The 144,179-nt window shown below is 42.7% G+C and overlaps 1 protein-coding gene across 1 annotated transcript; it reads left to right on the top strand.

Moving 5' to 3' along the window:
• Positions 1 to 27,131: 27,131 nt before the first annotated feature.
• Positions 27,132 to 137,574, top strand: PDE5A (phosphodiesterase 5A). Its single transcript, XM_049786980.1, has 21 exons — positions 27,132 to 27,176; positions 48,745 to 49,333; positions 57,569 to 57,658; positions 84,077 to 84,148; positions 85,646 to 85,735; positions 88,571 to 88,708; positions 92,416 to 92,483; positions 101,271 to 101,379; positions 103,269 to 103,356; positions 111,521 to 111,696; positions 113,245 to 113,304; positions 122,211 to 122,357; positions 124,027 to 124,152; positions 125,751 to 125,845; positions 128,522 to 128,609; positions 129,598 to 129,698; positions 130,164 to 130,241; positions 132,247 to 132,310; positions 133,593 to 133,667; positions 134,691 to 134,774; positions 136,585 to 137,574. The coding sequence occupies exons 2-21, from the start codon at positions 48,749 to 48,751 to the stop codon at positions 136,720 to 136,722; spliced, it is 2,472 nt and encodes an 823-aa protein (XP_049642937.1). The 5' UTR covers positions 27,132 to 27,176; positions 48,745 to 48,748; the 3' UTR covers positions 136,723 to 137,574.
• The last annotated feature ends 6,605 nt before the right edge of the window (positions 137,575 to 144,179 follow it).

Here is a 144,179-nt window from a genome sequence, read left to right as displayed (position 1 = left end):
AACTTAAGGCCAGATGTGAGGAGAGGCGGATGGAACAAGACCTCTTTCCTGCATATGTAGGTTATATAGTCCACAAATAGAAACGAAAAGAAGCTTCATTGAGGGAGACACCCAGTAAGCCCATGGCGCAGCTGCAGAATATCTTCCTAGACTTTTTGTTTTCTTTTTGGTCAAAACTATGCAAAACATCTTTTAAAAAAATGTTATTTATTTATTGATTGATCTTTGGACCACACCCAGCAGCGCTCAGGGGTTACTTTTGGTTCTGTACTCAGAAATCGCCCCCTGGCAGGCAATCGGACCATATGGGATGCTGGGAATCGAACTGGTCCCTCCCAGGTCAGCTGCATGCAAGGCAAATGCCCTACCACTGTGCTATCTCTCCAGCCCCTATGTAAAACATCTTTAACCACTTTAATTTTTATCACTTTAGTTTGTGATAGAAGATCCCAGAAATTAAGTGGTGATTTACCAAGGCAATTTGCCCCACACTGGGGAGAGGGAGAGAAAGAGAGAGGGTGGGGGAGAGAGAGAGAGAGAGAGAGAGAGAGAGAGAGAGAGAGAGAGAGAGAGAGAGAGAGAGAGAGAGAGAGAGAGAATTAGATGATCAAGAAAGAAGTTAGGGAGTTAGGGGCCGGAGAGATAACATGGAGGTAGAGCATTTGCCTTGCATGAAGAAGGATGGTGGTTCGAATCCTGGCACCCCATATGGTCCCTCGAGCATGCTGGGAGCGATTTCTGAGCATGGAGAAAGGAGTAGCCCCTGAGCGCTGCTGGGTGTGACCCGAAAACCAAAAAGAAAAATAAAAAAAGAAAGAAGTTAAAGGATGGAGATTGTGGAAACTGTTACCAATGAATAATTTAAACAAATGATCTCCCCAGGAGTCATTAATTCAGCCATTTTGAGGCACAGTCTGAATATCAGCCTTACCAATTCTTTCAATTAATAGAGTTTCTGAAATTTTCCAGATGCACAAAAGGCTGTAAAAAAAATGACAGATTATTTGATATTTCATTGTATCCACACTGCTGCATGCAATTATGTTAGGTGTCAAATTCTTAAGGGTTGTGGGTGAGGGAAGATCTTTTTCTCAATAAAGGCTTAAATGCATCAGATCTGTTTTGACACAATAAAAAGGTAAAGAAATTAATTCATATTATAGATACTCAAAGGATGGCTTTGTTTAGTTTGCACTAACGCCAAGTAATGTCATGGGGAGTGAGGCTTATCAAAATGTCCCTTAGAATTCTCTACATGTATTTCCGGACCAGATTCTTTTAGAGAATAAACTGCAATTTGTGCCTAGAAATTCACGCTTTCCCCTAATTTTATCTTGACTGCCCTATAGTAATTAGTTCTTTCTTCTTTGTCCTTTTGTTCATTCTTTTTGTCTTTTGTTCTTTCTTTATCTTTGACTTTGCAATTATGTGAAGCAGTTCTGCAATTAGGAGCTATAAAACAACTCTTCAAGAATTTTGAGCTAACCCCATATAAATTTGAGTAAGTCAAAGAAACAGCATTCTATAGACTCTTCCAAGGCCTTTTATACAAGTACTTGCATGCAGCTAACCCAGTTATGAGCCATACACCTCTAATTAAATTGTAGGCCTCATTGGCCAAGAGTTGCTGGGCAGGGACTCTGTCCCTGAGCATAGTTTATAAGCCTCAACATATAAACAAACTAAAAAGATATTGTAAATATTTTTATATATATTATTTTTTATTTAAAGAATGACTCACATGAAGGAAAGTATAGGAAGTCAGCCTCCTTGTGCACCAGTGTATGTCTCAGTGAGTTTTCATCAAATGAGCATAACTCAAGGTGATACACACAAATCAAAAATAATCATTTTCCAGGACTTGGGAAATCCCATGTTTCTGTCTGAGTCTCCCTATAATGCTCACTCACACCTGCCTCTGATGCGCCTGAGTTGACTTGCACTGAGAATCCAACCCTGTTTCTTCCATGTGACTAACCTCTCTGACCAAACATCAAGTTTATGAGTTTATTGTTGTACGATGTCACATTTCACTCACTTTCACCAGTGATCAGCATGTTGTTGAAATACACAGAGAAGATGCTCTCTGCATTGGATGCAAAGAGACTTGCAAGGTTGCCAACTCTGATACCTGTGAGTGCTGTAGTCACAATGTGAACATTCATGTACCTGACAGTCCAGAGTCTGTGTCTACTACAGGACCTGGGTGTGGACTTGTGGAGTGTCTGGTTGCTCATTGGTTTAGTTCAAATATTTACTTCCAAAAGACTTTTCAGATTTGCTGAGTCGATTTACGTCCCATTCTCAGTGGAAGAGAGTTTCACAGGTTCCTCCATCACCTCTCTTTATGAAGATCAAGTCTGAAGAATGCAGGGCTCTAGCTATTACAGTAGTGACTTGGAGTTCCCCATTGACAAATGAGGTTAAAAATATTTCATATGTGGGGCCGGAGAGATAGCATGGAAGTAAGGCATTTGCCTTGCATGCAGAAGGTTGATGGTTCGAATCCCAGTATCCCATATGGTCCCCTGAGCCTGCCAGGAGCGATTTCTGAGCATAGAGCCAGGAGGAACCCCTGAGTGTTGCCAGGTGTGGCCCAAAAACAAACAAAAAAATTTTATATGTAATTAGCCTGAGGCATTTGTGTGAAGGGTCTTTTATCATTTTCCTTTAATGCTTTGACACTGAGTGTTAATTAATATATTGAGAACATTCTTTTCCTATTTTTTTGGTTTGTTTTGGGATCACACCAATGATGTTGCGAAGTGTTTCCTAGTTCTGAATTCAAGAATTACTTGTGGTGGGGCTCTGGGAACTCTATGGGATGCTGGGAATCAACCCCAGGTAGGCCACATGCAAGGCAAACACCCTACGTACCAGCTGTACTGTCACTCAGGACTCCTTTTACCTAGTTTTGTGGCTTTCCTAATTTGTTAATATTTTACTTTTATCAGTGAACTTGGGTATGACTTCCTAATACTTTCCTTTAAAGTTAATCTTTTCTTTATCCTGCTTGCCAAATATTTCCCTTACTTCAGATTAATAGGAGTATTCTCAGGATTTTTATTTATAAACTTTATGGATATATCATTCATGATTTTGAACTCAACATTAAATTGCTTTACTATGTTTAGTGGGAATTTTCTTTATTGTTTTGAAAAAAATACCAATTCTAGTCAATTATTCAGGACCAGAGATAAGATCATTAATCACACTAAAAAGGGAAAAGCAACTTAACTGTAGAGCAGAGTTTTAAAAAAAATTACATATATTGGGATTCCTTCAACTTGGAAATGAGATCCTTAGTTAATGTGTGTGTGTGTGTGTGTGTGTGTGTGTGTGTGTGTGTGTGTGTGTGTGTAGAGAAAGAGAGAGGAGAAAGGAGAGAGAGAAAGAGAGAGAGAGAGAGAGAGAGAGAGAGAGAGAGAGAGAGAGTCAAGGGGGTTAAAACACATGCCTTGCTTGTGTTAGTCCCTTGAGCACTTCACATCTTCAGTGATGCTCAGCACCGCCAGGTGATTAATCCATCCCCTATCTCACCCACCTCTTCCCCTCAGCAAGAAAATAAAGAGAACGATAGTGACTCTGGCAGTGCCTGTGATCAAACCTCATCAAGTAAGGCATGTGTCTACTACTGTGCCACATTCCCCACCTAAAAGCTGAGTGACTTGTTTTGAATCCTAGAACACAAAGAGACTCGATTCTCCATTGTGAGGAAAGGGTCCTCCATTTCCTACTTGGCCTCAATAGCTCTCCTCAGGGGAAAGCAGAGCCAGGGAAGGTGACACATGCTAACTGCCTCTTTCTGTGCTCATTGTTGGGCAGTGTGTATGGGTAGCAGCTAATACAAATACAGTATTATGTCACCTAATAGTATGCACCTAATACAAATACAGTATTATGTCACATGTCATAATCCTCAAGAAAATGGAGCAAAAATAGAATGAATTTAAGAACCAGAGTTTGTGAGAGGAAAGGAAGTGGATTTATACCACAATTTTGCCTGTCCAATGCAGTGGCTGTCACTGCAGTTACTCAAATTGCTGTGTGTGTTCATCTAAAAAAATAATATCTAGCTCATGGGCATACAGTTAAATGACAGGTAGGTTCTGCCAGGAGCGTGCTTCTTACACTTGCAATAGTACTTTTTTTTTTGTTTGTTTTTTGTTTTTTTGGGCCACACTTGATGACACTCAGGGGTTACTCCTGGCTATGTGCTCAGAAATCACTCCTGGTTTGGGGACCATATGGGACACTGGTGGATTGAACTGCAGTCTATTCTAGGCTAGCAGCAGCAAGCTCTGTGCCACCACTCCAGCCCTGTAATAGTACATAGTACACAGCTAGAGCTTCATTGTGCTCTTCCATTTGCCAGACACTGTCATTAGTAGATATTTTAATTTGATGTTCTGTTTGGCAGTGCAGGGATTAAATCTAGTATTTCATACATGCAAAGTACTCTATCACTAAGCTACGCTACTGACTAATGTCCTTATTTTATTTTTTTAAAAGGACCATTTGGTTTAAGTCATATACTTACAGTTGAACATCATTTATGATTCTGACACATACAACTGCTACAGCTCACCACCAGTGTCCCAGGCCCACCACAAGTGTCCTCACGTTACCTCATTTTACTCCAGTTTGCCTCAGCATGCATCATCATCACTCTACAGCCATTCTCTTCACTGTCAATTCTGTGACCCAAGGCCAGGGCTTTGTGATCACTTGATACTACCTTTGAAAACTAAGGTTTTTTTCCATTGCTTTGTAACTTTTCAAAAGAAAAGAACCCTCTATTTTAGTCACTGTTGCCTACAATACTGTCAGTGAGGGAATCTCTTTGTAATTGAACTAAAATCAGAATCACTTTGTAGGCTCTCATCTCAGTCCTGCAGAGTATTACTACTGAGATTAGGTTTCTAAAATAAATGAAGTCATTGAGATGAAGGAAACTTTAAATCTTATACTTCTAAGGCTTTAAAAGTAGTATGGTAGTATGGGCCATCAAATTGGTCTATCAAACTCCTCCATTTATTACTGGGAGTCCCAGGACCTCTGCTTCTTTAGAGAAAGTAAAAAAAAAATCAGAAAAATTTATTGCTCTAAAAACACAATATTTAGTCAATCGTTTAGTACACAGTATATCTGAGAGGTTCGAGAAACACAGTAAATTTGAAAGGTTTGAGAACATCTAAAATAACCAAATCATGTCATCCAACCCAAACATTCTGCCCTACTTTGGTTTATGGGCTGTAAGTGGGTGATTGATTACATATCCAAATTGGAACAGATGAGGCTGCTATCTGCAGGAGCTCTGCATCCCATTCCATCTTCAGGGCCAGACATACCAGCCAGTCCCAGACTTTGCAGGTATATTTTCTAATCATAGCAATGACAAGTTTCTTCCTGATCTAAATTGCATGATAAATGCCCTAAGTGCTGGTCTTCAGCTGGTGGAACTAATTCTAGCTTCTAGAACATATAGTTTTCTCCATTTCTCATTGTCTTATATTGAAGGGGAAATCATCGTCATTTATTCTTTGGTTAAGCATTATATTGTTGGTGGAGAGTGCAGGTGAAAAGAGAGCAATAAAACAATGTTTATAGCTCATTATGTGAGTTCTCAGTGGTCACCATGTTAGAGATATAAACAACAAAATACAGAGTTTACTGGTGAGGAATATAAATATGAACTGAGAATGTTACTTGTTCAATGTCAGTCTTAGTTTGAGATTTTACCTAGGATGTTGACCTTTTTCTTAGAAGTCAATGTAATAAAGAAGTTGCAAGATAAAATATTAATTTTTATAATTAGATGTGTTAGTGGTTCAGGACCCAGAGTGATAGTACAGAAGTAGGGTACTTGCCTTGCACATGGCCAACCCATCTTCAATCCCTAGCATCCCATATAGTCCTCCAAGCCCACTAAAAGTGATCCCTGAGTGTAGAACTAGAAATAAACCCAAGCACAGCTGGCTGTGACTCCAAAACAAAAAAATATGTTCGTGGGCAAAAATACTGTTCATTTTCATTGATAAGATGTTAAGTTGATGTAACTCCAAGCATTTATCAGGTCTCATGAGTTACTTTGCAAACATAACTTTTTTTTGGGGGGGGGGTTGGGCCACACCTGTTTGACGCTCAGGGGTTACTCCTGGTTATGCGCTCAGAAATCGCCCCTGGCTTGGGGGGACCATATGGGACGCCGGGGATCGAACCGTGGTCCGTCCTATGCTAGCACTTGCAAGCGCTACCTTACCTCTAGTGCCACCTTCCCGGCCCCTTGCAAACATAACTTGCTTTTCTCCCTCCCTCATGTATAATGAGCAGAAGCATAATTGCTTATAAATTTTGACTTGCATAACAAAATTAAATTGTTGATAAAATGAATTATAGAATTATTAATATTTAATTGTGCACATTTACAAGACTGACATGTCATTATTTAAGCTGAATGTTATGTCCTTCCCATGCTTAAAGGCATAATATTTCAGGCAGGATATCTATGAGAAGGTTGTGAAGAGTGAGTGGACTGGCTTATACACACCTACATAAGCACAAAATGTTGAAAGAAGAGGTCTGATAATGTTTGAATAATAATGATGATGAAAACACCACACTAGGGTTCCAGGTATAGTGGAGTAATGTGAATGAACAAATGATCAAGTGAAGAAATACCCAGTTTAGTCAATGACTAAGCAAAAAACCTCCAAAGTTATTAAAAATTTAAAATGACATTTGATGAGTATTTATGTAAAAATAAAAGGCAGCAATGCTCCATTTGAATATTAACAGACATTGCTCAAAACTAACTATCAAGTAAAAAAAAAAAAAAAACAAAAAAAACAAAAACCAGCAGCAACTGACCATGCCTTATCAATTCACAGAATTCATCTGGACACATCATTGTCCCATATTTCATATAAATGAGAAAATTCCTGTCTTCAACTAGTGACAGGTGAGCTGGCCATGATGACAGCTACATCATTGGTAAGACTCAGCTGAGAGAAAATGAACATACAGGGACTAATGGCCACTATTCCCAGTGAACAATGGCTGTTCTTTCCTTCTGTGTTGTCAAATTAATAAAATAATTTTTTGCTATTCAAATATAATATCACATTAGAAAGAAAACAACAAAATAAGTTTGTTTTATGTTTATTAAAGCTTTCAAATAATACTGATGTGGGTGCATGGAGTGTAGACAAAAATATGACCTCGGGGCCAGCGAGGTGGAGCTAGAGGTAAGGTGTCTGCCTTGCAAGCACTAGCCAAGGATGGACCGCGGTTCGATCCTCCTGCGTCCCATATGGTCCCCCCAAGCCAGGAGCAATTTCTGAGCGCTTAGCTAGGAGTAACCCCTGAGCATCAAACGGGTGTGGCCCAAAATAAAACCAAAACAACAACAACAACATGACCTTAGCTAGAAACCAAGAAAGAATGGTAAAGTGAAGACAGAGCCAAAAGAGCACTAAAGGACAATAGTGACCTATGCGAGTCTTAGCCCTGGCCCTGTGCTAGCATTTATTATTTATACATAAGGTAAACTGAAAGGTGGGGGTTCTGAATTATTTTTCCCTTATAATTAGCCTGATCAAATTTTAACAAAGGGATAAAGAGATAGTACCGTGAGTAGGGCACTTCCCTTGCATATTGCCAACCTGTGATCCTGTGTAATGCACATGGTTATCAAAGCATTGCCAGAAGTGATCCCTGAGCATAGTCAGGAATAAGTTCTGAATGCCATCAAATGCGGCCAAAAAACCCCCCAAAATCTGAATTTTTAACTGAGGGTTTTGTCTTTGGGAAGTTTATGGTCAAAGAAAAAATAAAAAGAAAATCTTGGAAGGATTTTAGGAATAAGAATAATTTTAGGAATAAGAAGAAAGAATTTAGAATATTCTCAGTCCTACAAAGCATTAACTATGTATAGATAGGAAAAAATGAATAGAGGCCAGAGCAGGTAGTCTCCTTGCCTTGCACACAGGTAATCTGGGTTCAATTGCTGGCACTCCATCTGGTTGGTCTTCTGATCCATGCAGAAGTAAGCCTTGAGCTCAGACCCAGGATTAAGCCCTGAAGTCTGAGTATTACTCCAAAATAAACAAAACAAAAGGAAAAATTCTTCTAAGAGGCTAACCTTTCATATTTTTTGTAGAGTAATAAATATAAATGAAATATCTGCTCACAGACTTTTCAGATAGAATGAAATTCTCAATGACCCTACACCCACCACCAAAGTGCCAGTGTGGAGAGGGCTAATATTTTAAGTAAAACGGCAGGTAATTTAGCCTGAATTTCTACTGATGGCACTTCTATGGTGCATCTAAAAGGCCATGGACCTGGACCAGAGAGATAGCACAGCGGTAGGGCGTTTGCCTCACAAGTGGCCTACCTAGGACCAACGGTGGTTCAAATCCCGACAACCCATATGGTCCACCGTGCCTGCCAGGAGCGATTTCTGAGCAGAGAGCCAGGAGTAACCGCTGAGTGCCATCGAGTGTGGCCCAAAAACCAAAGGTAAATAAATAAATAAATAAATAAATAAATAAATAAATAAATAAATAAATAAAACAAAATAAAAGGCCAGGGACCTTTTTATGGCACTTGTGAGGTACAGGGGAGGGAAGGGGTTATGGAAGGTGCTATTCAGGTGAAGGTCAGAGCCAGGCTTTTGAAGAAAAAACAGAGAATTTAAGTCCAGGTGTGGGGTTTGGTGAAATCTAATTTAATTTAATAATTTTAATAAAGTTTATACATTTTCAATTTAATTTAATTTTGCAGATTAAAATTAAGCACTTTTCCCCTTTGTTTTGGGGGGCACAACCCATAGTGCTCAGGGTTTACACCTGCCTCTGAGCTCAGGGATCACTCCTGATGGCACTTGTGGGGGATCATATGTGATGCTGGGGATTGGACTTGGCTCAACTGCATACAAGACAAGCTCCCTGCCTACTGTACTATTACTCTTGCTCCCTTTGTCGATCAGTATTAAAAGAGGAATAACTTCTCACTAATCAGGAAGCCCAGGAAGTTTATTTTAACTTCTATCTAAATATGAATGTGACATATGGTAAATGTTCTAAAAAGTACATGTATGATCATCACTTTAAAAAAGCTATTGTTTTTGTAATCTGTATCTTAGTTGGCATCCAAATAAAATGCTGTAAAAGTTTGATTATAGGAGGCTGTTGGGTTTTATTATTTAAATAATATGAAAGCAGTTATGGTGGAATTCGTATGATGGAAACATGGACAAACTGGAAGATTTCTAGGGTCACTTGACTAGCCTGACATTAAACAGGAAGCCATCCATAGCAATATTTACTTTTGGAATCTAAATCCAAATCAAACAAGCTCACAGGGGTACACTTCCTTGTAAAATAAACAATATAAATGGCCTAATAGCTGTCTTCCCAGAAATCGTGTATTTTCACAAAACACTTTAAAATAATTACAATTTATTTTCCATAAAAGGCATTCAAAAATCCTTTGTCAACAAATACATAAATGGATAAATAAATGTTGAGGAAACATCAGGCAGCTCTGTGCATTTTATGAGTAGTTTAATTATTCTTCCATACATGACTTAACCTCCACTTCTGGAACACTGCCTATTTGGATGCTAACAGGGAAACAATTACATACTTACATGAATATCTATACACATATGCATATATACATGCCTAAGTGTATATAAGTTCTAAATCAGACAGCTTATGCAGAGAAAAACAATAAAGGGACAAATTGATCTAAGTACTTCTATTTGTGTTTAAATATAAAAACAAACACTTGAGCAGATAAAAAGAGCTTTCAAAAGAAATTAGGAAATATTTTCTGAATCTAACATTCAGTGAATATTGAATGTTATTAGCATTAGCACTGTTCTTTTTTGTTTGATTTATTTGTAGCTAGCTCCTTTTTTTAACAGTCATGTCTAGGTTTATTCTACACTAGGTAAGGCATTTAGGATTTGTGTCCACTTTGTGAGTTAATGATTTGTCTCAAAGCACAGGATTTTAGGTCCAACAGGAAAATAACATTGCACATTAAAATATTCAATAATTATTTTTACTTTGACTTAAAGGTTATAGTTTTTTCACAGGAAGACATATGGAATTACTGAAATAGACTCAATCTAAGACAAATTTGAACAGTTACTATAAAAGTTCATTGGTGACAGTACTGTGATTATACATGATTATAGCATATATATGAAATAAAGGATAAGTTAGTAAAATAATTTAAATTTTGTAGTAAATTTTATATTTGAGAACATATTTAGTCTAGTCACGAGCATACTTTGGGAACTTGAATGTAAGTAAAATGATAAAGTGTGAGTTACTAATTCTTTTTCCCTGATAGGTCTTTGAATAAAATAGTCACATTATTTGAAGTTAATTGCATGAGCTAGTCCTAATGTGAAACCCCACATTGCTAATTCTGTAATCATTTAAGTTCAAAATGCTTTTTTTAAACAAAATTATGTGGCATATATCATTTTCTCGGGTCAAATGTTTTAATGTGAAAAAGCATGCTATAACTGGAAACTAATTTTAATGGTTCAGAGTCAAGTGATTCTCTTTAACTGTGCCTCAGAAAGAATTCATGGCTTTTCTTAAATTGATGAATTTCTTAAGAGTCTTAAAAATTGTAGCCCTTTTCATGTAGTGTTAAAATATGCATCAGTTCTTCTGTCATTCATACAAAAATTATATACCCACCTTCACTTTCCTTTCAGGTAAATTAATACTTGAGTTCCTTACTATCAAAAGAAACCTATAATTTCACAAATCACATAATGTACAATGTTAGGAAACTGAAACTTGACTTCAGATGAATGTGGTGTAATTTGAATGAGCAAGTTATGCGTTCTTTTTTTTTTTTATGAAAAAAATGTGTGTTCTACCAGGCAGGCCACGAGATACACCCTTAAGTTTGTAGGAATTTCACCCGTTCCATACCATGAGCAAGAATTGTCTCTCACTTGAATAACTTTCCAATGAGAGTTATATTTATAGAACCACCGATTAGAATAAAACATCAATTGGGTAATAGATTACTTTCTGTAACAAAAGATCTAGTCCAAACCAGCTCCAACATTCAGATCCTTAGTGAGGATCTAACTAAAAGGGAGAAGACAGAACAAGAGAATTCCATTCCTGCTCTGTAAATAGAATCATTCTCTTTAGGATAGCAGCAAATAAAAAGTCAGGATAGCATCAGGCCTTAGGGGTGTCACTCTGAGAATCTGCTGCATTTTGATGACCACATTTAGTTAGGTGTTCCTGGAAAACCTTCCCACATTTTAATGGGGGTCTCCTGCTTCAACACCCATTGCAACCACATCTCCCAGGAATGAGATCAATCTAAGAAGTCCCAGGACTGCCCCTGGAGCACGACAGAAGGCAGCTTTCTGGGAACCAGGCAAGGTGTGACAAAAGATAAGACACTTGAATGACATCTAGGTGTTTTGGGGGAGAAGGAGATGCCAGTTTCAAATGGTGATTGGAACTTCCATCCAATACAGAAATAAAAAGCAAATGAAAAACTGAAATATTACTCTCCCATAGATAAAGGAATTTCTTTTCTGTAGCTTTGCAGTTATTCAGTTGGAAGACATTGTACAAGCTTCTCTTTCAAATTCATGGAATGTTTTCAATGCTTTTAATAAAGAGGAATTATACACCAGGTTTCTTATCTGTACTATTATTTTTAAATGGGGCTGAAATTTTGAAAATGCTATCAACCATATTCAGCACCTCACCTGTGTGTTACTATGCATTTTAGCATGTTTTGCCACCCTTGAATTCAAGCAAACTTCTGGAGCACTTATTCAAAACTTTCCAGGGATTAGGACTGTACATAGACCCAAGCATTTTTAGCATATGCTTAATTCAGCTCACCGGAAGTAGCATTTAAGAGGTATAAATATGTTTTTGAATAAGAGAATAGTTAAGTGGGTAGGGCAATTTCTTTGCATGTAGCCAACCTGGATTTGATCCCCAGCACTCCATATGATCCCTCAAACCCAGCAGGAGTGATCTCCCCAAAAGGGTTATGTTGACCTGACTGCTAATGGGATTAATTTGGAGTGAGCTTAGTTGGAGCAAAATAAAAAATATGCAGATTATTGTCCTACTTCAGTTTTATTTATACTAGTGGTTGATTTTGTTACTAAGTTGGCCACATTCAAGTATCATCCTAATGTTCATGCTTTACTTGCCATTTGACTTAAGTATGAGCTCATTGTATATTTTTCATACCCTTAAAATAGTTGACGTGCCAAGTAACCACCCTATTTTCCTCATTTATAATAGAGGGAAAATAGAAGAAAAAACTGTCATTGATGTGACATGTAGAAAATTGTAGAGTTGCGAGTCAGAGGTTGTATATTCTTCTGTTGCCTGGGTTAGCCAGACAGCAGCTTGTGGAGGAGAGTCTGTACTTGGTTACCATTTGGCACCAAGTATTGAACTCATAGCCTCACACTTATAAGGAAGGTTCTTCTAGCCTCTGAACCAGCCCCAAGACCTGCTCAAATAATTCTTTAGACATAACTCTGCTTGCAAGTATATATAGTGGAAGATGGCAAGATTTTTTAAAGCATGTCTTACCTGACTTTCCCTTTCAGGCCACATTTCCCTTCAGACCACACCTCCTTCAGATGGGTGACAGTAGCTAAAACACACCCAAACCCCAGCACTTTCTCACCCAACAGAACACCAAATCATAGAGCTTACAGGGGAATATGGTCCCTATTGTCATTTGAATATGAGCTTCACAGCTTTCTCCTACCTCTTTGCAGATCCTCATCCATTTTCTGCTGGCCTGCTGAGACCCAGACACAGGCCTTGCCTTTTAATTCCCAGCTTAATTCCACACTGTCCACCTGGGAAGTACCTTAGGGAGGTAAAATTACTTCAGTGTTTACACTGCCAGTAGCATAGTAAGCATCCTGCCTACCCCAAAGTATTGATTTTGTATTTTCTCTTTTGTTTGTTTGTTTGCTTTGTTCCTGTCCAGAAGTCATATAGGCTTGCTTCTGGCTCTGCATTCAGGGATCACTCCTAGCAGGCTCAGGTGTGCCCAGAATAGAACCTGGGTAGCTTTGTACAAGACAAATGTCCTACCCACTATATGATCTCTGATCCTGGTTTTTATATTCTCATCTTAACTCATGACCAAGTAACAATGGCCAAAACTTTTAGATACTAAAGTAGCCAAATTAGAATACTCATTTCACTTTAGTCTTTTAGGTCATCCTCATTCAGAAAATATTCAACGGTCGGAGGGGGGTGTGGAAGGAAAACAGAGATGGGCATTTGTGGGGGGTTTGGGGAGGGGTCACACCTAGCACCACTCAGGGGTTACTCCTGGCTCTGTGCTCAGAAGTCACTCATGGCAGGCTTGCGGAATCATATGATATGCCAGGAATTGAACCCGAGTCCATTCAAGGTTAGCCATGCAAGGCAAACGCCCTATTGCTGTTCTATCACTCTGGCCCCAAGATGGACAATTTCTATCATCCATCACAAGCTGTTTATATTAACAACTGTTGTTAGAAAGTCTCCAGAATATTCCTTTGACCCATACAATATTACCTGAACTTGTTCATTTTTAAACAGAGAAGATGGAGATTTCATGATATATTGTGAAGTCTGCTATATGGTACTATTACAAACCTGAGAGCTTTCTAGAACTTCTGAACTCCCAGGGACAGTTGATGAAGCCCTCTGCTCACCCTCTCCTACACAGTCTCTGTGCTGTTTGTCTTCTGTCTGTCTATCCAACATAGGATTCTCCCATTGTCAAAATCAGTGGCTCGATGGTCCTTGGAGGTTGGGCTGACCAGAAAGCTGGGTCTGAGGCATTGAGTTGGGTTTGACCAGCAACTCTGGAGCAGAAAAATGTGCTGAGCTGAGTCAGCCTCCTCCTTCTCCACTTGTTTTCCTGCACTCTACACTTAGTGCCCTGGTTCTTGGGCCTTTGTCAAACACTTCCAGATCATTCCACTCAGTTTCCTTTTGCTCTTTCCTTCAGGCCTACAAAAGGAGATGGCTCTGTACTGTGATGAATTCCTTCTGTTTTGTTCCTTTCAGTGTTCCCCACACTTCAATAACCAGCCCTCCATCTGTGCCCCCCTTTTTTTCCTTCAGAAATCTTGAATGTACACTTGAATAATTGCCACCAGCCAGGGTTTCCAAAATAGCAGCTCCCACACATGGAGCCACAGTTTCACTTTGTGGGTGGCATTTCCTCTCAGCACTCTGAAACCAGAGAAAGGAGTGGCTATGTGGGTGCTGGGGGCCAAGCCCAGCTAGAATCACAAAGGAGGGCACAAGTTGCAGCGACAAACCCAGCTTCCACCAGTTCCACCTGACATGCCTCCTCCATCTGACATTTCTGACTCACAAAACCAAGAGGCAAGAGGCTGGACTATCTTCAGCTCTTACACTTGAAGATAACTCGGCCAGTCACAAAGACCTTGTCTTCCTTTGTGCCCATTATCTGAGGAATGTCTTCCCACTGTCTCCATCTCCAAGATCCAAGACCTCCTGTAGCATAGCCCAAACAGCCCGTTTCTCCAGTTTTCTAGTTCCTTTCCTGTCACACCTTTACAATGGGATGTGGCAAAGACCTGTTCACCCTCAGTAGCACAAATATGTACCTCCCAGGACCAGTAAGCTTCTCCCTGGTTCACTGGAATCTGTGGGGCCAGTGGGGTGACCTGGCCACACCTCTCTTTCTTCATCTGTCCACTGAAGCATAGAGGAGAGAGGTAAGAGGAGAAACAGAAGTTATTGTCAAGTTCTTAGAAGTCGACCTGGCATCTAGAATGGCTGACATAACTGTGTGAAATAAAATAACCCAGGGGCCCAGAAAATGGCCCTTTTCTACCCATACAATGCTTAATTCATTGAATGGGCAAAGTTCACTAGATCCAGAATATCTTAAGGCTGGGATCCAAAGAAGTGGATTCTGTTCTTGAGTATTCTAAAGCATTTTATTTAGGGAAGCCACTGGTGCAGATGCTTATTGTGTGGCCTCTGAAAAATCTTGTGTGATTTTTCTGGAGAAAGTGGTGGCCTCCCAACATAGAGTCCTTGTCAACTTCTTTAATAAATCCTGAAATATGTATATTCTTCTTGATATATGAGACAAGATTCCCAAAAAGAAATGGATAACACTCTCAAAAGGATGAGTTTGAACACTAGACTCTTGAGAAGGTGGCCAAGATGTGCAAGAGCCAACAGCAACCGATGGCACAGTAGAGAAATCAGCCAGTAGTTACCAGGCTTAATTGGGGAGTGATGTGAAACCAATCACCCCATACTTACTTACCAGTGTCAAAACGTATCCCTCAGTTAATGCCTTCAAATTTTCTGGGTATGGAATTCTAGCTTTTTCTCAGTGGAGAGGTGTGTCACTTTTGCTTTCCAGTGCCAGGACACCTAGCCATTGGGTCTGCCCATTAGAGATGCCATGAAGCAATGAACATGAGGGTACATGGCACAAAGCTTCTATTAATTGATTCCTGTTGTTTCTCCATGGGGAAGTTGTGGGTTTGCTCCATTTTCCAAGATGGTGGCATGCTCATGGGTCTGACTAACATAGAGGAATAGATGAGAGCCAGCCTTCTCTCTCTCTCTCTCTCTCTCTCTCTCTCTCTCTCTCTCTCTCTCTCTCTGTTTCTCTTTGTCTCTGACTCTCTTCTCTATTCCCTTTCACTTATTATGAGAAACCTTAGGAGATGAGGGGGGCTGCAAGACAAGTCAGGTGACCCAGTCACTGAGCCCAGAATTTCCTTTGTGTTGTGATCAGTTGGTGAAATAAATCACTTCAGCTAGTGCAGAAAAAGGTCAGCAGAAAAAGAAAGTACATTCATGTGGTGCTCAGCCAACCAAACCTGCAGTTCAATCTGAGGCCTGAGGTGAGGTGCTGCTCAGACCCTACAATGCTGAGGGACACTAGGCCCAACCCATATATACAGGGAACCATATATTTCTGGAGGTAAAACCTAAGTCAGGCACAGGCAAGGTACTAGCCCCAGCTGCATAGTATCTTCATAGGCCCTATTTTCTACTACTTCTATTCATCTATCAGGCTAGTATCAGGCTAGTAGAGATTCTGAGGGTCAGGGAAGTTAGTATACATGTATTCACCCATTCCCAGTGTGATTTTTAGAGTGGCCACTAGCATTATAGGCCCAAGCAGCACCACATTCTTGACCAAAGTGCTCAATTTTCCAGTCTTGTTGGCTGAGAATCACCAGGAATGTCCCCTGTATCTCTTGCTGATGTTCCCTGTAAATGAGAGGATAAAGAAGGCCCTAGTACTTATGGCTCAGCCTTCTGGGAACATTCTAAAGGATTCATCAAAAATGTGGAACATGAGGCTGGAGAGATAACATGGAGGTAAAGCATTTGCCTTGCATGCAGAAGGATGGTGGTTCAAATCCCAGCATCCCATATAGTCCCCTGAGCCCGCCAGGAGCGATTTATGAGCGTAGAGCCAGGAGTAACCCCCGAGCACTGCAGGGTGTGACCACCCCCCAAAAAAAAAGAGAATGCGGAACATGTTTAGCAACCCTTATAACTCCCAAATAACTTTCTCCATTCTAAGCAAGGTGCCAATTGTATTGGGGTGTGCTTTTGAGGACATAGGCATAGCCACAGGGAGAAAGGGGTACTCCCTCCTTCCCATCCTGTCTTTCCCACCAGCACTCATGTCTGAATCAGTCTTTGCATTGAGATCTCATTCATATAAGAATCTTATTCCCCATCTACCTCCCCTCTATTTTTAGTATCTCAAGTTGACCTGTAATGCAACTGAAGATGGGTCATGGAATTCACCCCCAGGTCCTTCATGGGGGACATTCTTGTAGGGCATTGCTAACTAGGCAGCTAGTAGTGCCTTAGTTTGGTGTTTGAGTGAGTGAGTCTCAGATACCCATAGTCAACTCTTCACTTTGTACTCCTTTGTCTTGAGATTCAGTTTTTTTTTTTTTTTTAAGGCATCTTTCAGTGAGAATCAGGGAGAGTTGAAGTCTTCAGGGACAGCACTGTACAGGCATAATCTTCCTTTTCTTTTTGATCTCTCTTGGCAGTCAAAGAGTATCTTCTTCAACAAAAACAAGTGAAGTCTTGTGCAGCTGCATTTTGTTCTATTTGGGCAATTTGAAAACATCCTGATGAAAGGTCAGTCTCTATGTAATGAATAATCGCAATGGGAATTATAGCAGAGAGGGAGCACTGGCTTCCAAAGATAGGCTATGAGCCCATTTGGAGTGATGGGCAGTGAGTAGACAGAAGAGTTTGCCAGGGAGAAGTTAAAGTCCCTTGATAGAAGCATTTCTTCTTAAGAAATGCTGAGCATTTGTTGTATGTTAGGGTACATCAATGTGATCATTAAATAGTCATAATGGAGGCCAGGGAGATGGTTCTAAGGACTGGAACACAGAAGCACAGGCTTTGCATGCAAGTTCCATCCCCAGCACTATAAGTTCCTCTCAATAGAAACTGCCCTTGAGCACTGTCTGATGCTGTCAAAGTCAAAACTGTTACTCCTATCACAAAGATACTGAGGCACAGGGCAGTTGAATAAATTGCTTCTGCTCACACTGCTGACAAATAAGAAGGATAATAAGATTTCTAATCTAGGGAACAAAAATCATTACTTTATAAATATTTCCCATTTTTCTTTATACATATTGGGGTTACTGGGGCTACACCAGATGGTACCGGGGCTTATTTGCCTTGGGGATACCTCTGGCGGTACTCAGGGAGTCATATAAAGTACTGGGAGCAAACCAGGATCGACAAGTACCTAAAATATATGTACCTAAAATATATGTACATTTATATCTTTAAAATTCACTCTGTGTAAAATAAGAAAACAAATATTGTTAAATACTAAAGAGATACAGAATAGACCAAGGCAAAGTCTGAATGCATTCATAAGAGGAAGTTCCCAAAATGGCAAGAGCAGCCTAGCTTGTACAAAACAGAACCTATCAAACTAGCTATCCCGCAGAGAATGTCACTGACTACATTCTAGGGTCTTGAATCCTGTAGAGTTGGTGTGGGCCTTCATTCTCTCCCCTGCTGGAATATGCAGCATACTAGTGCCATACTTGTTTCTCAATCAGGTACCACCTTGGTGATTTCATGGAACAGAGTAAAGACAGATGAACTAGAGGGAATTTAAACTTTCTGTTGATGGAACTCCTTCTTCTTATTGATTTATTGATTGCTCTTCTTAGAAGTGTAGCTAGCCTGTAAAGACATTTTCTGTCAGCATGGTTGGAAATTTCAGCCTGAAACTTCTGGATTGGAATGGGTGTGAGTCCTTTGCTTCCAATAATTTGTTAATTTTCCTCTAAGAAAGGACTGGGGAAATTAAGTCACTATAAAGGAACATCTATCTTAATTTAATCCTTATAACAGCCCTTGTTTATTTTTGTGGCATGAATCCAATTCATGTGAAATGTGACACAATTTAAAGAAAATCAAATTTTGTTAGGTGGAGATGGTATCTTTACCAAAGTTTCGGTTTTATTGCACTGTAATACATTGATAGGAACAAGAATTGATTTAAAGGCTATTCCTAAATAAAGAAGTGACTTCCTGAGGGAGACCCTTTTCCCTGTCTGTGGCATGATAATTAAATCTTCTATTTCTTCCATTTGGGGGACAAGGCAGACCATAATAGTATCAAGAAACATCTGTGATTTTTTTAAAGAGAGCCTCCAGGAAACAACTGGAAATATTTTGTCTATGACTTACAAGGGTGAAGTGAATGATTCTCCAGTTGGAATACCAACAACAGTACATTTACATTTTTTTTACAAAAGTAATATAAATTTTAAAGAATCTTTATTGTAGTTGGTGGGGGGACTCAACTACATTTTCTTTTTTTGTTTTGTTTTGGAGTGGGTCACACCCGGTGATGCTCAGGGGTTACTCCTGGCTATGTCTCAAAAATTGCTTCTGGCTTGGGGGACCATATGGGTTGCCGGTAGATTGAACCTCGGTCAGTCCTAGGCTAGCATGGGCAAGGCAGACACCTTACAACTTGCTCCACTGCTCTGGCCCCTACATCTTTTTTTTTTTTTTTTTGAACTCTAGTGTTTGTTCCTTCTACTTTGGGAGAGTTTATTTTTAAAATAAAACCTACTTTGAGATGGGTACTTGATTAAGTGTGTCACACCTGGATGCCGCTGACAGGAAAAGCATTTTTCACTTTTTCTCTCTCAACTAATTAATGTATTTTTAGTTCTGCTGATGAGCCTGGGGCCTTTGGAGAATGGAGTCTCTTCCTTAGGAATAGATGAGACAGGAAGAGTTTAGACTTGCCCCCGGGTTTCCTGGGACTGGATGCATCTGTGAATAGAGAACCCAGTTGATATTCTTTATCTAGGAGAAGAACATGAGTCCATGTTTAGCTTGTCCTCCTGTGTGAGTGACAAGCTGGGTGCCACCCAATTCTCCTAAGATCTCTACTTCTCAGCCAGCACTTCAAAGCCTCCCTTCCAGATAGTTGTCCATCACATTTGCAAGAGTCTCTAGGGGAAAATTCCAGAAGACTTTTCCCTTCTGGAAAATGAATGTGAGTGGCTTTAGCCATTAAAGACTGTGTTAATGCTGAGACAGAACAACGAATGATTAATACACAGCACTTCTATCATCTTTGCTTTTTTTTTTTTTTTTTTAATTGTGAACTGTTTAAAGCTTGCAGGATAGTTTTTTCATAGTGTCTTCCAATCTGGGTCCATTGGTGTGAAAATTCTCTTAGTCTAAGACACATCCTAAATTTGTCTTTGGGAGCAGATTATGTTGGATCATTTTCAATCCATCCTTCTTATTTAAAGGTGTATGCAGATGGTTTGTTTTAATATAAATCAGAAATCCTAACTCGGGGCCGGGTAGGTGGCGCTGGAGGTAAGGTGTCTGCCTTGCAAGCGCTAGCCAAGGAAGGACCGCGGTTCGATCCCCCGGCGTCCCATATGGTCCCCCCAAGCCAGGGGCGATTTCTGAGCACATAGCCAGGAGTAACCCCTGAGCGTCAAACGGGTGTGGCCCAAAAACCAAAAAAAAAAAAAAACAAAAAAAAAAAAAAAAAAAAAAAAAAAAAAAACAGAAATCCTAACTCAGCATCACAGCTTATAAGGTCTTTCTATTGCAGAAATATTACATTTTCCTGCAACCTAATTAGTAAATTGTGAGACAGATTAAGATTATGTAATTTCAGTCTAATATCCTTCTGCTATAGATATAATATCTACGTAGTAGTGTTCTCTCCTCTATTCCCTCTATTATAGATAACCCCCCCTTTTTTTGCTTACTACAAACCCTTTTCGAACCCTTCATGTTATTTCTCCACATTTAACCATTTTTTTTTACTCTCAGTCCTTAACTCCTCACAAAGCAGAACATTCTCCCCAGTCAGCCAGATGCCAACCAGCACCCAAAGTGAAAAGATAGATTCTCAGCATGAGAAGAAACCAACAGTCTGTTGCTATTGATTTGCTCTTAGTGGCCCCTCTTCATCTCCCTTTTTGCTTGCTACCAGATTTGGTTCCTGAACACCCTCCCCCCCCCCCACACACACACTTGACACTTCCTAATATGGGAATGTTAGGAACCATTTTTTCTAGATTTCACAAAACCAAATCACAGATTGAAGCACCCCAGATCTTACTCCTTCCCCATCTATTTCAAAGATCTAAAGAGGACATATAAATTTCCTTTGAATATTTATTTTAGATACACCTCTTTACTAGGCATAACCGTTATCAAATGTCTTCTTATGTAGTGGCAACTTCCCCTATCCTTGAGATCCTTTCACTGTGGAATACTAGTAGACAAGTCTCTATTCAGAGTTCATGTAAACAAAAGATTCTGGGGACTGTTGGTCTTGACATGTTGGGTCCCCACATGCACTAGTAATACCTTGTGGCATTGTCTCTTTTTGCATAGGCACATTAAAATAGTAAAAGTTAACAGATGCAAACAAATTCTTATCTAATAGAAATAGGAACACAGGGCCCGGAGAGATAGCACAGCGGCGTTTGCCTTGTAAGCAGCCGATCCAGGACCAAAGGTGGTTGGTTTGAATCCCGGTGTCCCATATGGTCCCCCGTGCCTGCCAGGAGCTATTTCTGAGCAGACAGCCAGGAGTAACCCCTGAGCACCGCCGGGTGTGGCCCAAAAACCAAAAAAAAAAAAGAAATAGGAACACAAAATTTTTTACACTGCAGTCGGACCTTTGACCCTAAACACTTAGGGCTTAGACTCCAGTTGATTGGACATTGACCATTCACCCCTGAACCATGGATACCACCTATAGAAACAAACATGGTTTCCTATATCAGCACCAGCAACATAAATTCTACCAAGGAAGGCCCCACTACTGCCATGGCATGACTTATTCCAAAGACAGTTCTTTATTTTTTTTTTTTTTTTGGGCCACACCTGTTTGATGCTCAGGGGTTACTCCTGGCTAAATGCTCAGAAATTGCCCCTGGCTTGGGCGGACCTTATGGGATGACGGGGGATCGAACCGCAGTTCTTCCTTGGCTAGCACTTGCAAGGCAGACACCTTACCTCTAGCGCCACCTCACCATTCCCCCAAAGACAGTTCTAATGTCACCCTGACAACCTGGCAATAGCAATAGTCTGCTTTTAGGGCAGGATCCTCTGCACTGCTGACTGATGGTGAGATGGAACCAGAAGACACTACACACCACCCAGACTTTGACATAGGACCTATACAGAAACCAGGATCTATAACTACAGTTACCTGACAGCAACAACTCTGATGATGAAGAGCTGACCACTGAGAATGACTATGGGGTTGGACAACCTCTTATGCCGAGAGTCTTGCATTGGTCTTATGCCAAAATACTTCGGGGTTAAGTTCTCCCTGTTTTTTAAGCCAATTCCTTCCATATTTTGCTGTGCCTATGCAAACGACATCTGCCACACCAACACACACCTTTTTTTAACTGTATCTTCCATTTCTAAAAGAAAAGAAAGGGAGTGTACTAAACCTTCAGCTATAGTATTAACAACTTTATTGGTGATACAATAATTCTCACAAATATAACTGCTAATGAACCCTCTCCCCTTCTTTTTCTATCTTTTTTAATTCTTTTTTCTTTCTATTTTTTAATAACTTCACTTTCTGTCATCCTAAAACAAATGTATTATGATCAGTTATGTCAACTATGTGACACATTTTCCTTTAATACATTTTTAAAAAGATTACGTAATTTCCCCACTCATCGTCAAATTTACTGATTTGTTTTATCAATCACCAAGGATTTCTAACTATATGAGTCTTGAATATTTTTTACTCAGCATTTCAGTATCATCTATTTATCTTATCTCTTTATTCAAAATGCTTCACAGTTTCTTATGGGTTAGTCTGGTTTAAGGTTTGATGTTCGAATTGCTTTGGCTTTGTCCATTGGGACCATCTTAAACAGATGCTTCATTTCATTTTCAGGTCTTTCTTGTTCTCTGCATAAACAAGATTTCTCTTAATACTTCTGTATGTTTTCCCTGCCCCACCTGGAAAATTTTCTCTAAAGACTTCCAGTTTTAATATGGAGAATATACTCAGAAGGCACAATCTGGTTCCTAGTGAGCCCATTGCTGCTGGAATATCATTGCTTCTAGAATCTGAGTGACACACTTACATAAAATATGTATAAAACTACGTGGCCCTGCTAGGAGAAATTTAAGAAATGGATAACAATGCTATGTTTATGGATTGCTGACTCCCTGGTATAGAGTAGTCAATGGTAAAGGTGGTTTTTATGGAATAGCTCTCAAGGTTTTTTGTCAAGCTGCTGACTGGTTTCCAGTCTCACCTGAGGCTTTCTGAGGAACTCAACTCCTGTAAGCTTACTCTGACTGCTGGTAGAATTCAGTTTCTTGCAGTTAGAAGAGCTGTCCATTTCTTGAGGTCTATTTCAATTTCCCCCAGAAATGTTTTAGGTTTGTATGTATTTAGAACTTCTTGCCCATATCCTGTATCATTTATCCCTAACTAGTTCATGTTTTAAGACTATTGCCATCATGTTGTCATTGGATTAGTTTGTGTAGCTGTGGAAATAATGAGGTACCATCAGTTGGGTGGCTTAAGCAACAGTTTTCTTTTTCTCTTTCTCATGGTTTTCAAGAGTAGAAGTTCCTGGCCAAAGAAGGACCCTCATCATTGCTTCTTCACATGGAGGTAACCTCAGTACTATTTTTGTGTGCAAGTTTCTTCTTACATGAACATCAGGCAGATTGAGTGAGAGCCAACCATCCAAATTCATGAACCATCTTTCTATTTTTCATCTCCAAATAGAGTCAGAATCCAAGAAATTGCTGCTAAGACTTGAACACTCTTAGAATAGGTCACAAGCCTAGGCTTGTGGAGGGTACTTGAGATATAGTTCCTACCCACACCTACAATATTTTCTTTTTATTAATAAGACTAAAAAAGTTTTCTTAAAGAAGGTATTTGTTTGTTGGTTTGTTTTGGGGCCACATTCACCAGTGCTCAGGGACTTCTGATTCTGCATTCAGGAATCACTCCTAGTGGTGCTTGGGAGACTATATTGGTTGGCTGGGATTGAACCCAGGTTGGCCAAATGCAAGGAAAGCACCCTACCTGCTGTACTATGTCTCTGGCCCCTCCAGGATTTTTAAAAGTATCAAATTGATTGAACTCATTAACATTAAGTTGTTTAGTTTACCTTTTTAATGTTTTCTTTTCTAAACAAGGATGTCTGCAAAGGAAAGAAGAAAGTGAATGTTGTTTGAAAAAAAAAACATAACATCCAAAGAGGAAAATAAGGTAAGAAAGATATTTTAATAATTTCTATTATTTGGGGGGGGGTGATGTTTATTTTCTTCCTAATTGTATGACAAACAACTTTGATAGTAAATTTAGGTAAAAGCCAAATTCGGTAGGACCCTGTTAGTTCTATTCAAGTTTTGATTTTATTCTAGCATAGTGGGAAATACTGGGATTTTCTGTGAGGTCCATGAACACTTGCTTATTGTAAATAGCGATAAAGGCATTTTAGAGGAGTTATTTCCTAGTATTGCTTATTATTGACTCAATTTCAACTCACCCCAAAATAGATTTGAGGTGATTAGAGCAGTCCATTTCCAAAAGTTAAAAAATAATTTTGCTAAATTGGGATAAATTAACATTGGAGCTGGACAAGGCAATGCCAGGGTGAAGAATTCAAAATAGTCTTTTAGAAGCTAACAGTAACAACAGTAACAAGAGGGATGGTTGATTCCCTGAGCATTCTGGAGACTACCACAGCTTGAAATCTAACCCACCTTCAGAATCCTTGCAATCACCCCCTTTAGGTTAAAGACTTCTCAGAAACTTCATCCACCCACACAGAACTGAGACTCTTACTGGGAAAATCTCTGGAAGAATTTTTTTAATCCTATTATTTTTCAGAAACTACATGTGTTACCCCTCCCCAATACCATATGCTAATCTCACCAGGATGATGAGACCCACCCACAGTCCGGGAGGGGTCTGTGGTTAATTTAAGAGTTGCCTGGGGGGCAGTAGGAGATAGATCAAACAGAGGATGGATGCAAAGCAGTAGGAAACAGGCTGCTTAGCTTAGACTTAGAGGTTATTTGACAAAAGCACATGGCAATTAGGGCCTTGTAATAAAGCTGGATTTCTCCTGAAACTTCAACTGACTGCTTGTGGATCATTTCTTTGCCATTATCCTGCTACCTACAGACCCTTGGGCAGAACAGGCTGCAGGCCCCAGGGCCCAGCCGAGAAAGGCCTCACCATCATTCACACCACTAGGACTCTTTATAATTAATATTTAAAACAACATACATGGTTTCTGCTAATGTAATTTTTGTTTTTTGGTTAACAAAGAAAAACAGATATTTGGAGAGTGCTTTTTCTTAAAAAAAAAAAAAAATTAAGTTCCCATCCGGCACACAAAATTCAAGCCACAAACTCACTCTGTCTTTGTAAGTGGAGTTTTAATGAATTCACACACATGCCCCCCTTTAGAAGAAATGCCCAGGTTTCCACAAGAGAAAACTTGTTTCTGTGCTGGCATCACTAGCACAGAAACAAATGAGATGACAGGCACTTCAAAATTGATCATACATGACCTTATAATGCTGCTTTGCTTGATTTGTGGTTACTTTGCATGCCACAAAGCTTCAGAAACCCCACTTACAAAAGAACACCTTTTGTTTGCATGGGGCTAGAATTGCAGTATGAGATTATATAAATTTCAGGTAGGTATCACTGGAAATCAACACGTGGATAGAATAGCATTTCTCCCAGTGGATTGCAACCTGGAATTAGTCCAACAGATAGACCAATTCTCAACCCTTAGTTCTCCTCCCAGATAATTTTAAAGTAATTGTCATGATTGCTTGGCACTCAACCATGTTGTTAAAAATATTAGAAAGGCATAAAGACATTAGGACTTGTAAGAGCTTTCAGGTGATTCAAATAAGGAACATTTAAGAATATCCTGGATATGAGGCCGGAGAGATAGCATGGAGGTAAGGCGTTTGCCTCACATGCAGAAGGTCAGTGGTTCGAATCCCGGCATCCCATATGGTCCCCCGTGCCTGCCAGGAGCGATTTCTGAGGGTAGAGCCAGGAGTAACCCCTGAGCGCTGCCGGGTGTGACCCAAAACAAAAACAAAAAGAAAACAACAACAAAAGAATATCCTGGTTAAATGATCTTAAGTTCACTACTAAATGTGTGCGTGTGTGGAGGGGTGCATTTTATAAAATTCTCATTATCAATTTAATAATACGTTTCTTAGAAGTGGATAATATTTTACGTTCTTGCTAAGGATATTTTGTAAGGAGTCTGTTAAAAGTATGTCAGCTGCACCACTTTCTGAAAGTCACCGCCGATGGTGCCCTTCACACTTTGAGAAATGTACAGCTCCAGCTTTAAGTCTGGAAAATGAAATTAGGTCGTTGCAAAATGTTATTAAAAGTGCCAGTGTGGGACAGGGAGATGGGGACAACTCCAGGAAAATACTAATCCTTTAGGAAAAAAAAAAAGCAGGGTAGAGATGGAACAAATAGATACTTGTTTATAGTTGGCTGTTAGTTCCATTAAATTACCTGACAGTTACAAACTTGGGCTTGTATTTGGGCAGAGAGAATGTCTCCGGGTCAAGTTGAGTGTATTGTATGGCGGGGAGAGAGGGTGTGCGCAAATGGGGGTGGGGGATATTTGATGCAAGTCACTAACTTGTAACTAGATTGTTGTTGTTAGCTTTTGTTGTTGCACGGAGTAGTTTTTTTTGTTGGAAGTTACCCACTTAAACAGGAAAATCGCCCTGGGTGGCCCGCACTCCCAGCTCCCTTATTGGGGCGCGGTCTAGGCTTGGGGACTTGATACCCACCAGTCAGAGGGGGCAACAGGAAAAGCCGGCCCCAGCTCCTCCCAGACCCGAGCGCGCTCTGGAAGAAAGTGAGGCTGGTCCCCCTTTGTTCTCCCCGCTCCGGGTCACTTGTGCCAACCGGGGCATCCACACGAATATTGCGTCTTGTAACCCGCCACGCACGCTTACTTTGGGGCTTGGGTCCCTCCCGGGGTGAGTCGACCTGTTTTCTCCTAGAGTGGGCCACCGCGGGCACAACACTCCCCTGTCACCTTTGCGCTCCGCTGCAGCCGGCCCGGCGCACAGCGCGCCCCAGCGGCCACGGGGCTTGCTTGGAGCCGGGGCCACTTGGCTTCCGGAGAGCTCGGTTCCAGCAGCCGGGGCCTCCTGGGACTCGGGACCCCAGACACTCGGAGAAACGGGCTCGGCAAGACCCCGAGGAGCGCGCGGGGCTGCCGCTACGCCCCGCCCGCCACACCTGGGCGCTGCGAGGGCCTGGAGAGGCTGGCCGCAGCCTGAGCCTTGCAAGCAGCCGCGGGAAGCTGGAGCAAAAGGGGTCGGGGAGGGTCTCCAGGCCGACCGGACTCCGCCGAGGGAGGGACCCCAGCTCGGCCGGGCCGAGACCGCCGCGTGTCGAGCCGCGCCCGGCATGGAGAGAGCCGGTCCCGGCCGCGCGCCGCCGCGGGACCCGGACGCGGTGGAAGCGTGGCTGGACGATCACTGGGACTTCACCTTCGCCTACTTCGTCCGGAAAGCCACCAGGTAAGGTAAGGGGGGGACCGCGGGCCGGCTCGGCGCGCCCGCAGGCTGCTCTCCTCCCCGCTCCCGAGTTTGTTTCTTCCACCCTTTCCCCGGCCCACTGCTTTGGAACTGGTTTCTGGTGCGGCTACGACGCGGGAGAGACCGCGACTTGCAGGCGACTGCGGTCGGAGGGCAAAAGAAATATAAGTAAATGGGGCCGGAGAGATAGCATGGAGGTAAGGCGCTTGCCTTGCACGCACAACTTCGGTGGTTCGAATCCCGGCATCCCATAGGGTCCCCCGAGCTGCCTGGAGTGATTTCTGAGCAGAGAGCCAGGAGTAACCCCTGAGCGCTGCCGGGTGTGACCCCAAACAAACAAACAAGAAAAAAAATATAAACAAATAATAACCTATGCGCGCGATTCCCTCCAATTTGCACAAAGTTCAAGTAGCTGTCGACCCTCCTCTCCTGCAACATCTGAGAAGTCGTCCCGCCCGCGCGCGCTGGCCTCTAGGCAGCCTCGCTCCGGCCCCCCGAGCCCCCCGAAATCTTGAGCGAAAAAGCAGAAGCCGGTTTTGTGCCTTTTTACGGCCGCTCCGGAAGCACCGCGTCCCGCTCGGTCCCGGCGGCTCCGCTCCTCCCCCAAACCCCTCGCCCGGGCCCCGGCGAGGCGGGGAAGCCGGGGGTGGGGTTGGGGAGGGACGGAGGGGAGATCACGGGCGAGTCCTAAAGCGGCAACATGCCGGAGCCGTCCCCGAGTGAGTGCCGCGGTCTGGGGGTCTCCTTTTGTCTGTCTCCCGCCACTCTCGCCTTTACGCGCTGCTGCGCCGCGCGGCCGAGCGCGTTCCGAAGGGGCTTTCTGGGCGCGCGGGATGGCGAAACGGAGAGACCTCCCGGGGTTCGGGGGTGGCGGGTCCCTAGGGCCCGAGCCCAGCGCCTCTTGGTCGGGAGCCAAGTGCCGGGAGGGAGGAAGGAGAGAGGGAGGGCTGGGAAAGAAGGGGAGGTCCGAGCCCGACCTTCGGGAACAGGCGGCCGTGCAGCGGGCGGGCGTTTGGGACGCGCGTGGGAAACGCTGCTCGGGCGCCGGGCAGGGGAGCCGGGGTTCCACTTGGAGGGGGAGAAGAGAGTGCGTGGCAGCCCCTGCTCCCCACGGCCCCAGGCCGGCTCCGGAGTTGAGGCGCGTCTTGTGCGCGCTGCTCGGGCCGACTTCGCGGGCGCACCCCTTCCAGAGGGAATCCGAGCGGCGCGGCGGGTGGGGTGCGCCCGGCACTGAGGCACTCGGAAAGAGGGTGATGGTGGAGCCACCGGCGGGTTTGGGCGCGGGTCTCCGCTGCTCTGCCGGCGGCTCTGCTGGGCGCTCTCCGCCAGGGGGCCGCAGAGGATCCGGCTCCGAATAAGCCGCCGCCTCACCTGGGCGCTGCGTCCCCCGCGCCTCCTGGAACCGAGGGTCCGCCTTGGCCGCACGGTTGGCGCCTCCACGTCGCGCACTTGCGATGTTGCCCTTTGGAGACAAAACCAGGTACTTTTTTCAAAACGGCTCCCTCCCCTCCCCACTTTTCCCGGGGCGCCCCCGGGTACCCCCCGCAGTGGGCGGCCTCCTACAGAATCCACCGGTTGCTGGACTTTTCTGCACCCCGGTACTCGCGTCGACGTCTTGCACTGGAGCGGGGGGTGCGTAAATGTCTTTTCTGGAAGCCCCTTTTGCAACTCCGCTTTTTCTCCGCCGCAGGAACATTTGAGAGGTGACTGTCATAGACTTGCAGAGTGGGATTCGGGGACCGGGGGACCGGGCTTATCTCCTCTGCACTATTACTCCACTCTTCTTTAAAAATCCTCTCCCCGGCCTTGGCCTGCTTCAGAATCCTGAATTTTGACCCTCCAGGAGATAAATGAAAGTGTTTCCCTTTTCTTTGTAGGGGGACTTTTTTTTTTTTGCAAGTTTGGGGCAAGGTTTTAAATCCTGGAGTTGGGAGATGAAGGGTTCCCATGGACACAGTTTTAGGAAGGGCCCTCGTCCTACTCCCTTCCACCCCTTAGAATGGGGAGCCCACAGGATCCAGTGAAGTATCGGGGTTCCTTCTGTGTAAAGAAGGTTTTGGACGGGTGTTCTTTGGAGCTGTTAAGGCTGATTTTTAGCACTTAAAGGGGGCCAAAGTGAGTTTGCTTTAGAACGTATATATGCTATTTGCTTTGGTCTAACCCTCTCTTTTCCTTCAACGTCATCAGCTTAGACTTAGCTCTCATAGCCCCCAAACCTTGGGCAAAGTGCTACAATTTTATTGGCGAATAAATGGAAAGCGTTAACTTATTTCTTTCTCCCAAAGGGCCTAATTCTTGGAATGGCACTGCTCACTGTACATTTTTAGATCATGTTAGAATAAAGGCATTTTTCTAGTTAGGGTGTTTTATAATTACTGTTGATAGTAGGTTGAGCAACTGGTGTGTGTGTTTTGTGTGTGTGTGTGTGTGTGTGTGTGTGTGTGCGCGCGTACGTGCGTGCCCGCGTGCGCGCTCCCGTGCATTTTCTTAAGGAAAGGATTGGGGCTGAGTTTAACTTGGAAAACGAAAGTATAAGGAATTTTAGAGTAATGCAAAGCCTCAGTTTTATGAGTTGTAAAATGCTGAAAGTTCTCAGTGTAAATAGTACAAACTAAGAACCCTATCACATAGGGCTTCATTAACAAGACAGTATTAGTTTAGACTGGATGACATTATGTGGTGACTTAGGAAGAGTGAGATTTTGGAGATCAAAGATCATAAAAATGCCAAACTTAAGTCCCCTCAGACGGGCTTGATTGTGCTCAAAACTTACCACAAATCCTTTACCTTAATCCATTCATTTACAGTGTAAATTTTACACCCATACTCACGTTGCTTTTTGTTATACCTTCTAAATGTAAAATACTCCATAGATTCGGGTCACCCTTGAAATAAACTCTGCAGAAGCATTGGCATGAATCAGTTTGGATTCACTGAGATTGGCCATCTGTGCTGGACACACAGGCATGCTAATGGAACTTTCTTCAGTGTTTGATTTGTTATTGTTTGACATTCCTGCCTGCTTCTCTGTCTTCTCACTCCAGGGTTGACCTGTCCTCAGTGGCAGGCAGTTGAGAAATGAAAGTTTTGGCCTTTCTAAATTCTTCCTTAAATTGAGTTTGAGAGTTGCGTTGACCTTGAAAGCAACTGCATTGCTCTATTCCACTGTTTCTTAAGGACCTCCTTCAGTACTGCAGTACAGAGCCTAGAAATAAATAGATCTTTCTAACATTTTTTTAGCCATCACAACCAATTTCTATAATTTTGAGAGTGTATGTCAAATACCATTGTGTGTAGGTATGCAACTCTCACTTTTGCCCTCTCGGGCAGTCCTGTGGAAATGCAAGGTTTTAATGCTTTCCTGGAACTAATAACACTTTCCCAGCTGCTCTTATTCCTTACAATACATTAGAATAACGTTCCCTTTCATCAGTTTCATCAGGCCTGTGGAGGTGGTTCATGTTCTTGGTCACTCAGTTTCAGGGGTAACACAATTGACTTTTTATTGCTTTGTTTTATACCAGGCAGGAGCTTGAGAATATTTGACGTGTACTGGAAAAAAAAAATAGGAGATACTATGTGAGGACAAGTTTTTATGACAGCTTGGACCAAGGTCCAGAAACAGAAGTTTTATACTCTCCTGTGACAAACTCATTCACATTGAATGAGGTGCCAGGCTTAGGGGTGCTATGCTCCGAGAATCTCTCTTCTCTCTTTTTTCATATTTTTTCTCCCTCTTTATATTTTTATTATCTCTAAAAGCTGTTGTATTTTGATTTATATGATATTTGCATAAAAACTGATGAATATAATAAAATAATATCTGTGTGCACAGATTATTGTATCTGTAATTACGTAGGATTATTAGCATCAGAATCTTCAAACTAATGACTTGTTATGCACATTTTAAACTGGCTTTAAGTTGAAGACAAACTCCTATGGGCATTGCCTTAGTCTGACTAGTTTTTTTTTGTTTTGTTTTTTTTTTTTTTTGCATTTGGGTCCACCTGGCAGCACTCAGGAGTTACTCCTGGATCTATGTTCAGAAATCGCTCCTGGCAGGTTCGGGGGACCATATGGGATGCCGGGATTCGAACCACCGTCCTTCTGCATGCAAGGCAAACACCTTACCTCCATGCTATCTCTCCGGCCCCTTAGTCTGACTAGTTTTATTTACAATGCTTTTATGATGGTAATTTTGGACCAGTAAAATTACCTTTCTTTCTTAGGTTGCTAATAATATAGAGCCATTTCTTAACCTGCCTTTTTAGTGCCCTAAAAAAATCTTATATGAGCTACAGTTCTTCCCTGGTAGAAGATTCTAAATCTTGAAATGAGGTGTCTCATTCCCTCATCCTTGGTGTTGTCAAAGGTTTAATTTAGATTCATTTTAAAGTCTGCAAGACAAGATTTGGCTTCCTAAAAATGTAGAAATAAGGCCATGGTAGTTAGTCACAGATGGATATCTGGAAATAAGTCTAAAAATATAGTTTATTACAAACTTTAAAAGACTGGAAGTTTTTGTTCCCTCAGTCTAAAAATCTATAGAACTCATCAATAAGAACTTGTTTTTAGCATTCCAAAGTGAGTCATTTAATTATTTTTATGACAAAATATCTTTTTTCTCATCCTTCTTGGTTTTTGTACCTCAACAGGCAGTGTTCAGGTTCAACTCCTGGCTCTGAACCCATGGTCATGCTTACCCGGACCAAAGATTAAACCTGTGTTGACCACAAGCAAAGGAAGTACTTAGCTCTTATACTGTCTTTCCAGCCCAACAATTTAAGATTTTCTTTTTAAATCTACCTAGATAATTGGATTCTATACTCTGAATATTATTTCTTTGAAAACAATTTGAAATTTTGAAATTTGAAACTCGTTTCAACTGGCATCAAGTTTGTCCTTTCTCTCTTAACCCATTGCAGGGTCTGTCTTACTAAGATGCTCCCCTTCTTAATTTAAAAGCACAAATGAATTTAGAACTTTGCTTAAACTTCCTTTGTATTTTTAGTAACTGCTTGGGAAAGATTTCTTTTACAATCAAAATAAAGACAAAAATAATTTCTCTAACCTGCAACTGTTGGGTTGCAGTAAATTTGTTTTACTTTCTCAAAGTTGATGTTAGGATTCAGAATCTCTGCACATGAAAACCTTTAATAGGTACTGAGGGCAATTAAATAAATAAATAAATAAATCACTGAGGATAGTGGTAAGTTACAAAAAAACTAATTTTTGAACTTCGGATGCAGGACTTCCTTCCAATGAAGTTAATTTAGTGGAATAGATATGGTATTCTCATTTTATTTTGAATCATATTTTTTCATATGATGTAATTGCTTTATTCATTTTTGCTAACATTTAGGAATTATAGTTATTGCCAACCAAAGGTTTAAGGCAGATAAAGCCAACAGTGTTAAGTTTATAGGAGATACTATAAGTGTTCTTAAAAGCTTTTAAAAGCCCTTAATAATATAAATATATTTTCTGGCTCTGAATGTGATGTAAGCATTCTTTGACAAATCTTTGGTGTCATCGTAGCCTCTGTATTCTTCAAGACTTTTGATTGTGATTTATAAAGGATGAACTGCAAATTAGCTTCTCTGAGTAATTTTATTATATCAAACATGGGAGGAAAAAAAATCCCCAGATATGACTATAAAAAAGAAGAAGAATTTCTACTGTTACATACCCTGTGCTGAGAAAAAAGTAAAGAGCCTCATTGTTTGAGCTGATGAGCTAATTAAATGCATGCACGTACACTCACTCATGTGTGTACGTACAACCACTGCACTCTATCATGGGTGAGAGGGGACTGGATAGACTAGAATATCCAGACACTTGTATAGTGAGCCCCTGTTTCCTGTTAAAAGTTCTTACTGCTCTCCAGTGTGTGAATTGCAAAGCATTTGATCACAAGTGACAGGAACCTGACCTGAATTCATACCGAATTGACTGATATAATTGAAATACCTGAGGATTGCTTTGGCCAGGAAATTCAGTAGGTCAAATAATATTGTCTAGATTCTACTTGTCTGTATATTCTTCTAATCTTATCTTTCAGTTAGTCTCACTGTTCGTCCATGCCCATTCATCCATCTCAGTCCATTCATCTATTCCTCCATCTCTTGTTTTGGCCCTCTGTAGTGATGGTTTTATTCGATATGTTTTTGTCGAATGCTGGACAGTTTCTCTTTCTTTTTTTCCATAAGTGTCACTTCTAGTTACCACTTCCTTCTCCCTCTCTTCTCTATTGAAGTTCCTTCTTGGGAATTTGTGTCTGTTAAATTTTTGATGTTGGAAACGTGCCATGATGGAAATGTGCCATCCACATTTGTCTTTTAAAAATTACCCTGATCTTGGCTGGTCATGTACGTGCTCTGGGTCACTGGGTGAGAACAGTGACTCTGTTGGGACTGTAGTTTAGTGATCCATTAGGTCAATGGAGATACCTGAGTCCCCAGAAAAGGTGGAAACACACTTAGAAGTTCCAATGGAGCTGGAGTGACAGCAGAGTGCGTAGGATGTTTGCCTTGCACATTACCAACCCGGGTTCCTTCCCCAACATCCTATATGGTCCCCCCAGCCCTGCCAGGAGTGACTTCTGAGCACAGAGCCAGGAATAACTACTAAGTGCCACCCGATGTGGCTAAAACAAACAAACAAACAAACAAAAAAATGTTACAGATTTCTGCCCTAAGTGTTGATTTTCCATTATTTTAAGGGGACTTCAATGTGTAATTCTCAAGAATTCTTATAATCACCAATAACAGCATTTGTGCAATTGTAAATACCAAAATAAATGTATAAGTTAATTATGAATAAAAAGAGAAAACTCAGTGAAATGCAAGACAGTGTGGGTAAACTGAGCGGGGCTCAGCTGTTCTAGTGTCTGGTGGAGGTCGTCGGCCCCAATGACTCACTTCTCCCACTGGGCCTCCTAGAGCCATCATGAGACTTCACTGCTGTGGCCCAGTACCCTAATATTTGGATGTTAGGCATTTGAAGACAAACTTGCACGTGGGCTCTGTCTCTTTAATTTTCTCTTTATGCTAGAGCCATTGGGCTGTGGATGACTGTTACCCCAAGTAGAAAGAAACCCAAGTATTAAAATTGCAAGCTCATGCTAATGACAATATGGTCCCCCAGGAATTGGAAGCAGATATTTCTCACATACATCTGTGTTGTGTCACTATGAAAATACAAAAACAGTCATTTTTTGAGGTGGCGTGGGGAGGAGGGATATTTGGGTCATTGGTGGTGGGAATGTTGCACTAGTGATGGGGGGGTGTCCTTTTATATGACCGAAACCCAAACACAATCATGTTTGTAACCAAGGTGTTTATCTAAAAATATTATTAAAAATAAAAATAAAATAAAATAATAAAATAAAAGAGATAAAAACCTAACTGTTTGGAACTCTAGTTCTCCTGTAACCAAGTGGAAAAACAAATAAACAAACAAATCAACCTAGTCTATTCTCTCCCTTATCTATGTGATAGAAAGACTCAGTTTAAGTTTTTATAGCATGGATTCCAGTGTTTAGATGTTACTTGCGTATCAGTAATATCTGATAAAATTCCTTTCAGGAACATATTTCAGACCATATGTACGTGAATGCAGGGAAGATGATTGAACAAGCTCCCCTTTTTTTTTTTTTTTTTTTTTTTTGGTTTTGGGTCACACCCGGCAGCGCTCAGGGGTTACTCCTGGCTCTACGCTCAGAAATTGCTCCTGGCAAGCTCCGGAGACCATATGGGATGCTGGGATTTGAACAACTGTCCTTCTGTGTGCAAGGCAAACACCCTACCTTCATGCTAGCTCTCTGGCCCCAGAACAAGCTCCTTTAACTCTCAACTAGATTGCACTTTGTAAAATCCTGTAAACTGGTGCTGTATTTTATTTCTTTTCTTTTTTTGGTTTTTGGGTCACACCCGGCAGCGCTCAAGTGTTACTCCAGGCACGATGGGGGTGGGGGTGGGGGTGGTCATATGGGATGCCGGGATTTGAACCACCGTCCTTCTGCGTCTAAGGCAAACGCCTTACCGCTCCAGTCCCTGCATTTTGTTTTTATTGGTCCCTGTAAACTTCTCAGATGTTTGTTTTCCTACTGGGATAAAACTTGGGCATAATAACTATCTTTAGACCCAGCTTGAACTTCTTTGCCACTCTGGTTCCAACAGTCAAGACTGACTGATGAGCACACACGGGACCAGCTCTCCCACCTCCTTTTGCATATGAAGCTTATCTTTCTAAAATGCTATTGGCTTTGGAGCCAGCTTTTAGGATTGTAAGACAGTTCAGCCAGTTCAGCCAGTGGCAGGGGGTTGAATATCTCTGGGCCAGGACAGTGCCAGGAGCACTCTGGCAGCATGATACATATTTCCTAAAGCAGTGCCTGTGAGGAATGGCACCACTCGAAGTGGGTGTAACCCCATCCCCCATTCTTCCTGTGTAGCCTTACCTACAAGAAAGACCTGCCCATTTCTGGGCGGGGTCTTTGGTAGGTAACAAAAAGGTTTGGCCAGAGGGGCAAAAGGGATTTGCATGGATGGAGGCTGGAGAAGGAAGCAGTTTGGAGAGAAGGCTGAAAGAAGCTAAAACGCAGGGCAAGCTTAATCAGTTTAAGTTGATAGGCCACACATGTTGGCCAGGGCTGAATAAAGATGATATCTCCAGAAGCCTGACTATCTGTGAGATTTCTACCCACCGCTATCCTGACCTTGTGGACTTGCCGGCTGAAGGGGGTTGGACACACGTGGCCTGGGCTGGAGGAGAAAGGCCTCCATCCCTCCATCACCATCCAAGCCCAGGCTAGACTCTTTACCTTTGTCTCCTTATTTCCAGTGCCTGGGGTGCTAGGTAGGACATATAAATTCCAATCCTAGAGCTTGCTTCTTTTAAAAGAACTGTCCAATCTTTAGATGCTCTATGAACCAGAAATCAAAGCATTTACCTCACAGGATCCTTAAGACCTATAAAGGAAAACATGCGTGGGGGCCAACAAGATAGTACAATAAGTAGGGCATTTGCCTGACATGTGGCCAATTCCAGTATCCCATACCATTCCCCTGAGCCCTCCAAGAATGATCACTGAGTGCTAGGTTTTGAACCAAACAAAAAAGTAAGTCATGCATATTTTTTATCTGATGAGTCAACAGACCTTAAATATAATCATAGACATTGGCAATTATGGTAGGCAGAAAGTAAAGCAATGGAATAGTGCTTTGTGGTCTTAAAATGTCCTTTTTTAGGTGAAATATTTTATGAATAATTTAATTGAATTACTGTGAGATAATTACAAAGTTGTTCACGATTGAATTTCAGTCATACAATGTCCAACACGCATCCCTTCACCGGTGCATATTTTCTACCATCATTGCCCTCAGTCACCCCTCCATCCCCACCTTCACCCTTGCCTGCTTCTGTGGCAGACATTTTTCTTCTCTCCCATTTTCTTTTTTAGACTGTGGTTTTCGATATTGTTCCTGAAGGGAAACCAGGCGTATCACTTTATCTCCTTTCAGCACCCTTACTTGTCCAGAGTGATCATTTCCAACTCTCATGGTCATAGTGGTCCCTTTTCTGCCCTAGGTGCACTCCCCACTGTTTGTGGCAAATTTGGACCTGCTTTCTGGCTTTACTCTCTATTGTCTTTGGATATTAACACCATACTATTAAAAAGATGAATTTTTACTAATGGTGTGTGTGTGTGTGTGTGTGTGTGTGTGTGTGTGTGTGTGTGTGTTAAGGGAATTTGGAGTGGTCATCTCACTCCCATCTCACCCCTCATCTCCCTTCTTCCTTCTTGTCTCTAGTTTCCTGCCCTATGACCTGACCAAGTTACCCTGGACTTCAAATAGGGAAGTAGGAAGGGACTGGGGAATGAAGGTTGAGAAAGTAATTCATAAAGGAGCTTAGATACGTTTTTCAGCTCAGAGGCTTTTTGATTCTCTCCAGGAGAGCAGAACAACAGCCTCTTAGTTTGAGTCATTTCCTCTTGTATTTTCCAAATAGTGGAATAGTGAATAGTGGAGTCAGTTCAAATAGTCCAAACAATGCAACTAACTGTAAGACTAGACTCCAAGGAGGAGAGAGAGAGAGAGAGAGACCTAATATTTTGTGAGTTATTTTTATGTTTTTCCTACAGATAATTTAAGCAGATTTCCACATAAGGTATTAGCTCTCTCTTGCCAGACAGGAAACGATGTCCTCTTTGTACTTCTGGCACATGCAATTAATTCACATAACCAAAGGGAAAAAGCAGTGGAGGGAAAGCAAAAGGGATATTGTTTTCACATGTTAAAAACACGAAACTGCATTTTATTTTGTGGGCGACTTGGGAGGGGGGGTGTCTGCAACTTTTGACTCTGTTCCTGCTACTCTTCTCATTTCTGTAAATGTTTGCTCTCGGAGAACTTACATAGTGGTCTCCTAGAGCCCCGAGACTTTACTATTTGATTTCCCCAAATATATTCCTTTGAGTTCATGAATGAAAGCAGGCCATTTCTAAGCTCCAAATCTCCTACAAAGCTTTTAAAGTGTTGCTTTACCCAGCATTGAGATTCTTCTCCAGCTTACAAGTTTGGGCTAATGAAATAGTATTTTTGTTTTCATCATATATATGTAGTTCTAGATCTTCTCAGATTTGTTGGCTAACCATTTTCTTTTATCTTGATCTTTAATATATATATATATATTTTAAGTGTAAACACCATGTTAAAAGGTTGTTCATAATAGTTTTTTTTTCCATAAACTTATTCATGATTGAGGTACAGTGATACAATTAATAACAAACTTCACCAACACATATTTCCCACCACAGATGTCCCCAGTTTCCCTCTCACCCTCCCTGATGCCCTATTCACTCCCACTCACCCTCTCCTGCCTGCCTCTGGGGCAGGCATTTTACTTTTCTCCCTTTCCCTCCCCCTTCCCTCTCCCTCCCCTCCCTATTTCCTTCCCCCATCTTCTGCCCTCCCTATCTTGCTCTCCCTCACTCTCTTCACCCTCTCCTTTCCCTTCTCATTCTTCCACCCACTCTTGCTCTCCATCTCCCTCCTCCTCCTCCTCTCCCTCAACCTCACCCTTCCCCCTCCCACTCTTTCCTCACCCTCTCCCTTTTCTTTTGTGACATTGTACTTTGTACTACTGCAAATGAAAGGTGCCATGAATGTCCTTTTTATATTAGACCTCCATCCCTACTCTTAACTACACTCTTAGTTCTTTGTAGCAAGCTACTTATCATAGAAAGGTCCTCCTGATTTTCATCTCTATTGTCTCGGGATATAATTCCCACACTGTCTTTTATTCCGTATATCCCAGTGATGAGTGAGATTATTTTATGTTTATCTCTTTCCCTCTGACTCATTTCACTCAATACAACACTCCCCATTTACATCCATCTATAAGCAAATTTTATTACTTCAGTTTTCCTAATAGCTGCATAGTATTCCATTGTGTAAATGTACTACTTTAGCCACTCATCTGTTGCCGGCACCTAGGTTGCTTCCAGATTTTGGCTATTGTAAATAGTGCTACTCTGAACATAGGAGTGCAGAGGTTACTTTTGTATTGTGTTTTTTTGTGTTCCTAAGATATATATCCTAAGGTATATCCCTAGGTGTGGTATTGCTGAATCATAAGGAAGCTCAATTTCCAGTTTTTAAAGGAATATCCATATTGTTTTCAGGAAGGCTGAACTAGATGGCATCCCCACCAGCAGTGAATGAGACCAGCACTGGTCTCTTTTTTGTGATGTGTACCATTCTCTGTGGTGTGAGATGATACCTCATTGTTGTTTTGATTTGCATCTTCCTGATGATTAGTGATGTGGAACATTTTTTCCACTTGATCTTAGCCAAAAGGCCGAGAAGCGATTGATTTTGAGCATTTTTTCATGTGCCTTTTAGCCATCTGTATTTCTTTGAGGAAATGTCTGTTTATTTTTTCTCTTCATTTTTTGATGTGGTTTGAATTTTTTTCATGTTCAGTTCTATTAGTAACTTATACATCTTAGATATCAGCCCCTTAACAGCTGGGTATTGGGTGAATAGTTTGTCCCATTTCATAGGTAGCCTTGGTATCCTAGTTATTACTTTTTCCTTTGAAGTGCAAAAGCTTCTGAGTTAATGTAGTCCCATTTCTTTATCTTTGCTTCCACTTGCTTGGACAGTGATGTTTCCTCCTTGTAGATGCCTTTAGTGTCAATGTCATGAATGTTTTGCTTATGTTTTTTTCTCTATATACCTTCTGGTTTCAGGTTTGATATCAAATCAAACCATTTTGATTAGATCTTTGTGCATGGTATTTAAGAGAGGTCGGAGGTCACCTTTTTGCATTTAATGAACAGTTTTCCCAACATCACTTGTTGAAGAGACTTTCCTTGCTTCACATTGTGTTTGTTGCCCCTTTATCAAAGATTAATTGATTGTATGTCTGGGGGTCAGTCTTAAAATACTTAAGTCTGTTCCATTGATCTGAGGGTCTGTCTTTATTCCAATACCATGATGTTTTAATTAATATTCTTTTATAGTACACCTTAAAGTTGGGGAAAAGTTCTTTCTTCCAGGGATTGCTTTAGTTATTGGTGGGTGTTTATTGTTTCAAATGACTATCAGGAGTGTTTGATCTACTTCTTTGAAAAATGTCATGGGATTAGTGTGTTTGCATTAAATCTTTACAGTGCTTTGGAAAGTATTGCCATTTTAATGACCTTATACTCACAATTCATGAGCAGAGTATGTGTTTCCATTTCTTGTGTCCTCATTTATTTCTTGAAACAGTGTTTTATAGTTTTCTTTGTATAGGTTTTTCACTTCTTTAGTTAAGTGGACTTTAGTTAAGTACTTGGTTTTCTGAGGCACAATTGTGAATGGGGTTGTGTTTGTAATGTCTTTTTCTTCTCTTTTACTATTTGTATATAAAAATACCATGGATTTTTTTATAGTTAATAATGTAGCCTGTCACTTTTCTCTACAAATCTATTAATTCTAGAAGCTTTTTGATAGTCTTTAGGATTTCCTAAATATAGTACATTGTCATCTGCAAATATTGAGAAGCTGACTTCTTCCTTTTCTATCTGGATGTCCTTGATATCTTATCCTTGCCTAATTGCTATGGCAAGTACTTTCAGTACTATGTTGTCTAGAAGTGGTGAAAGGGAGCTGCTTTGTCCTATACCAGATCTTAGAGAAAAGGCTTTTAGTTTTTCCCCATCGAGTATAATATTTACCATTGGCTTGTGGAAAATGGCCTTGACTATATTGAGTAAAGTTTCTTCAATTCTGATCTTGCTGCGAGTTTTTGTCATGGATTGGTGTTGGACATTGACAAATACTTTCTCTACATCTATTAATATGATACGGTTTTTATTTTGCCTTTTATTGATATGTATTACATTGATTGAGTTATGTATGTTAAACCGTCTTTGCATCTCTGGAATGAACCCTACTTGGTCATAGTGTATGACCTTGATAAGCTGTTGGATCCTATTTGCTAGGATTTTGTTGAGAATCTTTACACATGTGTTCATCAAGGATATTGGTTTGTAGTTCTCCTTTTTGTCACATCTCTGTCTGCTTTTGGTATCAGGGTGATGTTAGCTTTGTAAAACATTATTTGGAGTGTTTCTGTTTCTTCAATTTTCTGGAAGAGCCTGAAAAGGATTGGCAGTAAGTCCTCTTGAAAGGTTTGAAAGTTTTTGCAAGTGAATCCACCTGGCCCAGACTTTTGTTTTTGGGAAAGCTTTTGATTACCATTTTGATTTTTTCAATAGTGATAGGTCTTTTCGGATATGCCAGCTCATACTGGTTCAACCTTGGGGGAGGATATAGGAGTCCCAAGAATTTATCCATTTCTTCTATGTTCTCATTTTTCTGGCATAGTTTCTCAAAGTAATCTCTGATTACCCTGTGAATTTTTGTAGTGTCTGTGGTAATCTCCTCCTTTTCACTTCTATTTCAATTTATTAATTTTCTCATTCTTTGTGAATCTTGCTAGTGGTTTATTGATTTTGTTTATTTTTTTTTTCAAAGAACCAACTCTTGCTTTCATTGACCTTTTGTATTGCTTTTTGGGTTTCCAGTTCATTAATAGATGCTCTGAGCTTTGTTATTTGCTTCCATCTGCCTGTTTTTTTTTGGTTCATTTTGTTGATCACTTTCTAATTTTTTAAGTTATTCCACTTGCAAAGGCAATACATTTTCCTCTTAATACCACTTTTGTTGTGTCCCACAAATTCTAATAATATGTGTCTTTGTTCTCATTTGTTTCCAGGAATCTTGATTTCCTCTTGCTGTTCAGTAGTGATCTATTTAATTTGCAGGCATTAAAGTTCTTTTTCTGTGTCTGTCTGTAATCACTTCTAATTTTAGTGCTTGATGATCTGAGAAGGTAGTTGATATAATTTGTATCCTCTTGATTTTATGGAGGTATGTTTTATGGCCCAGCATGTTGTCTATCTTGGAGAATGTGCCATGTACATTAGAGAAGAATTTGTATTTAACTTTTTGAGGATGAAGAGCCCTAAAGCCTACCTACCTACTTATAAACCTACCAAACCACTCTCCTCAATTTCTTTTTTAGCCAATATAGCCTTGTTGAGTTTTAGTCTGGTTGACCTGTCAAGGGATGACAGGGAGGTGTTGAAGTCTCCCATTATTGTGTTGTTATTGATATCTTCAAATATATCAGCAATTATTTTATTTTATTTTATTTTTTGTTTTGGGGCCACACCCAGTGGTGCTCAGGGGTTACTCCTGGCTCTGTGCACAGTAATTTCTCCTGGCAGGCTCAAGGGACTATATGGGATATTGGGGATTGAACCCAGGTTGGTCCCAGGTACGCCATGTGCAAGGCAAATTGCCCTACTCACTTTGCTATCACTTTGGCCCCCCAATCAGCAATCATTTTAAATATTTTTCTGGTCCCTCATTGGGTACATATATATTTAGGAGTGTGAATTTTTTCCTGTTGTTCATATCCCTTTATTATTAAGAAATAATAAAATCCCTTTTCTTTCTCCCTCCCTCCCTCCCTCCCTCCCTCCCTCCCTCCCTCCCTCCCTCCCTCCCTCCCTCCCTCCCTCCCTCCCTCCCTCCCTCCCTTCCTTCCTTCCTTCCTTCTCTTTCTTTCTTTACACCCAGCAGCGCTCAGGGGTTACTCCTGGCTCTATGCTCAGAAATCTCTCCTGGCAGGCTCAGGGAGCCATATGGAATACTGGAATTTGAACCACCGACCATCTGCATGCAAGGCAAATGTCTTACCTCCATGCTATCTCTCTGGCCACGTATCTTTCAAATTTGAATGAAAGTCTGTCTAGGTGAAGTGTCCTCTGAGTAAGCATTCATTTCATTTAGTTTTGTCACTATATCCCACCACTGTCTTCAGACCTTGAAAGTTGCTTGTAATAAATCTGCTGTAAATTTTAAGGATGCCTCTTTGTATATAATTTTCCTTTTTAATTGTACTATCTATCCCTATGTGACTATTGTGTGCCTTGGGGGCGCTTTTCTTTGGATCTCTTTTATCTACTGCTCTTCAGGCATCCAGAATACAGTTGCTTGCTCTCTTTAGTTCTGGAATTTCTCATAATGATGTTCTTGACTGTTGACTCTTCATCAGGGTTTTCTTCCAGAGTCTCTGGGACTCCAATTATTCTTACATTGTTTCTATTGAGTTTATTCCATAATTCTACTGTCTATTTGCACACAAATTTCCACATCAGTTTAGAGTCTGAGAACACTATACTATGTACTAAGTCATAACAGTGATACTTCTAGGATTAGAACCCATATACCCAAAGAACAGTATATTTTCAGTCTTAGCCTTTTGAGATGGGAATTTAGGCAAGAGTACAATAAATCATATGTATGTGGGGAATCAGGGGTCACATCTAGCTGAACTCAGGACTTGCTTCTGGTTCTGCTCAGGCATCCTGGTGGGGGTTGAGGGACAGTTGTCATGCCAGGACCTGACAAGCCTCATGTCTGTAAGGCATGTTTGTGTAAGGCAGGTTAAGGCCACCATAACTCCTCAACTCTGGAACCAAAACTCTTGTAAATGTTTAACTTTACATTTTTATGCAAAGAAATTGTCTTACAAAATCTGCATGGTGCATTTAAATTAGTTACCATTTATAAGACACCTGAAATAGTGAATATGTATTTTAAGACATTATGTGATTAGCAAATAATTTAGCTTTTGGGGGGGGCAGGGAGAGCTCCTGGTACTCAGAGGTGACAGTAAGTCAAAAAATAGTGTGTGTGTGTGTGTGTGTGTGTGTGTGTGTGTGTGTATTTGAATATATAGATGTTCACGAGAATCTTATAGTGAGGTGAGAACATGGGGCCCCTTTAGGTCCCCCCCCACACACACACTCCTGATATTCATTATGTCAGTTTCTCAATCCTGGCTGTTGTTGATTGTGATGTTCATAACACGAGTGGGAAGATAACTTTTTGAGTTAGTGTTTTCTTTTCTTTGGATAAATACCCAGAAATAGAATGGTTAGATCAGGTGGTGGTTCTAATTTTAGAGTTTTGAGAAGCATACATACTATTTTCCATAGTGATTGCACCAGTTTTTATTCCTACCCAGAATACATGGGATTCTCCTTTCTCTACATACCTCTGACATTGACTGTTTCTTTTCTTCTTGAGAATAGTGATTCCAGCAAGAATAAGGTATCATCTTATGGGGTTTTGCAGGACAGGGGCTCATGTTGGGGACACACTGAGCTATGCATAGGGATCAATCCTGGAGATATTTGGGAAATCGTGCTTTTAATTTGCATGATCTTATTAATGAGTGATATTGAACACCTTTTTATGGACTTGTTACTTATTTGTGTGTGTGCGTTTTTTAAACTGTCTCTTTAGACCCTTGCCTATCTTTTGATCAGGCATCCTTTCTTTTTTCTTTTCTTTTTGTGTTCTAGATATTCATCAACCCCTTACCCAGTAAATAAAAAAAAACAACCAAACAGACCTGCACTTAACCTTCCTCTTCAGTGAGTTGTCTTTTCATTTTGTTGATGTTTCCTTTGTTGTGCAGACACTCTCTAGTTCTCTTCATCCCATTGCTAATTTTTGTTTTTGTATTTGCATGCAGTATTAAGTTAAAAAAAATCATTGTCAAGACACATGTCTAAATTTTAGTAGTTTTATGCTTTTTAGTTCTCTCGAATCAGATCTCTCCTTCATTTTGATTTGTTTTTTGTATGTGGTATGGATAAGAGTGATCTAACTGCATTTTTTATGATACTGTTCTGTTATCCCAAAAACATTACTTGAAGTAATTAAATTCGTTGTGTAGTCATAGCTTCTTCGTCATAAATCAGTTAATTGTATCTGTGCAGGCTTCTAATTGGATTAGCTTTTATTTTCCATTGACCTTTGTGAATTTTTAAATTTTGTATCATGGATCACACATGGTATCATGTCCAGTGGTCACTCCCAGCAGTACCTGGTGACACGATGGCCTGGGGAGCAAACTTAAACAGCCTGCCAGCCCTTAAGCCATCTCCCCGATCCTTTGGAACTACAGATTTTTTTTTTGTTGGATTTGAAATAAATATAATGCTTTTCTACTAGCTTACATTTTACAAACAATTACAAAACAATATATAAAAGCTTCATATGCCAGGGAGATAGTACAGTGGACAGAGGCGCTTGCCTTGCACACAACTTACCTGGTTTGAGCTCCAGCACCCCATGTAGTTGCCAGGAGTCAGCCTGCTCAAAAAGACAAAAACTTCAAATGAAATTGTGACATCTGTTTCTTTGGTTCTGTTTGGGCCTACATTAGTGTTTCAGGATAAGCACCTCCATTTCTGAGTTTTTGACAAGGTATTGTTATTGTCATTGGTGCATATTGCAATCACAAGTCATTTTAACCCTAGCTCCAGCATGAATTCTAGGCAAGTTTAGAACAGTTATAGTTGTAAAAATTCTGTAGTTATATACCATGATATGTACAATATAACTAGCCACTCCATTACTTTTTGAAGTCTTTAAAGGATTTTTATAACATTACCTCACACTTGAATTTATGAGTTTATTCTGATAATGCCTGTTATTATTTCTAATGCCCATTTTATTCTTGACTAGAGCCGTTTGAGACAATTATCTGTGATTTAGTAAAACAATTAAGGGAACATCTCAGGAATGAAGGGTTTAATAGAGCCTGAGAAACCTCTTCCTATATCCTTGAGTCCTTTATTTGCTTAATCAATACATTGATGACTCAGGGTTCCCAAGCAGTGGTAGGGAGGCTCAGGACTTTTCCTAGTAATACTCAACCAACTGGGTTGGACAGTTCAGTGCTGGATGACAGGCCCAGGTCATGCTGGGAATCACACCTGTGCACTGTACATACAGGGCTGGTGCCCCCCAAACACACCTGAGCTAGCATCCCTGCTCTCATGCGACCATTTTTAAAGGGCTACTTAATGATTCCTCATATAAATGAGTTGTAGAACCAATTCCACCAATCTTTTTTTTGTTTTGTTTTGTTTTGATTTGTTTTGTTTTGTTTTGGGTCACACCTGGCAATGCTCAGGGGTTACTCCTGGCTCTACGCTCAGAAATCGCTCCTGGCAGGCTCGGGGGACCATATGGGATGCCGGGTTTCGAACCACTGTCCTTCTGCATGCAAGGCAAACACCCTATCTCCATGCTATCTCTCCGGCCTCATTTCCATCAATCTTTTATTGGCAGTTTTAGGTTCTTATTTTTACTGTGATTAACAGTACTAAGGGGCCAGTGGTATAGTGAGGAAGGGCACTCGCCTTGTACACAGTCACCACGTTAGATCCATGGCATCCCATGTGGTCTTCCAAATCTCACTGATTCCTTGGTGCAGAGCCAAGTGTGTTCCTAAGCATCGCCCTAAAATCAAAATAAAGAAAATAAACAGCGCTACATTAAATATTCTTCTTTAACCCTTCCCACATTTCCCTCCCCATTGCTGTTGTGGTGATTTGGAGTTGCACACACTCTGTTGCAGTGTTTGCACACTTGTTGATTCTCACAACCACGAATTTGCTGTGGTTGCATGGATCACGTTTGGTGCATGTGGAGTGGTGCTGGGGATCGAACTCACAGCCTCATGCCTGCTGGCAAGGACTCTGAGCCCTACAGTAAATATTCTTGTATTTTCTTTGTCACATGTGAAAAAAATCCTTAAAAAAATACGTAAGTATTGTTTAGATTTTGTTTGTTAATCATTGCCTTCCTAAGTGGTGATATCTACTTTTTGCTCCAACTCAGAAGATTGACAAGAATAGAAATCTGTACTTACACTCCCTTCAACGAAGTAGAGAAGTGGACGGACATCCCTACCCTGACCATTTGGTGGAAATGATCATTGTCATTATAGAGAGCACATTATTTTTATTAAGGCCAAATTCTCTTACATTTTGCCAGTGCTAAAAAGTGTTTTACCTTTTGGAGTAGGTTTGAGCTTTGAGAGAAGGACTTATGCAAGGTATGAGTTAGCTGTTTCTATAGATTTTTTAAAATTTTGTTTAGAGAGAAAAACTGTGACAATCTAACTTGGACTGATCTAACTTGGACTGGAGGGATAATTGGGTAAGGAGCTTGCCTTGGATGAGGTTTAATCTCTGATATTTTGTATGGTCCCCCAAGCCCTAACAGGAGTCCTGAGCACAGCTGGGTGTAGTCCAAAACTTAAAAAATATTCTAAACCAATATTTTTATTTGACTTAGGAATTTCTTTAGAAGTTCATTTCAGTAGATGAGAATCAAAAATGTCTCTCAAGTATTGGCACCTTTATTTGGTAGAAGAATATAGCATTCCAAGAGCAGTTACTTGGACTAAACAATCATCATTTGACTGTGTATGATCTGATGCATATATTTTTAATCACATACTGTAAAGATTTTAGCTTAAGTAATTTTCTTAAGAAGATGCATTAAATAGTATAGGGCTTAAGGTACTTACTCTGCAGACAACTGACCCTGATTTGATCCTGGCACCATATATGGTCCCCTTAGCACCACTGAGTGTGGCCCGAACCTACCACCAAGTATGACCCTAATCCTCGTCCCCTCCAAAAAGAAAGGATGAATTAAAATCATATAATTTAAATTTTTTTGAATAAAAAAAATTTTTTTTTGGTTTTTGATTACACCCACTTAGGGGCTACTCCTGGCTCTATGCTCAGAAATCGCCCCCAGCAGGCTCAGAGGACCATATGGATGCTGGGATTCGAACCACCGGCCTTTTGCATGCAAGGCAAATGCCTTACTTCCATGCCATCTCTCCAGCCCCTGAACCAAACATTTTAATTAGATATTGCCCACTTTAATTTTTTCCCTTTGGATCAGGAATAGGTCATCTAAAGGAGAGAATTTTTTGTTGTTGTTTTATTTTAGTTTTTTGGCCACACCCAGTGGTGCTCAGGGGTTACTCCTGGCTATGTGCTCAGAAATTGCTCCTGGCTTTGGAGACCATATGGGGAACTGGGGATCAAACCGAGGTCTGTCCTGGGTCAGCCATGTGCAAGGCAAAGGCCCTATCACTGCGCTATCTCTCTGACCCCAAGGAGAGATTATTTTTACCAATTGCAGAAGTATAATTAGAGTAGTATTTATAGACATTCCCGGTCAAATAGTTTCTGCTTTCCATTTCCTCTTCAAAATTGAAGTTATATAGAGTGATAATGGTGGAATTATTTAAAATTAAACTTACGAGCTAACCAAAGTTAGAAACACATTTCTTTTAATTTCCAAATACATAAATTTAAAACTAGTTGTGAGATTTGAACAACTTAATTTCCATATTTACATTTTTCAAGGGCTGTGATCTGATTCTGCCTTCCTCTTTAATACAAAATGATATTGAGAAACGTGTTTGATATTTGTAAATCAATATTCAAAAGTATTTGTCTTGGAGCTGGAGTGATAGTACAGCAATTATGACACTTGCCTTGCACATGGCCAATCCAGATGTGATCCCTAGCATCCCACCCTTTGAGCATTGCCAGGAGTGATCCCTGAGCATAACCTAGTTGTCCCAAACACCAAAAGTCAAATCCCAAACATGAAAATTCAAAACCCAAAACAAAAGTATATGTCTGGAGGAATAGGAGTTTACTAAATTGTCTATTGATGTAATTTTCTCCAGTTTTTTCCAGATTAATAAACAAACAACTCTTTTGTTTTTTTCTCTTTGGGCCATACCTGGTGATGCTCAGGGGTTACTCCTGGTTATGAGCTTAGAAATCGCTCCTGACTTGGGGGACCAAATGGGACGCCAGGGGATCGAACAGCGGTCCGTCCTAGGTTAGTGCTTGCAAGGCAATGCCCTACTACTTGTGCCACCTCTCTGGGCCCTAAACAACTCTTTTTAAAAAATAAATAAATAAATAAATAAATAAATAAAACACCTTTTTTTTCTTTACTACGATGAACTGAAAAGTGGGTGTCTGGTTAGTTTTTACCCTGAGAGGATTATTCAAAGTTGTTGGGAAGTCTCCATCCATTTGCCCCCGCAACTGTTTCACATTTCTGCATGTTCTGTTCTACAGAGAAATGGTCAATGCATGGTTCGCTGAGAGAGTCCACGCCATCCCTGTGTGCAGAGAGAGCAATCGAGGTCCCCCAGAACCCTGCGCTTGCCCCGTGCAGCAGAGATCCCACACCGAGATCAGCACCCCAGGAACCCCAACCAGGAAAATCTCTGCTTCCGAATTCGACCGGCCGCTTAGGCCCATTGTGGTCAAGGACTCGGAGGGCACAGTGAGCTTCCTGAGCGACACGGACAAGAAGGAACAGATGCCTCTCACCCCTCCCAGGTTTGAGAATGATGAGGGGGACCAGTGTGCCAGGCTCTTGGAATTAGTGAAGGACATTTCCAGCCACTTGGATGTCACGGCCTTGTGTCACAAAATCTTCCTGCACATCCACGGGCTCATCGCTGCCGACCGCTACTCCCTGTTCCTGGTGTGCGAGGACAGCTCCAATGACAAATTCCTCGTCAGCCGCCTCTTCGATGTGGCGGAGGGCACCACCCTGGAGGAAGCGTCCAACAACTGCATCCGCCTGGAGTGGAACAAGGGCATCGTGGGGCACGTGGCTGCGCTGGGCGAACCTCTGAACATCAAAGACGCATATGAGGTACCTTGGGAGCCCCAGGAGGAGCAGGACTGGGTGGGCAGTGGGACAAGTGGATGGTGGAATTGTAATGGGGTGGGTGTGTGTATTTACATCTGAAAGGTGTAGTATGAATTTTTATCTCTCTTAAATGCCAGTTTCTTAGGATTGAGTCAAGGATTTGTTTCTATGGGGAACCTTGCTTTTGGGTTTTTTTCTGAAAGAGAGAATTTAACATGCTCCTTCTCACAGTTGAAGTCCCCCATCATTTTATGTAATCATTCACTCATCTGTGTTAATTTCCATGTGTACTTGTGAGAATTTATTGATATTATAGGAGGATAGGTCCCTAAATATCCTCCAAATAAAAATCATCTTTCAGCAGTTATTTGTTTGTTTAGTAAATAAGCAAGCTATGAAAATCTTCAGAATGTTGGCTGTTCTAAAATACTCTAATGGAAATTTGGGGGCATTTCTTCCATTTTGGCTGCAGTCACATGTTGGTCTTTAACTGTGGGATTCAACATTACACTACATGATATTTCAGACACCCATTTAAAATGATTCTCTCATTCATAAAATTATATTTTTAAATAGCATCGTAATCAAGTGGCACTTTGTAATTTTATGAAGTAATTCCTTGCATCTTGAAAGATTGCTTGGCTCACTGCCCATTGTGAGGCATGGAGCTTCTGTGTAATAGTCTGTCATGTACAACATGAGCTTCTGTGAAACAGTTTGTCATATGGTATTTATGAAGTTTCCAGGTAATAGTCCTGCTTCACTGTGCATTGGGTGATCCAAGATGCTGTTTGCTTATCCCTTTTCCAAGTGCCCAGCTCGTGGTCGAATGTTTATATTGATCAAGTTAACATTAGACTGGGTAAGATATGTGAGTAAAAATGAAAATGAAGTCATAACAAATACTAAGGGAATGATGTAGATCTAGGGAAGCAGGAGATGACATTTAGCTGGTGCTGGAGAGTCTTGTTTTTCTGAGGAAGCAGTGCCTGCCAGGGCCCTTGGAGTTGATGAGATTTGAGAAGTTCAGTTGTAAGATCCAAATCCAGATATTGTTGAACTCTAGTGAACAGTAACTTCACAACACATTTTAGCAAAGTCTGTTTCCTATTTGTTTGGGGTTCCCTGATGTTTAGCATATCAAACGTGTCTGCTTCTCTCTAGATGAGATGAAGAAGAGGTAGCTAAGTTAGACCAGGTGGCCTTGGCTATAAATGTAACGGTGACTGCCAGAGAGTGGGGATCTGGAAATCTATGGGGGCAGAGCCAAGCTGTGAGTGGGGCTTGTATCCCACACTAGAGTGGGTGTGTGTTTCACAGCTATGAAGTAAAAGCTGGTTTGGGAGGGGAAACACATAAGGATAAAATGAAACATTGGAAAGAGAGATGAATTTTTTTCCCCCAGGTTTGTGGCCATACCTGGCACTGCTTGGTTTATTCCTGGCTCTGTGCTCAAAAATCACTTCTGTTGGGGAATCATGTGTTGCCTAGGCAACTAAGCAAGGTCTGCTGCATGCAAGACAAGCCTAACCCCCTGTATTTCTCTCAGATCTGGAAGGAATTTTATGGCAACTATTAAATAGAAGGAAAACTATTAGGAACTAAGAGAGAATAGTGAGGATCTGGTCCAGAGTTTTGGCCTTAAAGATCAAAGAGAGATGGATGGCAGGAAGCTGAAGATGGCAGGACTCCATTTTGGAAGCTGGGTGAATTAAGAGTAACTGGTGGCAAGACTAAGAGCAGGGACTTGGGCAGTGGTAGGATGGTTCAGGTAGATTAAATCTTGGACACTGCTCTGAATTTTCTACAAGTACAAAGTAACTGCTGCATGGTATTCATGAAGTTTCCAGGTAAGAGTCCTGCCCTCCTGTACATGGGGTGATCCAAGATGCTATTTCCAAGTGCCCAGCTCCTGGTCAAATCTTTATATTGATCAAATTAACATTAGACTGGGTAAGATATGTGAGTAAAAATGAAAATGAAGTTTTCCGACTTGAGTATGCAGTAGCTTCACAAGCTCCCTGACTCCAAGGTGGGTTTTAAGGACACATAGAAGCATAGCTGCGGGTCTGCAGAATTCCCTTCTGGTCCTGGGGGCAACTGGCTTTCTGCTGTTCACTATCATCCCAGTCTCAAGTACCAATAGGACTGAAACAAAAGAGCTCCAGCTTTGCTGAGAAAAGCCCCATTTATCTGCACAGTTCTGAGTTTCTCTGATGATGAGAACATCTACACTCGGATGCCCCTGTCTATTCTGCTTACTACATCTTTGGTATTTGGGCAATGACATTTTTCTTCTGTAGTTACTGATGATTTAGTGCTTGCGCCATAGTCAAGAAGCAGTTAGTGACTGATTTGCTGTGTCTCAGAGCCTGGACATTCCTCATGTTTCCCTGGTGACTTTGGCCCGCCTTCATTTCTGTTTATAATGGTCTCTCACAAGTGATTCAGGTGCCAGGGAATTTCATTAGAAGTTGTGGAGCTGATCTGGAACCTGCTATTTATGTTGGTATTAGAGCTGCCAGTCAGTTGGCTAATGGATAATTTGTGACTTAACCTGACCCTTGATTTGAATCATTTCATGGTCCTCTGTGAAGGGGGCCAGTCTCAGAATGAAGCCAAGACTGAAAATAAATCTAGATGAAGTTTTAATTAATTTTAATTTATTTCACTGCTTTTTCTTTTTAAATGGACAGAAATTGGAGAATTCAGGTCTTCTAATCCTAGAAAAATTACACATTGACATATTTGAAAGACTCTAGCCTAGGCTTCAACCTAGGATTTGTACAATAATCAAGATCTCTAATTCCAGAGGTATGACTTTGACAACTGCAACTGAGCAGAACTTCTGGAACCATAATGAAAGACTCTATCCTAGGCTTTCTCCTAGGATCTGTACAAAGACAAAGACTACTAATTTCAAAAGACTGATTACAACAGCAGCAATGGAACAGAACTTCTAGAACCATAAAGAAAGACTCTATCCTAGGCTTTATCCTATGACCTGTGCAAATACCAAGATCTCTAGTTACAGTTACAGGCCTGATTTTATCATCCACAACTGAGCAGAAAATTTCCTAGCACCATAAAAAGACCTTAGGGTGTGAAAATGACCATGTACAGAGCCTGTAGTTGCTCTGACAGTATGCTTCAAGGATGGAGAAACCTGGTATCTTTTAGGCCAAGGGAATTCTCTTTCTGATTTTCCCAATACTTACTGTGCCTGTGCAAAAAAAAAAAAAAGCACAAAACCTTGATACATTAGCCCTCCTTTTCCTTCTTTTCCATTCTTGAGGTTATTATACAGTTGTTGTTTTTTGTTACTGTTGTGCTTTTTTGTAGTTGCTGGTTTGGGTTTTGTTGTATATTTTTCTTCTTTTTTCCCTTTCTTTTTTGGAATTTATGTTTATAACCTCTAGATGGACTCCTCTCAGTTTTTTTTTTTTTTTTTTTCCCAACAGAACCACATAACTTGAATCATCTTGTTCTGCCTCATAAATTGAGGGGAGGGAGGGGGGATTGGATGGTACCAGGACCAAACAGTCGTATGAACATTGAGTGGAAATAAAAAATGATCCTACTTAAGCACCAAAGTCAACGACAACAAAATTGATACCCAGTCTACAACAATCTATACACAGAGGGAACCAGTTATACTAGCAGTCCAGAGGGGCAAAGGAGGGAAAGATGGGATGCATGCTAGGAACAAGGGTGGAGGGAGGACAACACTGGTGGTGGGAATGGCCCTGATTCATTGTCACTATGTACCTTAAATATTACTGTGAAAGATTAGTAATTCACTTTGGTCACATTAAAAAATAATTTAAAAAAAGGTAAAATTCTGTAAAGCCCAATTGCAATAAACAAAACAACTCTCAAAAAAAAAATGGCAGCCTCAGTCTACCTGCAAGTGTATGTGGGTCCCATATCTGGCATCCTCAGTTTCCTAGGCTGACTCATAGGATCTAGCACATGCAATCCCATGAACAAGAGTTACTGCCCAGGGACAGCAGGGGGCTGTTCTGGGGACAGAGGTCTTCCCATCTCTGAGGGACACACCTCAGGAGCCAGTCCTTTTTTTTGGTTTTTGGGTCACACCCAGCAGTGCTCAGGAACTACTCCTGCTCAGAAATCACCCCCGGCAGGCTTGGGGGACCGTATGGGATGCCGGGATTCGAACCACCATCCTTCGGCGTGCAAGGCAAATGCCCTACCGCTCTGCCCCCAGGAGACAGTCTTGTTCCTGATTTTTTATCATGTCCCAGTACACACTCCAGTCCTTTCCCTTCTCTTTCATCTGGGGCTGTGGGGGTGAGGTTGCAGGTTTAAACTCCTATTCTCACTGAGGAGGCTCATTGACCTCCTGCATTTATCCAGACGGCCTGTGGACCCTGCTGGCCCATGAGTCTTTGTAGGTGCCTGAATTGGGGTATGGTGAAAGGGGCTTGTTTGGTTAACAGATGCTTTCTATTACTTAAGGGTTCCTACGTTTCATGGTCTCTGTGCCAGGCTTTGAGTAGAAATGCCCTCAGAAATCATGGGTCAGGCTGGACAATGCACAAGCAAACTTCATCACCAATAGCTGCAAACCTTTCTGTGTCTTGCCTTCAGCCACATTTCCCTTTTTTTTTTTTTTTGGTTTTTTGGGTCACACCCAGCAGTGCTCAGGGGTTCCTCCTGGCTCTACCTTACGCTCAGAAATTGCTCTTGGCAGGCTCGGGGGACCATATGGGTCGCCGGGTCCTTCTGCCCTACCTCCATACTATCTCTCTAGCCTCAAATTTTCCCTTTTTTTAAAAAAAAATTAATGGTGATAAAGGTATAAATGTAATTGGCTTTTGTTTCTTAAACTGGCTGTGAAATTTCAGGAAGGTAGTTTTATTCTTATTGGGGGGGGGGTGCTCTCAGATTCAGAATTATTTGTCCAGGCGTAGCTGTTTTAATGTAGAAAGTAGTTGGAGGCACATTCCCTGGGATTTTGGTGTCCTTGCTCTCCCTTCACCAGATGCTTGAAGGGCTCAGTGCTGCCCCTGGATGGGGTGAAATGGAGTGCTCCCCACTTCCTCTTACCTGCACCTTAGCTGCCAGCCTTCAGCAGGAATTTGTGTTATTTATTGCCTCTTGGGCATCTGCCACAGCTCCTCCTCTCATGCCCCACCCCCAGCTCTTTCTGACTTATCTGGCATTTGCCTTCACCTTGCAAATCCCTGAGACACCCTGACCTCCTTGCAATTTCTTCTGGAACTCTTGCTCCCTGGGCAAGATCTGCCCTGCCTTCTCCCCAGCAGGAAAGGGCTCTGGACAGAAAGCCCTATTATTACAAGTTGCCCCTGCTCCTCATTATTGCAGTCTGCCCTCTGCTCCTCCTTATTATAGCCACCTGTTACCCCCTCGCCAGCAGGAACCCTCTGCCTGCTGTCATGGGATCAGATATTGGGGCATATTTTCATACCATTCCTTGCAGTTGGCAGACCTGGGGCACCAGGGCCTTAATTTTACAATTTACTATACACTGTCCTGCTCCCTGACACCATGGAAGGAATAATCCAATCATAGCAGTGCAGCAATATTTTCCCCTTTGCTATTTCCTGGATCTAGAAGTTTCTTGGCCTACTGGCTTTGTCCTAAGTACACTGCTGAAAGAAAAATCTTTGAGATGCCCAAATTCTCTTGCAGAGAACTTGAAGGAAACATTTACTGCCACCTCTTTTGATGAAGAATAAAATCTAGGACTGCTAGTTGTAAGCTTCCACTATCAGACTCTCTCATCCTTCAAACCCATATACAACTGTGAGTGTTTTAGGAATTTTTGTGTCGAATTCTGTTGCCTTGAACTGATAATTGGGTTTAATCGTTTTTTATGTATTTTTGTTGTGATTGAAATATTGTCATAGAAAATACTTGCTGAATATTCATGTTTATATTTTGTTTTCTTCATGGCATTAATTTTAGATTTTTCAGCACCAGTGGCCTGTGTGCTTGCTTTATATACAGTGCAATATAGTATTGAATTCTATGATCTATGCAATGGTCCTCAAACTACGGCCCGCGGGCCACATATTGTATTTATTCCCATTTTATTTCTTCACTTCTAAATAAGATATATGCAGTGTGCATAGAAATTTGTTCATAATTTTTGTTTTTACTATAATCTGGCCCTCCAACAGTCTGAAGGACGTGAACTGGCCCCCTGTTTAAAAAGTTTGAGGACCCCTGAATAGGAATTGTACACAGATTCCTCCCACTTTTTAGGCCACCCTCATCCACCCTGGCTTGCACCTGCTATATCAAGGCATTTCCTGTTGGCCTAAGTGCTGAAGGCTTCTATCAAGTAGTAAAGTGACTTCTGAAGAAGCGGCTAAGGAAGGAAGCCAGTTGTCAGGAACCCCTGCTGTGGCCAGTGGGGTGGGCCTTCTCCTTGTACCTCTGACTTCCAGAGAGGGGAGGGAACCAGGGTGCTAGGGTCAACCTGTCTTTCTCTCCTCTTTCCCTTCTCTGCACTCCGCATAGCCTATCCACCAGTCACCTGCCCTGTAAAGAATTTGTGATCTAGTACAGAGGTTCTCAAACTTTCCTGCTTAGTGTGCCACCTGGAGAAATTTTCACACTCCTAACAGCTTCCATGTGTTTCCAATGAGGTGGTTGGAGACCAGAGCATAATGTTAGGTTGGAGGCATTTGTTGGGGTGAGGGAGGGACAAGAGTGGACTCAGGCTTCTTGATTTCACTTAGAGCCCTCCACTCTGAGCACCTTGAGCTGGTGGGATAATGGGGTGCCTGGCAGTTCTGTTGGTGGAAAATTTGCTCCCAAGAATAATTTGGCCTGTCTCAGGAGCAATTTTGAATGTGTTTTTGAATGCAGAAAGAGGGAAAAAATATTGCAGTGGTGTTTATTTATAGTATAAAATATTTATACTGATTTCCCACTATTTTATAGCTTTTCTTTTGAAAAGGCCACGTTCTGTGCCAAGTTGAGCCTCTCGGGAGAATTTGGCCTCATTTCTGACCCCAATTGATGGGCTCTAGTGTAATTGTTTACTTCATTCACAGCTTTGGCTTTGCGTGACATGAGACTAATTAAAAAAAATAGACTTGACCTTTGGAGATGAGGATTTTCCAGTGTGCGGCTCTTTCAGCATCTCTGGAGGGAATTCCAGGAGCAGGGCTTGGAGCACCCCGAGGCTTTTATTAGGAGGAGCAGCAGCTTCCCAAGGCCACTGTTGCTTTGAAGGGAGCAGTGCACTCACATTCTTGTGTTCTGGTGTGTTTGTTGCCAGGTGAGCTTGTCTTGCCAGGTTCTGTAAGGGGGGGCGTCTCACTCATATGCACCCCCTGCCCACCAAATTTCCTTCAAACTAGAGGAAGCCAATAAGGAGTTGCACTGGATAAGTGGGATAGATAACTGTGGGTAGATGAGTGTCTTCATTTAAGGAAGGTCTGAATTGCTGTGGGAATGCCATGTGAGAAATTGTCCCCCACCCTGTTTCCCCTCAAGAAAAGGCCTGTCATCACATTTACAGCCCCACTCCAATCTGGCAATGAATGCTCTTTCCTAACACTCTTTTTCTTGAACCGTGAGAAAGGTTTTGTGATTCGTGGATGGCCATGATGTGTTTGTTTTATAATAGGGGATAGAGATTTCAAAAGATTAGGAACTTTTAAAATTTGCTTTTTTTATATGTAATAGAGAGAAAAGGAGGGAGAGAAATGGAGCAAAAGAGAGGATAGGGGAGGATAGAAACACAGTTCTTAGCCAAGAACTGCCAAGAAGAACACTCGGAAGAAACAGAAAAACACTTGACAAGAGGAGCGAGGCTAGCTCTGTCAGGCTTCATCGGACGCGGGGTTTCTCTCATAGGACAAGTTTCTCAGCAGAGATGCTTTTCTTTGGGATGGCACAGAAGAATGGGTGGTGCGAGGGCAGCACCCTAGTTGTATGACAGGTGGAAAGGTGCCTCCCCTTTCTGAACTGGTTCATAGTGTGAATTTCCTTGATTCCTGAATAATTGGCATTTCATAATCATTTTATAAATGATTGCTGGTGGGGGTGAGGGTGTCTTTAAAACTTGTCTTTTCAAGGATGATATTTATTGATGTGGTTTGGTACTTTTCATGATAACACTGTCTTCCATGATAACAATGTAAGCTGAAGGTTAGGCTTCTCTAATCTTCTAAATTGGAACAATCAAATGTTTTTGAGCTGGACAGTCATGAAATTAAATTTCTCTTTCCCCATTAGGATCCTCGGTTCAATGCCGAAGTGGACCAAATCACAGGTTACCGAACACAAAGTATCCTCTGCATGCCAATTAAGAATCACCGGGAAGAGGTAAGCCAGGTCTTCATTTAATATAAGACTCTTTGGATACATTTTTGTTCTTTGGAAAAAAATGTTTTATTTCTTTTTGCACATGTGAAATAATACTGAAGTAACAAATCAACTATAAAGTGTTTGGATGTTCTGCTTGATATATATGTGTGTATGTGTGTATATATGTATATATTTTTTACTTAGGTCTTAGTTTTACTGTTGAATCCTGATAATTTACTTGGATTAAGAAATACCTTTGAGCCATATTCTTTTCTCTCAGCCACCTCCAAGAGGACCTTTTTCTCTTGATGTCTATTTGTACTTGTGGTTGTGGTCCATTTATGATTCAGGTTACCGGATACAGACAGATAAAGGCAATGTTCGGGACAGAGTCGCTGGTGGTTAGCTTGTCTGAAAGGACATTTGAATGGCGTCGTGTTTTTTCTAGAAGCCCTGCTTACAAGATAAGCACTTTGATTTTCTGCCCTTCAGTTTGTTATTCAGCTTTTAGAGAGTAGGGCATGATTTAAAGTTGGAGTCAAAAATAAATAAATACATTTTAAAGAAAACCAGCCTTATCCTGGGAAAGTCTCCACCCAAATGTGCTCAAATGAAAATCTTTTTAGATTGAGGGAGCTGGGATTGATTAGCCAGGAGATTGTGCAGAAAGCATCTCCAATAGACATGCATGCTTCTCTCTCTACCATACTAGTGAGGAGCATTTATGTTAAAGCAAACACTCAAACTTTGGAGCATCTTAATCTGTAACGTAAAGAAAAAGCCAGTCATTTTAGTTCCTGGTTTGTGTTCTTGATAAATGCCTGCCATGGAACCGACCTTACGTAGAGTCAAATTTGAAGACCTTTCTGCTACCTCCGACCTGGCCTTTCCAAGCAGTGCCTTCAGCTTCTGCAGCAACCAGGACTCATCTGGTTTCTGTCACTGTTCAGTCCTTTCTAGAATGTTATATAAATGGAACCCTACAGTATGTATCCTGTGTGTCTGGCTTCTCTCACTTAGCTGAGTTCTTGCAAGATTCATCCACATGTCATTAGTGCTCTTTTATTTTTGAGTATTTCTGAGTGGTTTATGTCACAGCCTGAATATGCCAGTTTGATCCATCTGTGTATATTTGAGTAGATATTTGTGTTATTTCTAGTTTTTGTCTCCTAGCTCAAACATTGCTATTGCTGTTTGCATCCAGGCCTTTGGTAGTCATAAAACTTTTCTTTTTCTCGGGTATATATAGCAGAGAGAGGGGAATTACTAGGTCATTTGGCAGATGTCTGCTTAACTTTGCGGGAAACTTGCAGACTTATCTCCAAAGTGGCCATGCACATTCTTTCCAGTTGCTTTCCAGTTCCATTTGCAACACATACTATCAATAATTTTTTTTAGTCTCTCTAGTGGGGATGATTTCAGTTTGGTTGCATGACTACATCCTCTCACATTCGGGCATTCGGAGCCGATTAAAGTCCTTCCTCTCAGTCTGGCCCATTGGGGTTGTCCAGGGCTCTCCTTGAGATTCTCTGAGCTGCCTTCTGCTCTGTATCTCCTGCTCTGTTTGCCTCCTGTGAGTGGTGAGGACTTGCTCTCATCAGGGAAAACCTGGATCTGTCTTCACATCCCATAGAAGCATTTGGTTCTTCTAGAGCTTCATGGGATACTTAGCATCTTTATTGAAGGGGGAGGGTTTCTAAAACATGGGGGAGAGGGGTTGGCTTTTATTTATTTATTTATTTATTTATTTATTTATTTATTCATTCATTTTCATGGAATCACTGTGAGCTACACTTACAAAGTTGTTCATGGTTGAATTTTAGTCATACAATGTCCCACAGCCTTCACTAGTGCACATTTCCCACCACGGTGCCTCCACCCTGCACCCTGCCCACCTGCCTTTTTGGATGCATTTTTCTTCTCCTTCTCTTTCTCTTGTTCTTTATCTTCCTTTTCCTCCTTTTAGACATTATGGTTTGTAGTATTCAAAACACTGGTTTTGGACCATGTGTGTGACCTTCCCTTTCCTCCTTCACCCTCTGCTCCTTCACCTCCCACATCCACATCCCTATTTTAGTGATTTCCTGTGAGAACTATTTAAGAGAGGAAGAATGAAGTGAAATAATCAGTATGATGAGCTAATAATTAGCATTACTCTCATGGTATAAATAGTTATTTGGCTGATGGAATACCAGATCCCTTAAGAAGATACGGTGTGAGATTTCCAGAATGATCTTATAGTACAGAGAGAAAATGAAAGGAGCACAGGGCAGTGTTGGGGTTTTTTTTTGTACCCCTCAAAGTACTGTTCTCACGAGAAGTTTTTAAAATTGAAATGGAAAGTTACAGCCAGGTAAGGTAATTTGAATGAGTAATTGTGAAGATTGCTTGTTTGGGGTTTGTATCCTGTGGTTCCCACTTACTTGATGGGTAACCAGGATGGAATGGGTTAATCAGATTGCTCTCAGTTTCCTCATCTGTACTTTGGGTTGTTGAGAGAGCTAGCGCCCAGTATGGTGGAGAGGAAATGCATTCGGGCATTCAAAGGGCTGAATGTTTGTTCCTGGTGCTCTGCTCATTAAATAACCTATATGTTTCAGGTGCCTCGTTACAAAACGATTTACAACAAAGTTTAATTTCATTCTGTGACATAAAATGAATGCCTTTTACCCAGTTTGTCCACACTTATCCTCCTTGCCCTGGTGTTAATTACTAATTTGGTTGTATAGTCTAAAAGTTTATTTTTGGAGTGCCTGTGTGTTTATATACTACATAATACCCTCTAGACCCATCCATGATGTGGGTCTTGGGAGGACTATTTAACACAGTGGAATAACTGTAGTGTTTGCCAATATATTCAAGTATGGTTTATCTAATATATGTTGAATTCCATTATATATTAACCCACAGAGTACACATTCTTTGATCTTCTACTGAATGCACGAGTTATCTCCACCTCTTGAGTGCAGTGCGTTGGTAAACACTGTTGGTAAACACTGAAGTACTAAGCTCATGAATTGGTGTTTACATCTTCTTTCAGCGAGTACCCTAAGTGGGATATATGATTTCTTGGGGACCACTCATAGCTCTGTGTCAAGGGCTGCTCCCAATATTGCTCAGGGGACCATGCAGTGTTGTGGATAGAACTGGAGCCTCCTGCTTGCAGGGCATGCACTCAATTCAGAAGCTATTTCTCCTATTTTCTCCAGGAATCTCCATCCTGTTCTCTCTGTCCTGGCTGCCCTTCCCCCAGCAGTGTTTAGTGTTCCCTTCTCCGCACAGCCTCACACTTGCTGTTTCTTGGTTTTGAGAAACTAGCCTTTCTCCCAGCTCTGAATTGGTGTCTTTTTGTCATTCTCATGTGTATTTCCCTACTAATCAGAAAATGTATGTCCTTTCCTGTGCCTGCTGGCCATCTGTCTGTCTGCTCTGAGAAGTTCCTGTGCAGATCCTGTTACTTTTACAAGGGAACTCAGAACTAACAGCTCCAAACAGACAGGGGAGAGTAGACACAGAGATCATTGGCCTGTGCAGCCAATCGGTTACCTAATACTTGTCCTGCTCCCTGGTTTCATGATTCTTTTACCTACTTGTAGAATTAAATAATAAAAGGCCCTTTGGATGGGCTTGGATGGAGGTGGATGGTGATGGAGGTCTTTCTCCTCCAGCCCAGGACCACATGGCTCCAACTCCCTGCAGCTAACAGGTCTGCAAGTTCAGGAGAGAAAACTCATTCGCATGCAGTCAGGCCTCCAGAGAGATCATCTTTATTCAGCCCTGGCCAACATCTGTGGCCTATCATAACCATTTACACTGGATTCCTATTCAACCCTGCATCCTAACTTGTCTTTCAGCCATCTCTCCTCCGGCTACTTCTTCCCACGTCCCACATCCTTGCCCCTCAGGCCAAACCTTTTGTAACCTCCCCAAGACCCCTTCCAAAAATGGGAGAGTCTTTCTTGTAGGTAAGGTAACAGGAAGAATGGGGGGTGTGGTAACACCTGCTCACAGACTTAAGGGTTCACAGGAGATGCTCTCACTGGTTTCCCTCATAAATGAGACAAAGTAATTTAGTTTCTTCATTTTTGTGTTAGTTTAGCTGTTTTGAATAAGACAATACCAATACCAGTTAAATTTCCAAAGAATAATGAATGTGATTAGTGACTGTCTACTGATTATATGCAAAAATCTTGATAGTCACCCTTTTGGTGTGGGTGTATTACACTCAGCTCTGTGCTTGCTTGGGGTTTACTCTGGTAGTGTTAGGGGACCATGTGTTAACAGGAATTGAGCCCAAATCTTCCATGTGCAAAACATGTAAAACTCAGTTCATTGAACTGTTTCAAGTCCAAGTCATCCTTGATTCATTAGAACCAACTTGTAGAGCTGCATAAACAGTTCAGTGAAACATTAAATACGGAAATCTGAGGGGCTGTAATGATAGTACAGTGGGTAGGGCACTTGCACATGGGTTCAATGCCCAGCACCACATATGCCACCCCCCATCTCCACCTGGAGTGATCCCTGAGCACAGAGCCAAGAATAAGTCCTGAATATAGCCAGATGTGTCCTTAAAACAACAACAACAAACAAAAAGCACTAAAATCTGAACTTCTAAATACAGCGAAATTTTTAAGATTAAGTATATCATAACACTTGCCTTTTTTTTTTCAGTGAAATAAGATGTATTTTATAGAACAAACTTCCTTAAAAAAATGTGAGGCGAGAAAGAGGAAGTACATATTTTCATGAGAGAACATGGGCTTTTTCACAATGGAAAAAGCAGAAACCTAGAGACAAGCAAGGGAGACAAGTGTTAAAGAGAAAACATGGGCCTGAGAGAGCAAGCCCTGTCTCTTCTTTTTATGAAATATTTTAGCTAATTAAACGATTCCAGTTCTTTGCATGCATGATCTAATATTATATCTAATGAATCATAACTAGCATCGGATACTTTGTAGACTTTAAGGCCGTTGACTTTCCTCATCTGTGATGGAAAATTTTGATGACAAAATATAATCACAGCACCAAAGTTGAGTCTCTCCCCCTCCATTCAGGAACTGAAATGAATTTATTTTGAAAAGGTCCAGAACCATTGGATAGAAAGAAAAGAAAAATAGTGAATCAAGACACAAAAGACTGAGAGTCCAAGGAAAGACAGGCTGTGGCACGATTTTTGTCCAGTCTCAGTTGGCACTTTGGAGACAAAGGTTTATCCTGAGGCAATTATTGGAGGCAGAAATTGTCCTTTGTCCTCATACCACCAGAGGAAGTAATTTCCTTTCCTGCTCACTCAACAGAGCAGGAAGCTGAGTCATGACCCCATCAGAGAATCTGTCCCACAGTCACCCTGCCTCAGAGAGACTGAGGCCTGAGCTTTCAGACTACAGGGCTCTGGTAGGCCAATGTGGGTTCCTGTTCTCTACCTGACTGCATCTCGCTCCCTTCCTCCTCCTTGGTGCTTTCTTCATCTCCTGCTACAGACCTGAAATTCTTCATTGATATGGGCACTGAACTTGAAGGAGTATGACATGCTGGTGGGGACCAAGGTTCCTGGCTGTATTCTGAAGGCCCCTCAAAACTCAGTGTTTAAGCTTATCTGCGGACAAACTCCTTTTTTTTATTTAAAGAGAATGCATTATATAGTTGACATACTGATCATAATACATTTGTTTTAAGATGATAGAAAGCAAAGTTATTTAAAAAATAGAAAGAAAAACAAAAAATAAAATGGAAGAGAAGAAAAAGTTCAGTATCAAGTATATTTGTGAAAATTATTTTATCTCCAACAAAGTCATTAATACAATAGCAGAAGGTTTAGTAAGCTTTTTTTTTTAAGATAAGATATTAAAAAATACAATAAAAAAGGTGTGTGTGTGTGTGGCAGTTGTTATTTGCATATGCACAGCAAAATATGGGAGAAATAGAAAGGAAAAACCTTTGGCCTAAAAACAGAAAGACCTTACCTATGAAGTATTCTGGTATAAGACCAACTCTGGGCTCCAGGCATACTAAGTTGTCTAACCCCAAAGTCTTTCTCTGTGGTCCCAGTAAAATCTCTTCATAATCATCGTTGTTGCTGACAGGTTTCTGTGGTTAGAGATCCTGGTTTTTGTATAGATCCTATGTACAGTCAGGGTGACACGGAGCATCTTCTGGTTTCATCTCACTTTAAACTTTACTTAGGTGGCAATGCAGAGAACCCTGCCCCAAAAGCAGGTTGTTGCTGTTACTAAGTCGTCAGTGTGTCATAAGAACCCTCTTTGGGTTCTTCTAAGTCGATGCCAGGGCAGCAGTAGGGCCTTCCCTGGTAGAAGTTTGATTCCTGGTGATGGTGTAGAAAACTGTGGTTGTTTCGGTAGATGGTATCCAAAGTTCGGGATGAATGTCAATGTCTGATCTCCTGAAACCTAAGCCAAGTCACTATGACAAGTGTTCAAGGTGTAAGGCCCCACTGCAGTATAAAATTTATGTGTCTCTATCTCTATTAGGTAAGAACTTAATTACACATGTCAGATTTTCCCTTTTTAATGTGCATTTGCAAAAAGGAACAATGCCACAAGGTATTACTGGTGCATATGGGGCCAGAGGTAACAAGCCCAACAATCCCTATACCTTGGTTCTAACATGAACTCTCAACACTAGAGAAACTTATCTACTAGAATTTCTTACTAAACAGATCCCCCCAAAGGGCGAAATTGCCACAACATATATATTCAATAAGCATTATACCTATTAAGGAAATACATCTAAAGAAATAGTCAAAGGAGATATACATGTTCCCTTTAAGTCTTTATGAAATAGTCTTGAGAGGAGGGGAAATCCAGAGCACATTTTTAATCTGTGATTTGGTCTTGTGGAGTCCAAAAAATGACTCCCAGCAGTCATATCAGGAAATGTCCTCGAGCCAGTGGCTTCTCAGAAACCGACTCTGGTAGCAAGCAAAAGTTACAGTGAGGGGAAAGGGGCCACTAAGAGCAAATTAGTAGCTTCTTCTCAGACTAAGAATCTATCTTTTCATTTTGGGAGTTGGTTGGCAGCTGGCTGGAATGGGAGAATGTTCTGCTTCATGAGGAGTTAAGAACGGGAGGTAAAAAGGATAAAAAGGGGGAAAATAACAGATGAGAGTGAAGCAAAGGGAAGAAGAAGGGGTTATATATGACAGGAGAAAGGAAGGACAATATACAACACAGACATATGTTACAGTCAGACATTAGACAACGACATAGCCAACGTATACACTCATGTGCACACATAGGCAGACACTGAGGATTGATTCATGGACTAGTTGAAAAGCAGCTGACCTAGGTGAAATGGGACAGAATGCTTAAAAATATATAAAGCTGTTAAGTTTTCCATTTTCTAGGCTAACCATGATTGGCAATCATGAGAGTAAACTTTACTGAAGAAAGGCTTCATGGGTTAGATTGTGTATAGGGCATTCTTAAAAACAATAATAATTTTCAAGTCTAGAAAACTAAGTAATATGGTAATGAGCACTATAAGAGGAGTCTATACCATGAAATATCATTTAGTGGGTCTTGAGCATCCAGTTTCCTTTCCTAAAAGCAATCTAAAATTATGAGCATATGGTATAATGGTAAACTACCTACAATTGAAAACATTACAATAACACATTCAGTTAATGAGCTCTGTAACAGGAGCTCATGACATGCAGTTACATGTTCCATTACTATCTGTGGACATAAACATGAGATTATATTAGCAAGCATAATCAAGTAGAAAATGAATAGATTAGAATTTTTGTCATGGCATTATCATAATGAGCCCTGTCTTCTGAGTCTAATGTAGTATAGCATTGTGATGTGTACCTGGGGTGACCAACCTATATCTCCAAGTACCACTGTGGACAAAAAAATCAAGGAGTTATTATAGACATAGTAAAATTAAGACATCAAAACGACCTATAGTGATCATTTTAGTGGAAGTCCATGGCTTCAAATGCATTCTGCATTTCTATGCATAAAAGCATTAGAACATTATTATAGGTATCTATAAAGATCACTTGATTGGACACCTGTCCAAACTAAACAGCTTTATCTGTTATTGACAGCAGAGTTGAATCAACTGAAATTTAAGAAAATTGTTGACAGAAAGAGCTGTTGTGCCATTATATTGTGTAGGGTTGTTGTTACAATTGGGGATTTGGTTTGTGTAATTGCTCTTTGAGAAGCTCATTTAGGGTTGGTTTTTGTTAGTGCAAAATTGCGAGTTCTTTTTGTCAAAGAATGTTTTTAACCCTCCTTCTCCTTATAAATGAGAGTTTTGCTGGGTAGTGGACTCTAGTTTGAACGTTTCTTTCATTCAGTAGTTTGAATATGTCATTCCACTCTTTTCTTGCCTGGATTGTTTTAAATGGAAGATCTGGTTTGATTCTTATGTTGTTTCCTTTATACTTGAGGATTTTTTCTCCTCCATTACTGCTTTAAAGAATCTCTCTCTCTCTCTCTCTCTCTCTCTCTCTCTCTCTCTCTCTCTCTCTCTCTCTCTCTCTCTCTCTCTCTGTGTGTGTGTGTGTTTTGCCTTTGAATTACCAAATGTCTTGGTGTTGTTCTGTTATGGTTTATTTTTTTTATACACTCTTTTTGCCTCTTGGATTTGTAGATAAACCTCTTTCCCAAGGGTGGGGAAGTTCTCTGCTATTATCTCCCTCACTACTTATTCTTCCCTTTTCCCATTTTTCTTCCCCTTCTGGAATTCCTATAATTTGGAGATTATTTCTCCTGTCTTTGTTAAGTGCCTTACATTTTCTTCCATGGTTTTGTCTCTCCTTTCTTTTTTGACTTCTTTATCCCAACTGGCTTGTAATTTGTCTTCAAGTTCATCTATGCAAACTTCTCTGCCTGTGTAATTCTAGTATTATGGCTTGCTAACATGCTTTTCAGTTCCTTCAGTTCCCTTTGTATGTTTTCTCTCATCTTCTGAAAGAGTTCTTTAAGTTGGTTCAATTGTTCATCTATAGATTTCTTAATTTCACAGTGACTCCTTGATTTCCATTGCTAACCCATTAATTGTTGATTTTAGGTCCTCATCTATAAGGTTCAGGCATTTAGGTGGACTTGGAAATTTACCAGGATTTCTCTCCTTAGCCTTCTGCATGTCATGAGCTCCTGCTACAGAGCTCATTAACTGAACATGTTATTGTAATGTTTTCAATTGTAGGTAGTTTACCATTATACCACATGCTCATAATTTTAGATTGCTTTTAGGAAAGGAAACTGGATGCTTAAGACCCACTAGACAATATTTCATGGTATAGACTCCTCTTATAGTGCTCATTACCATATTACTTAGTTTTCTAGACTTGAAAAGTAGATGTCTTCTTTAGCTTCCCCATTGACTTTGCATTTAGTGGTTTGGAGTGCTGGATTTCTTAGGCTATTGAAAGAAGTGCTAGATCCAATCTGCCAGGAAGTCTATAATATAAATTGAAATGACTTCGTGGGGACACAGTTCTGTTTGGGAAAATGAGGGCTGGTGGGAGGGAAAGAAGGATGCTGGGAAAGACCTAAAAAGACAGCCCCATTTGCATTTGGTGGAAGGGATTAAGGAGTGATGTTTGTTCCCTATTCCCTCCCCAGCACCAACCTGGCTAGCCCCAAAGGGCAGATGTACAATGACGGCACTAGAACCCAGAAGGAGACTGAGGGAAGGCTGGAGAGGAGAGGAGGCCCCGTTCATTTAAGCTTGGTGGGGGGATTAATACTGGAGATCCCTGTTCCTCACCCAGATAAAGACCTCACTCAGACAAACTCCTATTAAAAGGAGAAAAGACAGGGAGAATGAATGAGGGTCCAGAGTGACATCCTCTATAATGTTCTAATAGGATTTTTCCCATAAACAGGACATTGTGACCAGGGCTAAGAGAGTTATAGGCACACATTTTCTATTACTCAGGGTCACAGCACCCCCAGAGAGGACCCAGAAACTATAGAGTTTGCAGAATAAAGCACAATTTTTTTGTGACCTCAGGACATCTTCAGGGATGCTTAAAATTTTAAATTAAGGGGCCGGAGAGATAGCATGGAGGTAAGGCGTTTGCCTTTCTTGCAGAAGATCATCGGTTGGAATCCCGGCATCCCATATGGTCCCCCGAGACTGCTAGGAGCGATTTCGGAGTGTGAAGCCAGGAGTAACCCCTGAGCACTGACGGGTGTGACCCCCCCCAAAACAAACAAACAAAAAAAATTTTAAATTAAAAAAATTAATTTATGATGGGGGGTTTTATGATGACTAAAACCCAACCACAATCATATTTGTAACCAAAGTGTTTAAATAAAATATTATTTAAAAAAATTGCAATGAAAAGCAAACAGACAAAAAAAGAAAGAAAATAACCCTGTTAGACTAAGTAATATCCTTAGAGCCTTGTAGATCTGACTTCTTATTTCCCTATACCTAATACCTCAAGCTTTGTTCCCTATTATATTAAACTGATTATAGCTCTCTTCAAAAACAAAATTAATTTAAATTTTAAACAAAATTAAAAAATTTTGCTGTTGCATTCACCCCACCCACAGCTTCGGCAGTGAGCCCAGTTTCTACCTTTTGTTACTTGCCCTGGTTATTTCTAGAACCAGGTACTTCATTCATGCTCAGTAATATTTCAGTAACACAGAGAAATTCAATTCTTCTCCTTAGCTCAAGTGACTGTTGAAGTCCTGCTCATCCCTGAAGGGTTGCTCACTAGGCTGAGATAGAGATGAGTGATCTTTTTTATTGATCGGGGCAGCTTGTGGAAGAAAGGACCAGTTCTGGGCTTGAGAGGTTGTATGGGAGTAAAGGCACTTGCCTTGCATGCTGCTGACTTAGTTTTGAGTCCATACATGGTTCAGCTGAGCTCTGCCAGGCATGATTCCTGAGCACAGGGCCAGGGTATATCACATAATATATTAAAATATTATAAAATATATTCTAAGGGGCCGGAGAGATAGCATGGAGGTGGTGCATTTGCCTTGCATGCAGAAGGTCCGTGGTTCAAATCCCGGCATCCCATATGGTCCCCCATGCCTGCCAGGAGCGATTTCTAAGCCTAAAAGCCAGGAGTAACCCCTGACTGCTGCCGGGTGTGACCCAAAAACCAAAAACCAAAATAATAATAATAATAATAATAATAATAATAATATTTTAAAATATTACCGGCCCTGGGAAATTTTGAAGGGGGGCTGTTTCTTTGGGGGGGGGATTGGGGTGGTTATACCCACCTGTGCTCAGGGATTTTCTCTGGTTCTGTGCTCAGGGAATCCTATGACATGGTCCATGATTATGGACTCAGACACTGCTTATTTCCTAGTTCCTGTGGGCCCAGAATTCCAGAGCTGCTTAGCCAACAAGGGGCTTCAGTTCAAGTTCAGCCCTGCAAGACTCTTCCTATGCCCCCCTTCCTGGGGGCTCACTGGCCTGGGTGCTAGTAGGAGGCATCAGTTTCCCCAAAGGCCTCTCAGCAGCCCTACTGCACAGCACAGCGAGAAATGGCCACACATTGGTGGGGACAAGTCTCAGGGGGCCTTCCACCTTCTCTGGGTGTTTTGTTCTTCAGAAGCCAGGCAGGCACTGAATTCAGCCCAAACCAGGAGAAAGAAGCAGGCCCCACTTTTGTGATGGTTGAAGGCAACATTCTGAAAGCACCGAAAGTATGGAATAGACTTTGAGGCTTTATTTTCTTTCCTTTCCTTCAAACCTGGCCAGGTGCTGCGGGAGTTTGCTCATTAGTTAAAATAATATTTAAAGTTCTTATTTCTCAACTTTTCATTTTTTCATAAAGGATGTGAACTGCCAGGAGTTAGAACAAAGTTTCTAAACATTCATTCTTTCTTTAATGCTTGTTTTTTTTTGGGGGGTGGGGGTGGGGGAGGACCACAACCAGTGGTGTTCAGGGGTTATTCCTATATCTGTACTCAGTAATTAGTCCTGGCAGTGCCAGGTAACCTTATGGAATTTCCAGGATCAAACCTGAGTTAGACGTGTGCTGGGCAAGTGTCCTGCTAAGTTATTGCTTTGATACATCTTTCTGTCTTTTAATCCATACCCAGTGGTGTTGAGTTTACCTTTGAGCCTGCACTCAGGGATATCTCCTGGAGGAGCTTGGGGTGGGCATATGGGATGCTGGGGATTGAACCCAAGTTAGTCACGTACAAGTCAAGTGCCCTGCCCACTGCACTATTACTCGGCCCTGCTTTTGGTCTTTTAAATCTCTTCAGGTGATTCTATTGAGCATTCAACTTTGAGAACCCCTGCCTTAGACTGATTGTAAATATATAAATAGAGAGAGAGAGAAAAGAGGAAGGAGAGAGGAAAAGAGGAAGACTGGGGGGAGAAAGAGGAAGGAGTTTGCTTTTGGGGCTGTGGGAAATGCCTGAGCTGTCCCAGCCTCTGCCCAGGCACTTGTGGGTCCACCTGAGGTCACTGCTTAGTGACAGTCTCCTGGTGGGACCAGCCATGCTCACAGGTTTGTCCTTCCTCCAGGATGCTCTGCCTGCAACTGCCTTTGTAGAGCCAGAGCTTCAGGAATGTGGCTGGTGCTACAGGTCCATGTTGAGCAGAGTGAGCCGAGCCAAGAGCACGGCTGTTCCTGCCACTCAAAGGAGCTCAAAGTCTGTGGTTTGCTGTTCCTTACCAGGGAACATCTGCTGTTCATCATCGACCTGGACCTGACTTTCAGGATTGATTATCTGGCCCCAAGCCCTGGCTCTCACACTTAACCAGCGCTGGTAGTAACTTTCCGTGTGCTTCTTGGATACAGTGAGGAGGGTGCTTTGGCCAAAATCCAGACGAGAAGTAGACTTTGGCTAACTTAGAGGGGAAAGGAAAGAATGGATTTGTTCCACTTCTGGTAGAAAAGTGGGGAAATTGGTATGTTGAAGGAAATAAGTAGAAGGAAGGTTTTGGAATCTTCCAGGGCTCTACAGAGGCTGCAGTTGCAGGAAGTTGATCTATTCCCTAACATAAAGGTGGAAACAAGTGATTTTTTATTTTAATCAGTTCTCGCTTGTAAAATCCCCATGTTGCCTCCCCACCCCACCTCCTACCTGCTCACTATTTCAGAGTAAATAAAGATCATAGAGAAAGAAGTCTTACCACTAAGTAGTTTCCTCAGTTTCCTTGATCTTGCATCTTGGTTGAGCTGGCACAACTTGCACTTCTAGGGATAAACTGGCCTCATGATGTCACCCTGTTTCCTCTGATCACAGCACCTGCCTGTACAGAATCACCTAAATGTCCCTGGCCATGGCCAGCTCTCAGCAGACCAACAGGCTGGTAGCTCTGGGCCTGGAGAGATGCTCTGGCAGGGAAGGCACTTGCCTTGCACTCTGCTGATGTGTAAACACACGTCATTAGGGTTCTCTTCCCTGACCCCTACCATCTGTGACCCCTGAGCTCAGAGCCAGGAGTAAACCCTGAATACCACCACCTATTGCCTCAAAACAAAACAAAAACAACAACAAACAAAAAAACCTGAAGTATTCCCTGGATCCCAAGTCTCATGTGTCTGATCCCTACATAATCTGAAAACCCAACTGCCCACCTAGTCCATGTACTTCCATTATCTCTTTAAACACCTTACCTCCCTCCAGGCTTTCACACCCTTCATCTGTGGAGACCTCCTTTTGCAGGTCCCAGGCTTGTAGGTTAGGGAGGAGAGCTAAAGATTATTTCTCAATTCTCATTTAGTCACCCTAGGAGCAGCACCTGCTCTTTTTAGAGATCCCTTGTTCTGCTGGTAAGACATCTTTATCTTGTTTTTCTCCCTGGTTTTCTCTATCTCTCTGCTGGCTCCTGGGCTGAGTCAGCTCATTCCAGGTTGCTTAGCTTGACTTGGCTCTCACTGTTGGCTCACCTGCATTGTGCTCTACGTCCAATATTTTACTTATCATTTGTGCTGGCAAACTGGCATAGATAGTCCTCCATTTAGATGTAGGCGTTCAGCTGATGCCTTGACTTCCTTACCTGTATATCAGACATCCCAAGCAGACTCAATAAAACCCTATCTCAGACCATAATTAGAACCAGACCTCTAACCTCCCCCTAGCCAAGCTCCAGACCTACCTTGGCTGAAGCTGCTTCTCATAAGGCAGCAGGCCAGGCTCCATGCCTGGATACTCTCTCCCTCACACAGCAGCTAATTGGTTCATTCATCAGCATGTGTTGCAGCCTTCCCTGTCAACCCTGGGCTCCCCTGTGCTTGAGTGGGAATAGCAGCCCATAGCAAGTATCTCTGTTTCCCATTCTCTAATCAGGGGTCCTCGAACTTTTTAAACAGGGGGCCAGTTCACTGTCTCTCAGACCATTGGAGGGTCTGACTATAGTAAAAACAAAACTTATGAACGAATTCTTATGCACACTGCATATATCTTATTTTGCAATGAAGAAACAAAACAGATACAAATAGAATATGTGGCCCACGGGCCATAGTTTGAGGACCACTGCAAGTCCAAGCCATTCTTGACCCAAATATGATAATAAAAGTTGTTGGATCTGGAGCCAGGCAGATAGTACTGTGGGTAGGGCATTTGTCTTGCATGTAACTGGCCCAAATGGCAACATTTTACCCCTTACCTATGTTCGTAACTCGTTGACTCTTTTCCACTAATCATAAATACATTGGCACATTATATATGGTTTTTGGTGCTTGAGCTGGCATAGCCTGCACAGCCCTAAGTATTTTGATCCGAGCTGAATATAGTCCCTGGAGTAAGCCATGAATATAGCTGGATGTGGCCAAAACAAAACTAAACAAAGCAAACAAAAAACAAAACAAAACAAAAAAACCACCAAAACTTGGGATCAGAGCGATAGCACAGCAGGTAGGGTGTTACACATAGCCAACTCAGGTTTGATCCCTGGAACCACATATGGTCCCTGTAAAAATCACCCCATATGCTGTAGTTCCAATCCCAGGTGAATGGGTCTAAAGTAGGATAGCCACAAAGAATTAAAAAACCAAGCTAGGAAAAAAAGAAAAAACAACCAAGCTAGGGGCCAGAGAGATAGCATGGAAGTAGGGCATTTGCCTTGCATGTGGAAGGACAGTGGTTGGTATCTCGGCATCCCATATGGTCCCCTGAGCCTGCCAGGAGCCATTTCTGAGTGTAGTGCCAGGAGTAACCCCTGAGCACTGCCTGGTGTGACCCACACCAGACGAACAAACAAAAAACCACCACGCTTGTCAAGAGAGAATCATGGAGTTGGTTCTCTTCTCACCTCATGGTTCCACTTTGCCCACCTAGACAAACTGAAACCTCTTTATTTACCAACCAGGAGGGGGAGGGTCAAGTGTTCGATGAAAGTACCTGTATCAAGCTATTCTGGTCTAAGTGGACATGTACTTATTAAAGGGATATAAAAGGTGAAAAGGAAAGAGGAAGTTGGGGGGACACCTTTGTTTGGGTAAAATCAGGGTGTGATCTAACAATTCACCCTTTCTGTTCAAAAGAAAATGTTGAGAAAGGCTAGGAAAGTTTTGTTCTGTTGTTCTGTAAGTACAAAGAGGCAGGAACCCCAGAGTGGCTGTTAATTTGCATAGGCCCAGTAAAAGTTGGGGAAATAAAAAGAAAAAAATCCTTTAGTAGTAAGTAAGGTGGAGAGGAAATTGTCTTATTCCAAGAATTCACTGCAAGTCTCTAAAAAGTATCATAGGTTAGATTGTACAAACATCATTCTCAAAGCAGTTAGCTTTTTCCATATCTTTGTTTTATACATATCACAAATCTTTCATACACTTCTTCAAACATAAACTTTAGAAACTTAATGTAGATATACTTAATTTGAAAACATGTTCTTCAACTTCCTTACACTGAGCACTGAAATATAAGTCTAGAGCAGTGGTCCTCAAACTATGGCCCGTGGGCCACATATTCTATTTGTATCTGTTTTGTTTCTTCATTGCAAAATAAGATATATGCAGTGTGCATAAGAATTCGTTCATAAGTTTTGTTTTTACTATAGTCAGACATTCCAATGGTCTGAGGGACAGTGAACTGGCCCCCTGTTTAAAAAGTTTGAGGACCCCTGGACAGAGCATCCGAGTTTCTTTTCCATAAACTTCTCTAAGCAAATTTATAAAAACTTTCCTACAGATATATACAGTTTGAAAATAAGTTTGCTAAAACATTCTTATAATGAGCACTGTAATAAGAGTCTATAGTATCCAAGTTCCTTTTCCATAGACTTCTGTGGACAAAGACATTAGAAATTTTTGCAGACATAATTTGAAAATGAGTTGCTAAATAGTATACATAATCTGTAGGAGAACCCTTCTCCCAACTTCCTTTTTTTCTAACCTCTTCTTTTGGTATGTAAAAGCCCACGTGGATTACAGGGTCTTCCCCATCCTGGTGGATGGGATTCTGGATAACAATGAAAGGGTCTGGCTTTGGGCTGGTGAAAATGAGCACATAGCACAGGCAGAGCAGATCAGAGAGAGCACACGGAGATAGGCAGGACACGGCAGAGAAAAGCCATGAAGTAAAGCAGACTAACTCCAATTAATTTTCTGACTGCTTGATATATTATTTCTCCTCCACTATCCTGCTTCATCAGACCCATCCACCAAAGGGGTTAGAAACACGGTGCCTGGGGATGTCTCCCCCAACTCATGGATTTATATTTTTATTCTACAACAATTCAGCATCATAGCAGTTAGGAAACATTCACTAGGATAGCTGAAAACCATTAAAAATCTAACAACAACATTATGTGTTTTCCAGGACTGTGCGAAATAATATTAAACCACTAGAGATGAATATATAATTATCTGTTTATAGAGGAACATAGAACAAAAAAGTAGCTATTAAGATCTATACAGGTAGAATACACAGTTTAACCAGCACTGTAGTGACCAGTGCAATTAGGGTCAAGAGATTAACCTAGAAGAAAGTTGCAAGAGGCTCTGAAAGCAACTTCTCCTCATTGGGACTTTGGCTGGGCTTGAATTCCTCATCTCCCCATTCTGTGGTAGGCTATTGAGGTCACCCGGGTCAGAAAGGCCTTTGATGCCTAGCCAGAATTTGGGGGGGACCCACTCATCTCCCTGCTGTTGGTTCTCCTCCAATGGGTCTGTTTTTTGGGCTTCTACCCCATCAGTGATCTCAATAAGCTGCTGCAGATTGGGGTGGGGATGGAGGACCTCAGACAAGCACCTTTGGTAGAAGAAAGGCAGTGGGCATTGGCCTTTCTATGGGAACTCGTCACCATTGGGAAGGCATCCTTCCCCTTTGGGGTATATGCATGGGAGAATCTCTAGGGAGCCTGGTACATACAGTCCAGAGTGAGAAATACAGGTAGATGGACCAGAGCATCATGAAGCCAGTCCGAACTTCAGTAGAAGTTCAGTAGAAGTTCAGTAGAAGTAGAACAACTGAAAGGCACTGCACACTCAGTCCAGCTTGAGGGGGTTGTTATGGTGATTATCCACCAGGTCCAGTCACTCGCCATCCTTGGGTCTTCTCAAGTCTGTGGGTCACTGTTCAGGCACCAGTTGTGAAATCAACCCATGTGCCATATTTCCAACCCTGGATGAATAGGTCTGAAGCAGGGTAACGCAAATAATTAATAAACAGTTCCCCAAACACTCCAGGAGTGATTTCTGAGTGTGGAGCCAGGAATAACTTCTGAGCACTGCTGGGTGTGACCAAAAAAAAAAAAAAACCCCAAACACCACAACAACACACTTATATATTATTAGATGTATTAGTGGGCTTCTGTGGACAATGCCTCATAAACTCTCTGGGTATTTTTGTACTTGGGACCTAAATACACAGAAATAACTAAACTGTGTATAATTGGCTTTCATTTCTCTAGGAATCTTCTTACTTGTTTTCTACAGGCACTGAGTACTCTTACAGTTCACCTTCACACCAGTGGGTTGACTGGTTACATTCTCCCATTCCCTTTTCGGTACTTGATGTTTCTTATCTTTTGGATAATTGTTGTTCTTTTTTTTTTTTTCTCGTGTGAACTAAAAGTCTGGATGTGATATTGATTTGCCTTTTTCCTTGTAATAGAATGAATTTGTGTCTTTTTTTAGGGGGGGGGTCACACCCGGCAGCGCTCGGGGTTACTCCTGGCTCTATGCTCAGAAATCGCCCCTGGCAGGCACAGGGGACCATATGGGATACCGGGATTCAAACCGCTGTCCTTCTGCATGAAAGGCAAATGCCTTACCTCCCTGCTATCTCTCCGGCCCCGAATTTGTGTCTTTTAACCATCTGATTTTCTTTGCAAAAAATGTTTGTTGTTTAGATCCTTTGCCTGTTTTTAATTGTTTTCTCTATAGATTTGGAATTTTGGCAACCTGGTAAATTATATTTCATTAAGATTTTAAGATCCAGGGCTGGAGCAATAGCACAATGGTAAGGCGTTTGCCTTGCACATGGCCAACACAGGACAGACCCTGTTTCAAATCCCGGCATCCCATATAGTCCTGAGCCTGCCAGGAGTGACTTCTGAGCATACAGCCAGGAGTAACCCCAGAGCACTGCCGGGTGTGACCCAAAAAACAAATAGAAAAAACCAAACAAACAAAAAGGATTTTAAGATCCTATTTATCAGCCAGTAGTTCTTAGGTGCAGGGTGGGGGGCAGGAGGGGGATTGGGCCACATTTGGGCCACCTTTGGCAGTGTTCCAAGCTTTGTGCTCAGGAGTCACTCCCAGAGATGCTGGAGAACCATTTGGTGCCCAGGATCAATCTGAGGACAGTTGCATACAGAAAAGCACCTTAGCGCCTTTACTATCGCTTGGGCCTTGGCCCTGATTCTGTGTCTGCTTTTTCCCTTTAATACATAAGTGCCTGATCACCATCTGATGTCATAGGACACAATTCAAGCCCTTGTTCTTTGCCTCCCCTTCTAGTCTGCAAACTCCAGGAGAACAAGGGAAACAAGCATCTTTAACAGGGATCCTGAGAACTTTCATAGTCATGTTTCTTGGCCTTCTCATAGTTTGGTGGCCAAGATAGAGCAACAGGCAGGCTCTCAGACCTCGAGTGAAGATATCACCAAGTTTCTCACATACACTGAACTAGAATTTTCAGGCTGATATTCAGATAAGAGTAGTAATTGCCACCCTGAGTTCACATGAGGAAACACAACTTGGACAGGGTGCAGGGGATTCCCCACATTGTGTCTGCTGAGGGACAGCACTGACCTCAGACCTGCCCTGCCCTATCCTGAGGCCTCATTTTTCTCACACTGAATGATCACTTTTTTGTGTGTGTATGTGTGTGATGGTGGTTGTTTTGGGCCACACTGGGTTAGATTTACTCTTGGCTCTTAGAAATTATTCCTGGCAAACTCAGGTGACGATATGCTTGGGATTAAAACCAGCTCGGCAAACACCTACTCACTGGTCACCCTACCTGCTGGGCCCTGATCATCATTTTTCATTTTCACCTAGGCACTGTCTGAATAACTGCCAACTGGCGCCTCACCATTCTCCCCTTTGAAAATGTAAACAGGTGGCTGGTAATAATATAATACTCCAGGATTGTATATAGTAGTTCCAAATACTGTGAATTCTTATATCTTTTGGAGGAGCATAGATCTATTTTATGCTTACAACACCCACCTCGTACCCTTCTTTCCATATACCTTTGTAGGTTCTTCTCTCAGAGTAGAAACACGGAGATTGTAAGTCTTTTTTCACAGTGACAACATAATAGACTCTTCTGAGGGATGAAACAGTTATGAGTGCACACAAATACATTTCTTTTACAGATCAATTTCTGTTTGTTTTTGGGCCACACCCAGCAATGCTCAGGGCCTATTCCTGTACTTAGAAATAACTCCTTGGGGGTAAGGAGTAAGGCTTGGGGGACCATATGGGATGCCAAGGATCGAACTCAAGACAGTTGCATGCAAGGCAAACACCCTTTCTGATGTACTATTGCTCCAGCCCCTTCCCAAGATCTCTTGAGCAAAACAGATGGTGTCTCTGTGACTTCATGTGGTTGTTATGGGTTTGAAGAAGCAAGAGAGTGACATGTGCACTTAGTTTAACTCTCAGAAAGGGTGAGGGTGCATGGTTAAATTTACTCAGGGTCACAAGCACTGCCAGAGACAAGTACAACAGCAGAAGTTAGTTAACAGTTCTAAAAGAGAAGGTGCCTGCCCTCCACACCCTGGATAGCAGCTTTACTTTGTAAAGAAGGTGCAACCTGCTAAGTGTCCGGTGCTAGTTCTACTTGCTCTCCTCTGGAGCTGGCACAGCCTTTTATGTGGAGCAGTCAGGATGCCCCATGAGGACTGCATTATGCAGGTTATAAACATCTGGACTTGTTTGTTTATTTTTAATCTCTTTATTTAAACACCATAGCTACAAAATAGTTGATTATTGGGTTTCATTTATAAAATTTATACCCACCATCAGGAGCTGGAGTGATAGGACAGTGGGGAGGGCATTTACCTTGCACATGGCTTACCCAGGATCAATCCCAGCATCCCATATGGTCCCTTGAGCCTGCCAGGAGTGATTTCTGAGTGCAGAGCCAAGAATAACCCAAGTGCCACTGGGTATGGTCCCCACCAAAAAAAAAAAAAATGTACACCATTCTTTACCAGTGAACCCTTCCTAAAACCAGTTCCCTCCTACCCCCACATTGCTCTAGAGCAGTTTGTACTCGCTCTCATTCTCTCTCTCATTCTCTCACTCTCTCTCTCTCTCTCTCTCTCTCTCTCTCTCTCTCTCTTTCTCTCACTCTCTCTCCTCCTCCTCCTCTTCTCTTTCTCTCCTCCTTTTTGACACTTTGGTTTGCACTATTGTTAATGGAGGGGTGCCTTGCCTCTTCATTTTCTACTTTCAATGCCAAATTCTTGTTCAGAGCAGTCAGTTCCAACTATCATTGTCCTAATAGACCCTTCTCTATTCTAGCAACAGCTACACCCTCCCCTCTTTATGGGGAGCTTTCTACCCTGGGCTGGACTTCCTGATTTTTCTGTTGTCTCTGGGTATTATTTCCATATTATCTCTTGTTTTCCTTATATCCGACAAATGAATGAGATTATTCTATATCTCTCCCTTTCCCTCTGGCTCATTTTATTCAATATAATAGTTCTTTAAACGCAGGTGGCAGCACTTGGTTACACAACTGGGCAGGCAGGTCCTAGCTTCAGAGTCACTGCTGAGCCACACTGTCAGGGTCAGCTCAATAATTGCTGGACACCGCCCCCAGGGTGAGACTCAGTTGGACCTGAATCTCAAATCAATGTCAGCAAGTGGGCATACACAGTGGTCGAGCAATGCCCAGACTGAATCCGCTTTGTGTATAGAGTTGCTCACGTTAGTCGATTTTCTGAACTTACTCCCAAGAAGCAGAGACAATATTTGCCCAGCCTTTGTTGCCAATAGAACTAGGTCTGGCCACTAGTCAGAGAACATCGATATCTCAAGCAGGTTTCTCCTTGTAACTTAGTAACTTGAAGACAGGCATCCCTCTAGTCCTGCTCTCAGTCCCAGTGAGACAAATTGTCCAGGGTTGAGTGCTTTTAGAAATACGCACAGTGCAGATACTATTAAGCCTGGGCTATCCATCCTGCTCCAGGGAAACTATCTCTCCAGAGAGTCGGGATGTGAATAGGGAAGATGAGGTTAAGAATGGGAATATTTCACTGTTAGCTGGGAGCCTGTCACATTTGCCATCCAGACTCCTACAGGGAAGCATTTTTACACAGCAGGGAGGAAGCCTTTTGCCCACTATGAGGAAGATGCTGACCCTGTACATGTCCCACATGTAAAGCAACCAGAGGCTTTTATAAAGAGAGCTCTGGGGATGGAGCCTCAGGAGAAAAAGCGCAAAGTAATATTTCAGAAGTTATATGAACACACAGGGTGGGAGCCCCTAATTTAAGGGCGCACTGACGCCATCTGTGTTTGAGTTGAGACTGCGTAACATTAAGGCCCTCTTCAGAATTTAGCCAACAGGTGAATAAAACTTTAAAGTATCTGGAATTTTGGGGCCATTTGTATATATACACAAGACAGCGGTCAAGATATAGTCAGGCGTGTGTCTGGGAGGGGCTGAAAGAAAAATGCCATTAGCAAATGGAGAGTAGGGTTTGCACAGAAGGGCTTAGATGGTGAAGGCCAGAAGGCAGGCAGATAAGAATTTGTGTAAATAGGAGGTGAAGAATGTGAGAATAATTCTAATGGAATGAATGGGCCAGTTTCTGACTGTTAAAAAAAAAAGTGCCAGAAATGTAGTGACTTAAACCAACACCGGTGTATTATATTTTGTTTTTATATTTTATATATTTATATTTTATATTTATATACTGTATTTCCCTTTTATTTTATTGTGATGTTTTGGGTTATTACATAGTGATGAAGTGTATGATATTGATGCACAAAGTTAACATGATCTTTTCGTTTGGAGGCAGAGTTCCAAGTAGCTCTGGCTGGGCTCAGATCCAGATGTTATGAGGTCTGTACTCCTTCGTGGATTCTTGTTCTCTGGCATTGGCAGTTGTCCACAGGCTGCCCACACCACTTAGCTAGTGGCCGAACCTTCCTCCATCTCTGAGACCTGGAGCAGAGTATCTGAGTCCCCAACTCTCCCTTAGCCTTGCTGTAGAGTTTGACATTGGGCCCGACCAGGGGATCCCATGTAGGGATAGAACCCTCATTTCTTTGGGGGCCAGGAACCTAAATTAATGATCACCCAGGATTTGGGAGAAGCTCAAAGTTGGCTAGAACACAAGGCTGGTCCTCAGTAAATGCAGTTGGACTTGGAGAAGGTTGTGTCTTCCTTGCTCTACCACAACCAGGATGACAGGGACATGTTCTGTGTGTCTGTGTGTCTGCCATGTCAAATGACTCTTGTTTGGCACTCATTCATTGTCCAGGAAATAAGTCTTTGTTGTTGAACTGGGAATGGATTAGGGAGGGAGGGTTAAAGGAAAGTGAGAGGAGCCCTGGAAAGGGCATTCTGGCTTTTCGAAGTTTTCTGTTGACTCAGTGAGTCCAGAATCTGCTCTGTGCTGTGCATGACCCAGAGTTTGGGTATCTAGGAGTGGACGGATGCTGAGGAAAGAAGGTCTCTGTCAAGCTACTAGCTGCCACACTCCACACAGCTCACCTAGACAGAGGCCCACTTTGCCCTCCACATCCTCTACATGATTTGTGTAAATCTACATGAACACTCAGCCCTGAGAGGCAGGGTCCAGGCACATTGTTCCTTTCAGCTCATTGTGGTTCCTGAGTGGAAAGCCACGCAGAGGGAACCCCATGTTGAAATCGGGGCACAGGTTTGAAAGATGCTGTCAAGGTGGACCAGCCTTAAAAGTGGTCTCTTTTTTACATCCAGACCTGCAGGGCCCTGGCCAAGTTGGGCACCCTGACACTTGTTAAGTTAAAACCCCTACCTACCGCTGCTCTCTCCTGGCTCCCCATCCTGATTTAGGGGCTGTGCAGCCGTTGGTGATGGCCACAGGCACAGTGACACAGGCTGACTTTCAACCCATTTTCCAGGAACTCCATTCATCAACCTGCCATGATGGTCACTGTAGCAAGACTTGGTTCCAGAAAGCTCTATTGCAGCCTGTGGCAAACTTTCCTCTTTTGAGACTTGGTTTGAAACAAGCATGTCCCTGTCTGTGTGTAGTGCTGAACTCGTTAGTGAAGGTGCTAGGGAACCTGCCGTGGCTTTTTGCCACTGGCTTTTTGCTGAGGTGTTTGGGTCCTGCATTCAATTTAGTGATCCCCAGAAATTACTCCTCGTGGTGTTCAAAGAATGGATGCCGTACGAGGGATTTTACCCTGTTCACTCTGTAGAGTGAGCCAGAACTTTCTCTTTTCCTCCTTGGTTCATTGCCTCATGCAGTTCCAGATACAAGATGGTCAGTGAGTTGGTGTGTTTGCAGGCCATGTGACTCATACTCTGTAGTTATATGAGAGCTTTTTGTCCTGGTTCATCTGCTTTTAACAACTTTCCCCTAAATGCAAGGCTTCCTAAAGACCATTCACCAAGCACAGAGCCTCAGCACCTCCATTTCTCAGCAGGCTTCACTCCTGCCCATGGAAGTATCCTCTGTGTCTGTGTCCAGCAGTGGGCACCTGTGGTCAGTGTGCCAGGCACCCTGCCTGCTGTGTGTGTGTGTGTTTGTGTGTGTGTGTGTGTGTATGTGTGTGACTTGTGGAGACTCTGAGCCTCTTCAAAGGAACGTCCCTTCATTTTTCTTTTTTTTTCAGTGACTGTGGGCTCTGTGGTATTTAAGTGAAATGAATAAACATATAAAAAGAACCAAATTATCTGATAGACTGCAGAGATATACCAGTAGCTTCTGTAGGTTTATTCCAAGTGAAAAGCTACAATCCAGATATATTTTCTATTCCCCCCCCCATCTGAATCCAAATAGTTTCTTTTATTTTTATAGATACAATTCATTTAAATTTTATTTTTCTGTAATAGTGAACTTAAGTGCAACCTAAGGTATACAGATAGTATCCAACTTGGGGGACAGGGAGTAGAAATACACTCGATTAACAGATTAACACTGAAGAGGTGAAATTATTTTCTATATTTATGAGTTTCCTATGAAAATCTTGGCTAAAAAAAAGAAAAATATTGTCTAAAAATGCGTGTGAAAACTTATTTTTCAACCTTAGCCACTACCTAGAGTTATTTAGTCACTGAAATTATGGCATCAAGAGCTCTATCAGGCATTTTTCAGACCTAATATACTGGCGAAATGGAAGGAGAGCTGTTAGATAAGGACAATAAGATGGTGTAGGAGATTTAGATGTTTAAATTTTTTTTCTAATAAATGTTTCAATTCTCCTGCAAAAGGACATTTTTCCTCCTCCTGCTTCCCTATGGGAGGTATTTTAGATACTTGTTTTCTTTTTTCTTTTCTCCTTTTGAGGCAATTTGTTTTTGGAGGCCACAACCACTGTACTTAGAGGCTACTCCAGGCTCAGCACTTTGGGGTTGCTCCCAGTGATACTTGGGTGACCTGAGCTTAAACCTGGACCTCCTGCTTGCCAAGAATACAATACACTCAGCTGGTTGAATTTTCTCTCCAGCCCTAGAATATTTTCTTAAAGCTGTGGGGCTGGAGCTAGCAGAGAGTATATGGAATCAGCCGCACATCGCTCAGGACTTTTATTCCCAAACTATGACCATTTAGGGGTAATAGCTTATTCTGTAGCTATCCTATTGCATAAGGAAGGAAAGAGTAGAATTTATAAGGAACCAGGCAGGAGCACACTGAGATGAGGGTAATAATTCAAACTGCAGCTGGAAGTGAGGTGAGCAAAGTCTGCTTTGGAGCTGAAACACTGGTGGACTCTTAAAGACTCGCTGCATCTTTTAATGGAAATTCAAGTCACATTTTAGGACTTGTGAGTTCGGTCTTGTCAAGATTTCATGTAGCTTTCAAGCACCTACTGATCTATTTGAAATAAAGCCCAGTCTTTTCATTCCTGTTTGGATTTTCCAACACCACACTCCCCCCTTTCTGTTTGCTGAAGATAGACTAATATTTATGGGGACAAATTTAAAGAGAAGTTGAGCTACATTTCCATATTAGGATTCATCTTCACCCTCATGATCTTGTCCTCTTTTTTTTCTTTCCTTTTTTGGTAATAAGACTCATACCAAGCCATATTAGGACTCAGTACAGAGTTCAGGGGGCTCCAGGGTCATCCCAGGGGAGCTGGCCCTGAGGGGACATGCAGTGCTGGGCATCGAAGTTGGGGCCTTCTACATATGAGGCATGTGCTCTGCCACTTGAGCAACTGTCCCACTTCATGATAAGCCCTAGATTCTGTTATATTTTGACTTTTTTTAAAGTAATAAATTATTTAATTAAGCTTATTTAAAGATTTAAAACTTATGAAAAGTTGAGATGAGATGTTCCTTTTCTCAGAACTTTGATAGAACTTAAGTAATGTATTTAAAAATAATTTAAAAAATATTGAAAATGTGATTACCAATCATTTCTTTTTTTTTTTTTTTTTTTGGTTTTTGGGCCACACCCTGTGAGGCTCAGGGGTTACTCCTGGCTATGCGCTCAGAAGTAGCTCCTGGCTTCTTGGGGGACCATATGGGACGCCGGGGGATCGAACCGCGGTCCGTCCTAGGTTAGCGCAGGCAAGGCAGGCACCTTACCTCCAGCGCCACCGCCCGGCCCCGTACCAATCATTTCTTTAACCATAAAAAGAACCCAAGAAATGAAAATCACTTGAGCTTTTACTAAGTAAGAAAAGAGGGGGTTAGTAAATTATACAGAATTAATTAAATTATTACTTTGATAATAATGTATTGTAGCTAATATATTAATTTTTACCTTGTAGCTGAGTTGTTGATTTAAAGCATGTATCAATTAATTACCAAGAACATATTTGGATGTGTGTTTGAATTCTGTCAGTAATTTTCTCAACCAAGTCATCTTCTTCTCTTCATCTCCTCTTCCTTATTCCAGGTTGTTGGTGTAGCTCAAGCCATCAACAAGAAATCAGCAAATGGTGGAATTTTTACTGAAAAAGATGAAAAGGTATGGAAACACAAGGCTGGTGTGAAGTGGGTATGAGAAGATGCTCTGGACCTTTTTTTTTTTTTTAATTTAGAGAACTCTGGGGTGAAATGTAGTTGAAGAGTGAATCTAGACAAACTCAATGATATTTCACATGATTAAAATATGTGGAAAAGTTGCTGTTTCCAACAGCTGAAATCAGTCCTGGCTTTGGAAAATTGGTGACATTGACTCCTTAGTAGAACCCTTCCCTACAGCCTCCACCTCTAGCCAACCCCCTCTCGCATACTTTTAAGTCTCCTCTGGGACCCGAGGAGCTGCCTCCCCTCTCATTTGCCTGTCAGCACCCTGGTCCAGAAGTGCCACCACATTTGAGACACCAGCTTCTGCTTGCAGTTTCATGGCCAGTGTGCCAAGGTGTGAATTCATGCAGGGTGCTGTGAACATCAGAGACTGTGAGTTGGTATCATGTTACGGCCCTTCCAACCCAGCACTGAGGAATGCATCCCATACATGCCACCATGCAAGCTAGTAGAGCTTCATGCTGCCCCTGCCCATTGTTTTTATCACCTGCCTCCTCCTTCCTCTATGAGCCCATTGCTGCTTGCCTCACTCCTCTGAAAAATAGCTTTGCATTCCGAAGACGTTCAAATAAGACAGTTAATTTTGGTCCTCCTGGTGCAGCCTTTGTGGTCCCTGTTTTAGTTGTTTCAGAACAGAGAGAGGACTTTGTAAATGCTTCGTAAATGACCACCTACTTTCCTATTAGTGGCACTTGGAAGTTTTTCTTTTTTCTTTTTGCAGGCGGAAGTGTGGCTCTCGATTGACTTTATAGTCTATTATTCTTTTGTTTGTTTGTTTGTTTGTTTGTTTTTTGGGTCACACCTGGCAGCACTCCTGCTCTATGCTCAGAAAATCGCCCCTGGCAGGCTCACCATATGAGATGCCAGGAGTTGAACCATTGACCTACTGCATGAAAGGCAAACGCCTTACCTCCATGCTATCTCTCCAGCCCCTATAGTCTATTATTCTTTATAATCATTATTTCTAGTCCATTCATATAAATTCCTCTAGGGAATTTGTTGTTGTTGTTGTTTTGTTTTTTATTGTTGGTTTTTGTTTTTGTTTTTTTTCAAAAAACAAAATTCTCTTGGCAAAACAAATTCATGCCTGTGAATAAAATGTGCCATGGAAACTCTTCTTTTTAACCGGTTTAATACACAATGTGCATTTCACTTTGGTAGAAAATAATGCGGATATAGAGCCATGTTGAGCTCATGTCTGAAGGGACCAGGATATAGCTCAGTGGCACTTGTGTGGGGTGTGTGAGTAACCTCTAGCACTTCAATAATAATTAATAATTAATAATAATAATAATAATGGTCATTTATTTGCACAGTTGGTAAGTATTAGTGCAAAATGACCACCAGCTCTCAGTTTTCTTGGACAACTGAGGCAGCGTAACAGGACTATTTCCCAGTCAGCCCTTACGTGGCAATGCTGGTGCTTATTTTCTAGGACTTCGCAGCATACTTGGCATTTTGCGGTATCGTTCTTCACAACGCTCAGCTCTACGAGACATCGCTGCTGGAGAACAGAAGAAATCAGGCAAGTGTGGTGACACCAAGCTGCTGTAGGGAGGCTTTTCATTATTATTGCTACACTGTTGTTCAAGCAGTATTTGCGTGTGATTAAATAAATGTGTAGATGGTCAGACCTTCAGTTTCTAAATGTCTTGGCTGTTTCTTCGTACATTTCTCTTCTTTCCCAGCCAGAATCTGTTTCTGAGGTTGGCAGCTGAGGCTTTCTGATGCGTTCCTTGATTTCCTCACCTTTAATCCTGTTGTATCCTCTGATACCGGAAGGGTGCATTCAGAATAATAAGTCATTAAGTGTGGGTGTTTTTACTTCATGCTCTGTCAACGTCAGACATCTTCTCTTGACAGAGGTTTCTAAGATGAAGCTCTAAGTATCCCTTATTTCTCCTTTCCAGTTACCATCCTGCTTCTCCACCAGCAACTTTTTGTTTGTTTTGATGCCCCCCCTGCAGTGCTGAGTGTGGGCTTACTCAGTTCTCTTCACTTAGAGAGCACTCCAGGTGGGGATGAGGGACCGCATGTGGTGTAGGGGATTGAGCACATGCCAGGCAAGTACCCTACCCACTGTACTTTTTCTTAACCCCATTCCCCACCTTATGTTTTTCCTTCTACCACTAGAATGAGCTTTTCTTAAGTTTTGTCTAGGTCTACTTTAAACTTGCATGTAGAATCAAGTGTTGGGAATAGAGAGATAGCTTGGTAAGCTGAGTGCTGCTCTGCATGCAGAAAGTCTAGGTTTTGTCTATAGCACCACATGGTCAAATGTGAATCAAATCTGAGGATCTCTGGAAACGACCCCTCCAAGTGTAACCCCCCCCAAAAACAAAAGACAAAATTAAAGTGTTTGTAAGTGCCATGTTGTCTAATAGTATTCCTACCCACTTTGTTGCAGACTTTTTTCCTCAATGTTTTTTAATTCTTCTGCTGCCTTTTTTTTTTTTTTTGCCAAGAACTTTTTCCTAGTAGAGCTCATGTTGGTGATTTTTTTTCCAGTCTATTATTTAGAGGCTCTTTTCAGTTCCTTTATTCTGTTCTTGGATATCTTCCAACTCAAATTATTTCTCTCCTATCTACTGCGTAAATGTCTTCATGGAACTTTCCTTCAGTGCTTTTTTGAGAAAGATCCCACTGTTCCCTGGACTCCAAAGCTTCTCCCTCAGTTGACACTTTTGTTTCATTATAGCACATTCTCCAGTAGTTATGGCTGGGAAAGGTATTACTGAGCCTTTGTATGAACAAGAATGTCAGTTTGGCTGGATATAAAAATGTAAATAAGAATTAAATAAGAGAAATGAGTTTCTTAGGATTCAGAAATACTACTTTGACTTCTAAGTAGTATCCCTATTTTTCAGATTCCTCTTTGTAGATTTTGTGTTTATTCCTTTGCTTATTTGGGGACCACATCAAGCAGACCTTGGAGGTTTCTCCCAGCTCAGTGTTCTGGGGTCACTGCTGGTGCTCAAGGAACCACATGGTGCCAGGGAAGGAACCAAGGACACCAGCTTGCAAAGCTTGTGCTCTAGCCCATTGAGCCTGCTCTCCACCCCTATAGTTGACTGGTGTGATTGGTCTTTCTTTAACCTAAACATTTTTGGTTGTTGTTATTTATCTTTACTTTTCATTTTACTCTGACTTTTATTTTCATTCATCATGTTGGTGTCTGGTTGTCACTTTGAGTCACAAGATTTTCAGTTTTATGTAATTTTTTTTCATTATATCTTTGACTTTTTATTTCTGTCCCCACCTGACACACCCAATTTTTTCTTTAGGAGTTCCATTAGGAAGATCTTGGACTTAGTATTTCCTTCTGCTGAATGTCCTGCTAGTTGTTCTCCTGCCCCATTCTTGCATCTGTTGATCAATCCTCACATCAGCAACAGCTCAGTTATTATCTTGGCTATTCTTCCCTACAATCCTTCAAGTTCAAATTACTGCAAACGATTCACTGGGCTTTGGAGTTCTTGTTCTTCTGCCTCATCTACTCAATTCTCCTTCTGTCGTACCTTGATAAAAAAAAATTGACCAAACTCAAGTGTGTGTGTGTGTGTGTGTGTGTGTGTGTGTGTGTGATGTGAAGAAATTTTTTGGAATTCAGAAGAAAAAGTAATTATCAGAAAGAGCACAAAAGGAATGCTTATGCTTAGCACTTTGTTTTTTTTGGATGGTATCTCTTGCGCTCTGTGAAAATGTTGATAACTGGTGATAAATGTTGATCACTAAAGCTTATAGCAACAGCAATAACTGGCTTTCTGTACTGAATTCTTTTCAAAATTCTTTAAAACTATTAAGTGAGTTATTAATCCTCAAACTGGTTGTTATTCCCATTTTTGAGACACTTGCCTGGGATCACACAAAGGTCAGTAGGGAAGTCAGGAATAAAAATTAGTGACTCCATGCTCATGACCCCTGACTGAGCCCCAGATTGTCCTACCAATGGGGAAGTTTTGTTAGTAACTAAAGATGTATTAAAGATGTGTTAACCTGATCCTAGTGAGTCAAGTTATTTGTACTTTAAAAATCACTCACAGGAGCCAGAGAGGTAGCATGGAGATAGGGTGTTTGCTTTGCATGCAGAAGGAATGGTGGTTCAAATCCTGGCATCCCATATGGTCCCCTGAGCCAGCTAGGAGTGATTTCTTTCTTTTTTTTTTTTCTTTTCTATTTTTTTTTTTTAGGAGTGATTTCTGAGTGTAGAGCCAGGAGTAATCCCTGAGTGCTGCCAGGTGTGACCCAAAAACAAACAAAAAATCACCCACAAATCACATTTTTGCTTTAATATTTCTAAACAATGCTAATGTAAAAGCCCTTAATTTGTGTTTATTTAGTTATTTATCTTTTGGTTTAGGTGCTTCTTGACCTTGCCAGCTTAATATTTGAAGAGCAGCAGTCCCTGGAAGTGATTCTGAAGAAAATTGCCGCCACCATTATCTCTTTCATGCAGGTGCAGAAATGCACCATTTTCATAGTGGATGAAGATTGTTCTGTGAGTACAGGGGTTAACTTTAGTTTTAGAGAGGTGGACACAGAAATTCCTCATGCCCTGCAGCAGCATGGCCTTGAAGTTCTCTAGAAGCAAAGGGCAGCAGGGAGTGTGTTGGGCCAGTGCAAGAGAGAGGCTGGACCCAGAACTTCTCTCATGGTCCCTTCTGCTTTGCACCTCTCTGTGTCTCTCTGCTAATGACCTGCCATGGCCATGGCCATGACCATATTGCCTCTCTCCAGGCTGCATGACTGTCATAGGGAACTCACTGTTTCTGCTTTTTTCTATGCTCAGGAATGGGGGAACCTTGTTATATGAGTAAGTAAAACCCCTTCTCTGTGGGCTTATTAGGAAAAAATTGAGGGTGGAGAGTAGGCTGGATGCATCACTCAGACACTTGCCTTGCAAAATGAAGAAATGAGAGGCCACACATATATGTGAAGAAACAGTGCCTACTAAACTTTAATGTGAGAGACAGGTATATATGAGGCAAATTGCCAGTTACAGATAAGAAGAATGTTCACAAAACAAGCACAGATTAACAGTAAAACAATTCACACTGACTGGGTGGTAGGCAGACCTGAATAGATCTAATGTTAAGTAAAAGTCCTAGGGAAAAGGTTGATTTTAACATCTCAAAGCAGTTCCTGGCGGGCTAGTCTCAGATGTAAACTAGGGGTTAGTGAGAATTAGGATTAAGGGAATTCCTCTGTCCCCTATATCTAAGAGGAGAGGTTTCAATTTTAAATGTTGAAATGAAGGAGTCAAACTATGTCTCAAAATGATGTAATTCTTTTTCTGGTAAAAGTTCAATATTCCCAGAAGCAGAAACTGCAAGGGCATTTTAAAGACAGAGGGAAAAATGTTGTTTCTAGTTGTCTTTCATTTGGGGCTGAAATTTTCCAGGTAAAGGGAAATTTAATCAAGACTATATTTGCCTTGTAATACACACAGAAGAATGGAGAAAGGTCAATTAGATGATAGTTGTGAAGGAAGCATAATGTCAATACCATAACACAAATTTCAAAAATATCTCTAAGGAATTGACCAGCCATCTATGCAGGGGAGAGGCTTCCCAGCGGGCCTTCTGGTGAAATATTCCTTGGGAGTATTCAGAACAGCAATCCACACTAAGAATATGGCATCCTAGCAGGCCATCTGTTGATTCTCCTCTAGAAATATAGAAATTCCTCTTATTATGATGCAACAGAACGCCTAGTGGTTCTTGGACTCCAAGGAGCATGGGAGCCACCAGCATTAATCCTGGCAATGCTTGGAAGACTGTGTGACTCAGTGCCCAGGATCAAATCCAAGCCTGGCATGTTCTGTGCCATCTGAATCACATCTCCAACCTTCCCCTCCATCCCCCATTATTATTAGTAGTAGTAGTCATAATATCATTATCATCATTGTCATTTTAACCAGAAAGTATTCAGAGCCTCCAAAGGCATGGCCTCTAGAAGGATGCTATTAAAGGGGCCTCTGAAGACCAAGGTCTTTTTCCAGCACTGGAAACCACTAAAGTGTTCTGATTGGCCATTTGTGCCCCCCAATTTGTAATGTAAGGAGGCAGGTGTGTACCGAGGGCTGGTCTGTTTGCATGTGGTCCTGGCACTTTTTTGACACACCCACCATCCGAGTTGGCTGTTAGAATTAGGGCCCTGGCTGGAAGACACTTTTCTTTTATGTGGCTCTTCCCTGCTCAACCTCCGAACCACTGCTTCTGGCTCATTTCTCTTCTATGTAGTTGTTGGTTTCCTTTTTTCTTTAAACTCAGAAAATAGGTCCTTCAGGAGTGTGTTAGGAAAGAGAGCAGAGCTTACCACATGGGGGAGGTCAGCAGCAGCCCATATATCTGATGTTGCAATTTCTATCACTGGGGGAAGTAGGTGATAAATAATCCTGAATGCTTACATGAAAAATGTGAAGATAGTCATGCCGTACCATAACATAGGACTATCTGATTCATTGACGATTTTTCTACATTTTTCATTATTAAGATGTCAGATTTAATGTGCTGTGCGGCAGCGCTTGCAAAATAATCCTCAGCATATTTTCAGTCAGCTGTAAAAGTAACTTGATATAAAGAATACAAGATAGTAGATCTCCTTTTAAAGTTCAGGGTCAGAATTCATTAATACACTCTGTTTCTCATTTTTGCTCTGTGACCTGCTCTTTAAAATTTTAATTTTTGAAAGTCATATGAAAGGCACTTCATTTGAGGTACAATTTAAATAGCACATTCATTGTTTTCAGCTCGTGTCTGCCAGCCAGCAGATTGAATACATACATAGGAACATGGTGGCTGCCTATGCGGATCAGTGATGTTTTGAAATATAGCCCTGAAATATGCCTGCTCACAAACTAGATTTTATTTATTTATTTTAAACAACATAATGTATTGCAGTATAGAGCAAAGTGGCTTGGTAACTGTTTAGGTTATCACTTGCTGTTGACAAAAGATATTTCAGTTGAGCCAGAGAGCTAGCTCAAAGACTTAGTTCAGATTTTGCATGAAGAGACTCATATTACTGTCTTGAGCACACCACGGTCCCCCATGGATGTGAGTGTCCCCAACCCCCAAAACACGTTTCAGCAACTTTTAAATATAAATATATGTAAGAAATAAAGGTACTGGGGGAAGAGAGAAAGCATAGTAAGCCAGATGCTTGCCTTACACCTGGCTGTTTCAAGTTAAACCATATAGTTAGATCATACTGGCACCCTATGTGGTTTCTCCACAGCCTAACCAGGAATGGTATCTTTTATTTTTTTAATAATACCTTTATTTAAGCACCAAACATATTTACATATGTTACAAACATATTTGTTGTTGTGTTTTAATCATAAAGAGAAAAACCCCCTTCCGTGCAACCTTCCCACCACCAATTCCCCCCACAGGAGTGATATCTGAGAATAGAGCCAGGAGTAAGCCCTGAAACCAAAAAAAAAAAAAAAGGAACAAAAATACTCTGGCCTTTTATACCATATTAAACTGATGTTAGTGTTACTCATTCAGTTATTTATTGAATTGAAAATACAGTATGGATACAAGTATTATTTTTAATGCCCTTTCAAAAGTACTTCTGTGTTACTGAGATTCTGACAATTATTTTAATGATCTCTTAAAGTAGTTATGGTTTATATATCTTTCATCAAAGTGCTAACAACAATAGCAACCTGCTTATTGGGCCACAGGAATGAAGTCAAGAGGAGAGCATTTTACTTGCTCATATAAGACCCAGAATTTGTTTCTCTCTGTCTGTCTGTCTGTCTGTCTGTCTGTCTGTCTGTCTGTCTGTCTCTCTCTCTCTCTCTCACACACACACACACACACACACACACACACACACACACACACACACACACACACATCCCATATCCATCTACCCAGCACCACTCCTGAAATTTGAAGATTTTGAATACAGCATTTCTGAGGCTACTAGATTAATCCTTGCCAAAGAAGCACATAGGTTGTATATGTATGCATTTTTGCAGAGACTTACAAGAATGCATGACTCTTAGTAGTGGGACATGGGTTGATGGCATCATGACATGCATCCTTGGATAAGTAAGTGTCTGAGAGTAAATGAAAACAATTCCAAAACTCGCTGGCTGGTCACCATGCTCACAGGTAGACCCATATTCAAACATTCTCATTACCATGGTAAACTTGTCTCAAACCCTGTTTTCTCTTTCTCTCTTTGTAGGATTCTTTCTCCAGCGTGTTTCACATGGAATATCAGGAGTTAGAAAAAGCATCAGATATTTTAATGAGGTAAAATAACCTTTCTGTCTTAATTACCAATTTATAATGATGCTGACTACATAGTTATTTCATGAACTCTGTTTTTATATAAACTGCAATTAGACGTTTTCTTTTTCTCCTTCCTTTTCCTTCCCTCCTCTCCCCTTCTTTCCCCTTCGCTCCCTTCCCCTCCCCTTCCCTTTCCCTTCCCTCTCCTCTCCTTCCCCTTTCCTCCCCTCCCCTTCCCTCTCCTCCCTTCCCCTTTCTCTCCCCTCCCCTTCCCCTTCCCTCCCCTTCCCCCTTTCCCTCCCCCTTCTCCTCTCCTCCCCTTCCTCTCTCTCCCTCTTCCCATCTTTCCACTCCCCTTCCCTTCCCCTCTCCCCCCCCTCCTTCCCTCCCCTCCCCTCCTCTCTCCTTCCCTCCCCTCCTCTCTCCTTCCCTCCCCTCTCCCCTCTCCTTCCCTCCTCTTCTCTCCCCTCCCCACCCTTTTCCCTTCCCTTCCCTTCCCTTCCCCTCTACCAACTGTACTATCTCTCCAGCCCTTGTGAACTATTTAAGACTGTGAAACTAAAAACTCTAACTTATTACTGCCAACCTACCTCTGCATACAAATAATTATATTTCTGAAAAGTCTATTCAGTATTGTTTTTCTGTTTTTGTTCACTACAGTTGATCTTACTGAGAAATTTTTTACACAATGAACAGTACTGCCAGAGTCTAGGCCTGGGTATCTTTTTGTGGACTGGCTCATTTAAAGCCCACTAGAATTATATTTCAGTTATATTATTTCCTTTGTATATGGGAACCTCCCATGAAACTTGACAGGTCTTCTGAACAGGCTTCTCAGAGATGTGCAGAATTGGAACCAGCTTTGGAGATTTGCCTCACTCTGCAGGGAAACAGGCTTGCTCACAGGATTGTGACTTTTTATGACAACCTCAGAGGGCTCTCAGTTTAATATAATTTTTTTTTAATTTTTGGGTTACACCCAGCAGTTTTCAGGGGTCACTCTTGGCTCTAAGCTCGGAAATCGCTCCTGGCAGGCTCAGGGGACCATATGGGATGGCGGGATTCGAACCACCATCCGACCTGGGTCAGCTACATGCAAGGCAAATGCCCTACCACTGTGCTTTCTCTCTGGCCCTAATATAATCTTTTTAATGATTTTGTTTCTTTTTCTTTCAAAAAGGATTTATCTGATGATAATGATATAGATATCTTTGCCCCAATTTTACATGTGCTTTCTGAAGGATTTTGAAAAGTATTCAGAGTCAGTTGCACAATATTCTCTCACAATCTCTTTAATCTTTGGCAAAACAAACAAACAAATTTGCATAAATGCTGGATAGTATCCTAAGTAATGTAAGTCAACGGGGTGAAGTGTCAGAGATTCTTGAACATAGTGATGCTTTTTATCACAGTAAATACTTGTGTCAAATTATTTTACTCATGATTATTGATACTGTGTCTCATATTTATATTCCATGTAAATTTCCCCCTCAGGTTGTTATTATTTAGTATTGAAAATTCAGGATATTTTTGCCCCACCCTCTTTGGCCTCTCAGAATTATTTCTTGTAGTGGACAGTTAGCTCACATACATCATGGTGACTAAGCACTTTGGTCATGGTATTGTCAGTGGAACTTCACTGGAAATCTGGTTTATGGAGCATCCTATAAAATCTCTGCCCTTGGTTCTAAAAGACTCTTTTTTTTTAATAATATATTTATTTTTAATAATATATTTATTAAACACTGTGATTACAAACATGACTGTAGTTGGTTTTCAGTTACAAAAAAAGTCACCCTTCACGAACATTCCCACCAACAATGCCTCACCTCCTATCCCACCACCACTACCACCACCACCACCACCACCACCACCACCACCACCACCACCACCCCCGCCTGTATTCTAAACAGTCATTCTACATCTCTCACTCATTAACATTGTCATGGTAGTTGTTAGTGTATTACTTCTCTAACAACACTCACCACTCTTTGTGGTGAGCTTCATATCATGAGCCTGTCCTTCCGGCCCTCATCTCTGGGCCTTATTATAATAATGTCTTTTATTTTCCTTAAAACAAAGAGAAAAAATTTCCACTGACTGTCCCAACATAAACCAGTGCTAGAACAGCCTGCCCTCCTCCCAGAGCACATTCCCATTAGTGTAGGGAGAGATAGGGGGAAAGCCTGTTGACCCCTGTAGAGTCCACCTAGACCGGTGCCCAAGGAAAGACTGAAGTCCAGGGGAGAAAAACCCTATACCTGGCAAGAGCTGGTCTCCAGAATCAAGGAGGAAATCGGAAGCCAGATGTCTGCCCGCCCTCCTCCCCATGCACCTCCCCCCTGGAGTACGAAGGGAGGGGGGAACCTGAGGACCACTAAGAGTCCACCTGAACCCACTTCTGGCCATCTGAGCTGGCACCCAGGAAAGGCCTGGAGTCTGGGGAAAAAGACAAGGATGGCTGGGGGCCTGCCAAGCCTCCCAGCACTCCCCAGGCTAGGGAGAAAGGCTCTGGTATGGGGCCTCCCCAAACCCCATACCTGGCAAGAGCTGTTCTCCAGAATCAAAGAGGAAACCGGAAGCCAGATCCGACAGAATATTTTTAAAGCTTGAATCTGGGCATTGGATAATCAACTTACTTTCAATTTTACTTCCTTCTTTTTTGTGGCATATTTCAAAATATTCATACAAAAATTAATTAGATGATAATATCTGAAAACAGCCAAAGAAATGTTATCAATGGAAACCTGCCCAATAGATCACAGAGAGCAGCTGCCCAATTCTGTGGTCACAGACTAGTCTGCCCCAGCTAATTTCACACAGGCATTCTGTTGCAGATTCCCTTTCTGCTGCGCTTTTCTTCTGGCCTGCTTCACCTTTTCTGTCCTGCTGGAGTCAGTCACAGCTTGTCAACAGCTTGCTGCCAACCCTAATTCAGTCCCAGCATCCCCACATGGTCCCCTGAGCACAACGAGCATGGCTGTGTGTGGCCCAAACCATCTCTTCCTCCAATCTTCAAAAACATAAATTAAAAGTCTTTAAAGAACTATTGGGGAGAAGATCAGAGGGGCATACTTGTAAAGCAGGCAGGTGAGGAACTCAGAAGTGGCTCTGAGTTGGACTTTTTGGCTTAGTTTGGGGGAGCCCACCCCAGCATGTGCTCAGGGCTTACTTCTGGCTCTGTGCTCAGGAATCAATCACTCCTGCTGCTCTGAGGACCATACATTTGCTGCATTGCAAGTTAAGTGCCTTCACCTTTGCAATTTCTTTCCTACCCTTTGCTAAGGCTTTCATGCTAACTTTCACAGTGTGGTTAAGCCAGGCCGATAAAATGGGGCATTTCTCTGAATTGTTGAGTCATTGTCTGAACAGAACAGCTGGCCGTTCTGTCCTTCTCAGCCTCACTGTTCATGAGCTGAGTTTTATAGCCCATTTCTTTCTGCGTCTCTGTGCTGTTGCCTTCTGCAGGTATGGCATGACTTTTATAATGAATCCTTTGGGAAAGTGACAATGCATGCATTCCTGGTGAGCACAGGAAGATTCTGCAGGGATTCATAGCCTGACTTAGTATCAGGCCTGACTTAGTATTTAGTTATCTGAATTGGATCATTAGTGTGTATTTAGACTATTGATGCTTTGGTATTTTTGATACTTTAAAACAAAGAATATTGTATAAAGTTATCTAGATAGACTATAGATGCTTGATTATTTTGCTTTTGGGCTTACATAATCATATTTGTTCTTTATAAAACATACATATTTCTACATTTACATATGTATTTGTGGATAATAAAATATTGTGTATTAAAAGTATAAAATGAAGAATTGTCTATGTTGACTTTTGAATGCTAGTTCAGTAGCATTTTTTTGTTTGTTTGTGTTTTGAATCACACCCAGTAGCGCTCAGGGGTTACACCTGACCTTATGCTCAGAAATCGCTCCTGGCAGGCTTGGAGGGACCATATGAGATGCCGGAATTTGAACCGCCATCCTTCTTTATGCAAGGCAAATGCCCTACCTCCATACTATTTCTCCAGCCAGCATTTTTTATACTTAAATGTTCTGCGTTGGCATTTTGATTTCACATTCAGCTGGGGCTCTCTTAATTTCTTCTAGACTTGGTAAACTAGTGACCTCTAGTGACCTGGGTGAAAATGTACTTTTTTGAAAAGTCTTAGCTATTTGATTTGTTTTTGGTGGCTATCATGTTTCCTCTCTGTAAGCAAAAATGGAAGGTAGTCTTTCATTAAAAAAAATTAGTCAAGGGGCCCGGAGAGATAGCACAGCGGCGTTTGCCTTGCAAGCAGCCGATCCAGGACCAAAGGTGGTTGGTTCGAATCCCGGTGTCCCATATGGTCCTCCGTGCCTGTCAGGAGCTATTTCTGAGCAGACAGCCAAGAGTAACCCCTGAGCGCCGCCGGGTGTGGCCCAAAAACAAAACAAACAAAAAAAATTACTCAAAGATAGTATAATATATGTTTATAAGACTGAAGACCTTTATGCTGTAAATATGTTTTGCCCTATGCTTTAAAAAAATAGTACGCCTAAACACAAAAACTCTGAATTAAAATAATGTCTATCAAGCATTTTGGGAAAAAAAAAACAAACTAAAATTGACCCTCTCCAGAAGTTGTTTTGGGGAAAAGACAATGTAGGATTAACTCATGGCTTTTCACATGCAAAACAAATGTTCTACCACTGAGGTACATCCCCAGCCACCAACAAATCCTTTTTTTTTTTTTTAATTTATTTATTTTGGGTTTTTGGGTCACACCCGGCAGCATTCAGGGGTTACTCCTGGCTCTATGCTTAGAAATTGCTCCTGGCAGCTTCTGGAGACCATATGGGATGCCGGGATTCAAACCACCGACCTTCTGCATGCAAGACAAACACCTTACCTCCATGCTATCTCTCCGGCCCCAGATCCTCATATTTTTAATATATCTTGAATTATCCTGAGATACAGTTACAAAGTTGTTTGTGATTAAGTCTCATCATACAACGTCCAACACCCTTCATCAGTGTACATTTCCCAACACCAATGTCCCTAGTTTCTTTCTCTTCCTCCCTCCTGGCCTCCTTTCCCACTTCTCTGGTAGACATTTTACTCTTCTCTCTCTCTCTCTCTCTCTCTCTCTCTCTCTCTCTCTCTCTCTCTCTCTCTCTCTCTCTCGCTGTCTCTCTCGCTCTCGCTCTCTCTCTTGCTCTCTCTCTCGCTCTCTCTCTTGCTCTCTCTCTCGCTCTCTCTCTCGCTCTCTCTCGCTCTCTCTCTTGCTCTCTCTCTCGCTCTCTCTCTCTCTTGCTCTCTCTCTCTCTCTCCCTCCCCCCCTTTCCTCCTCTCCCCTCTCCCTTCCTCCATCCCCCTCCTTTCCCTCCTTCCCTCTCACTTTATCCTCCCTCCCCCTCTTTTTATCCCTTTTAAACATGGACAAAATCTTTTCTGAAGGCTTCTAATACGGCTTCTTGCTAGAGTGCAGGACTCGCCAGTTGCTATGAGGGTCTGCCAGTCTGCACACTCTTGGGTGAAGTGAAATGCCAGGTCACCAAGTGGTGTCAGTGCCCATAAATCATCCCCTCAGGGCAGTTCTTTGTTGAGAAGCATGACTGCATGACTCATTTGGGACTTTGCCCAAGCAGCCACTAATTGTCTTTTAAAATTATATGTTGAAAACAGTTTTTGAAGTGGTGAGCATAAAACTAAAATAATAGTTCAGGGTGGACATCATGCATAATTATTAGAATCATCTCATCAGCAGGTCTGAACCATGAGCAGTTGAGAGTTGGGTTCCCTAAAAATTCCAGAAGAAAGAACCCATGTCCTTGTGATGACAAGGGTCACTGTTTGCTTCCAAGAGTCACTCAACTGGAAGGGAAATAATGGGTCTGCGTTTTTCATAGTAAAATGCACATCTGTATCATACATTAAATTTTTAGAACTGATGCTGGAAGTTTGTTTTCTTAGAATATCTATATGTGTTAATACTTGTTTTTATAAGGTTGTAGTAGTAACTACTACTACTGTACTACTAAAAAATAGGGAAAATATCTTCACTACTAAAAACGCAAATTCACCAGGTGAGAGAGAGAGAGAGAGAGAGAGAGAGAGAGAGAGAGAGAGAGAGAGAGAGAGAGAGAGAGAGAGAGAGAGAGAGAGAGCGCACAGGAGTTAGGGTGCTTAAACCTTGCATGAGACTGACTCTGATTCAGCTCTGGCACTGCAAATGGTCACTTAAACAGTTCCAGGGGTGATCCCTGAGGGCACCGGTTGTGACTTCCACCCTCAAAAAGACGCAAAGCAGGAAAGCAAGTATAGTCTTAGAAATCAGAGTGTGTGTTTATTTGTGTTATTTGTGAGCACATGCGAGGCAAGTGCTCAGCTTCTGAGCATTTTTTATTAAAACATCTTGTCCCACCTGATTCTTTTCCTGAAGTACTTACTCTCGATGAAAGTCTTACCATTTGAAAATCTGGAATTCCGAAATCCTGTACTTCTCATGGACAGATAATTTGAGATATAGATAAGATGAGATATAGATCATTTGAGAGATTCCCATTGGTAGGACCTGATGGTCCAGCCGGGCATCTTTCTTCCCAGGTGGTCCCTGTTGCCTGCATGCTCCCTTGTCCTCAGTGCTAGACATATGTCACTCACAAGCTGGTCAAAGATCATGTAAACCAAAATGTATAGATAGCCAGAAAAAGGCAAGGCAAAAAAAATGGCGTGGCCAAGAAGGGCCTTACTGGATCTTACTGGAACCCCAGGCTTCAGTGCCTTAGAAATGGCAGTGCTGAGAGGCACAGTGGGCAGGCAGGCTGAGAGCAGAATGTGAACCCCATGTGGCCCCTCTCAGCATTCTCCCTGGCAATGTCTCTCGCCTGTGACCACCCTCTTGAGCTGGCATGGCAAGGAAGGTGTTTGTAGCCTTTGGGAAGTAGTTATGTCCAGTTTCTTCCACTCCTCAGAGAACCTTGGAGCCTTCCTGAGGAGAGGGTTGGTTTGTCTAGCCCCCACCCCTGCTCACGTCCTAGCTTTCTTTTCCCGCTGATGGAGTGTGAGAAATATGTCTTTTACCACAGAGAACACAAAAAAATACAGGAAGTTCAAGGGGAACAAATTGAAAGCAGGTGTGGCTTTTAATTTTAAAAGGTAGTAAGGGAGGGGCCAGTGCTGAAGTGGCAAAGGATAGGCTTGGAACATGCATGGTCCTGAATTTGGTCCTAGTACCTCCAGGAGTGACCTTGGTGGTCCTCAAGTTCACATATGAACTCAGGTACCATATATGCAGGCCTGTACTGCTGGGCAGCCTATAGTTACAAAAGGCAAAAAAAAAAGTACTCCCCCAAGATAAGAGATTAAAATTTTAGGGGCTAGAGAGATAATATGGCAGGCAAGGGTGCTTGCCTTGCACACAAGCCAGCCCATGTTTAAACCCCGGCATCCTATATGGTCCCTGAGTCCATCTTTTCTACACACACACACACACACACACACACACACACACACACACACACACACAAGGTTGTGTGCAACACTTCAAAACTTATTTTAGAGAGTTGAATTGAAAACATTATAGCTCTTTAACTTTTAAAAATATTTCAATCTAACACAGAAATGCAATACAAAATGCCTTCTGGGGCCAGAGAGATAGCACAGCGGTAGGGCGTTTGCCTTGCAAGCAAGTGGTCAACCCAGGACCAAAGGTGGTTCGAATCCCGGCATCCCATATGGTTCCCCCATGCCTGTCTGGTGAGATTTCTGAGCAAAGAGCCAGGAGTAACCCCTGAGCACAGCTGGGTGTGGCCAAAAAAATAAAACAAAACAAAACAAAAATAAATGCCTTCTACACAGCTATATTTATTGCAGCACTATTTACAATAGCCAAACTCTGGAAACAACCAAGATATCCTTCAACAGATGAATGGCTAAAGAAACTGTGGTACATATACACAATGGAATATTCTGCAGCCATCAGGAGAGATGAAGTCATGAAATTTTCCTATACATGGATGTACATGGAATCTATTATGCTGAGTGAAATAAATCAGAGGGAGAGAGATAGACACAGAATAGTCTCACTCATCTATGGGTTTTAAGAAAAATAAAAGACATTATTGTAATAATGCCCAGAGACAATAGAGATGAGGACCAGAAGGACCTGCTCACAATATGAAGCTCACCACAAAGAGTAGTGAGTGCAGTTTGAGAAGTAGCAATTTTCATGACAATGTTAATGAGTGAGAGAAGTAGAATGTCTGTCTCAAATACAGGCAGGGAGGGGGGGCATTGATGGTGAGAATGTTGCACTGGTGAAGGGAGTGTTCTTTATATAACTGATACCCAACTACAATTATGTGTAATCAAAGTGCTTAAATAAAAATATTATTAAAAAAAAGAATTTCTGTCTCAAATACAGGCAGGGAGTAGGAGAGGGGAGAGAGGGAAACATTGGTGATGGGAATTGCACTGGTGAAGGGGGGAGGGTGTTCTTTTAATGATTGAAATCCAACTACAAATCTGCTTATAGTCATGGTGCTTAAATAAAGATATTATTCAAAAATATATTTCAACCTATGATAATCGAAAATTGTAAACCAATAATAACTTAAGCTTCATTTGTCAAATAATGAGTATACTTAGCCTATATAATTTTAGACTGACTCTTTTTTATCATAATTCTTTAAATTCCACATACTGCCATTTTGTGTTCATTAAACCACATTCATGTAGCACACACATACATCCACCTCTTAAGGATTGTCTGCCCTGACCTGACCTTCAGAGGGAATTCCTGTCTGATCTTTCTGTAGGGAACGGGATACATCCAGAGTCAATTACATGTACGCTCAGTATGTCAAAAACACCATGGAACCACTTAATATCTCAGATGTGAGTAAGGACAGAAGATTTCCCTGGACGGTAAGTATCCTAAATGAGACGTGCTGCTCACAGGCTTTTTCCCACAGCTGCGTTGGCTCTGACCCCACACTCGAAAGGCCACTTCAGAAGTGACTGGGACCTGACCTTGCTTGCTCTTGAATAAAACACTCCCAGCATCTGCTGAGAGGCTGTCAGCCCTGCCTGAGCATTGACGCTGTACTTTGGCTTTCAATGTTTGTAAAGGGAGGGCACTTGCCTTGCAGGTGGCTGAGCTGGGTTCAATCTCCAACATCTTATATGGTCCCCAGCCCACCAGAAATGATTCTGAATGTATAGCAGGAATAAGCCCTGAGCATTGCTGGGTGTGTCAATAAAACACCCCCAAATCACAACAAAAAGATGTTAAAAATGTTTGTAAAACACGTTTTCTATATTGTGCATTTTATATATGTATACTGTGCATATAAAAACACATTTATATATTTTTTGGTTTTGGGGTCACTTTTGGCTTCACACTCAGAAATCGCTCCTGGCAGGCTCGGGGGACCATATGGGACACCGGGATTTGAACCATTGTCCTCTGCATGCAAGGCAAATGCCCTACCTCCATGCTATCTTTCCGTCCCCACATTTTTATATATTTTTATATCATTTTGCATTTGTTATTGTTGGGTCAGGGAGCATGGTTACAATAGAGCTTGTTTTTATGCTAATGATGTCCTTAGTCACTGCCCTCCCTCCACCTTTCTGGTCTGGTGTCACTGTTAGTTCTCTTTTCTCTTGTCCCCTCCTACCCCCATCACTAGTTGGTCACCTCAACTCTATTCAAAGGTCAAAGGTTTGTTAATCGGTCCTGTCATCAGTGATTGACATCATCTGAATCTGGCATTTGTCCTTCTCCCTTTGATATATTTTACTTCTCTGGCTGCCTCCAGGTTGTAGTAAAAAGAGACCTTGACTTTGTCCTTGGGAATTTCTCATCCCATGTGTAAGCATTTGAGTCACTGATAATCAACCCTAGTAAGAAGCTCTGTGGGCAAATGAATGTGTTAGTCTCAATGACTAAGATACAAAGCTGTTTCTCAGACACTGAAATCTTTCAATTTTGGCATTTTCTCTCATTTCTTAAAAGTATTGCATTTAGAGGCTGGAGAGATAGCATGGAGATAAAGCGTTTACCTTGCATACAGGAGGTCCCGGCATCCCATACGGTCCCCTGATCCTGTCAGGAGTGATTTCTGAGCATAAAGTCAGGAGTAACCCCTGAGTGCTGCCAGGTGTTATCCAAAAACCAAAAATAATAAATAAATAAATAAAAGTATTGCATTTTGAGGCAGCTGCATTGACTTTATTATCTACACATCTAGGAGATCTTTTCAGAATCTTTTTAGAAGGACATTAGATAGGAAGTGTCATAGGTACTACATGACTTTGAGATTTTTCCTCTATTATTTCATTATTTTCAACATCTGCAATGTGGGTTTTGTAAATATTGAAGAAAAGTCTTGAATTAATATTATTATAAACTGTTTGGAAGTGGCAAAGAAACAGGCAGTTCTTGTCTAAGTGCAAGTAATTTGCCTTAAGTTAAACTTTGTTCTAGGGTGTTTGTTTTCATACCTGTTAATGGTTTCAAGGTGTCCATTGTACATTGTAGTTTATTTAGTATCTAATGGGTAAAGTAGGCTTCATCGTTTCCTTTTTTTTTTTTTTTTTTTTTTTTTGGTTTTTGGGTCACACCCGGCAGTGCTCAGGGGTCACTCCTGGCTCTACACTCAGAAATCACTTCTGGCAGGTTCGGGGGACCATATGGGATGCCTGGATTCAAACCACCGACCTTCTGCATGCAAGGCAAATGCCCCACCTTCATGCTATCTCTCTGGCTCCAGGCTTCATGGTTTCTAATTGTGCTTTTATTTCTTGTCTAGAATGAAAGCACAGGAGCTGTTCACCCACAGTACACTAGAAGTTTGCTTTGTACACCAATAAAAAATGGAAAGAAGAATAAGGTCATAGGTAAAGCGTTTTTGCTTCCTTCTACTTTGTATTTACTTTAAAAAGAAAACAGTATACTACTACCAACTTCATTCTTTCAAGAATAAAGTTTAAAAAGTGTGTGCTTTCAGGGGAAATGACAAAAACTGAAGGAGAAAACAAGTTTGAAATAATTTTATACTCATTATTGATAAACATTTCTTAAATATTTCATTACCTTGATATATTTTTGTAGTCATTATTACTCTTGTTTCAGCAGAAATCTGAAGAATGAGGTGTTGAAGGTACACTGAAAGAAATCCTGTGTTACAAGTGTGTTTTGTTAAGTCTCACTGCCTGGTTTCTAGCTTCCTTTTTTGAAGATTTGGTTTAAATAGTCGTATGTGTTTGTTTCATGAGGAATAAATCATGAAACAAAACAAAATGGAAGTCCTTGCTGTTGGGGGAGTTACATTGTTTTATGAAGGTTCTAGGGGGAAAAAAATCTGACTAAGATGCTGAAAGTGAATCCTAGGGCGGAGGAATGGAATTATGTTTTTTATTGTTTTGTTTCTTGGCACTGAAACTGCTGTTAAGAGTAGAAAAGAAACCTTGAACAGAAACTGGAAATTGATATTACAAGAAGAACAAGGTTTTCTATGTAAATTGTGGATGTGGAATGCTGTGAAAAGTTTCCATCTTTGGCCTTCTCCCAAGAACTTGGAAATAAAGGAAATGTCAGATGAGAGTCTCAGTGGAGTGGGAGGAAAGAGTCCTGCAAACATGAGTCCTCCCACAAAAATGGTGGGAGCAGATAGAAACTGGAAGTGCCTCTTAAGACCGAGCATCAGTCAGGCACCTGCATAATTTGTGCTTTACCCCAGTGTTCCTGATGGTCCCTCAGTCCATTCCAGTGCAAGGAACTAAGGTGTGGGGCTCAGGCCTTCCTTCTCTTGGGACATTTTGGTACCAGCCTATTACACCTCACAGAGGAGCTGAGCTTAGCATGTCCCTGCTGTCTTTTCTTTTCTGTTCCATTTTTTTTTTTTTATTTCAGTGGGGAGCATGCCCCGCTGTGCTCAGGACTTACTCCTGGCTCTGTACTCAAGGATCAGTCCTGATGAGGATCATGTTGCCCGGGACTGAACCCAGGCAAGTGCTTTCCCTGCTATACTGTCAGTCCAGCCTACAGTTACCTGCTTTCTGAGAACCTGTGGCTGGGCCCAAACCTGGACCCTGGTGAGCCGCCACTTTCCCAGAAGCACTCAGAACCAAGCCTTGTCACCTGGCAGGTTCTGTGCCTTAAACAGTGAGAACTGGCGATGGTGCCCTGCCAACATATAACATGAGGTTATACAATTATTTCTAGGCAGTACCAGGTTAAAAAATAAAAAAAAACATACATTGAATATTAAGTTTTTTTGTGTGTTTGGGCCATACCCAGCAGTGCTTAGGACTTACTCCTGACTCTTCTCAGGGTTTACTTCTAGCTTGGGGAAACACTGTGGAGTGCCAGGACCAAACCCAGGTCAGCAACATGCAAGGCAAACACCTTTCCTGCTGTTCTGCCTCTCTGGCCACACACATTAAAGTTTCATAAGCAAAAAGAGATACTACAAGCTCCACTGCAGATGGGACCTGGGCTCTAGAAGTCAATGGTTGTTTTGGTTTTGGTTTTGGTTTTGTTTTGGGGGGTCACACCTGGCAGTGCTCAAGGGTTACTCCTGGCTCTATACTCAGGAATTGCTCCTGGCAGGCTCATAGACCATATGGGATGCGGGATTTGAACCACTGTCCTTCTACATGCATGGCAAACACCCTACCGCCATGCTATCTCTCTGGCCCCAAGAAGTCAATGGTTGTGACTTTGGCTACCTGCCATGTCAGTGCCATCCTGGCTTCTCCATAGCAGTTTTTGGGCAAAGCACCAGGAGAGGGAGTGGCTGAGGAAGCTACTTTCCATTGTGTGGCACACATTGTTGTGAGAGCTGCAAAGAGCCCAGCGAGATGGGGGGGTTGTCCCAGCAGCCTGGGAGAGGAGGTAGAGTGGTTCTGTCCCTTTCACCATGGCAATGGTCGCAGTATCCCCTGAGAGGGACTTGAACTGATGCCTTTGCAGATCCGTTCAAAATTCATAGTCTGTGGTCTTGTCCCTCCTTGAGTCAAGTGAGGACTGAAAACTATAATCTGCCCATTGACATTGTCATACCCAGGACTGGAGACATAGCTCAGGGGACTGAAGCAAAACTTTGCATCTAAGGAGATCCAGATTTGATCCCTGGCACCACACAGTTTCACAGCATCACTAGGAGCCACACCCAAAGTTCTGTTAGGTATGACTCCAAAACAAAACAAACAAACAAGCCACACTACTGATGCCTCTCTGGCTTGTGTTCTATCATGTGTTAGAGATTAGAAGCCAAAGGGAGCCAGTGTTGTTTGAAGAATCAATGAAAAGAAAATGGGGGCTCCCCCAGTGAACTGTCTGACCTGGGGGGATACTCCCATTGGTACCCAGCACGCAAGGAAAAATATTTCTGCTGCATTCTTAGGGTGCTGACACAGAATCTAAAGTCTTGGAAAATATGGTGGTAGATCATTTTTCTTCAATGTCACAGGCCAGATTCCATTCTGAGGTAATTCTTCTAATAGAGAATCCCCAGGGAGCATCCCCAGAAAGACAGAGGGGCCCATGAGGACACTGCCATTTTCCTTCCTCCTCATTTTTTCCCATTACTGACATTTCAGCGAAATGACTGACGTTCAGCCAGACTGGGCCTGTTGTATCATCTAGTGTATTCCCTGAGGTATTGTTTCCTATCAAATGTTTTCTTGCTGCTCTGGCTCCTCCCAAGACTTTCCACCACTTTGCTTCCAGAGCATATGAGGAAATCGTTTTCTCAGTCAGCATTCATTTATTTTAAGTAATTATTTCCCCTCTTTATTAGTTAGGCTCGCTAAGCACTTTTTCCCACATCAGATTTGCAAAAAAATTCTTAGGCTTATTTCCCAGAGCGGTTTCAAAGCAAAGCTTGATAAGTTAGTCCAGTTCTCAAACTCACACTCTCCTCCTGAAGAACTAACTGGGTCCTTCAGAGAACTTCAGAGAACTTTACTCACAGAGAACTCACATTTCTATCTCTAGGCACCATTTCCCACTGTTATGGTATTTGCTGTTTATATTGTTCAGGGAATCCATATTTTTTTCCAGTTAGAGAATTGTAAGTTACAGTCTACTTTTAAATTCTTTTAGGGCAGAAGCATAATATAGAGTTAGTTTCATAGATTTCATGTAAAATCACCATTCATTTTGATGTGTTTATTAGTCATATATGCTTCTAATAAACTAATATGACTATATGAGTCAAAACTGTTGGTACACTTTTAGTACACTTTTCATAGGACATTATAGTAAAGTCAAAAAATAAGGAAAATTTATATTTGTCATAATAAAATTTAGTACCAGAGAGATAGCACCGAGGTTAAGGTTTTTCTTACCTTGCACATGGCCAACCCATGTTAAATCCCCAGCATCCTAACCCCTGCCAGGAACAATCGCTGAACACATCTAGGTCCCAATAACATATTAAAAAAATAATAAAATTTTAAAACAGTACATAAAAAATAAAATTACTTTGTTCTCTATGGGCACATAGAAATTTAACTATGCTTTATTCATGTCTCTACTAGACAAGGTAAAAGACTCGGGTTTTTTTTGGGGGGAGGGCAGAGCAATAGCACAGCTGGTAGGAAGTTTGCCTTGCATACGAAAAAAATAAATTTAATGTCTATAGATTACTTCTGTATTTCATAATTAGAAATATAGCTGCTCATCAGAAATTCAGCATTTTAAAAATTTAGGATTATAACAATATAATAAAAACCCAAGGTCTAGAGGTAAGGTGTCTGCCTTGCAAGCGCTAGCCAAGGAAGGACCGCAGTTGGATCCCCTGGCATCCCATATGGTCCCCCCAAGCCAGGGGCAATTTCTGAACGCTAAGCCAGGAGTAACCCCTGAGCATCAAATGGGTGTGGCCCCAAAAACCAAAAAAAAAAAAAAAAACAAAAAAACCCAAGATCTATAGTCAAAACTATTCATATCTTCAAATATCTACAGCTATATAGGCATTTAAATATTTTATTAATCAAGAAATACTTAACTGGGGCAAGAGAGATAGCATAGTGGGTAGAGGTCTTGCCTTGCATGTGGCCCACTTGGGTTTGCTCCCCAATACCACATAGGGTACCCTGAGTGCTGCTAGAAGTAAGCCCTGAGCACTGCTGTATATGGTCCTATAATCAAAACAAATAAAAGAAAAAAAAATTTTTTTTTGGATCACACCTGGCAGCGCTCAGGGGTTATTTCTGGCTCTATGCTTAGAAATTGTCCCTGGCAGGCTCGGGGACCATCTGGGATGCCAGGATTCGAACCACCATCCTTCTGTATGCAAGACAAACACCCTATCGCTGTGCTATCTCTCCGGCCCCACAAAAGAAATATTTAACTGAGATCAGAGAGACAGTACAGCAATTCAGACACTTTCCTTGCATTTGATTTACCTGGTTTCAGTATCTACACCACATATGATACCTAGAACACTGCCAGAACTGAGCACTGAACACAGAACCAGATGTAAGCTCTGAATACCCTGCCAGTTGTGGCCCCAAAATAAAGTTCCTTATATTCTGAAGTATAAGCTGACCCACCTAATTTTACTCTAAAAACAGGGAAAACTTAGTGAATATAAGCTGAGGTGGAAAATGCAGCAGCCACTGGTAAATTTCAAAAATAAATATAAATACCCAAAACAATTACGATAATTGAGGAATCAGTAGATTAAATGTTTTTCAATATTTATTGCTAAAGAAAAACTGTAAACTAGCAACAATAACTTTAAAACTTTAAATAAAGTGCAGATAACTGTAGCTTAACAGGTAACCAAGCTAAATCACAAAGGTTAAAATCCTTCAAAACTGGATTCTTTCTCCTCATCATCTGTATGTCCAAACAGAACTTCAGCTGTATCTGATGTGGGGGTATCAGCATAGACATTGTCGTCATCATTGAGTTTGCAGATATCATCACTGCGTTTGCAGATATCATCATCACTGCTGTCAGTCTCATACAAAGTGCAGAATATTGTGGGTTACACAGTTTAGTGGCATACAGTTTAGGTCAGCCGCCTACCTCTTTAGCTCAGCCGGGACTTGTGGACTGAGCTGAAGTACTGCCCCCTCCAGCGGACAGCAGAAGATGACTGGAGACTGCATGCATTTGATTTGGTGTGCGTGCACGAAATCAACCTGTATGACCCAAGTATAAGCCGATTTTTTGTTTTTGTGCCCAAAAACTCGGTTTATATTCGAATATATACGGTATTATCTTTTGTTAGGGGCCAGAGAAATAGCAGAAGACACTTGCCTTGCATGTGGCCAACCCTGATTTAATCCCCTGTAACACTAAGAGTGATCCCTGAACACAGAGCCTGATAGTGAGCCCTGAATTTAGCCATGTGTGACCCAAACACCCCGCACACACACACCAACAACATATATGTGTGTCGTGTGTGTATTGTACTTGAGTGTGCACTTGTTGTTACTGTAAGTTGCAGTTGTCACAGCTAAATTGTGGTATTTGTACCACTGCTGTTCAGTGTCTTTGTTTTCTAGAAACATTCATTAGTATTCCTCCAAAGAATTCATCCATGAATTTTGTTGGGGGTCGGGGGTGGGGGTACAGCTTTGTATATTCCCAAGGAGACTCACTTGGCCATTGGGCAGCCCCATCTTGGCCCCTCCTGTTCATTGTTTCTTTGGTGGACATGCAGCCATGCCTACTGGGGACAGGGAGGAAACCCTGCATATGAGAAATAGCCATCGAGTTGGGGAGAACTTGAGTGGAAATGGGAAGACAGTTATGTCTGGGATGTGAGCAGAAGGGCATGAGACATGTGACTTACAAGAAAATGGGACTTGGGAGGGCGCCAGGAGCTACATCAACAATTCCATATTTATCACTTGGGGACTTGCAAAGGTTGGGGAACATAACCCCTGTGTTTTTAACCATATCAGGGCCATGTTCTTTCAAGCTGACAAATGACAGTGATTATCATTTGGTGGTAGTATTTTCCTCCCAGTATCCAAATTCATGAGTTCCTGAGGAATGTTTTTCTTGGTACTAGAATAAATGTCAGAGAAGGTAGCCCTATAATAATAAGACAGACAGGGTAGTATCTCCTATTGAGATAAAATTCTCACAAAGAACACATGCAGAGAATGAGAGTAATTAGTCACATTAAAATTCAGTTGGGCTGGAGTGATAGCACAGCAGGTAGGGCATTTGCCTTGCACACAGCTGACCCTGGTTCAATCCCAGCATCCCATCTGGGTCCCTCAGCCTGGCATGAGTAATTTCTGAGCTCAGAGATATACCCGAGCTCCATCAGGTGTGGCCCGCAAACAAAAAAAATTCAGTGCCCATAAAGTTCCACTCCCAACACCACAGACTCTGAAAACCTTTGTGCTCCAGAAAAAAGCAGAAACCATGAATTTTGATCTTCACAGGATCACTCTTGAGCTCATAGCTGTGGTCCTGCACCTTTTTCTTGAACCCAGTAAACAGCTTTATTTTTGAGTTCTCAGTTTAATAGACTGAAGGCTCACCTTAACATGCTGGTTGATAAATGCCCAGGAGAAAGACCTCCTGGCAAGGCCTCTAGGCATGGAAGGTTTGGCTTGGCCTGGGATGAATACACAGTGAGTAACAGAAGGCAGGGAGCTGATAGACCAGCAGCGGCATGGCAAGGTTTCCCTGTGAGCAGATGGAGGTCAGAGGGCCCTGGACTGCCACCACCTGGGATTTGTACTTTATTTATTGGGGGTGGTATTTTAGGACCACACCCAGCAGTGGTCAGGCCTCAGTCATGGCATTGTGCTCAGGGGCCATATGTGATGCTGAGGACTAAGCCCTGGTCCATCATATCCAAGCTAATCGCCCTACCCGGTATGCTTACCTCTCTGGTCCAAAGGGTTTACACTTTAGACCTAAACAAGCCCAGAGCGCCTGACATAGCCTTTTTGAGACTTGGTCTCCTCACCTGGAAACTGGGGGCTATGGCAGCCTCTGATTTATCATCGAGGCTGGGGATCCTTTGGGTTCAAAGGCCTGGGCCTCCTGCCTCCCTCTCTTGGTGCTGATGGAAATCTGCTGGCCTATTTATGCTGACAGAACCACAAGGACCTAAAGGGGAGGTTTCCCAGCTCTTCATAGAACAACCCTGGTTAGGATCCCAGAGGACTGGTAGCTCTGGACATTTTTTTCTCAGTGAAGATGCTCCATTCCTATCCACAGAGAGGCCAAATCTTGGGAGGTGTATTTTCATTCAAGATTAGATCTGTCTTAATCGCTGAGTCATCTTTATTTGCATCTGTTTGCAGTATCAAAAGTTGTCTGCAAATAAAATTATCTTGGACAAAGAGGGGACATATGTGAAATTTGAAAGTTTGTGAATTGCCTCTTTTCTGCAGTTTATTTCACAGGAAATTGTTCACTTTTAACTTCTGATTTCTCAGCAAAGAAAGGCAATCTGTGTGACCTAAAATTCTGATGTGCATTAAAATTGTTTTCTTGGCAAGTGAACAAAAATCCAATTAGCCTCCAAAGGACAAATTGTCTTTAGGGACTCAAATGATCTAAAATTCATGACCAAGTCTGGAAGAAAATAGTATTCAGAGTTGGGTTTTGTTTTTTTGTTTTTGTTTTTGTTTTTTTGTCTTAACACTGGCCTTCATATATTTAGGACTGTGTGAAATGGATTCTTATGTAAATTCAGCTGACTTTTATAGTTTATGTTAGGGTGGGGAGACGGACGACTTCTTATTTGGAAATGTCAAGCTCTTTTAGTTTTGGGGTCACACCTAGGGCTCTGCACTCAAGAATCACTTTTGGCAGTGCTCAGTGTCTGGGAATCGAACCCAGGTCACCCACATGCAAGCACCTTACTCACTGTTCTATCACTCAGGACCTTGTCAAGCACTTTCAAGAGAAAAACCTAAAGACTATTTGGGGTGTTTATATAGGCCCCTATGGTCACTGTGTTCATACTGTCGCCTATGGTCACTGTTCATGTTGGCCCTAATGGTCACTGTGTTCATGTAATTACCTTTTTCTGTACTCATGCTCTCTCGCTTGCTTGATTCATTACAGGGGTTTGCCAACTTGTTAATAAAATGGAGGAGAATTCTGGACTGGTGAAACCTTTCAACCGAAATGACGAGCAGTTTCTAGAAGCGTTTGTCATCTTCTGTGGTCTGGGCATCCAGAACACACAGATGTATGAAGCAGTGGAGAGAGCTATGGCCAAGCAAATGGTCACCTTAGAGGTAGGTGACCTGCAGCCACACAGACCTTCACTGATCCCCCATCTTGTCAACCCCCACAGCCCTCTGCTTTCTCAATCCAAAGCCATCCTTGACTTTATCCACCCATTCGTGACCTTTTCTGCTTCTGGCCTGACCCCCATTCCACCCCATCTCTTGAGCTCCCCATGTCTCTATGCTATCAGCAGAATTCACAGATTTTTTTTTTATAAAGTGTACCAGGTTATCTTGTTGGAAGTTGAATGCTGGGCCCTCAGACCCCCTAGTTCCCTGGTGTCACCTTGTGCCAAGTCCTAGAAGGTCTTTCTGGAAGTAGCTTTTAGGCTGGAGCTCCACTTCCCAGCCAGGATGGCTGTGGGAACTGGGAACCCTGCCCTGTGTGATAGCCCCACAGTTTTCCTCAAGAATTTTTTTGGGGAAAGGGAATCTTATGCAAAGGCATTTCTATCTGTATGTTCTATTCTGTATGTTGTCAAAAAATAAACTGACATTGGTATTCTAAAAATAAATTTGATTGTTTTCAAATATTAAAAATTTCTTTCTCTGCAACTTTCGTGGGAGTCCCCCGACCCGCGGGGGTGTGGAAATGAAAGTTGCTAGTTATTAGTGGGTTCACTCGAGCAGAACCGACCTGTAAAGAAGAACTAGAGAAATTAGTAAAAGAAGCCTTCAAGACAACGCATGCTGTTCAAAAAGGGAAGTTTATTGTTGGGGGATCAGCTTTTAAGGGCTGAAACACGTCAGGGGTGTTACAAATTTTACACCAATCACAGTTACAAGCATTCATTAGCATAAACTGGGGCAGGTAATAGGGAGGGGCAAAAAGGTAGACCTGAGCACGTTTTACTAAAAGGCATAAGATTCAAACAGAGTTCTTAATAATGTTTGCTAACACAAAGGCAAACTCTATATTTTTCTTTCTGGCTGGATATATTGGGCTGCTCTGAATTACTTTATTTTTGTCTATTTCCTTTGTTCTCAAGGCATGGGCCTTTTGGTCACGTGGGTGACCAGATTAGGAATTACTGAGGTGTCCTATGTCCCAGGTTTCATCAGCTAGGCTCCCCACATTTCTCATGACTGGAGAGATAGCATAGAGGTAAGGTGTTTACCTTGCATGCAGAAGGTCGGTGGTTCGAATCCCAGCATCCCATATAGTCCCCTGAGCCTGCCAGGAGCGATTTCTGAGTATAGAGCCAGGGGTAACCCCTGAGCGCTGCCAGGTGTGACCCCCCCAAAAAAAATAAATAAATACAACAAATTTCCTTCTCATTTGGAGCCACCAGTGTGTGATACCTGATAGGTTCCTTGTCTCAGTGATGAGAGATCAAAAGCATCAAGAGCTTTCTTAGAACATGGTGAATATCATGTCTGATTTCTGAAACAAGTAATGATGAGGGACATCTAGGCTCTTCTGCTCATGAAAGCTGAAGATGGCAGTAAACTAGATTGACCATTCTGAGGTGTCTCCCTACCACAGTTTTTGTGGACTCCCTGGTGTGGAATTGTGTTCCGTGTTAGTGTGACCCTGATTCCTTCCTCTCGCCTCAGGTTCTGTCCTACCATGCATCAGCAGCTGAGGAGGAGACCAGGGAGCTCCAGTCACTGGCGGTAAGTCAGTCCCTTCCCACTGCCCTGGGGAGATGCCATGCCACAGACATGCCACATGCAGATGGAGCTGAAGTCTCCTTAGGAGCGCTGCTTCTCTGCAGCAGTTAATCAGCTGCAGCTCATGAACACCCAGAGAAATAGTTCATCAGTGCATTCCTGGGGCCCAAGTGGGGGAGACATTTGCCTTGTGAACTGCTGACCTGGGTTTAATCCTCGACATCCCATATGGTCCTCAAGCCTGCTTGGATTGATTTCCAGAGTACAGAGCCAAGAATAACCCTATACATTACTAGATGTGACCCCAAAAATACTACTTTCCTATAGAGCTCCAAAGGCACTGCTCATGTAAAGCCACCGAGGATGGTGACTACTGCTGGCAATTCACATGTTGAATGGTTTTGACATTTCCTGCAGTAAGGGCTGTGCTGTTTTTTGGTTTGAAGTTGAATTTGTCAGTATTTGGGAGCTCAAAGAAGGTGGTTTGGATGAGGTGATGACAGAAGTTTGATAGTATTGGTGCTGACAGAACACTGCAGTGAGTTAAGGGTTGGTTTCCATTTCTCCCCAAGAGTGGCTTTAGAGTGGCAGTTGAAACTGGGTTCAAGTAAGGTCAGTTTTTGAATTCTCACTATACTTGAGGAAAGCTTGTTGGTAAGGAATGAGCTGGATTCTAGGCCATGATTGAGGTGGATTTGTTAGATGAATGGGAAGGTAGCACACTTAGACCTCTTCCTTCAGGACTAGCCTTCCAATCTTGTGTTCAGCTGATAACATGGATGGCAGTTCAGTGTCAGGAGAATCCCAGAAAGGGGGTGGGGGAGCTTTTTCCTTTGTTGCCCTTGCTGCCCAGTGGTGTCAGGAAGGACAGCCATCCTGGCTAGGGAATCCAAGTGACCTTATAATTCACACAAAGTCTGACTGGAAATGGGGACCAGAAGGAGAGGGTCAGCCTTCTCCAGAGCCCACACAGCCCCATGGTGATGAGTTTTTGGGAGGGAGATTAAACCTGCTGGTGGCTACCAGGGAGATACCAAGAGACAACTGGTAAATTGGTCAAGGGACTCAGTTTATTGCAGTGGAAGAAAACTAGGCTTCTGGTGACAATCACATGTATTCTGATAACAGAAGAAGATGCCATATTTTGGGGGCTGGAGAGAAAGACAGGATTTAAGGTATTTGCCTCAAACCTGGCCAACTTAGGTTTGATCCTTAGCACTGCCTGTGACCCTCCACATCCCCCAGTTTGGTCCCAACCTGCTGTAGGTGGTCAGGGACAATGAGTAAGACTTTTCATTAATGCTCTATGTTCAATAGAGAGTAGAAAGTAGTCCTGACAGCAAGGGCTCAATGGTGAAACATGGTTCATTTGGGAACTTACCAACTAGTCCTGAGAGAAAAGGGCAAGGCTTGGGGTGAGATCAATCCAAGAACATAGAACTGAGATGAATCTGCACCCAGAAGTGGTCTCAGCTATAGTGAGATGTTTCTGGGTCCAAATGAAAGGAAGAGGCATATCACATTCTCATTTCTGGGTATTTCTGGAGCCCTTCCTATCCTCACAGTGGCCTTGAAGTTTTTCTTCTGTGTGACCAAGTGGATTGTGGTAGGCCATTGTCACTGGCATTTTGTAAAATGAAAATTGAAATTTGGCCAGTTTAAATCTTAAAGTTTAAGCTTACTTGACCCAGTGGCCCCTGTCCAGAAAAAACAAGGTCCCCCAAATGCACTCAAGGCACCCACTACCCTCTTAGATCTATTCAAACGCAACCTCCTCCAAGCCCCCCCCACACACACACACACAATGGAAGTATTGGTTTAGATTTTCTTGCTTTGTATCTAATTCTCAGATAATAACTATCCATTATTCTGACATAACAGTAAATAGAGGCTGGCATCCCCTCAAGAAAGTTTGAGGAGAGAGACCGGGACCTGGGATCACAACCTAGGGGCCACTCCAGGTGTGCCCCATCCTGGGGCCATCAAGGCTCCAGGCCTTGCTCCATTCGCTGGGGTTGAAACTTCTGGGTTGGCTCTGATGAACCCACTTGTCTGACTGATTGACAAGCATCTCCCACACAGGCTGCTGTGTGGGCTCTTGTGACAAGCAGCATGATGGCCTCCTGCTCCTGCTCTTGTGTTCAGTGAGGAGGAAGCAGGGAGGCCAGGAGGAAGCCATGTCCGCTGGTACTCCCCACATCTTCAGAATTCATGAAAGAGGCACAGTGAAGTTAGTTTGATTCTGAAAGAATTCCACCTTAGAGATGGAGCCAGTACTGAATCCAGGCAGCCCCTCAACAGCACGCAGGCTCCCTGCTAGAGGGCTGGAGTGAGAAGGATCCAGAAATGAAGACTCAGGAATGAAATGTCTGGCTCTTATTGTCAGACCCCATAGAGGGACTGGGTTGCCACTCAGCAGTAGAGAGAGAGCACCAGGCCTCTCATGGACCAAGTTCTGGGCCGGATCCCCCAACACCAAAGAGAGGGTTCTACTAGTATGTGAGTATTTAAATCAAAGTGGAATCCCTATGCTGGAAGCTGAGTCATTGAGACGATTTTCACCTGAAAGATTAAACTTCAGTGGGAGTTTCTTCTTGTGGAATGGTCTGTATTTATTTTGTGTGTTCATTAATGCATTTAAAGAAGTAAATAGTTTTGCGGTTATATTGTGAGTTTTAGGTATTCCTCGTGTCAGCTTTGGTTGGTCTGTTTGGCTATTCCTTTGAGAGGCTCTAGTTTTAAACTCAAAGCACAAAAATTCGAAGCCAAGAGTGATCACACGGACGTAGCCACTATGGGATGTGATTGGTTCTTAAATGAGGGGAGAGTTAATCAAGCATGTCGAAGAATCTCTAAAGATAATGAAGATAAATCATTGTGATATGTTAAACTTTGATTTCCACTTTGAAATAACCACTGGTATTTGTCTGGGGTGGGTTGTGGGTTTGTTTTTTTTTTCCCTCCAGAAAAATGTGAAAATTATTCTCTCAGTTGCGTGTAGAATTTCAGCAAGAGAAAAATGTGTTAGGAAAAGTGGAAATTGCTCTGTTGCAGTATTGTTACAAACCATCTGTTGTTCCATTTGGGAAAGAGATTTCTGGCAGATGCATTGAGAAATGTGGACTTACTTAGCTCGTAGGTCAAGTTTTTCATTGAAGTTGGTTGAAATTCAGCAGTGGATTTCAGCTCTTCTTGTTGGTCAGCCTCATACAAATGCTCTGCGGCTACACAGGTGTCTTCTGCCTAATGCAGTGATTTCCTAAACTTCAGTCTTTGTCCAATTATTGATTCCCATCTCAAATCTCAAATAATTTGAAAAAGCAGCCAAACTTTTTCTACCAGTCAGCCTCATCCCCAACTCTTTTATTTTCAATGTAATTATTTTGTTGTTGTTGTTTTCACTTAATATTACTTATAGCAAAAATAAGGGCCTTATGCCAAGCATTTTGTCATGTCCCTGGTGGACAGCATTTCTCAGTTGGGGTCATAAGGCCCTTAGGAATCCTCAGGATATTCAGGGGAGTTCTGGATTAAAATCACATAAGTGGAGGACACAGCATGAGACTGAGGCATCCCTCTCTTTCTCTCTCTCTCTTTTTTTTTTGGGGGGGGGGGGCGCATCCAGTGATGCTCAGGTGTTACTCCTGGCTATGCACTCAGAAATTGCTCCTGGCAATATGGTGGACCATATTGGACACCAGTGTATCAAACCGCAGTTCGTCCTAGGCTAGCAGGCGCATGGCAGACACCTTACCGCTTTCACCACTCTTCCGGCCTGCTGGGGCATCTCTAAAATAAGGGAAGAAGTGCGTAGGAAAGTGCAAAAAGGGCCAGAATCAGAAGAGTTGAAGTCCGGAAGAGGTTGGATGGGTCAAGACAAGAAAGCTTGAGCAGGTTCTAAAAGGCTTACTTGTTTCTCAACCCTTTCCAACTTGGTCCCCCGCAACCTCATTTCCTTTCGGTAGTTCCCTTGTCCTTGTCAATGCCCCCCCCCCCACCGTTCCTTCCTTTGCCCCTGTTTCTGTGATTTTTTGCCTGTGTCCCATTTGCAATATTCTGGACTCTCAGTTGAGAAAGAGTGGTTTAGACCATTAAGCTGTATTGTTTTCTAGGGCTGGAGCTGTGGCGCAGGTGATAGGATGTTTGCCTTGCATGCGCTAACCTAGGATGGACCGCAATCCGATCCCCCGACATCCCATATGGCCCCCCAAGCCAGGGGCAATATCTGAGCACATAGCCAGGAGTAACCCCTGAGCGTCACCAGGTGTGGTCCAAAAAACAAAACAAAACAAAAAAGCTGTATTTTTTCCAAAGTGGCAAGACCTAACAGATTCTGCTGATTCTTTTGTGTTTCTTTAATAAGCAAATCTGCTTTGCTCTGGCTTTCCTAGTGAGTTAGCACTATCGATTATCTCAGCTTCCAAGTGGGGACACCATTCTAGGGCTTATTTGATGTTAACTCTAGACCTAACAATTCAGTGTGTATTTGTCCTTGTCAGGTCTAAAGATTTACTACAATGAGTTTCACTAGATGGTAGTAATCTTGACATAATTATAAACCTTCCTATGAAAATTTATACGTGCAGTTACCCAATGTATTGGCACAAGTGGTAGGGCATTTGCCTTGCATGCACTGACCTAGGATGGACTGTGGTTCAATCCCCCAGAGTCCCATATGTTCCCCCAAGCCAGGAACGATTTCTGAGCGCATAGCCAAGATTAACCCCTGAATGTCACCAGGTGTGGCCCAAAAACCAAAATCAAAACAAAACAAAACAAAAAAACATGAAGTTTACTTTACAATTATACCATGAGTTGGCATGTTTTCCTGTCTTAATTTGCAGTAATCTCCCTTGAACTGGACTTGAACACACATTCCACCTTTGTAGAGTACGCCTTTTTCTCATTCACATTTGGAAGCTCTTATAGAAAAAAAATTATTTCTATCAGTTTTGTGAACCAATTGTATGGGGTTTAGTTTGGCTTTGTTTCTTTAGGGGGGGATTGTTTTGTGGCCACACCCAGTGGTACTCAGGGGTTACTCCTGACTGTACTCAGGGATCACTCCTAGCAGTGCTTGGTGGACCATATTGAGATGCGATGGATCAGGTTGGCTATCTGCAAGGCAAGTACCCTATCCACTGTCAATCTCTCTGACCTGCTTTTGTTTTTCTAAGAATATATTTTGGGTGCCTATTGAAAATGGGAAAGAAGCTAATGTGAGTTCCTGGGTCAGACAGATGACTGGCACCTTGCTGCCCATTCATAATGGAGTTAGTGATGGGGACCTGGAAAAGCTCAGAACTTCTCACTGGGTGCTCTCCTAGTAGCTTCCAGTCAACTCAGCTAATATGCATTGTTTGACAGTTGCAGTACTAAATTGAGTTGTCTTCCAAGAGTGGAACTGGATGTGGCTTTGAGAGAAGGCACTGTCAATTGAGGTTAAAGGAAGCCATACTCAAAATCAAAAAAGCATCTTCTCATTTCTCAACCACCTTTCATTGAAACCATCTTCAGACCAAACTGAAAACTTTCCCAAGAGAAAAAGCTTCACTGAGGAAATGTCTTTGTATGGATCAACTCTATATGGACTGAGCCTCCCAGAGCAGTGAAACAAAATGCCCTGAGGAAAGGCTGATGCTAATTAGGGGAAGAATTTGACATTTTACGGGCAGCCTAATTGAGCTGTTGCCTTTCTTTACTGAGACTCCCTTGAATGAGTAACTGTGACTAAGGAGCCTTTCTCCACTGTGGGCACTTAGGAGTTGTTTCTGGAATTGTTCCTTGGTTCCTGAGATCTGTGTTCCAAACCTGAGGCAGAACTCGACTCACCCCAGTAGCAGAGCTGCCTTTTCTGCTCAAGGATTGCATAGGGGAGCAAATTGTGTTGCCGCGTCTTTATTTTCTTTTGAGGTTACTGGACACTTGACCATGGGCTAAATTTAAAGCCCTTTTGTGAGGCAGCCACTCACCATAATACTCAAGTGGCCATTTTATTTGCCTTATCCAAGTGTCCTGTATCCCACAAATTTCAGTTTTCTGAGGTTCCAGGAGACTCTACACTTCAGAATGGTCTTATCAGATAAAATTTTTTTTCTGGGTCAGAGACATAGTATGTAAGGGTTAAAGCATTTACCTTGGGCCCGGAGCAATAGCACAGCGGGTAGGGCATTTCTCTTACGCCAGAGACCCGGGACCAACCCACATTCGATCCTCAGCATCCCAAATTGTCCCCCGAGCCTACCAGGAGTGATTTCTGAGCACAGAGCCAGGAATACCCCACCACCACCAAGTGCTGCTGGGTGTAGGCCAGAACAAAAATAATAATAATAAAGCACTCACCATGCATGTGGCTGACCCCACAGCACTAGTGAGTATGACCCAAAACTTCTCCCCAGCACACTCCCAAAAGTTTCTTTATTGAGCAAGCAATAAAGTATCTTACACACTTGTATAAAGGGACCACATAGAGAACAAATCACTGTTATTTTCCTTAAGTTCTGAAAAAAGCTCAAGGAAGATAGATACCTGTGTTAGTCAAGGTTTTCCAGAGAAACAGAATCAGGATCCTGGAGCTGTATATAAAATATATCATTTCTAATGAAGCTGTTAGCTCAGGTGTGAGAACTGAGCACCCCACCACTCCTGGACTGAGTCTGAAGGCCAGAGAGCCAGGAGCTGATGCTGAAATCCTTGTCAGGAGTCTGATGAGATGACATGTGTCATCAGCCACAGCTAATAGGGGCCATTTACTGTGTACTTGAGTTTTCTAGGGATCTTTTGTGGTACTTTAGTAACTCTGTAATGGGGCCAGAAAGATTTTAAGGTGATGGCCTCACACACAGCCAACCCAGGTTTGAACCTCAGTAGCACATGTGGTTCCCTGAGCCTCACCAAGAGTGATGCCTGAACACAGAGGCAAGAATGAGCCCTGTGCACCCAGGTATAGTCCCAAATTAAAAACAAAGATCAAAATAAACTACTGTAATTATGTCTGTCATCTCAGCCAGGCTGCTCTTGAGTCACTTCATCCTCCTCCTTACCTTTCAGTAATTATTTAAGACCTTGGTGGATATAGTTTTTTGAATGATGGAATCAGTAAGATTCTGGAAAATTCCAGATTCTTAGATAGCTGTTCCCTAGCATGAAATAACTCCAACTCTCTCACCGCAGCCAAACTTCACTTTCTTTTTTTATTTTTTTCCCTTAAAATGACTGCTGGAGCTAGAAAGAAAGAAACAGAGGTAACAAATTTCCTGGTTTGACAGTACAGAAAACACACAGAGGATCAAACATCTCCAGCACCTCCCTCTTCTACCAGCACACAGTCCCTGGCCTTGTCAGCAAGTTTGTCCCATTTCCCAGCAGGTCCCAGTCCCCTCTGTGTGCACCATTCCCACACCTGTCAAACCACCCTCCCTCTCTCACTCCTGCCTCCCCCCTCAGGGCATTGAACTATTTTTGTGGTGTTTGCCCATTTGGTTGCTCTAGTTCCTCACTTTTGAGACAGGAAGTCCCTCCGCCTCCTGACCCATTTCTCTGAGCCTCTCGGTGCCACCCTGTTGTTCCACATGGACTGACTTCACTGTCATAGCTACCCATGTCACATGGATACATGAGGAGAAAGACTTAATCTGCCTTATCCAGCCACAGTGACTCTTTAGGCCTGTTATCAAGCATCCCTTTTGATCATTTGCCTGTCCTTGTTAGTCAATTTCTCTTTCTATTTCTGGGTCATGCCCAATTGTACTCTGGGGTTACTTGTGCTGGGGTTTAGCTCCTATTGGAAAGGGAGAACCGTGTGGTGCTGGGGATTGAATCAAGACTTTAGTCTCCTGCTTTGATGTTTTCCTGAACCTTCAGCTTCTTTTTTTGTTTGTTTGTTTTTGGTTTTGGGTCACACGCAGCAGTGCTCAGTGTCAGTGTAGTGTGGAGTTTTTGTTTTCCAAAATGGTTGCATCTGTCCCAGAGCTTTTTGAAGCAGTAGTGAGGGAAGAGAGAAAATTTCTCATTGTAAGAGTAAAGTTATCCCTGGGAGAAATGTCTGTTCTCTGGCTAGTGCCTAGTGCTGGGTAGGGGCAGAAGCAGTTGTTGGCTGCTTTGAGTTAAAAGATGGGTCCTTCCCACCTGTACTTGGGGAGTGGGAGATCCCATTGGAAGCAGGCTGCAATCCCTCTAACGGGGGAGGTGGGTGCAAGTGGCTTTATTCTGAGCATGTGGAATCTTCTCTCAGCCCCTTATTCAACACTGGGAAATTAGTTCTTTCATGAGTGTTGAACTCCAGGGAAAAAGATTTCTCAACCCCCAAATAAATAAAGGCAACACCCAGGTAAGTCCCAAAAACCAGTTCAGGCCACCCAGGATCTGCTCCCAGCCCTGAATCTGAGTCACTGAGTGTGTGTCCTGGGCACAGGTTGGGGGCTGCAAAAGTGTGTCCACACTGGAATAGGGTAGAAGTTTGGAGGGGGCTCATCTGGAGAAGCAGCAGGAAAAGAACCTCTAGTGTTTAAGTTTCTGAGCTGGAAAATAGAGTCGCGCGCCCTCTTTCTCAGGCTGCCGAGGACTGTGTCAAATACTTGGACCCCAGTCGCCAGTGTGGGCAGGAACATGGTGGATGTGCAGAAGGTGCAGCCAGAAGTTGGTGGTGTCAGGCCACAGCCCAGAGCCTGAGAGCTACTTCCAGATTAATTCTCAGACCTCTGCCACGCACCCACAACAGCCCCTGAATCATACCCATTGCCCACTCTGCCCCCTATGGGCCCCCTAAAAGGGCTGGTTCCTGCACTACCAACATTTGCTAGGTCAGGGAAGTGACGCGTGCTGTTCTGGCAGCCAAGTGGGAACATAGTCCATGGGGGTTTCACTGCTGCCCACACCGGTTTCACTTCACCTCCTCCCCCTGACCCCAGGCCGCTGTGGTGCCCTCAGCACAGACCCTGAGAATCACCGACTTCACCTTTAGCGACTTCGAGCTGTCAGACCTGGACACCGCTCTGTGCACCATCCGCATGTTCACCGACCTCAACCTGGTGCAGAACTTCCAGATGAAGCATGAGGTAGGCACGGCTGTGTCAGAGGAGGGGAGAACATGAGCGTGGGTGTATGTGTTTCAGAGAGAGATTGTATGAATGTGAAATGTACATCGATGTATATGTGTTCGCATGTATGTGTATACATGTATGAACGTGTGTCAATACATGTGTGTATGAGTATTGAGTATATGTATGTATCTTTGTGAATGTATATATGTGAACATATATGAGTGTATGTCAGCATATGGAGAAAGGAAGGGTGCAGTGCAGGGCAACAGAAATTGCAGGTGACTTATCTCCTGGTTGAGCCCATGACAGTGTCTGGAGGAGGATGGGGGAGGCACTGAGAAGCAAATGGTCCAGACCCGAAGGCTCCTTGGCTTCCCCTGAAAGCGTTGGGGAGCTGGGAGGCTGGTGCAGCCGGAAGTAGCAGAGGTGGCAACAACAAGGATGGGCCTGGATGTGGAGGGCATCCCCCAAACTGAGAGAGCGAGGTGATGGTAAAAACTGGTTTTAGCCTTATTCGCCAACTTATTCGCCTCTCTGAAAATAACAAGACTTCACAGCATCTTCCCATACCAAGCTGGCAGTGCAGCTGTTTCTTGGGATATTTCTGATATGGCAATCAGCAGTGAGGGACAGCCAGGGGATTGTTGGAGAAAGAAAATTCAGTCATTTGCCTTGGAAAGATCTTGTTTTATTTTTTTGTTCGTTTGTTTTTTGGTTAGTGGAATATCTCTTTTCCTTGGGTCTGGAAATTTAAACTACCTTCAGGGCCTCCCCAACTTTGAGTCCCATTAATTCCTAAAATGGGCATTCACTCCAACATGAGCCTGGTCAAGCCCTTCCAGCTGTTTCAGGCCTTGGCGTTTGGAGCAGGACTGACTGCTGAGGCAGCACCAGTGGAGAACTTGACTTGGCTCCCACGGTCCGGTTCTTGCCTGAACTCCTGCTGAAAACCAAGAGCAGCTCTGTAGTGCCTGCTCTGGGAACATTTGGCAGGACAGTCCTGACACTCTCGTGAGAAGTAGGTTGAGAGTTGTTGCATCAGGCACTTATTTCAAGAAGGAATCTTGGCCCTTGTACTGTTTCACAAATGAAGAACTTGTCTTAGGGTGGAAGAGTCAATGATCAGGAGGCAGGATCATGGGCTAGAGGCAGAGCTCTGATGGCTATTAGCTTTTATTTCCGCAGGCATGTGCAAGGCCTTGTGCATATGTGTGCGAACATCCCACCCTGCACATAGGTGCATGGGTGTGTGCTGGTTCTGCTCTCAAGTTGGATTTCATGGGATTATTTCACCTTTCACCCTTCTCTCTGTTGTCAGTATTTGGACTCATCTTCCAATATTTATTCACATTCTATATATTCTGAGCCTTGCTTGGAACCACAAGTCTTAAATATGAAGCCCAGTTCTCCTGTTTGCTTGCTGATGACCTCATTCGAGAGCATCTCTAGTTCCTTCCCAGTGCTGAGAGGAGGCATATTTTTAGGAGGCACAGTCTTATGGAAAGGGCTTGGCCAGGACAAGGGAAAATGATTCTTGTGCCAACCTGGGTGCTGGGGTCCAGCCATGTGGTGTCGTTCTCATGACTCATGGAGGTGGAAATCATCCTGCTATTTTCCAGGAGGCGAGGCTGAGAAGAGAATGCCTCGTCAAGGAGTTGTCACCGACATGCTTTATTTCCCAAAGGTTCTTTGCAGGTGGATTTTAAGCGTCAAGAAGAATTACCGGAAGCACGTGGCCTACCACAACTGGAGGCACGCCTTCAACACCGCGCAGTGCATGTTTGCTGCGCTTAAGGCCGGCAAGATCCAGGTCAGCCCTTCAGCCATTTGTGTGTTTATTTGTTTCAGGTGTTTTGTTGTTTGGTTAGTAAAAGTTACAGCATATTCTTTCAGGTTCCTCCCCCCTTGTGCTCTAATGATGATTGCATAATATTTAGTGCCACTTACTGGAGACTGAAATGGCAAAATACTCATTTGTTTCAGGGTTTCAGTTATAACACATTAAAACTTTTCATTCTTTGATTTTTTTTTTTTTTGAACCACAACTACCAGTGTTTGATGGTGGCAGCTCAGTGATCATTCATATCAGAACACAGACCTTCTACTTTTTATTTATTGATTGATTTTTGGGTCACACCCAGCAGTGCTCAGAGCTCTACATTCAGGAATCACTCCTGGCCATGCTCAGAGAACTATATGGCATACTGGGTATCAAACCCAGGTCAGCTATATGCAAGGCAAATGCTCTCCCCACTGTACTATTCTCCAACTCCAGCTCCAACCCTTTGAGCCATCTCCATGGCCCTATTTTTAAAAATATTTAAAATAACTCTAGGTTAACCTTAAATAGTCTTTGGGCAATTAATTGCAGACTTTCTTCAGAGAACTGCAGCAATAGAAGTGTCTAATTTCTCTGGCCCTCAGTTAATTCCTCCAGATTATGCAGGCTTTGTGAGTCCCATGCCATCTTCCTCTGGACACACAGCTCTCATTTCCTTACTAGGGCTTACGAGGGGAACGGTGACAAGCCCAGGTGGCAGCTGTTCCAGTCTAACCTATGGTTGGATTCTACTTTTATACTATTATTTTATTGGGGGCAGGAATGGCCACACCTGATAGTGCTCAGGTCTATCTGTAGGGAGCCCAAATATGGTCACAGGGGTGAAATGGGGTGACTGTACAAGGCAAACACCTCCCCACTCCACTGTCTCTCTGGCCTTGTATTCTGTTTGCTTTCTGGGATACTCCTGTTGTGACCTGGGGAAACCTCTGCAGTTCTGGGAGTAGAACCCAAGACTCTGGTTCTAAGAGAATTATTCTCTCCAGAGGGATCCACACCCCATACTCTTCCTTGCCTGTGCCCCCATGGCAGCGTTATCCACAGGAGCTCAGAGTGAGCTATCACTGTGTGAACTCTTGATTTTTATTTACTTTTGCTTTATGTCACTTAAATTTTATGTGAAGCCCTGTGGGCTACAACATTGTTAGTGATATTTTCACACAATATATTCTGACACCTCTTCTTCCACTCATGTCTGCTTCCTTCCACCATTATATTTATTTATTTGTATTTGGTTTTGGAATCACTCCTAGAGGGCTCGGGGATGCCAGGGATCGAACCTTGGTCACTACCATGCAAGGCAAGCACCCTCCCATTGGCACTATTGCTCTAGCTCCTCCATCATTTCTTATATGGGTTGTCACTCAATGGCATTGATGCATTTTGGTCATGGAAGGCAATTCATGAGTGCCCACCGCCAAGTGACAGTGGTTGATGATCTCATATTGAATGACAGAGTATACCTGGGTACTCACAGGCCAGGACTCAGGGAGGATCCTCTGTTCCAGTAAAGGAGAACCCTTTCACCAAGGTATCTCCTTTGTCTTCCCATGCCTGGGGCCTTGCAGAACAAGCTCACTGACCTAGAGATCCTCGCTTTGCTAATTGCGGCCCTGAGCCACGACCTGGACCACCGTGGGGTGAACAATTCATACATACAGAGGTAAGGTGCTTCCCTCAGCTGAAGCTGACAGTGCTTCCTTTCAGGCAAAACCACACAGGACAGCATGTGACAGTGCCACATGTCATTGGGTCATGGGCCCCGAAGTGAATCACTCTGGTTTTATGGAACAAAACGAGAAAAGACAATGGAAGGGCAATGCGGGTTAGGGGGGCAGGGTTTTTGAAATTGTATAAATGCAGAGTTGTCAGAGAGATGGCTAGGGACTGGAATATAGGCTTTGCTTGCTGGAAGCCTGGGCTCAATCCCCAACACTGCACAGTCCCCCAAATAACTGCTGGAAATGACCACCAGAACATCAAAAAAAATTGATGCTGTGAATCTTCATTTCATTTAGTAATTACCAAAAGTTGTGCATTAATGGACTCAACTTAGAAAGTTCATTGGAAAACTGTTTGAAACTGGAAGAGAAGGGGGGGAATTTCACATTGGAAGGGTAAAGATCTTTTTGATATTGCGCCACCTGGTGGCTTTACCTTGCAAGCACACAGTGGGCAGAGGCCCGGGCGTCCAGATTGGGAAGGGGGAGACGGGGGAAGTTACCAGGGAACCCACATCTCCCTGATCTTCCTGCAGCAATATTTGGCTTCCATCGCTCCCTGTGCCACAGAGTTCTCGGGGAAGCTTTGGCAGGGAGGGACTTACCTCATCTCCTGAAGCTCCATTTCCTACTCTGTAAGGTAGAACCGATGTTCCTCATTTTACAAAGGGTTAAGCCCAAGGTTTAAATGATGACAGGCAGTTGAGCACTGGCGGATACTCCTCAGCAAATGCTTGTCCCGGGTCTTCCCTCATCAAAAGCAGCTTTGAGACCAATTTTGACTCTTTGGGCAAATGTTTCAGGTTTCCTTGCGAGTTTGTGCAGGACCAGGACAGTGACAAGGCCATGCTAAAGGTGGCATCACTCATCAGATCTTATTGAATTCCTGCAATATTCTCCTTTCCTGGCAGCAGTGTAGTTAGTGGCAGAGCCCAGTTTTAGCCACAACTGGTCTTGTTCCACTGAGCAATTTTCAAGGATGCAAGTGATTCACCCCACAACTCTATCCCTCTATCCTTTAAGACATCCCAAATGTCTGACCACCATCTGGAGGGAATTCTGCATGTGACCAAATACATTCCCTCTACCTAAATAAACAGAAACTTCCCCTGCCAACACTAGAGCAATAGAGTGGCCACCTCCTCTGCTGACCTCCATGGGAAAAGGTAGTGGAATCACTATGGAGGGTCGAAGATGGCTGTTCCTGCCGTAAGCATCTCATGCCTTAGAGCTGCCTGGTGACTCATCCTTGTTCCCTATGCCTGGCTCTAGGCTTCATATGGACCAGGGAATAATTATAACCAGGAATTGGCCTTGCAGAGTAGAGTATGGCCTATGCTTGTGATAGTGGCCATCCTGGTGCTAGTGTTGTGTTGGGTTATGTGCTGCCACCACTGGGTTTAGAGGAGGATGTGGAGGAGCCAGGTTGGCATTTGTGATCCACTTTGTCCCTCTCCAAGCCCTGAGCAGCCCATTGGAGACACAGATGCTGCTTGGCAGATATTCTCAGCACCCACATTGCCCTGCTATGAAGTCAAGAAAAAACAAACAAACAAAACAACAGACTGAGCTATTTATTTTCTTTTTGGGTTTGTTGTTTTTTTGGTTTTTGGGCGACACCTGCTGACACTCACGGTTTACTGTTGGCTCTGTGCTCAGAAATCTCTCCTGGCTTGGGGGACCATATGGGATGCCGGGGATCAAACCGAGGTTCATCCTGGGTCAGCTGCTTGCAAGTCAAACACCCTACTACTACAGTATCACTCTGGCCCCTGTTTTTTGTTTGTTTGTTTTTAAATAATTACCAGAGAAAACATCTGGGAAAAATATTTTCCAAAAAAAGAATGACCTGGGGAAACATTCTCGATGGCAGTTTTGGTCACATAGCCCAGAGCAGGCAGCTATCAAGTAGGAATAACAGACAACAAATGAAAGACACCTCAAGGATTTTTTATTTCTCCCCACGTCCCTGAAATTTTGAGGAGAAACTGGGGATTTTCTAGGGAGTGGGTGCTGCTCCTTGTCATGGTGGCCTTATTACCCCATCTTAGGGCTCTTTCTGATGGGAGACTCTGGGGCATGGGTAAGGACCACAGGAGGTAGCGACATCCGCTTATAAAGCCTAGGCCTGGAGAGGTGTGGAGGGCCAGGGCCTCATCAGACATGCTCTCTCAATCAAAGCAGTTCATAGAGGCCTGGAAAGGAGGTAGGGGAAGAAAGAAAAGGAAAGTTAGGAGGGAAGGAGGGGAGGGGAGGGAGCAAAGAAGGAAGGAAGAAGTGAAGGAAGTTAGTGTTTAGAGTTTTTGCTTTCTGCCAATGTCACCAGTATTCAAGTTGGCAGCATCATTCTGCTCCGCCTGGCAGCCATCTTGCTGCTCTTCCAGAAACAGTTTAAGTCTTTCTCTTTTATTTCCCTGGGACACCCTTACACTTTAGCAAATGGATGGTTTGCTTTAGTGGTGCAGGTCTCTTAAGTGGCCAATAAAGCTTTTATGGATGCCTGTGGTGGTAGGAAAAGCCCCAGCACTCACTTGTTCTCACTCTCTCCCCCCTGCTCTCTCCTGCTCTTTCTCTCCTTACTTCCCTTTCCATCCCTCCCTCCCTTCCGCATCTTGCAGAAGTGAGCACCCACTGGCCCAGCTCTACTGCCACTCCATCATGGAACACCACCACTTCGACCAGTGTCTCATGATCCTCAACAGCCCGGTGAGCTCCAGAGGATGGCGTTGTGGACGAGCAGGGCCATGCTGGGTCAAGCTGGGCATGTGAGCTATCTAGGAATCAAATCCTTTTGAAGTCCATGAGCCAAGGGTCTCAAGCAGGCTTTAGTCCTTCTTCGGTATAGCAGGCAGGGCACAGACATTGCCACTTTTCGCTGCATCCCTGCTCTGTACCAGAACTCACAGACTTGTTTCCAGTCTCCCTTTTTGCTCAAGAAATTGTTGGGTTTGGGGGGAAAGGAGGTGTCACATACCCTAGAGTGCTGGGGGGCTAATCTCAGCTCTGTGCTCTGTACGACTATGATGATGAAATCGGGACTTCCAAATGTGAAGCAGGTGCTCAGACGTTGGGCCCATCTCTCCAGTCTCACCCAAGGAATTCTTAAGCAGCTCCACGTCCTCAAATCCAACATGTACTGATTTTAAGTTTTTTGAAACTTTTTTTTACCTTTTTGTTTGGCTTTTGGGCCACACCAGGTGATGCTCAGGGTTTTCTCTTAGTCCCTTGAACTCACCATGAGTAATTTCTGAGTACAGAGCCATCTGGGGTGCCAGGGATTGAATCCAGGTCAGATGAACTAAGGCAAGTGCTTTATCCCACTGTCCTATTGCTGTAGCCCAGAAATTTATTTTCATTTGATTTTGTTTTTGTATTGGGACTACACCTAGCAATGCTCAGAGGTTATTCCTGGCACTGCTTGGGGGACCATAAGGGATGCTGGGGACCGAACCTGGGTCAGCTGCATGCAAGGCAAATGCCATACCCTCTGTACTATCACTCAAGCCCCCAGAAATTTAATTTAATTTAATTTTCAGTGAAATCTTAGATACTCTGGGAGCCGTGATCCCCAGTTCAAGAAACGAATTCAGATAACTAGAGTGGTGCCATTGGTGCCGAATGAGATCTGAGCCACCCACAGTGTAGGAGGCAGCTACTCCTTGAGTCACTGACGCAGCTTCTGCTTTCTCTGAAGGGCAACCAGATTCTAAGTGGCCTATCCATCGATGAGTATAAGACCACGCTGAGAATCATCAAGCAGGCCATCCTAGCCACCGACCTCGCCCTGTACATCAAGTGAGTTTGATGCAGACGCAGCTTCTGTCCCTGATCACGGGATGGAGCTGTGGAGGGGACAGTCACGTCGCAGATGCTGCTTGGAAGCATGGAGCACATTACCAATGCCTCCTTCACACACAGAATTTGTCATCCTCTCAGTACCCATCAAAGGGCTGCACTTATTTTCTTCTGTTGGTGAAAGCAATTAGAAACAGGGGCCAGAGAGATAGTACAGTGGTTAGGCATTTGCCTTGCATGAGGTCAACTTGGGTTCTATCCCTAGCACCTCATATGGTCTATTGAGCCTGCCAGAAGTAACCCCTGAACACCTCCCACACACACAGAAATTTCACTAAATCACTGACGTCAGTTTTTTTGTCTCCTTGTGTCATATTCTTAAAATCACATTCAACCCAATATTGCTATTATAACATTCTGAAGATTGTAACTAATTAATTACCTTCTTTGCCCTTTATTTTCAAGGCGGCGAGGAGAATTTTTTGAGCTTATAAGAAAAAAACAATTTAATCTGGAAGATCCTCATCAAAAGGAGTTGTTTCTGTGAGTAGATCCATTTCCCTTGAAGCTGAAGTTTTGTTACCACCATCAGACTTCATTGCAGTCCTGTGTTCCTGTGTGATCTGGGAGGCTGTCAGGATTATCTAGGGTTTTCTATAAGAGGCTAATAGGGATATTTTCTTGAAAAAAAACATGGAGTTGTGAGTTCAAATGAGTAATTTCCCCCTCCAGTTTAGGAGGAGTTAGAGGGGCATCCATGCCAGCCTACTAGATTCCCTTTTTTTTTTGGGGGGGGGTCACACCCGGCAGCACTCAGGGGTCACTCCTGGCTCCATGCTCAGAAATCACTCCTGGCAGGCATGGGGGACCATATGGGATGCCGGGATTCGAACCATCGTCCTTCTGCATGAAAGGCAAATGCCTTACCTCCATGCTATCTCACCAGCCCTGAGATTCCCTTATTCTTTACCCAAATAACAGAGCTGAGGGCAGAGCACAGACCATTGCAGAAGTCGAATCAGAGCCTTCCCAGAGGTGTTTCTGCTCCTCACTGAGCTGTTTCTCCCACTATTATCTGACCAGAATGTGACCAATTAAAGAAAGCGCCAGGAAGGCAAGCCCCATGTGCCGGTGGCCCTCGTTGCCTCCAAGGCCCTGTTCGTCCAGGTCTTGGGGTCATCCCAGACAACCCACATTGCTTGGGGTTTAGCCAGGCTTGGTCCCCTCTTTGGGGAGGCAGCTGTGTCACACGTGTCACTAAAACCCTTCATGGAAGCGGATGTAAACAAGGATAGCTGTTCTCTGAGCACCAGTGTGGTCAGACACTGAGCTACACAGATTGACCAGAGGTGGAGGATGGGGTGAAGGGGCCCCAGATCTGATGGTTCCCCAGGACGAGTCAGAACTGGACCCCTAGACCAAAGATGTAACACAAAAGTAGGGTGTTTACCTTGTATGCAGCTGATCCAGGATGGGTGGTGGTTTGAATCCAAGCATCCCATATGATCCCCCGAGCCTGCCAGAAGCAATTTCTTTTTTTTTTTTTTGGTTTTTGGGCCATACCAGGTGATGCGTAGGGGTTACTCCTGGCTATGAGCTCAGAAATTGCTCCTGGCTCAGGGGACCATATGGGACGCGGGGGATCGAACCCAGGTCCGTCCTGGGTCGACCACGTGCAAGGCATAGTCTCTACCGCTGCGCTATCGCTCCTGCCCTGCCAGGAGCAAATTCTGAATGCAGATCCAGGAATAACCCCTGAGCACCACTGGGTGTGACCCAAAAATAAAAAAACAAACACAACACACACACACACACACACACACACACACACACACACACACACACACACACACACACACACACAAATGAACTGGCCTCCTGAGCATGCCCAGCATGGCCCAACTTCCAGAACAGCATAGTAACCTTTCCTAGATGGCAGCACCAGCTTTGGAAAATGTTCTTGAGGTTGTCGTTGGACCTTAACCCAGTCCTAACTTTGCATTTATCTGGGTGGCATGAATGCCTTTAGAACAACTAGAGAAGGAAATAGAGGAAATAGCAGACACTTGGACAAGGCGTGCAAACATGGAACAAATGGTGCTACAGGGTTTTTTCATGGAGAAGCACCCCTGTGTTCTGAAGTCTCACATTATAGACTCCAGGGCTCTGCAGGACATTCACTGGCTCCCCAGCCCAGGAGAACTGGGGTGCCTGTTTACATCTCTCTGTGTGTGGCAGCTGTGTTTAATAAGCCGGAGGTGCTTTTCAGGCTGGCTGACAATAGGAGTCCCCTAAACTAGCCAGAAGGGTGGCCTGTAACCAGAAATGAATGTCTCATCACCAGACACAAAGAAGGGAAAGCCAAAGGACAAGGAGTGGCAGCCCCGCTTGTGCCCAGACCTCCAGTGCCAGTCTGGAGTTCCAGGAGGCAGCTCAGGGTGCAGTGAATGACGGGGTCACATCTGCCATGCTGCGCCCCCCCCCCCTCCTGCTTCATCTTCCAAGACTGGCACACCTGAGCTCAGTGCGGCTGCTTCTCCCCTCACAGGGCCATGCTGATGACCGCTTGCGACCTTTCTGCCATCACGAAGCCATGGCCCATCCAGCAGCGGGTAAGGAGTGTAGGTGTAGCATGAAGAGTCCTACGGCAACCTCGCACTTTGGTCTGGAAGGGGTGGCGTGGACACAGCCGGGGCCTCTGGTGACTCGTAGGAGGAGACTCGAGGTTCTACCAAGTCCATCTTGGTAATTAAAACTGCCAGAGTAGGCCAAGGGCCACCTAAAACTCCTTTTATTTTCTGATCAACACATATTGGCCTCTCCACGCTGTTCAGGTCTTACACTGCATCCCCATAAGCAGAGGAATGTCTATATAAGAAAGATTACCAAGATCTAGCTTGAGTGTGGAGTGGCAGAAGGTAGAAAATAATATATATCACGCACTAGCATTTCTTTAACATGATATAAAATGGAATATATAATATTATATAAATATATAATTTTAAGAACTAGGAAAATAAAATCACAAATAATTTGTGATTTTCTCTAAGGAAAAAGGAGTAGGTGTAAATTCTGAAGTTAAAGGTATTTGAGCATCTTTACTTCATAGACTTAACTTCAAACTATGTTCATCATTTTGTTTATTGTTGTTTTCTGTATTTTTTTGAGCTAGGTCACTCCTGGTGATGTGAAAGATACCAGATGGGGCACTTACGATCCAACTAACCCTCTGTGCTATCTCTTTATCCCTCTACATTATTATTATTATTATTATTATTATTATTATTATTATTATTATTATAAATTTAAAGCTAATTTGGATCGCATAACCACATTCCCCTCCAAGTGGCATGAATACAGAAACTTGACTCTAAGCAAGGTTCTTAGTGGTGAGTGTCCGTTTGATGGGTGATACTCATAAAGCAATCTCAGAGCTGCATTTAAATGACATTACAGGGACTGGAGCAGCAGGTTTCAACAATGCAAAAGTGACAGAGAAACAAGCAGTAAGCGCAGCCACCACCCAGATTGTAAAGACGAAGGTTTAGCAGAGAGAGGATCTGGTAGATGGATCCAGGCTCATTGGCCACTGGACAAGGACTTAATTGAAGCTGTTTCTGGTGTGCCTCCTTCCAGGTCATGCAGATGGCACCTGGGACTTTTCTCCATAACACTTCCGAAATAGCATTAATTTTTCCCTACATGACAGATTCTAGCCTTCACTATGCGATAAGTACTTAAAGTAGCCAAAATGTAATTTCTGTTACTCATCCCTGCCTCCTTCTAATGTTGATGTGGTGAATAGCTTCTCTTCACACGGACTTTCTTGTCTTCCAGTGATATGCTTTGAATGTCACTTTGAACTGGCCGAGCCCTGTCTGTTCTTTATTTCAGATTGCAGAACTTGTTGCCACTGAATTTTTTGACCAGGGAGACAAGGAGAGGAAGGAGCTCAACATCGAGCCTGCGGTAAGTGTGGCCCCTGCTGCTGGCAGCTTTTTTGCATGTGCTCGGACCCAGCTTCACATCTTAAAAAACTTATTAGAGGGCCCGGAGAGATAGCACAGCGGCGTTTGCCTTGCAAGCAGCCCACCCAGGACCTAAGGTGGTTGATTCGAATCCCGGTGTCCCGTATGGTCCCCCGTGCCTGCCAGGAGCTATTTCTGAGCAGACAGCCAGGAGTAACCCCTGAGCAACACCGGGTGTGGCCCCCCCCCCAAAAAAAAAACATAAACAAAAACTTATTAGAGGGGCCGGCGAGGTGGCGCTAGAGGTAAGGTGTCTGCCTTGCAAGCATTAGCCAAGGAAAGGACCACGGTTCGATCCCCCGGCATCCCATATGGTCCCCCCAAGCCAGGGGCAATTTCTGAGCGCTTAGCCAGGAATAATCCCTGAGCATCAAACGGGTGTGGCCCGAAACACCAAAACAAACAAACAAAAAACTTATTAGAATTATATATGTTAATTACCCCTCAAAAAATGAACAAAAGCAATGTAGCTTTTAAATGTTTTCCCCTTTACATACATTTTTTCAGTTTAACAGATGCTTTTCTAGATAGATTCCTCAATGATCACTGGGCAGAATGGTCATTATCCTATTTCCAGTTCTGCTCTGTCCACCATTAGAAGCAGTGCTGGAGAGATGCCTGCATTTCTGTCTTTTCCTGCTGTTGCCTGTGAGCTCATGCGTCCTGTCTGTCCTCATCATCATAAAACTGGTGTTTTACAAGTGTTTAGTCTCTTGTAATGTCTCGGTCGGTTCAACCCCCCACTGCATAGTACTCATATCCCAGTCCTTACTCTATGAACAAGACTGTCATAGGCGCTGTCCTCTCCCACACTACTGGTGGTATATAAGCCACAGCTGTGTCCCTCACACGTCCATGGTGAATGCAGGGGGACCAGGGCCCCATTAACTACCTCTCCTAGCCAGCCCACCAGCACTGATTTCTCAGTATACAGATCTTGTTGTGACTATCTTTGCATTGCCAGGACCTGATGAATAGGGAGAAGAAGAACAAGATTCCCAGCATGCAAGTTGGCTTCATCGATGCCATCTGCCTGCAGCTGTACGAGGTACTGGCATGGGAGCTCTAGGTATACTAAACTTCAACTGTTAGGAATTACAGCCTAGAAAAGTTAGACTAACATGTGGCATATATAAGAGCCATGTCAGCATTGTTTCTTTGGATGACAGACTCACTTTTCCACTTTGATCTGGGAAACCCTTTTCCGTCACCATTTTTTGAAATAGTATAGCAGAAGGGCACTGACCTAGCTTTGATCCCCAGCACCATATATGATCCCCAAGATTGCCAGGAGTGATCCCTGAGCTCTGTCAGATGTAGCCCCCAAAAACCTTATACTTTCTGTGCTCAGAGAGCACTGAGGGATCCCAGGAGGCTGGCTCCCTCTTCTGGCAGGAATAAATACTGTGCCTCTGTGGACATTTCCCCTTTAGTCTGCAAAAGGAGAAAAAAAAGTCAACTTTTTCCCAGGTTTTGGCCACACTCAGGAATCATTCCTGGCAGGCTTGGGGGACCATATGGGCTGCTGGGATGGAACCCGGGTCCGCCAAGTAGAGGCAAGTACCCTCACTGCTGTGCTTCAGCTCTTAAGGTTTTGTTTTGATTTGTTTTTTAAAACAGATGATTAAGAGAGGCAACAGCAAAATCTGGCAGGTTCTTACTCCCAGTGAAGATATTCCCCCTGAAACACCCCCATTTTCTGACTCAGCCATGAGTGTCCAAGCACAGAGCATAGGTTCTCTCCTGATCTCCAACAGTGTTCATCACTGTTTGGGAAAGAACAAGGGTCACAGAAAAATCTCCACCCACTCTCAATATAGATGTCTCTCCTAGGGCCTGTCAGCCTTCCTGGAAGAGAGAATTGGTTCTGGATTGCATAAGGCATAAATGACGGGAAAAAGGCCTCTGCTCTCTAGGGTTCTCATCACCCAGCACACATAAGGAGCTGATAGGGAGGGCAGAGGAGCAGAAAGTAAGAGAGGAACACTTGGGACTTTCTGCTCACCAGCTTCTTTAGAACAGCCTGGGCACATTCATTAGCACCCACTGGAAATTTGATTCAGCATGAAGCTTCAGTTAAGGACTAGAGTGACTCCTGATTTCTCCCCGTCCCTGTAATAGAATCAAAATAGCAATCAGATCACTAGTGATAGTTTTATCTCCTCTATACCTTCACACAAGAATTCATTTCCTGTGACTCTGCTAGTAAATCCTATTTGATACTACTGTGTAAATAATGGGCCGTTTCTTTTATTTGGGTTTTGGGCCATACATGGTAGTGCTCAGGGACTATATGGGATGCCAGGGATCAGACCCTATGTTCTCCCTGTTATACTGTTGCTCCAACTCTAAGAGATCATTTTTAATTTCACGGAGGTAATGATTCTTCAAAAAGAAACCTGCATTGAATTTTGGGGGGTATTCTTAGGGCTCAAATATAGGGCTTCACACCTACAAGGCATATACTGAGCTGCATACCCCTGCCTAAATAGGTTAGTTGGGTTGGTAAATGATAATCTCTACCGCATTATCTAGTCTGTAAGAAACACTTCACTGGGGGCCAGAGCAAAAGCACAGTGGTAGAGTGTTTGCCTTGCACATAGATGATAGACCCTTACATGCAGGACAGACCCAGGTTCGACCCCTGGTATTCCAAGTGGTCCCCCAAGCCCGCCAGAAGCAATTTCTGAGCAATGAGCTAGGAGTATCCCTGAGCACTGCTGGATGTGGCCCAAAAAATCAAACAAACAAACAAAAGCCAGTTTCCAGCAAAGTCCTTGGCTCACAGCTTAGCTTAGGTGCATGGACTGGGGGCAGCCCTATGCCTCCTATGTGGACTCTGCTCTTTCCTCCCTCAGGCCTTGGCCCAGGTGTCCGAGGACTGCTCGCCCTTGCTGGATGGCTGCAGGAAGAACCGACAGCAATGGCAGGCACTGGCAGAGCAGCAGGAGACAATGCAGATTAACGGGGAGAACAGCCAGGCCAAGCGGAACTGAGTAGGCACAACCCGCAGTGGACCTTCCTGTGGTAGCCGTGGCTGGTGTCTAGTTCCCAGAGCCGCTGTGCAGGGCAGGCACGGGCCCAGCCATGGCTATATTTTCCACTTTGCTCACCCTCCGAGAGCCTCGTGAGGACAGCGGCCACATCTGTGTGTGTTTAATGCCACTGCAAGAGCCCCTGGGTCAGGCCATGTGTGCTTGCACTGATGTGACTTTCCTCTGCTTCTTAGAGACTATTGGTAACTGCCTCTGTATTGTGTGAAATGACCAATCTTCCAAGAACATCAGGAATCTCTCCAAAATGGGGAGGTAGAAAACTCTTAACAGTTAAATCCTTCACAGGAAAGATTAAACTGGAGACTGGCTTTAAATGAACAGATCTAGCCCCCATATATTTTATCTTGGAGGCAAATGAGAGGTGGGACTAGAGAGGAAAAGGTTTATTTCTGATCAGTGTTGTCAGACAGTGTCCTTGTTTCAGTGCAATACATGGAACCAAGGGGCACTCACCTGCCTGCCAGGGGGAGTGTGGGGTCCATAGGAAAAGAGGGTTTCACAGGCTGGACACTGGACCTGATCCTTGAACAGCCCTGAGAATCTGTTGCAGGGGCTGAATTTCTTCATTTGAGAGCAGCCCATCCCTGAGCACTGCAGAGAAGAAAGTACGAAGGATTCAGTCTTGAATGTCTTTGTCAAATGGAACATAAGCAAGAATCTTATTTATATCAGTAGCAAAGGGTGATCCCTGGGCTAAATCCAGGGAGCAATAAGATAGAAACCCAAGGCCTAGGGTATAGCTCAGAGGACTAAGTTCAGCCCTGCTACAGTTGACTACAGTTGAGCACCAGAGCATGAGGGAGTGAGGACCAGAGACCCCTGACATAGCAGTGTGGGGTCACCCTGAACTCTGCTGCATTCTCTGCATTTAGGAAAAGGTTTAGTGAATTGAGGAACAAGGTATCGGGGTTTCCTCACCCCTGGCTATATCCCTCATTTGGGGTAGAAAATTCTCCAGCCTTTGTTCCTTACACTGTCTGAAATGGAGCACGTTCATGGATTTTATTTTTTTAACCTCAAAGTGTGTCATCTGTGTAGAGCATGGCTTTATTCTCACCGAATCTAGTTAATATATGATAGTAATTTAAAAGTCACATATTAAGTTATAGTCACAGTAAAAGGCTAGTTAGTCTAATCCTTCCATTTTTGAGCCGATGCTCTAATTTCCCTTGGAGATCCCTAAAGTTGCCTCTTGCTGGCACTGGTGTGGAAATTACAGGCACACAAATCCAGACCTACCTGTGCATGTGAGTCTGCAGTGGAGGGCAGCATTAAAGAGTAGCAACTGGGGGCCGAAGCGATAGCGCAGTAGTAGTGTGTTCGCCTTTTACGCGACTGACCCAGGAAGGACCTCAGTTCGATCCCCGGCATCCCATATGGTTCCACAAGCCAGGAGCCATTTCTGAGCGTAGCTAGGAGTAATCCCTGAGCAGGTGAGGCCCAAAAAGAAAAAAAAAAAATAAAGAGTAGCAGCTGAATGGCCTATCTTTGATCCCCTTTGTGATTACCAGTTCTGCTAATCCTCCATCAATATACTTGAGCAGTTTTCACTAGACACCCCTACTCTGCGCCACAGGTTTCTAAAAATAGATTACGTGTGGAACATTTGTGTGTCATTTTAGCAAGAAGATTTTAGACATGAAATTCGAAGGCAAGCCCTGTTTTATTTTTGGATGCAGAAGAGTCTCACTTTTTTAGAAGTAGATGTTCATCCTGAGGAAAGTCATTCATTCCACCCACGGATCAAGATCTGGTTCGTGTGCACAAATCAAAGTCCTGCTTTTATAAAGAACTTTACTTTCTGGTATCTCCATGTTGGAAGAAGATAAAGTATTTGTGTAGTCCTCTTACACATTACCTTATATTACCCAGAGTGAGCAAGGAGTTCCCTCAATTTCACTTATCTTTTTTTTTTTTTCTTTTTGGTTTTTTGGGCCACACCCGGCATTGCTCAGGGGTTACTCCTGGCTGTCTGCTCAGAAATAGCTCCTGGCAGGCACGGGGGACCATATGGGACACCGGGCTTTGAACCAACCACCTTTGGTCCTGAATCGGCTGCTTGCAAGGCAAACACCGCTGTGCTATCTCGCCAGGCCCAACTTCACTTATCTTATTAAGTGCCATGTTACCATTTCCATTTCACAGAAGAAAAAAAAAACCCACTGTTTGTCCGGCGTCTAAGACTCTTAGCCTTACCTCCTGTGGACACTTGGTGTCTGGCCTTCACCATCTTCCCTATCCATGCCAGGCCAGTTCTTCCATGAGGAAGCTTTTGGGCAGAGGGGAGGCACCTGACCTTTTCCTCTTTAAAGTGTCCTGCACTACGGAAGCAAAAACAAAAATTATACCCAGTTCTTCATCTTCTCATACTGAAGAAGCAGGAGATTCAGAGCTCTGAGTGTACTTTGCTCAAGGTGCAAGCCCCAATGTGTTCCTACTCTGAGGAATTGGACACAGTCCTAGCTAGATGTGTGCCCACTTGTGAAGTGCCTTTATTTCCAGCACAAATGCTCGACCTGGCCACCCCTAGCCAGGCTCTGAGTTCAGCCACAGACAGGCAACAGGGAGCTGTGGCATTGCACATTTCATGAGCAGATGCAGAGAGCTAGAAACTACTTTTGTTTCACCAGGAACATACATCTAGTTTGTTCAGAGACTGCCTTTGCCTGCATTGGGACTCGTGAATGTGCTCCCTGCTGGGTATGACTCAGTCCATGCTGCCCTTCGTCCCTTGACCACCCCAGGCTCCCGCAGATGGGCTTGAGGTGCCTGGTTTGGGCCTCTTGAGATAGACAGTGTAGGTACCTCTTCCCCAGGCCTCCTGTCATATTGTTTTCAAAGCCTGTGTCATGTGTCCTAGTGAATGTTGTGGAATGCCATGTATATAGTGAAAAGACAAATTTCTATTACAAATCACTAACCACTTAATAATAGTTGTTTGTATTCTGAAAACCTTTTTCAATATATTTGGGACAAATATAGTTTCTGGCACTATTTTTGTACTAGGATAAAGGCATTACTATGTATGTATATGATACATGTACATACATGTTTGGCTTGTGAGTGGGTATGAATGTTGATTTCTGGTCTTTCCTCCTCTCTTCCCCTTTCCTCTTCAACCTGGAGCCACTTCAGGTGACAAAACTCACTTTTGGGGGCCGGAGAGATAGCATGGAGGTAAGGCGTTTGCCTTTCATGCAGGAGGTCATCGGTTTGAATCCCGGCATCCCATATGGTCCCCTGTGCCTGCCAGGAGCAATTTCTGAGCCTGGAGCCAGGAATAACCCCTGAGCACTGCCGGGTGTGACCCAAAAACCACAAAGGAAAAAAAAAAAACTCACTTTTTAGGAGCACTCACCACCTCTGATCTCGTCCCAATGATCTCATGATAAAGATGGTTGTCTGTTGGCCCCTCACCATGCGCCGTGTCCTCATATTTGCCCTGCTTTATAAAAATAAAAATGAATGGTATGAGTGATAGTTTGTCTCATGGGTGGCCCAGTCAAGTTCACTGAGCTCCTAGCAGAAAGAAAGTGTTTAATAAAGCACACGTGCGTGGGCTGGAGCCATAGCACAGCAGGTAAGGCATTTGCTTTGCAGACAGCCAACCCAGTTCAATCCCCGGTGTCCCACATGGTCCCCCAAACCCACCAGGAGTAATACCTAAATGCAAAGCCAGGAATAACTACCACAAATTGCCAGACTGTCCAAAAAAATCAAGACCAATCCGTAACAACTGGCAGAGGGCACACAGGTGAGGAGAAAAACCCTTGCCGTCGGGATCTTTTTGTAGATCTGCATTGTTTTAAAACACTTGATAGCAGAGTTGTGAAATGCACCAGTCCAGTCTCACTGGGTCTGATCTGCTCGCTCAAAGGGTTGGCGAGGTTTCTCTACCTTGTCTTCACTATCTCCTTCACAGAACTTCAGAAGCCTGTATGTTCCGGGCCTGCTGGTTTAGAGGCGTGGAGAAGTGCGTATATGTACACATTCAGAGTCTAGGAATCAACCTGTTGCCTACAAGCCTTCGCAGGGGAGACGATGTAGGCCGGGAGTCCTCAATTGACAGCCCACAGGCCACATGTGGCCAGCCAAGGATAGTTATCCAGCTGCGCGTGTTTTTGCCACCACTGCCTGTCCTGCTTAGCAGCTGACTCGTTTCGGCTCACAGTGCGCATGTGTGCAATATGCACCATACTCTCCACCTCCCCTCCTTCTCTCTGTTTCTTGACTTAGTCTTGGGCGGGGGTCCTCAAACTACAGCTTCCCAAGAGCAGGCCCTTTGAAATTAGTTCCCTTTGAAATTCTGGTAAGTTTTTAACTCGACTTGGTTTTTATTTTAAATATTGCATTTGTTCCTGTTCTTTCATTTCAAAATAAGATATGTGCAGTGTGCATGGGAATTTGTTCATAGTTTTTTTAAACTATAGTCTGGCCCTCCAATGGTCTGAGAGATATTGAATCCCTGTTTAAAAAGTTTGAGGACCCCTGGTTGTAGATGCACTGAGTTCCAACAAAGGTTTATTTGTGGTAGCAAAACAAGCTGCCTTTGACCCACAAGTTTTTTGTTTTTCCTAATTACAGACATAAAGCATTTGGTTTTTGGAAAACACACACACACACACACACACACACACACACACTCAGCACCACAGCAGTGACAACAACCCAAAACAACAGCATGCTCCTTCAACATGCTTGCTAGTTTTATTCCCCACCTCACTTCACCTCAAAAAGCCTTTCCGCAAAGGCTTTTTCCTAATTGTCCTGCCCACCTGGCTCCCTTCCTCCATGAGGCACTGTTTGTCTCGAAAAGGCGGGTTCCAATGGCAGCTTCTCAAAGCTTGTCCTTCACCACGGCACTTCGACAAGCATGCTTGCCCTACTGCACACCTTTAAAGTGGTTTAATTTTACGATTTGATACTAGTGTTAAAGTGGGTGGTATCCATGTACAAGTCACTGCACCCACCCTCCACAAGTGGGCCTTGGACCTTCACACTTGTCTCTGTGATGCCCCTAATGAGATCTTGCCCCCAGACTTTGTTCATCAGTCTTGCAATCTGAGGCCAGGGCTGTGCCATTGTTATTGTCCATTCCTTTGTTTTGTCTCTGTGTGCCACAAGTGAGGTCACCCCGTATTTGTCTTTCTCCCTCAGACTTTACTTCATTTCACATCACTGCCTCCTTTTCCATTCACGTTGTTGTGATGTGTAAGATTCCCTCTTTTCTTACCTCTTACCGCTGCATAGTGTTACACTGTGTGTGCATGTGTTCCTTTATCCATTCACCAGTTGTTGGACATTTGGGTTTCTATATCCTGGCTGTTGAGCTAAGTGTTAAAATAAACAGAAATGTGCTTATATATTATCAAGTTAATATTTCTGCCCACTTGCGTTCTCTGCCACTGTCATTCATGGGGCATCATTAGTGCCTCCTCCCAGGCTCTGGATTCACCCTCTCTCCTGCTCTGTCTACCCAATGTGCTATTGCTCCGACCCCATCTATAAGTCATTTTATAATGAAATGGCTTTACTAAAGTAGGGTGAAATCAAGTTGTAAACACACAGAATCAAAGAAACCAGGGATGATTTTTGCTTTGGGTAAAATAAGGTATAAATTAACAACTGCTCCTTTTTGTTTGCAAAAAAATTGAGAGGGGTACTTAAGTTGTGTTCTCTTGTTCTCTGAAAGAGGTGGGAACCCCATATCAGGACTTATAGAAGACACAGTGTCCAGGATTTGGGAGACTGCAGTGGAAGTCATCAACAGACATCTTAGAGGAAGCCGAAGTTATGGTGCCCGCAGACGCAGAGGCAACAGTATATTTATTAAAAATTTTTGATCAGGGTCTGGAGAGATAGCATGGAGGTAAGGTGTTTGCCTTTCATGCAGAAGGTCATCAGTTCAAATCCCAGCGTCCCATGTGGTCCCCCGTGCCTGCCAGGAGCAATTTCTGAGCATGGAGACAGGAATAAACCCTGAGCACTGCCGGGTATGACCCCCCAAAAAAAAATTTTTTTTGATCGAGGACTGGATATAGGTCCTCGAATAACTTGATTAATTTTAGTATTAAAAGGTTGTTTGTCTATTGCCTCCTCATATGGCTTTTTCCTTTCCTTGGGATTGGGCTTTGTTTATCCCAATAAAGACTCCTCGGGTGGCCTAAAGGAGTACTGACATCTAGGCTCCTGGTTCCATGTGATGGAGCAACTGGCTTGTGGGTAAACAGCTTGCTGTTCATTTTCTGGCCTGCTATTCTTTCCCAACTGTGTGTGGATTATTTCCTTCTTCACAGTTGCTGCAGAACCTGTGCCTCTTGTCCTACCTGGACACTGTCCTACCCTCTCTTTGGGGATTGTGGAACGCACAACCCACCATTCAACAGAAGGCAGTGAGTCACAGCAGTATCATCAGAGCCAACCACAGTGGCAGCTGCCTCAGAGATGACATCATCAGAGCCAGCTGCAATGATCATGGCCTCACAAGCAGGAACTCCAGCAGTGGCTCCAGCAAACCCAGCTGCAGTGACTGTGGCCTCAGAGGCAACAACACTGCCATTGTCAACATCAAACCGACCTACAGAGACCACTACCACAGAGGTAGTGATGCTGAGTGTGGCAGCATCAGAGGCTGTGGGGGTGATGGCAATGGCAAAGAAACTAGGGGACAGAAAGTGCAATGGCAATGGCCGAGACCCTGCCAATTACTGCCATGGAGGCATTCATGGCTGCCTTAGAGGCAGTAATAAAGGCAGCAGCTCCGAAAGCAGAACTGTGCAGACCATAGCTTCAAATGCATCTGACAAATGATGACTGTCATTTGTCTAAAGTTTCCTCAGTTTTCCTGTTTCTGCTTCCTCAAGGACAGGGAACTTACACTGGTTTTAGGTCCAATGAATGACGTTGAGAAGTGAACATGGCTCTTGCATAAGAGATGCTCAGTGAAAGCAAGTTCATAGGCAAAGCAAAGAGATCTGGCAGAGGATAGTCACCTTTCACATCTGTTAGGTAGACTGGCCTGTATGGAAGCTTGAGATGCAGATATGCAGAAATGTGCTAGAGCACATGGTGTGCATGTGCATGTGCATGAGCTTGGGTTCAGGTGCTGAAACAATAGTACAGAGGGGAAGGTACTTGCCTTGCATGAGGTCAACCTAGTTTTGGGCCTCGGTATCCTATTGCCCCCAGTCCTGTTGCCAAAACCTGGAGTGAACCCTGAGTGTGAGGACAGAAGTAGTCTCTGAGCACTGCTGGGGGTATGTCCCCAAAACCAAAAAAAAATGAAATTAGACCCTGGGTTCAATCCTCAGCAGCCCCCCATAATATTGGAAGGCACCCTGGGCCCTGAATACCCTTGGGAGTGGTCTTCCAAGACACAAGTATGCTTAACATCAGAT

Source organism: Suncus etruscus, chromosome 14 (assembly GCF_024139225.1).
Source record: "Suncus etruscus isolate mSunEtr1 chromosome 14, mSunEtr1.pri.cur, whole genome shotgun sequence".
NCBI classification, from domain to species: domain Eukaryota; kingdom Metazoa; phylum Chordata; class Mammalia; order Eulipotyphla; family Soricidae; genus Suncus; species Suncus etruscus.
This window is presented reverse-complemented; position numbering and strand designations above follow the sequence as displayed.

Excerpts from the sequence above, each read along its gene's own strand:
- PDE5A (XM_049786980.1), top strand. The coding sequence starts at position 48,749 with ATGGTCAATGCATGGTTCGCTGAGAGAGTCCACGCCATCCCTGTGTGC. Across the intron at positions 92,484-101,270 it reads GCATCAGATATTTTAATGAG|GGAACGGGATACATCCAGAG; the intron begins GTAAAATAACCT and ends ATCTTTCTGTAG. Across the intron at positions 113,305-122,210 it reads GGGAGCTCCAGTCACTGGCG|GCCGCTGTGGTGCCCTCAGC; the intron begins GTAAGTCAGTCC and ends CCCTGACCCCAG.